Below are 121,896 nucleotides of genomic sequence, written 5' to 3' on the forward strand. Positions count from 1 at the left end.
CTTAGCTGAGACTATGCTTCTGGGCTTAACTTAGACCCTTGGCTTCTGAAGAAGACCATAGCAGGACTATTACCTAGTATTCTGTAGCTCAGAATGGTGAGCAGTGGGGCGTTTCCAGAAAAATGATCTCCAGGGCTGCATCATTGCAGTTAATTACAGTAGTATGTATTTATTTCAAAATGCACCAGAAAATCTTCTGTAGTGTTATCTATTGGGATTTATGGGCTACAGCACTGAACCTTTATGCAACTAAGAAGAGAGGTTCTTTTCATCTACATTTGAGTTATGGTTCTTGTGTTCAGTTAAGTGCAATTCATTTTGTAAATATATGCATCATTTGATTTTTGTGCATGGTTAATTATGTATTGTGGATATAAAGATTGCCAAACCAAATTGTGTGTGTCTAAATTCTGTTCTAAACCCAGCAGTAAGAAGGGACTGAGATCTTGCCAGTTCCAAAAGCAAATGAATCCCAATTTTGATGCCTCAGCCCTATTGAGAAACGTGAGCACAGACTTCTGCCAGTGGTGTGATGGGTAGGAGGGACAAGGTTCTTGGTGATGCCGAGTTCGAAGCACAGAGCTGCTAGTAGGCAGTGGCATCTCTATTCCTTAATATCAAAGTTGGCAGTTTCCATAGATGGACTTTTTCCACTGTTCCAAAAATCCCATCATGTTGTTCTCATTGTTACAGCTACTGCTCTTTCAGCTGAATCTTTGGACCCTGTCATTATTGTGTCCTTTCTTATTCAGCCATATGCTAGTGATGCTAAATACCAGATACCTCCTCTTTGAATGACATGAGCACGCTTCGAGCTGCCACAAAATGCATTAGTCCTAATCATTTAGCTACCCTCTAAGGCATTCTGCTCTGGCCTTTGCACTTATTTGGATGAAATAATTCAGTGTTTGTTTTGAGTTGGCCTATTGGTGTAAACATGACTTCACACTTAACCTAGCCCAGGGGTGCCTAAGCTTTTTGCCTTGCAGACTGGATGAATGGTGCCAGGTTAGTGGGCTGGATCTGGCACAGTCAGAGCCCAATTCAGCCATGCAGAGCTTGGAAATGTGGCAGTGGGCGGACTGGTGGCAGTGTTAATTGCCACCTCTGCTGCCAAATTCCTGGACCCGTGGGGGGCCTTGTGGTCTGGATCTGGCCCACAAGCTAGGGGTTGAGGACCCCTGACCTCGTCTATAATAACCTCTTACCACAAGACCTAAAAGTTTGGAGGGTTTTATCTGCATGTTCTGAGGCTGCATGGTTGCTTAAAAATATTTAAATGAAATGCTTTAAAACTTAAAAAAATATTTTTTTCATTTTGTTTAAATTAAGCCCATCAAGGAACTCCATTTAATACAAACTATGTTGAGACCTAAACTTTTACTATAATCAATTAAAATAAATAATAAATAGCCTGAATCCATCCAAAAATGATGTCTTGGCTCTGATTTTTGTACACAAAAGATGTTTTTTCTTTAGCTGTTAGTTTTGACAGTGCTTTAAAGCATGTATGGTATTGAAGACTTGATCCTTTAATTTAGGGCTGTCTGACTTCAGCACAACCAGGCGTGGCATATTGAACTAGCGATGCACTGCATAGGTGGGAGTCTGGGACCCTCCCACTCCCATGCCCCCACACTCCCTCCTTACCTTGCTCACTGCTGTGGCCCCCTGGGATCCCTCCCACCATGCAGGCAGTGCCTGTACTGTACACCTCCCTCTGCTGTGCACATTGCAGTTAGCGCTCCCACCTTACTGCATGCCAGTGGGAGAGGCATCCTGCAAGCTGCAGGTTGGACATCCCTGCTCCAAGTACTGCAACTTTCCTGTGTACTACTGGGTGCAAGAGATTGGTACGTTGCTGCGTGTTCGGGATCTAGCTTCTGACTTCAGGAGGCAATGGCCTGTAACTCATCTTTAGGCCGAGCAGATGATCTTGTCTAGGGAGTATCATACTCCTATTTCATAGCTCTCCCTCAACTGTGGCTCAGTTCTCAAACCATGAATGTTTCATTCCACCAGCCAGGTAAACTTCCTTTCTCTAACTTATGGGAAAGCAGTGATATGCCCAGTAGTTACCAGTCCTTGCTTTTGGATTGTTTTAGGCACTGTAAGTAATTACCTTATTCTCTCTCCTTGCACGTGTACAAAGAACTTCTCAACTGCTTTCTTCTGTCTCTATACAAAAAATACTGCGTGACAAAGCATATGGGTTTCAAAAGTAGTAGTCTTGGATTGTTGATCCCTTTGTGTTTTCTGGTAGTTCTGGGGGACCTAACAAGGGAAAAGGAGGTAATAATCCAAAAGGTGCAACACCAGTATCCAAGTAGGACACTGGGAAGAACCAACAACATTTTTGGTAGCACAGCTTCTAGCATTGGAGGGGAAAAAATGCCATGGACATTGCAAGTTATCCGAAGAGACAAACCTTGTGTAATGGAGAGCTTAGTGATCCTGTTACTTTAAGTGGAGAAAGGCTGCAGACAGAGATCTTGCACCATTCAAGGGAAGATGCCTGACCAGAAGGGTTATAAGGTATTTAATCTTAGGGCCTGAGCTGGAGAAGGCAGTCTGGCCCTAGAGGGCATGGAAGAAATTGTTCCTGAGCAGGAGGGCTGCAGAGGAGCCCCTGACTCACACCAGCGATACTCCTGAACCAGGGAGCAGGGCAGGCAAATAAAATATTGTGGACTTGCCTGGAAAACACTGCTGGTTTGGGATTGCGGCTAGTGCGGGGAAGTTGGAGGTCCCAACAGGCTAGGGCCTGGGACTAGAGCAGAGGAAGAAGTGGAGATGGGATTAGACAGAGCCCAGCACCCAGGCAGGGGCAGAGATGGGGCTAGAGAATCCATTGAATTGACTTGAGCCCAGGACCACAGCAGAGCCCAGGATCAGGGTGTGAACTGATTAATTGCTAGGCCTGTGCGAGTCAGCAGCGATCCGATCTGGCTTTGGATCCGACCGCTCCGGATGGCCGTGATCCAAGCCAGAGCTCTGGACCAGGTTTCCACCTCGATCCGGCCGAAGCTTTGGAGCCGCCTTGGAGATCCAGCCATAGGGTATAATGGGGAATCAATGAAATATCTATAACTTTGTTGTTTTTGTCTGATTTGGATGAAATTTGCAGGGATGGTAGCCTCTGAGAGCATTAAACCTGCCAAGTTTGAAGAAGATTGGTACAGGGGCTTGGGGGGAGCTGTACCCCAAATTCTTGAAAGCCAAACTCATGTCACGGCTGTGTGTTACAACACAGGGGGGTCAAAACTGCAGGAATGGTAGCTCTTACTGAGGCCACAAAGCCTGCCAAGTTTCAAGAAGATTGGCGCAGGGGTTTGCGGGGAACTTTAGGTGATGAGCAATTAAACCATAGCTTCTTGGTGGATGAGATCTTGCTCGGGGATCCCTGGGGCAGTCTCCCTTTTCTAAGCACATATTTACAGCAAGGTGTGGCACCCGAGCAGAAGGAGAGTATGCCCTAATGCATCAAGGGAAACAAAGGCTGAGTGGCCAAAGGGGGCATCATGACCACCCCTCGGGCAGGCCTTTGTTACATCTTGTCTGAGGATATTTTCAAAAATCATTTATATCCAGGTAAGAAAAAGAATACATCCAAGTGAAGCAAGTGCAAGCCCTCCTTGGACCGAAACAGCATCACCACAAGTGCTCTGAGGCCTGGCTTTGAAGATAGTGGTGTGGGAACTATCTGTGTCAACTGGCTGCTAAACGTATTTCTGCGCTGTTCTTGTGGACTGCCTACCATTGTGTTACTGTGCTAGTAACTAATAACTTAGATCAGTGACTCCCAACCTTTTTAAACTCAAGGCACCCCTTAGAAAATGCCAGCCCTAGTTTTCACTGCTTTGTGACTACAGAAAAATAATAGAGCAATTCTGTTGCAAAGAACTGAGAAAGATCACAGTAGGGCAGAATGGTTTTAATATCGTGGATTCCTATTTGAAATCTCTGGGTTTATTATGTGAATTATGTTTGCACACCCAACAATGCTAGCATTATATGGCACTCTTGAAAGGATCTTGGGATGCTCCAGGTTGCTGTTGCACTCTGGTTGAGAATCATGGTCTTAGATTATCATCCAATATGTATTTGGGATGGATTGCTTATGAATTTCAAATTTTTTACAATAAAAATATAACCGTTGTATCTGAATATTTATCAATGACGCTTTTTCATTAGTTACTACCAGACTTCTGAACTCATTTCTCGATATGATGAAACATCCTATTTGAAATTTTCCTTTTAAAAAGTAAAGACATCTTTTAGACATCTTTGAATTTTAGCATTTTATTTCCCCCCGCCCCCATAGTTTGGTATGTTACTAAAAATAAGAACCTTAATCCTTATGATTTATTATTTTCCCTATAATACTGAGTTTAAAAGACATTTAGCAGATATGCAAATACTGCAGTAGAAGGAAACTTTCCTTTGCAATCTCAATTTTAAAAGTATTATACTGATTAACAAAGTGAGAAGTGACTTTTTTATACCTTTGTTTCAGAATCCAATTTAGATATAAAGGGACAATACAGGGATTAGGAATGTCCATCATCTGTAATGTCTGCAGTTTAAAGAGTTACCTGCTGATACCACTAACAAGGATGCAACTAAAGACATCAGAGTATTAATTACATGTATCAAAAAGACTTTCCTCATTATTCGTGTATCCATGAACGAGTTTGTAATCAGGGCCAGCATATTCCAACAAGACTCCATCATAGATAAAAATATTTCTCAGTTCATTTACTCACATACTCCCTCTCATCTCATTCAGAACAAGGATTTTCTTGCCAGGGTTAAACACTTCTACATTTATTGAAGGTTGCTGGAAACAGTGTATGAGAAGAAAATTGGACAGTGTACAAAAGGCAAGATGCAAAGTTTGTTGATCTAAGTCTTGATGGGTAGAACAATGCAAAAAATGTCTAAGTAAAATGTACCTGTGTGATTAACAGAAAATAGGGTTGTCTTAGAAAGCAATCAATACATCAAGAAGTGTCACAGATCAGAATATTTAAATAGCAGGAAAAGCTTTAAGAAATTGAACAGAAATGCAAGTGTCAAGCGGTTTGTTACAGACTGTAGCAGGGGGCCTAGTCCAAGCCCTCCTATACTTACTCCTCCAGGTGAGCCTGAAGTGGAAACCCAACCCTGGATGAATCTGGGCTGGTGACAATGGAGTTGAATCCCACACATCTTAGCCTGATGTGGAGGGGACAAGATCCCATGAGGCACTGGGAGTTCTGGTCCCCTTTAAGAGGGAAGTAGCTGTGAGCACCGGCAGCAGCTCCACTGCCCCTGGAAAGGGGGAAGATGAGGGGATTTACTTTGGGTCTATGCGGAAGCATGGATAAGCCACCAACGAGGAAAGCATAAGACTCCAGTTGCCAGAGAAGTAGGGAAGCGTACCATGGGATTGCCAATATAACAGATCAACCAGACCGGTAGGGAATCCTCTCCTCAGTTAGGGAGCCAAAATGGGATCCCTGCCCTTCCTCACTAGTGAGCATATGCTGTACCTAGAAAGAAGGAAGGGGAAAGCCCAAGTGAGTGACCCCTTTGAAGGGCTGATGCCTGGTATGAATTATAACAGGTCAATCGTGGAAACCAATCGAAACTTGGCTAGCGATGCAGTTTGTTTGTCCTATGTGGACTGAGTGAAGAGAGGTTCTGGGATTAATCGAAAGCTGGACACCTGGGGGTGGGACAGGAGGAGAGGTTGATTGATAAGGACATGGACTGCATAACCTAAGGCCCTGTAATTAATTGGAAGCTAGATTAGAAGGGAAATTGATTGATCAAAGCCCAGATCGTGGTAGATGAGGCTCTGACATGGATTAAGGTTGATTAAGGAATGAGAACTGGATGAACAGGGCACAGGCTGAGTTATAAGGCCCTGGAATTAATTGAAGACTGCCACATGGGGAAGTTGGTCAAGCTGAGCACAGTCTGTATTAGGAGAGGACTACAGGCAATAGAAAACAGACTGAGAAGGAGAATTGGTCAATTAGGGTTTGGTCTACCTTAGTTCCAATTTAAGTTGATGAAACTCACTTATGGGAAGAGGCGGGGTAATCTGAGTGAAGATTACATTAGTGGAGAAGCCAATGCTAGTCACAGGCTGATCAAGAGGAAATGGTTTGATGAAGAACACCTATTTGAGTTGATAAGTGCTGGAACAACCCTGGGAAATTGGGGCCGAGCTATAGTCAAGGTTTGAATTGGGCTTGGCGGTGGGACCATGTGATTGGTTAATTTGAGTTAAGATTGATACAAGTAATGCATTGGAATCACTCTGTAGCCATAAGCACAATGACGGTGAGTGTCAGACCATGGTGCAGGGGAGGAGGAGCCCTGGAGAAGTTGACTGTAAGAATTTATGTCAGTCCTGCTCACTAACAGGGCAGTCCCTCCCTCTGTTTGTATTAGTAACATCTTAGCATGGCAGGCAATCAATCAACGAGCAGTGGAGAAGAGAGAGTCCAAAAGAACCAGTTAGTTGCTTAAAACACACCACTGCTACACAGACGCTTTTGCAAATGAAGAAAAGTTGAGTTAAGAAAAAATCTAGACCAAATGGGGGCCAACTTATTTTGGCAGGCATGCCACAAACTAGCCCCGCATCCTGCCCAAGTGCCACTTCAGTCCCCGCCCGATCTGCTGCTCTTTCTGCTTCCTGCCTTGTGCTCCTTGCCTGATCTACTCTGCTTTCTGCTCCCTTCCAGATCTGCCGCTGTGCTGCCTGTTCTCTTTCCAATCTGACATATGCCACACACGTTGCCCATGCCATTTGTGGCACCCATGCTGTAGGTTGGCCACCCGGGTCTAGACGAGGATAAGAAAGAGAGCTTGAGACTTACAGCTTGTGGATGCAGTGCTCATTCGATACATCTTTTAGCCAAGCCTTAAGTACTCCAGGAATAAAGGATATGTTGACCTTAAAATAGCCTTCCATAACAGTTATTTTGCTTCCATTTTGCTGAAGAGGGCAGGAGTATCTAAAGTAATTTACACTCAAAAAAAAAAATGGCATACAGTGGCTGAGTGTTTTGAACTATCTATTAAGAATTGACCTATCAAGAACTTTTGAAGAAAATCATAAAAAATGGATGTAACAATCACAGCCAAAGGTACCAACACTGAACTAAAGCAAATTTTAAAATAAATACTGACTATGCTGAAACCTATTTCTATAGTCCTGAAGAAACAGTAGAAAGATGGTTGTTATATGTCTGATATGCTGAAATTTGGAGAACTTCAAAAGACACTTAAGTTAAATTACAAGCACTAAAGAAACAGAAGGATCAAGCAGTAACTCAACTCTTTCTTGTGTTGTTGTCAATTCAGAGCACCAGTGAGAGAGGGTGGGGAAGCCCAAGTCCTGCTGGTCAGCCCAGCCTCTTGAACAGACTTCTCATACCTTGTCTGAGATGGTTGATGACAGGTACTTAGCAGAATTTGAGTATTTGTTAGAATCGTATAGAGCCATGATAGCCATGCTTCTGCTCTAGACATGAGCCATCAAATAAGCAGTGCCTCTGCAGGCTGAGTCTCAAGGGTCCTTCATTATCACTGTCTAGATTGGTGTGGCTGACCTGCACAAGTGGCATGGGCAGCTCATGTGTGGCATGTATCAGATTAGGAAGGGAACAGGCAGCAGGGTGGCAGGAAGCAGAAAGCAGAGCACAAGGCAGGGATCAGAAAGAGCAGCAGATAGGGCAGGGACTGGAATGGCACTTAGGCAAGGTATGGGGCTGGTTTGTGGCATACCTGCCAAAAAAGTTGGCCCCCATTTGGTCTAGATTTTTTCTCCACTTGACTTTCCTTCATTTGCAGAAGTGTCTGTGACAAAGCACTTGAAAGGACTAAATGGGAAAAAGGGACCTTAAATAAGATGGTCACCTGCCCTAGGTGTAAGCTGTGATCTGCAGGCCTAGGGCGGAAGTCGAGGGCCAGGTGCCCAGGGAGAGGTTCAAAAGCCCAGGCTTAGCCCAGAAGGGGGAGTCTGGCTGTAGGAGCTACAAAAGGCAGAGTTGCAGGGAGGAGCCAGTCTGGCCTGCCTGGAGGAAAGGACTGTGTGCCATAGAAGGGCGGAAGAGACCTTGTGCTGCGAGTGACACGAGATAAGTACTTTGAACCTTTTGCATTTGTGATACTGCAGGGTGATATTAACCCCAACAGGGGAGCTTGTGTTTGGCAAGCCTTGTGTTTAGGAGCGGACAATCATGTTGTTGATTTGTTATGTTTGAACCAGGGGACCAGGAATAGCTGTAAGGGATGGAGTGGAGGCCACTGGGGTGCAACAGAGGTACCCAATTTAGAGCGTTCCTAAGGGCTGGAGCCCTGGGTTGTTGTGTGTGGGCAGTAGCCCAAATATATTTTAAAAGGGAGGACTGCGGAGTATCAAAGGACTTGGGCATCTGGCAACAGAGACTGGGGAAGTATAAACCCCGTGTCCACAAAGGGAGTGTAGCTAGGGGCCGAGTAGCCCAGAGCTGACAGAGGGCTGGCTGAGCTTGAGAATTTAGGGTCCTGGTGTGGTGGGCCCCAGGACCAGCCAAATTAAGCTGAGACCCAGAAGCGCCCGAGTTCAGGCAAGGACCTAATCCAAAACCCACATCTCCCTCCTGGGGCAGCCCCCCTGCGAACATATAATAAGTCATGGCAGGAAAAATACCCGTGACGGAGCAGGACCCAGAAAGCTTGGGAGCAAGGGTGAGGTCAGAGCCCAGCGGCGAGCCAGGCGAGGAACCTTGTTGGGTCAGCATTGAACGTTTTACATTATTACACAGGGAAATTGCTGAAGATGCTAGTGCTATGGCTAATTGCCCATCGACTATGCCAACCATAATACATTTCAGGGTTGAAGGTGAATGGTTGAAGCAGTTCGTACTTACTGCTGAAGCTTTAAAGACAGTAACATCACTGAAATGCTGGAAATATCTTGTGAAGAGTGCCTCAATCCAGAGTTTGTTGAAGCACTCAACTGTCTATTTAAAGTTAGTAATTTCTACAGGCACAGACTATTTTATTTGGATTATTCATTTAAGGTGAGAAGCTGATGAAGAGCTGAAAAAGCAGGCATATTTTTTTACTTTTTCAGTCTTTGAATAAAAATGGGGAAGGAGAAGATAAAACCCATTAGTTTTAAGGACTACCTAAGAACTGTGGGAGATGCTTATTTTCAAGAGACATTGGTAAATAGCAATATAAATTTTGTGGACTTTTACTCCATTTATACTCCATTTATATCTTTTTTTTCAGGGGTATCTTGAAATAGTCAGTTTAAATCACTGATTGCGGTAATTTCTTTGCAAGTTAAATGACTCATCAGGAGATGTTTTACCGCATCCAATAAGAAATACTGGCATACAAGATAAGGTTTTGTTGTAAGACCTAATACTATATACTGTTTTTGTACACCAGCACTGCTGTTTGAGATGTTATGACCAAAGCTTAACTAGCAAGCAAGCAATTTATCATTCACCTATAAAATACAATATATTGCATGTATTTACTCAAATATAAGACAAATTCGGGTACTTTGATTCTACATATGGAAAATGTATACATTTGTTATAATTTTACAGGGATAGGATCTAATTATTGGAGGTTTGCCTTGAATTTGTCCCCCTCCCACTGCTATAGGAGGAAAAATAAATTGGGGGGGGACAGGTGGCCCCCTTGACCTCTGCCCCCCACAACTTCTTCCTGTAGCAGCCCCTTCCTGCTCCTTCCTCTACCCTTTGCTGTCAGACCCTGCTTTACCCGAGCACATGAAACTGAGGAGCAAATCTGAAAACACTGACTTTGAAAAACAACAGAGGCAAATAACTATAGGTACCTGTAGACTTAGTTCATACAGAACTGATGCATTTTATCTTTTTTGAAACTGCTGCAAAGTTTGGCACAGGTGCTCCATAAATACACTTTTAAGCAGCATACTGCACACTGGGTGCATCTCCACTTGCATATTAATGCAATGCAATAAACTCCAGTGCTTATCTGGGGGTCAGCTTGCTAGTCCGGGGCTGCTCGGATCTGGCTCAGTGTGCTGCAGAGAGGCAGGCAGCCCCTGCATAGAGCACCCCTGAGCCCCAGCCAGCCGGGGTAGTGTCTACATGTGTGCTGCTGTGGAGTAAAAAAACCCCAGGTAGTATTTACAAGTACTGTTGTTCTGCGGAGTAAATTAGTTTACTTCAGCCTAATAGGGGAGCCCGTGTAGATGCTGAATATTTACTATGCAGCTAATGAACCTATTATGCAGTAAAAGTCTTGTGTAGACTTTTTTTTTTCCGTGTTCCTAGACAAATCAAGACAAATCAATTCAAGATCTCTGAGTCAGGCCAGAACCACAAGTGACCCTACTACCCGCAAACATCCTCTGCCCCCAGCTGGGGCTACAGATGTTTCCAAATCCTTCGGTGGGCAGGCATTCTGTGTGCTCGCCCAAGCCTGGAGGCTTGGGGTTCGCATGCCCCCAAGTTTTTTTTCCCCTCAGTTTGCTTTGTTTCAGTCTGGCATAAACTGAATTTATATTATTATTACACTGTGCATTATATTAGTCCAAAGCTAAAAGCGTACCCTATAGTTTGCTGGGCTGGGTCCCAGCATTTCAATCACAGTGAACCTGAGCACGGCTCGGGACATGCGTGTACTGCACATACGACCCCGCTGCCCCCCCGCAAGGACCCAGGGGCTGGCTGATCCCTCGTGGCTGGACCTGGGTGCTGCAGCACGGACGGGGGCACTGTGCGGTGACGTTTGCCGGACACTGAAGGCCTGCGGAGGGCAGAGAGCAGCAGGACCCAGGCAGACCGGCCAAGCAGCCGCGTCTCGGGCTCTGCCTGCACAGGGCAGCGGCTCTGGGCGCTGGGGCGGAGGCAGCGCCGCTGCAGCCGTCTTCCTGCAGGCCATCACCGCCCGCGCGTCCCCGCCGGACTCCCGCACCCCGCGCTCGGCTGCCGAGGAGCCCGGCCCGCTCCGCCGCCGCCGCCGCCACGACTCCGGGCTGCCCCGGGGCTGCAGGCTGGCGGGGAGGGGGAGGAGCCTCCTTCCTCCTCGGCTGCCATTGGCCGGTGGCCCTGTCCGTCCCCCCGACGCCAGGACGCCGCGTACTGATTGGCGGAGCGGCGCGAGGGCGGGGCGGCGCGCTGCGCCGTGACAGCGCGGGGACGGCGGCGCCCGGCGGCCGCAGGAGCGGGCGGGGCGCAGCCCCCCCCCCCCGGACACGCACCGGCCCCGGGCGCCGCGGGCAGCCGCTGAGGTACCGGGACCGGGGGCGGGAAGGGGCGGCGACACCTGCTCGCGCCGGACGGGCGGGCTGCTGCCAACCGCGGGGCCCGGCGCCTGCCCGGCTCCGTGTGCGCTGCGGGGCGCGGCCCGGCTCCTCCCGCGGCTCCCGGGTGAGCAGACCCCCGGGCGCCTCCCAGCCTGGCCCTGCAGCCGGGCGGCTTCCGGGCGCGGCGCTGTCACCCGCGCCCGGCGTCTCCCCTGCGCTGGGGGGGAGCCCTGGCCCGTCCCCAAATACCTTCAGTCCGGACGGGCCGGCACAGGGGCGGGCGGGGGCCGCCGGGCTGCGCAGCAGCGCCGCAGAGAAGGAAGGAGCGGGGCGACAGGGGACAATGAGCTGCGTGCGAGCCAGCACGGCACCCTTGTTGCCACGAAGGTTACCAGCGCGCTGGGCTGCCTTGGCCGGCGCCTTGCCAGCGGGTCGCGGGCAGCGATCGACCCCTCTGCTCCCTGGGGCTGGTTGTCTAGGCTGGCACATGAGGGTGGCCAACCCGCCTGCTGCAGCCGGGCTCGGCGGGAGGCAGGCAAAGGGCCTCGCCCGCTCGGGGGCTGCTCTGTCGCCGGCCAAGTTTCCCTGGAGAGACGCGCGCACGCAGACGTACGTGCGACGGGCCAAACCCTGCCGAGCTGCGGCCGGAGGCGCCGGGCTCCCAGCTGCCAGCAGCCCTGCCCCTCCAGCGCCCCAGCACAGCCCCGCTACCAGGCCCCGGCCCCTCCAGCGCCTGCCCAAGGGGCAGCACGCAGGCAGTGCCGTTGGGGCTCTCCCCACCCTGCCTAAAATCTGAGATCAGTAAATGTCAAAATCAGTGCTTAAAAGTAACCAGCAATTTTCGTTGTCAAAATAATAATAATAATAAGATTAAACAACCAAATTCTAGATTTACTGACTTGAAGGTTACCTATGAAGCCTAGGTATTAGGAAAAGCTTTCTCACCAGGAGGGTTGTAAAGCACTGGAGCAGGTTACCCAGACAGGTTGTGGAGTCTCCATCCTTGGAGGTTTTTAAGACCTGGGCAGGCAAACGCTTGGCTGGGATGATATCGTTGGTGCTGGTCCTGTCTTGAGCAGGGGGTTGGATGAAAAGATGATCTCCTGAGGTCCCTTCTAACCCTCGTTTTCTATGATTCTGTGAAATAAGGTAAGACTTGCCTGTGGCTGTCCATAATGGATGCTGCTCTCTATCTCTTCCTGGTGCAGCATGAGCCAGCTGCTCTCCATCTAGGTATAGATTTTATGAAGGCAGCACGACACCTCTTGAACAGTGGTTCTGTCAGTCACGTGCACTGAGGAGACGTAAGGTGTGGAGATGTCGGGATATTTGCAGAGCAGTGTCTAGCGTCTCACAGTCCCCGCTTTTTATCTAAAGGGAGGGACAGTATCTGGCCTGTGAGTGCTCATGGGGATGCCAGCCCCAGGCAGGCGAGCTGTTTGCAGGCATGAGGAGGTTGAAGAGTGTAAGTGCTGAGGTTTGGCGTCGTTCAGTGACCTCAAAGAGGTTGACTACACTGCTAGGGCTGCTTCTGTCTCACGTCATACATTGAAGCCTGACTATGAAAAACACAAGAACAGCGGTTGCCAGTTTTTTTTTTAATTTTTACCTAAAAGGGGGAAGTTGTAGCCAGGTACTAGTTAGAGTTTTGTAACTGTTGAAGATTTTGTAACTGTTGAGGATTTCTTAAAGCCAGGGGGACAGTAGCATTCTTCAGAGGCCTGCTGGGCTGCCTTCGCAGGAGTCGTATCTTCAGCTACAGAACTCTGCTGCTCTTCGCTATTTTTTGGTATCTAGAAGGCACAAAAATCTGGTTTGTAATTAGTGTCCTAGGTGTATTTCAGAGTCCTTATGGGTGCTGGGACCAGCCTCATTCAGGGCATGGTTACTGCTCTCTGTTCTGGTCTGTTACTTCAAATAAGAATGAATTTGGGGAGGTCGTATTGCCTAGGCCCTATGCTATACTTTAGATTTAAGGGATTGTGGCTGTCCCTTGTGGCTTCATGTGGTGTGAGTACTCTGTCCTGAAGAGTTAATCTTTGTTTGTTTTTTCTGCAAAGCAGGATGCCAACTCTTGAGTGCTTGGTACTGGGATAGGATTGATTACTTGAGTCACCTGGGTCATTTAGTTTTTCAAAAACTGACATGGTGATGGCACTCTTCCATGCTCTGCCCATATCAATTACCAAAATGAGAGACAGCTCAGTGTAGATTGTGTAAATACTCCAGATGCGATTGTGATGTTCTCTGAATGTTCTTGGGTTTTTTAAACATGGGGTCGCTTCCTGCAGCTTCAACATGTCCATGGGCCCTTCAGTACTTCTTGGGATTGGCTGGTTCTTGATTTGGGATGGGGAAAATGTAGCAGTGTCTTTCATATATTACTTTCTTGTGGCACTGAAACTCCATCTGTACTATATCAGTACACATATCCAGTAATGCCAGATTGTAAGTGTGTGTGAGCATGTGACACCTCTCTACTGGCAAAAGCCCTCATATAAAAGCAGTTGTCCCTGGGAAAGGGCTCTTTTGCTAGTACAGTTTGCTTTGTTTCAGTCTGGCATAAACTGTATTTATATTATTTATACCACAAATATTCTCTCCTATTCCAGCAGCATTCTTCTAGCATAAATGTGGCCTAAAATGAGTCATCACTAACTGGGCAGACCTGTAACTCCCTCTCTTTCCTTTTCCATGAGAAGTGAAATGGTTTATAGGGATAATTTGAACAATAATTTAAAATGTTAACTCTTCCCTGATCAAGTGGTACATTTCACATCTCACAGCTATTGTTTCATGCTGCCTGTGCACGGGCTACAAAGAAGTGGTTGTGTAGTGTAGAGGAAGTACCAGCTATTTCTGAGTCCTGGTTCATTCTGTGGCAGAGCACTGGTATTGGACAGTTTTGTTGATGTTGGATGTCGACAAACTGAAATCTTTTCTTGTCCCTTGTTTCACAGTTTAAGCAATCAAGGTTGATACGGTTATTTAATATTATCCTAATAATTACAACTACCTGTCAGTGTAGCATTACTGTCTGTGGTCTCAGGAAAATTTGCTCTCTTTTATTATGCTGTAGATTACATGGTAGAAGACGTGTCTACTAGAAATGCTAGTTGGGGGTGGAAGGGTGTGCAGCAGGCTGAACGTGGTTGGGAGACTCCTAAGGTTCTGTATCTGTGTCTTTAACTAGATATCACATTTGTCCCGGGAGAAAACATTGTCTCCTGGGACAAAGTCCAATCATTCAGATGTCCTTGTCAGTTATTGTGGGACAAGCCCCAAAAGATATACGGCATAAGAAGTATTAACAGTTTGTCCTGGGCTATCGTGAAGGATGTCTGAAGACTGTCCCTGGACACTGTTCCTGGACAAGCAGGCCAGCTGGTCCTTCAGGCTTCCCAAAAAGCACCACATTCAAGAATCCCATCTTAAATTGTGTGCTGCCACTGTAGCCCCAGTTGCAGAACTCTGTTGGCCAGAGGTGACAAGCCTCAGGTGGCTGCCTCCACCTGTTAATTGCCCTGCATGGCAACTTGCAAGCCATTTTGTGCTCCTTACCCATCTGAGTGGCCTGCATTCACTGAACCAACTGCAAAACCAGCCCTCAGGGACCTCCATCCACCTCACCAGCAAACCATTGGGGAGGTCATTGAACCCATCTACCACCCATTGAGGCATGTTTGCACCTCCAATCCCCTCAAACCCATCCATCCTCCCTCTACCATGGCACCTCAGTCTAAGTGTAGTGTCATGAACAACTGCAGAGCAATTGAACCAGGGAGGAGGTAGTGGATCTTGTTGCCATCTGGGGTGAGAATGAGAACCAGTGGGTGCTCTGGTCAAACCACTGAAACAAAATGGTCCATGAACATATTGTGAAGGAAATGGTGGCCTGGGGACATGACCATGACTGGACCCAGTGCTGGTCCAAGTGCAAGGTACTGAGGTACCAGTTTGCAAAGACACAGGATGGCAACTGTGTGTTGGGCATGCACAGGGTCATGTGTGCCTTCTAACTGTCTTGCATCTTTATGGTGATTGAATGAAATGGCCATATCCAAAAATGTGGTGGACACAGTAGCGCACTGCCAAGGAGAGTGATGAAGACTCCCATATAACCATGGTCAAAGACATGCAGCCCTCACAGGTCAGCACAGCCTGGGCAATGAGTCAGACTGGACTCCAAGGCCATTATTTCGAGTTGTGCAGACTCTGAAATGGATGTGGACTCGGACAGCGATTGCCTAGAGTTCCCTGTCATCTCCTTCGTCTTCAGCATGCCAGCCAGCCCTGCTGGCCTGCTTGAGCTCCATGGCATTGATTCAGCTGCCCCTCTCCCAACAGGGAGCCAGTGCCCCAGAAGACTCAGCCTGTGGCAGGATAAATCCCGCTTCCAAGGATGGTAAGTGGCAGCCCTCTGTTATGGTTGGGTAAGGACAGGTTGAAAAACAGGGTTGTGGATGAGGAGCTGTAGCACCCCAGTGGGACTGCAGTGGCTTGATGGGTGGTTGAGCCACTGTCCTCTTCCCCTGGCCTCTCAGAATTGCAGTGTGGGTCTGCTCTGGACCCACATAGCCATGCTTGGGGACTACCCTGCTATGTTTCCCACCCCCATACCTATGTGAGTATGGTGGTCTAATAAATACCACTTGAATTAAGGTGGGCCATTAAGGCAACCACTATTGTTCTTGAAGGCATGTCTGTTGTCGTCACTGAGCTGTCATTGTATTGTGGGTCTCGCTTCATTTGGGCAGTGATTGATGCTCTTTAAGGTAACTGCCCATTCACTACCTCATCCATCCTCCTACCAAAAACACAGTAGTGGTAGTGCACAGCTATAGGGACCCTCCCTGTTGCACCTGGCTGCATGCCCAGTTCTTGAAATAAGGAACTACCTAGACATTAGGACAATGTAGTACTTCCCCACACCAACCCCCCTTTGCCAGTAACTTCAGCATTAGATTCTGCTTTAGATCTCACCCTAAGAAAGTAGTTATGGTGGTCATAAGAAGTGGCAGATTCCCCTCTTAAAAGGTTTTGCTCCCCCCCCCCCCCCGATCCTTCAGCTCACCACATAAAGCTTGTACGGTTGCAGGCTCTTTCACAGTACCAGTTGGCCAATCCCCTCAAGGCAGGAGGGGGCAGGAGAGGGGGATGCTTGCTCCTTTTGCATTCTCAAGCCATGAATTTCAAGTGGTGCAGTAGCCACCCATCGCAACCTTTTGTGAGTTACTGGCTCACAGTTGAGCTAGACGCAGATCAGTTATGCTTCTTATCACATCCCAGTTGGGCTGTGCAAGACGGTGACCCATCATAGCTTGTCTACCCTCTCCACAAGTAAAAATAATCGGGGCCCACCATCTCTTGTAGTATGAAGTAAGCAAAGACTATTGGACTGCCTTGCACAACAATGAATGAGTGCTGCCTCTGCTCTGGGATCAGATGGATCAGGTGATATTGCCAAGGGTGTCAGTGTACTGCAGTTACAGACGAGTGGTATTAAGGGTTCCCAAGGCAACAGACCATGTTCAGTGCCAGCCTAAAGGATCAGAGCAAGCCCACCTAGTACAGCCCCACTCCCACCCACCCTAACCTGGAGCACTGTGTTTCATGGTCCCCATAGGATTTAGGGGCCCAGACCCCTTGCCCTTGGCTACCCAGACTTGCCCTCCACTTTCCTGGAGCAAAGGGGAGAGCAAACTTACCATATTGAAAGTCAACAGGGCAAATGAACCTCCTCACTGACTGGGTGGTCTTGCAAATTGCAACTTTGTGGGGGGGATTCTTCGTGCATTCAGGGGAACAGCAAGGGAAGCAATGATCTCCTGTTCAACCTCCTCTACTTTTAGGTCTGACACCTGCAAATGATGGCAATGGCACCTTGGGACCAGATAATAGCCCAAGGATGCAGTTAGAGACTGCTGTCCAGAAAGCTTCCATGCAGAGGAAATCCTTGCTGCCAGAAAGATGGACACGCTGGCATCTCTGACAGAAACGTGATGTTCCTGGGTTGTGGAGGCCAGGCAGTGGAGGAAAGAAGAGTGGATGTATCACTGCCAGTGCTTGCAGGCACAGGTTCAAGGAGTCGCAGTGCACTGCTACGTGGCTTACTGTGCAGCATGCAGAGACCAAGGATCGCTATGCAGCCTTTGCTCAGAGAACAAATGAAATAATCAGGTAGTCTCTGGGGGTGGAGCAAGAATCAGTGGATGTGTCTGCCTTGAACCTGCAGACAAAGGACATCCTTGGTGCTCTCCGGTTCACCCCAATATTTAATGAATAAGTGGGACTGTCCAGTGGCTCCTTGGGGTCCATGCTACCACTGGGTTTCACTGTCCCACAGGGGTCCCCCACAGCACGAGTGACCGGTGCCTCCTGTATCAGGGGGCACCTGCAGAAGCCGCCGACCCTGTTGGGGGAGGCACCAGCCCTACCGACAGCATCAGTGTCAGCTGTCGGGGGGGCATGTGTACCCCTGTATACCCCCTACCAGTTGCCTATGCCCCACAGTAGGAGTGGGAGCAAGCACCCCCCAGCTGTCACTGAGGCAGACCCTGTGGCTTGAACAGTTGTTCATTGGTGGCTGCCACCCCCTGAGGGCATTCTGCATCTATGTGCTGTGTCCGCATGATCTGCAGCATGCTCTCATTCATGGGGAAAAAGATGGGTTTCACCTATATCTGTTTATAGGGATATTGGTTTTTGTTACATTGCATTTGTGTACTGGTTCCACTGACCTCCCTTTTAAAAATGTGTGTTGTGCTGTTTAATAAAAGTCCTGTTTAGTGCCACAGCTGTGGCTGTGGCATTCACCATACGTATGGGGCAGGAGTGTTCACAGATATGAAAAGCACTGAAAAAGACTGCTGCTTAATGCACCTCCTGCCTGTCCCAGCTCCAGCTGAGTCTCCCTCCCTCCCTCCTGGGAGCAGCCCAGAGTTGATCAAAAGTGTAGGGCAGGAAGGAGCTCAAGTTGTTTCTTCTTCCCTGCCTGCCTCCCTCACCATCTCCCTCCATCTGTTCCCCTCAACCTGCCTGAGAGCTCTTTTGACAGCCCTGTGCTGATTGAAAAAGCAGGGCAGGGAGGAGCAGGACAAAACCCAAGCTGTTCCTACTTCTCTATCTCACTCCTTGCTCCATCCATCTGGGTCTGGAGGTGCCCATAGCATTGCACAACCCAGGCTTTAACCCCACTCCCTTCACTCCACCCCTTCCACATTCGCGTAGCTCAGTACCTGGGAAACATTTGTGTCTGTAGAGCCTGTGCAGTGTCATTGCAGGTTGGCATAAGCATTCTATGGTCAATATTCCCATCCCCATAATGTGCCTCTCCTGTACACTCCCTCCCCCTTTCCCATACTGGAGATGACCACATGAGAGCACAAGTTCAGTTGATGGTGTTTAACTGTGTACATGAGATTATTCTTGTGCCCCTCAGACTGTCCTTGGAAAGTGGTCTGCTGGCATGTCTTGCACACGTGGTGCCAAGTGACCAGGCTTCATCTGAGAATTCACAGGCATGACACCTGTAAGAGGCAGGAGCCACTCCACCTTAACTGGCAGGGCCTCAGGAAGGGGCTCCTAATTGCCATTGTAGATATTGTTCAACACCCATACAGAGATCACAAAGTGGAACATATTGTAGTCACTGGTCTCTGTGTGTGTTCTCAGGCACCTCCAGCGAGCCTTGAAGTTCCTGAAAGCGCTCTGCACAGTCATTCTGCAGCTGCTGAGCTGGTAGATAAGATAAACGGTTCCTTTTGGACATCCAGGCACCAATTAATGGCTCTTTATCAGGCAGGTGTGCACTGTGTAGGAAGGGTCCCCATTTAGTAGTGGGAATGCAGTTGCTCCCTCAATCTGCATGTGAAGCACGCCAAGGACAAACTCTTTGCTCTATCAACTCAGGAGCTAAATATCCTGGCATGGTGTACCTTACCTGACCAACTGGCATTTATGTGTGTGAATTGGCTATGATAGTCCGTAACTGCCTGATGCATGACCAAGAAGTAGCCACAGTGCACAGGGGAAAGGATGGAAGTGTGTGCACTATCGACAGCTCCAATGCATTTGGGGAACCCCAGACTGGCACACCCATCTGCAACCTCCTGTGGGTTGGCAAGGTGTTTTGATGCTCGGGTCATCACCCAGACATCTCCTGCACTGCCTCTCCAGGTGTCGACTTGCCAATGCCAAAATAGTTGGCTACAGGCCAGCGACTGGCCATGGTTATGAGCTTCCATATAGCGAAGGCAATGCATTTCTTCATGGCTAAGAATGCTGTCTTTGCTGTTGTCCACTGCTGTATGTGTGAGGCAAGTTGAGTGCGGATTTCCATGAAAGTGCCACTAGATATTCATGTGCCACTGCTTGTCGTCCCAGTTGGCCAAGATGATCTGCTTCCAGCAGTCACTGCTCATCTCTCTGGCCCAGAAACACCACTCCATGGCTTGGAGCCTCACCAACATCTGCCAAGCCAATGTGCTGACCTGTGGACAAAAAATTTTTGGTGAGGCAGCTGCTGCCCTGAATGAAGAGTGGGACATAGTCATGGATTGCCCATTGTTTGGCAGTGAGCTCTCCCCTGCAAGTACTGCTTCCTTGCTTTTGGGGTGAATAAAACTAGTCATGGTAGCCATCAGAGCCTACCGGTTTCACCATATTTGCTTAATCACTCTTACAAGTTCACAATACTGGGCCAGCTTTGTCCGCAAGACAGTAATCACATATGGATATCCATAGTGGCTGGTGGCATTGGGAGCTGCAGGTCACAGTCAATGGTAGCAGCAGAAATACAGCAAATGAACAGGCAGGTGGTCAGGGCAAGAGTTATGCAGTGAATCACACCAAAATCCCTTCTTCAAAAATTTGGCTACCCACAGTTTGAACACCCAGTAGGAGCTTTGTTTGGCTTTGGCAGTCAGAGGACCTACAGACACATGACTAACGTTAATGTAGGGCACACTGGCATGAGAGAAAGACATGGTTAACTATTTTAGTTGGAAGTTAGGCAGTATTCCTGTTGACCTGTTCAACTCCATTTCTCCTCCCTCAACAGTGCCGCCTCCTCGTCATAACCTTAGTATTTAAATTTGTTTCTATTTAGAACCTTTTTCCGCAACCCTTGCATAACGTCTGACGAAGTACACTGTCACCTACCAAATCTTATGACTGAACCAGTAAGTTTCTGAAGTGACACCCTGCTTTGCCTTCTGCCTGACAAGCATGGCTAACTGCGTCTGTCTGCACTATAATGGACACTTATCCACCTCCTGGAGTTTTGAGACTAAATGTTAAAAGGGATTCGAGTGCAAAATATTGTCATTGATGGTAACCTACTTAGCTGTGCTTTGAAGATTCAGGGAGTGACTCCAGTCTCCCTTTCTTGGGCTTTAATTGCGTCAGACTTAATTTTCTGATCTTTCATATAAAGATCCTACAGAGATGGGCCTCTCATGTTGATGGCCTCACAGAGGGAAATGGAGATTGCTGAAATCATAGAATAGAAGATTCTTCCTTGTAAGTGTTCAAATTATTCCAGATGTGTTAATTCTGGAAGAGAGATGTTTTGAATAAGAATAGGCTATGTCTGAACTCTTAAAATGTAGGAACATCATACATGTGCTGAACATTTGTATGACAAGCTTACTTTTGGAAAACTTAGCGATGAATTTATTGATTAAATTCTTGCTATCCAAACCTCTCTTTTAAATGCATTTAGGTGTAAAGCATCTTTGCATCACTTTTTAAATAAATGAGCTTACTTAGCTCCTTTTGGGTGGTTTACACCTTTGTAAAGTAGTGGGTTCTTAATTCGATGTATTTTGAAGATAATATAACATATCTTGTTCTCTTTTAGTGCAGTTTCACAGCATTGTTTACTGTTTGTACAAAGACGAATTGGAGATTCGTTGTTTGGTCTTTAATTTATAAAAATGTAAAGAAAAGAAAAATATTTTAAATACAGAAAGTATAAGAGGGTTCATCAACCTGATTCGAAGTAATGTCTTTGGGCTCATTCTGACTCATTTTTAAATATCTAGTGCTCTTGACCTGCCGAGAAGTCTCTGGAAAGTTTGGGAACACACATTCGTTTGTAGAGCTGCCTTTGGAGAGGAGTTGGGTTCAGCATGTCCTCAGATTGTTGAGAAAGCAGCTCTGTCAGACTGGCAACTTATTGCAAGGGAGAAGAATATCTGCATGAACTGGAGTCAATGCAACATGCAATATGAACTAAAAGCGCAATTCTGACTGCTTATACACTCGGCATCTTTAAGTCTATACTGTAAGATTAGCCCTTCCCAAGAAAATGAATAGATCACTATTGTCTTCCTTTCTTCCACTGAGGCAAAGTATTAAGAAAAGCTTACGTCTAAGTAGTGAGATTGATTGTATTAGAGGTGGCTCCTCTTCCTTGCAGAGCAGCTGCTATTATACGATCATAGATTGATATAAGATGGTTGTGACTGTTTTTTGAAGCCCATTGACCTGAAGGCTCTCAAGGAACTTGTTGTCCATTTAGGGGTTACTAATGAGGCAAGCACAGCTAAAGTAGTAGAGTTGGCAAGCGGAATATATTAATAAGTTTAGTATGAAGGCTTTGTACTATAGATATAATGACCAAAAATCTTTGTGTGTAGGATCAGTGGTGTAACTAGGATGCGGTGACGGACAGCCACTCCAGTGAAGGCCAGGGAGGGGGTGTGAAACAAACCTTTTGGAATAGCTGTGTGATTGAGGTTGCTTTTATACCAAATGAAATATGACCTACTGATATTACCTATTATTGATCATTTAATCAGTTGTAGTTATCCCAGAAGGTTGCAGTGCAGATGCTACTCTGTAGGGGCGTAGGATTAATGATGTGATTAATGATGTGATTAAGTGCCCCGCTCTTCCCCTGTACACATTGTTATTGTTGAATAGGGGCTGTTGTGCTTTGAAGTATTCGGAGAACATTGTGGCTGACTAGGCCACTGAAAGGAACTATAAGAGACTACAGACATGGACTCTCTTAAAATCTTGACAATTTTAGTACATAGTTGTTTATAGTAATTTTGATCCCTTGAGAGAGAATGGATCTGTTCCTCTTTCCTTGTTCAGCATTCTCCCAAGAAATAAGCTTCCAGATCAGCCTTCCTTTCCCTTCTATGAGAATTGATTGTGTAGCCATAGCAGTGCAGTGGACCAAATCCATGCTGCCTCCGCATCTCAGTGTGAGCCCCCTGCCCTTACTTTGGCTAGTCCTTCCCAGCCATGCTCCAGCCCACCTGTTCCTCCCTTCCCTACACTTCCCAATCATTTGATGCAGAAGTAGCGTGGCTTGGCTTTCAAATATTTTCATTAAGTTCAATGTTCCTCCTGCCGTGTCTTGACTCATAAGGGGTGTAGGGAGAACATTTCAAATCCCGGATTCCAACACAACCATGTGGGAGGAGAGACAGTGGCTGCATGCCTCAGTAACCTGTTCTCCTGCCACCCACACTTGTATTATGTGCACCCCTCCTGTGTCTCTCCTCTTTACTTTACCTGGTCCAGCTGTCTCTTTTTTTTTTTCTACTGTCAATCTCTGCTCCTGACCACTCTCCACCCTGTAATCCTTCCTCCCAAGCCACAAGCCATCATATTTATAATTCCCTCTTTTTGACAATCACTTTGTGTCTGCTGAATTTTCTGCTTTTTTTTTTGCATTTCTGTAGGGCCCTGGGGATTGGGGTTGTACGAGGAAAACAACGCACCTTTGTCAGAAGCAGATGGTAGTAATGTGCCTACATATTTTCAGGTTTCATTGGTTACAGTACCTCTCCTTGAGCCACCCAGCTTGTGTGATTACCAGCTATCTCATCTAGTCCGCATGGCTAGGTACAGACATTCAAAAAGCCTGAGGTGGAATCAGTCTGTTATGCAGTTTTCTGTAAGTGGCATAGTTTAGATCAGAATACACATTCGCCCTTTGGAGAGGGGAGCAAATCTTAGACCAGGTTCTGCCGTTTTTAAACCAGTCCGTGTGTGCCGAGTTTCTGTTCTATTATGGGTATAGACTGGTTTCTGATCACTTATACCAGTAAAACAGGGGCGGGCAATTATTTTTGGGGGGAGGGCTGCTTACTGAGCCTTGGCAAGCCATCGAGGGCTGCAAGACAGGCAGCCAGGGGCAGATAACTATTATTTTCTAAATTTTTTTAAGGGGCCCCGCGGGCTGGATAGAATGGCCTGGTGGGCTGCATCTGACCCACGGGCTGCATTTTGCCCGCCCCTGCAGTCAAGTGTGATGTCTATACCTGGCCTGTGTCTATGTGTATACTCCTTGCCGTTGATCTGTTGTCTGAGTGTTAAGCTCATGTCTGTTTACAGGGCTTAATTCTTTGAATACCGATTTCAGGTTTGATTCCCCAGAGCAATAGTGATGCCTTGTGTTGGCTGAGGTAAAGCTGACTGACCAAGACCACTTGGGGTATAATTAGAGGCATCATTTGATCTCCAGGTACATGCAAATATGTTGATAGACTGTCAGTCTTAAATGGTGGGATTTTTGGTGACTGGGAATGAATCTTGGGGAACCTGTAGTTCGTAAGCCCTTGCATTGGTTTGGCTGTCCTTAGCCTGCGCTACCAAGAAGCACGTCAAATTGCAAAGCAGTCCAAGTTAACATAGATTATAGTGCACTTAGAACAGTGCAGGGTGCTGTGCAATATTAACACTATTAGGTGTGTAAGCACTTGATACACAGTTCACTAGATAAACCAAGAGGTTCCCAATAGGAATCCATAGCCTTAGAAACATTCTGACGTGTTGTGGTCTTTCTGAGATCTTTGCAGCAGCAAAATTGCTTTATTCCGTAGTAAAAAATGAGTGACATCTAAGAGCTGGCATTTTCTGACTTGTGCCTGGACTCTAACAAGGGGTGCTTGATCTAAAAAGGTTGAGAACCATTGATTTGACATCAACTTTTAAACAGCAAATAGCAGAGCTGATGCTTCCCTAACATACTGTAGTAGAAACATGATAGACCCTCTCAGATTCTTCTGGTCCTGGGTATCTCTTAGCTCAGGGCTTGGCAATCTACAGCTCACAGGCCAGATCCAGCCTGCAGACAGATTTTATCTGGCCTGCCGAAGTGGGACAGCAGCAGCAACTGATAGTGGGGGAAGTGGTGACTGGGTGACAAGCAGCCTCTTGTTAGGGTCACCATTTTTTTTAAATGGCCTTGGGTAGGAGGGTATTATCTAATAAGGAAGAGAAGTGAAAAGAAAGGGAACACTGATGGAAGAAGAGCTGGGGAGTGAAGCTGTGTGGATGAGGGGCGGGTGAACAGAGTCTCGGCACAGAAAAGAGGGGAAGTCTCAGCACGGGGAAAGTCCAGTCCAAACCGTAGAAAGTTTTGTGAATGATCAAAAGTTTGGCTGCTTCTAGCTTGTGTATCTGGCTGGCTTCTCTCTGCAGTTTGTCCCCAAGGCTAGCAGACTTGTAAGGGGGAGGGTTGGGAGAGCACTATTTGGTCCAGTTTCCTCTACATGTGTCTTTTGCGGGAGGTCCCTTTCCATGTTACAGGGCTATGGAAGTACTGCGTGAGAGTGTGGTTTTGGCTAGGCTCCATTTTACCCCTACTCCTAGTGCTCCTACTCCCTGCTTTGCCTGTTTCTGCAGCTGCTCCTAGTGACTACAGCCTCACTAATCAATTCCTTTCCTTGGGATTTTTAATGGAAAATTATATTAAATTAAAATATTGTGAGCCATGATCCTTTCCCCAGGTAATTGGAATATGAATCTGTGTTTCTGTTGCAACAGAGGAAAGATGCCTTTAATTTTATCTGCCCTGACAAGCAATCAGTTTTGTTCTTAAGTACTAGATACAATTGAGTTTAGATAAACTATGTAGAAGCTGAGTCATACATGGATGGCAAGTGCCAAATTTCACGTGCAAAGCATGACTTGTCACTAAACACCAGTCCCACACAAGCCTCGTCCCTCCATCCCCAACACCTTAAACAATAGTGAAGTAGTCACAACGGTAGGAAAATATATATTTTTTTAATTGCTTTTCTCAAAAAGTAATGACTGTGAGAAGTATTTTAGCTTGGGGAAGGGACTGCAGGGGAAATATTCAAGCCAAAGTCAGGTGCTTCCAAAAGCTAGAATTACAAGATGGGTGGAGGGGGAGGTAAAAAGGTGAATTGCTTTCAGTCTAACCTCTACCTTTTACCTGCACCTTAATGTCAAATTTGTGAGCTGCTGACTTGTAAATGCTTTCCGAAATTTGTCAGGTAATTTAAAGTTTTGAATCTGTCTTTGCTTCCTTCTAATTTTCCCTTCATTGCCTTTCCCTCTGTACAAATCAGCAAGGCTTTTGTTTCCATAATACTTACAAGTGGAGTGTAAACAATTAAATTGTGAGCTCAGAAGGGAAGGAGTGGCTGGGGTTTTCTGGTGCGATTATGGTTTTGCAGAGAAGCATTCCGACTGGAGACGAGGGAAGGAAGGTATAACAGCAAGGGAGGAGGCAAAAGGTAACTTTTTTTTTTCAAAAGCTCCAAAATGCCCAATTGGTAAGGATCCTAAATCTCACTAGCTTTCTATGGGGAAAGTCAGGCATGAAATCATATGTACATTTTGGAGCTTTTCAGATGAAAGGTGGTTGTGGTAAGATGTGTGTATTTGCTGGAAAATGGTATGACAGTTCTGAGTACAGCAGCCATTCAGAGCAGACAGATGAGGACGTACAAAATCGTTGTAATTTTTTTCCACTAAGCATGCAAATTGAATTTATATTCATAGCTGCAGCTTGTCAGGTATTTGAATACTGTGTGACATGAGAAATAACCACGTAGTAGTTATATACACGAGTTTAAGGAATTGTGCAAGAGAGCTTTAATTCTGCCTTATTAACTGTCATAGACTGCTGTGCTGTGACTAAGAATTTTAGTCCTGTTCATGTCCTAGTTTGTGTCTAGGCAGAGCTTACTATTGTTATTAGACATTTGCACAAGTGTAAAGGATGCTTTATAAACTGAGGAGGCAGATACTGGAATGAGTACAAGCCCTTCTTGGCGCAGGGCTTCGTAGTTGATAGGAAAGTTTGCTGTTTTGATTTCTTCCCCTGACTGTTCCCACTTAGTTGCTTGGTTGCAGGAAAGTGAAGGCTGGCTTGATCCTGCTGCTGCCTTAACAGGGAGCCAGGCAGCTGAAGCCGTAGGAAAGGAATGGGGTGTAGATTTGATCCTAAACTGCTGTAGCTCCTGTAATAGAGGAAGCAGAGAACAGAGGATGGGGTGCTGTGAAATGAAGTGCCTTCTGTGTGACCGGGGGGTTAGTGCAGCTACCCAGCCAGTGCTGTAGCAAGGAGGGGTGGGGGTGGTGATTGGGGTGACTGCCCTGGATGCAGAAGTGAAGGGGTGCCAACAAGCACTGCCCAGCCAAGGTGGGGCGCAGGGTGGAGCAGCAAGCGGCTGGTTTGGGGGAGACACAGGGATGGGGGGAGGGCGACTCCCGCCGCTGCGTGCACACCCCAGCAAGCATGGGGATGGGAAGGTGCCTTCTAGATCATTGCGCGAGGTGAGGGTGGGTTGCCGCTGCGGGCTCTGCCCCGGGCGCCAAACATCCTTGCGACAGCACCGTACTCAGCAGCAGCAGAGGAGCTCGATGTTAATGGACGGGTTTGTGTGGAAGTGTACTGTTTGTTTTCCGCTGGTTGACAAATTATACATTGCTTTGGAGGCATGACAGCATGCATATTTCTTATCCTGGTTTGTAGTCTTCAACAAAATGTTCAGACCCAGCTAGTAACATGCCTGCTTTACACTGGTGCTGCGTAGGAGTATACCGGGGCCAGAGGATAGTGAAATCAGTTTATTTTCTGGGTGTTATTTACCAACACAGTTGGTTCCTTTCTAAAGTAGAAGTTCCTGTCTTGATTAGAAATGGGCTAACTGTGTCTGATGTTCAAGCTGTTTTCAGTTGCTTTCTTGTAAAATGTACAAGTAAAATGTCTGACTGAATTTGGTTTTAGAATATCCTCATCTGGGAGCTCTTGCTCAGAGCTGCAGTTCACTTTTCCAGATGCCAGTAACTCACATGGAAGGACATGCTGTGGTGAAGAAAGGCAGAGAACAGACTTCTGCTGAAACCTGATTGGAATTAAATCACGCTTCTAATTTTGTTCATTTAGCTCTTCCAGCTTCCCTTAGGTCTGGACTGATTTTTCTCACTATAATTGATAATGAGAATTCATCCTTTTAGTTAGCTTCTATAGGTTTCTTTTCAATTCAGTGTTGATCTTTAGTTTTTAAAAGTCTGAACTTCATTGTGTCATATACTGAATAATGTATTTGCATGTATGGGTTTGTTTTAGTTTTTGTTCCTGACACTTAAAGCAGTTTTTAAAGCAGCATAGGAAGATTGTTCTTCATCTCACTTCACAGACACCATCAGAGAGCTTCTTACAGTGAAGTGAGCCCTGCCAGGTTTGATTGTAAGTCCACATCTACAGTTTTTACGGGGTCTGGAAGTGAATTGGCTGTTATAACTTGGCTTGGACCCCAAAGATAACACTCTAATGCAGCGGTTAGTAACCTGCAGCGCGTGGGCCAGATCTGGCCTGTTGAGCCGTTGGATCTTGCCCACAGTGGGGTGGATGCTGGGGAGTGGGGAGATGCAGTGCTGGCCTGCTTCAGAGCTGAACTGGGTGGTGTTGGCTTGCCTCTCAATAAGGTTGCTAACCACTTCTCTAATGGAGATATCCACCAGCTCTCTCAGGACATCTGCCCTTGTGGCCTCTTTTTTTGCAATTGTGCTAGGCTTCTTTGACCAAGGTGTCAGGCTGGCTTCCAGCTATAACAAACTCTGTGTTCAGGAATTTTAAACAAAGAGCCCAGCTTTGGTGGATTTTGAGTTGTGATACAAATTCTTCATCCAGTTCTAATGAATACCTGTGTTGCGAATGCAACAGCAGCAAGCTATATATCCCATTGTGTGTAGTTGAAAGGGAATCGGGCCTGGTCTTCATTAGAAAGTTTTACTGGAGAACCTCACCTTCTGTTGGTATGGCTTAGCACATATTCATACTTAATATTGTATCCTGGAGGCTGGGCCAAAGCTGCTGCCATTGCTGCTGCTGCTACTGGACCAGGCTGGGGCCAGACCAGTCACCTGCCTGAGTCCCAGGATGAAGCCAAAGCCAGAGCTGATGTTGGAGGGTAAGCAGCTGGGGTGGGGAACAGGCAAAGGCTGTGTGGAGGCAGACAGGACAGAGATTTCAGGGTCAGGCAGGGAGGTAGAGGTGGTGGGGTGGGGGGATGTCAGGGGGGTGGGCAGCAGCTGTGACTCCAGCCCTAGCCTTGGCCCTAAGTTTCATAGATTTCATAGACATTAGGGCTGGAAGGGACCTTGGAAGGTCATCGAGTCCAGCCCTCTGCCCGAGGGGGCAGGAAGTCAGCTGGGGTCATAGGATCCCAGCAAGATAAGCATCTAACTTTCTCTTGAAGGTGTTCAATGTAGGTGCTTGAACCACCTCTGGTGGGAGGCCATTCCAGACCTTGAGGGCTTGGACAGTGAAGAAATACTTCCTTATGTCCAGCCTGAAACGGTCTTGAAGGAGTTTGTGACCTTTTGACCTTGTCATCCCTTGGGGTGCTCTGGTGAACAGGCGTTCCCCCAGATTCTGATGTACATCCCTTACATACTTATAGGCGCTTTTCCAGGCTAAAGAGCCCCATGGCTCTCAGCCTGTCATCGTAAGATCTGTTTTCCTGACCTCTGATTATGCGCGTGGCTCTCCTCTGCACTCTCTCAAGCTTCTCCACATCCTTTTTTAATTGTGGAGCCCAAAACTGGACGCAGTACTCCAGCTATGGCCTCACCAAGGCCAAGTACAATGGGAGGATGACGTCCTGGGATTTGCTTGAGAAGCATCTATGGATGCAAGCCAGCGTTTTGCTGACTTTACTAGCTGCATCATCACATTGCAGGCTCATATTCATGTTGTGGTCAATCATGACCCCCAAGTCCCTTTCATCTGTAGTGCTAACCAGCATAGCACTGCCTAGCCTATAAGGATGCTTTAGGTTTTTCCTCCCAAGGTGGAGAACCTTGCATTTTTTGGTGTTAAACACCATCAGGTTCTCATCCACCCATTTCCTGAGCCTGTCAAGGTCAGCCTGGATCACCCTCCTGTCCTCAGGTGTGGATGCTTTACCCCAGAGTTTGGTATGATCGGCAAACTTGGCCAGTCCGCTTCTGACTCCAGTGTCCACATCATTAATGAAGATGTTGAACAATATAGGCCCAAGGACAGAGCCTTGGGGGACCCCAGTGGTCACAGGGCACCATGATGATTGACTTCTGTCAACCACCACCCTCTGGGTCCGACCACAGAGCCAATTCCCCAGCCAGCAGATCGTTGTGGACCTGAGGCTGCAGTTGACCAGTTTTGCCAAGAGGTGATCATGGGATACCAGATCGAAGGCTTTTTTGAAGTCAAGATATATGATGTCAGTCTCCTCTCCCTTGTCCAGGTGATAGGTCACCTAGTCATAAAAGGAAATAAGATTGGTCAAGCAAGACCTACCTGCAACAATCCTGTGTTGGCTGTCCCTCAGGATGTTGCCGTCGGCCAGTCTGTTGAGAATGGCCTCTTTAATAATCTTTTCTAAGACCTTCCCTGGGATAGAGATCAGGCTGATGGGCCTGTAGTTTGCCGGATCCACTTTCCTCCCTTTCTTGAAGATAGGCACCACATTGACCTTATTCCAGTCTTCAGGCGCTTCACCAGAGCGCCAGGAGTTCTCGAAGATCTGTGCCAGGGGCTGAGCTATGATGCTAGGCAGCAACTTGAGTACCCTGGGGTGTAGACTGTTAAGGCCAGCTGACTTGAAGATGTCCAGCCTCTCAAGGTGTTCCTTCACAAGGTCAGAATTGATGGAGGGCAGGGAATCTCCCTCACCCAGGCCTCCCTGACCCACAGTGGGCAGGAGCAATCCATGGAACTGATGAAAAACTGACACGAAGTACCCATTTAATAGGTTGGCTTTTTCCTGGGTGTCGGTTGTCAGTTGTCCCATCTGGTTTAGCTGGGGTTCAGTGTTGCCCTTGCTTTTCCTCTGGCTCCACACATATGTAAAAAAGGACTTTTTATTGTCCTTGATATTTGCAGCTAGCTGGAGTTCCATCGCAGCCTTGGCTTTCCTGGTTTGCTCTCTGCAGGTCCAGGCCAGTGCAGAATATTCCTCCTTGGAGGTGGTTCCAGTCCTCCATCCTTTGTAGGTCTTCCTTTTAAGACGCAGGAGGAAAGGCCTTCTGAGGAAAGGCTGAGGGAACTGGGCTTATCCAGTCTGTAGAAGAGAAGACTGAAGGGGGGGGATTAGATAGCAGCCTTCAACTGCCTGAAGGGGGGTTTCAAAGAGGATGGAGCTGGATTGCTGTCAGTGGTTGCAGATGACAGAACAAGGAGTAATGGTCTCAAGTTGCGGCAAGAAACGTTTAGATTAGATTGGGGTCAGCAGCGTTTCTGGACAGATTGCCAGAAACACCTGCAACCTCAACTTGTAAGACATTGGGCTTCCAGGGGCAGATGGTGGGGGAGCAGCCAGGGACCCAGTCTTTGTGATTAGTGCAGCCCTGGTGACTTCCCGGAGCCTGTCTGAGTTGGGGCACATGTCGGAGCTGCAGCAGCCATCTGCCCTCCTGCTGCCTTGTACTCGAGTCCAAGAGGAGGGGCAACCCCCCTTTCCCATGTTAAACGGAGAAAAAAATCATCTTGGATTCAAGTACATATGGTGGTATCTACAGCTGAATGAACATAATTGGACATCCAGCAATACCATACCCATGTTCTATGTTGATTAAGGCCTATTGGCATCTAGATCAGATTATTTAGTGAGAAGTCAGATGAAGCTGTTTAACTTAATAGTTAGCTGTAGCTAGCTTTGCTAGCATCCATTTTGAAGTTGTTAAAGGACCAGAGTAGCAACCGTAGTTGTTGTAGGGAGGATCTTTCTGTTTGGGGCAGTTTTAATGGGTAAATGTCTACTTGTCAGTGTTGGTTTGCAGCTCAAAAAATGATCGGGGCAGAGGAGTGAATCAATCTGTGTCAAAGTGTAAAGTGATTCAGAGTTTCCTTGGGGACTAAGCATACAGTGTTTAAAAATACTTTGCTCCAGGCTGAAGAACAGGCGAGCGCTATGTAGAAATATGTGTTGCAGGTGCTGTGGTAGTTGAGCAATAAAATGCATCAGAAAAAGTAAATACTGTTTCCAGCAACAATCAAAATAGAGACTAGAAGTAAGCAAGGTGAAAAAAGACTGGACTAAATAGACTGGAAGTAACCAAGGGGAGGAAAAAAGTCTAAATACAGACTTTAAACAACTGGGTAACAATTGTTACGGGATCACTGTTATACCTCAGAAATGACATAGAATAGATAAAACGTTGCTGAGCTTTGAGCTTGAAAAATTAGTTTCTTCTGGATTTGTTGTGTGGTTTAAAAACTGTCTTCATCTGTGTTTGCCAAACAAGCTCCTTTTTGAAGCCAGAGCACAGTCTAAAAATTTCAAGCCTTAAAGCATTCTTTGGAACATGTAAAAAAAATGGCTCGGTCTCTTGCAACCAGCCTGAAGCAGGCAGGAGCTGCCTTGTGCTGTGAAGCCCTTTCTGGTGCAGACCCACTACAGTCCTCCTGGAAACAGGTGCTGGTGGACCTGTCCCACCTCCTTCTGTTTCTGGGAAGACTGAAGGACCAGAAGGGGCTGCATGGCAGGAGGCAGGTCCTGCCTGCTTCAGACTGATAGAGAGTCCTGCTGCAGGCAGAGAAAGCACACATGGCATAGCCCTTCCTGGGCTGGATGTGCAGCAGGTGAAGGGCAGTTTCACCTGGACGCGGCAGAACCGAGCTAAGAAGCACTGAGATAAGCGGAGGCAGCTCCAGCAGGGGTTCTCAGCTGGGGGTAACGTCACATTCAGAAAAGCAGTGGTGGGGTGCTATAATCCGACAGGGTTGAGATCCACTGGTCTAGAGACTGCAATTTGGAGTCATTTGTCCCCAGCAAGAGATGAGCTGTCTTAGATGAGGATTATTTATTGGTTGTGTTGTTGTTAGTAGTAACAACAACAGCAGCAACACTTTTTGCAATAACGCATGGAAATCCACCAGGGTAGGTCTTCTCTGTGGGTCTGTGTAGTCTGAGTGTACACAATCTGAAGATAATGAGTCCTCCCCAAAGTGCTTGCCATCTCTTTCTAAAATGTCTTTCAAAGGTTGTTTAGTTGATTTTGGTGTAACTTGCTAATATTTGAATTGGCATCTTGAGTGAGAGAATGTAGTAGTCTAGCACTCGGCCTGTGAGCATTACTTTTTGGATCCTACCAAATGTGTCCAAACAGCCTGGCCCTTATGTAAAGCTTGATCCAAGACTCCCTGAAGTGAGTGGGGGCTTCTCCCTTAGCTTAGGTGGGCTTTGGGTCAGGTCTCTCTATGATTTTTTGCCATGAAGCTAACAAACTTCATAGATAAGAGGTGGGCAATTATTTGAGCTGGAGGGCCACTTAAGGAGCTTCTACGAGCTGTTGGGACCTGGCCTGGGGAAGTGGGGGGGAGAGGAGGACCAACACGGTGTAGGGGAGTGCTAGCCCAGGAGGGGTGGGGGGGTGCTATCCAGCCCTGGCCCATCTACCCTGCACCCACCACACTGGGGGCACTGGACAGAGCAGGGCATGCCTGGCCAGGCGGATGGGATGGGGCCACAGGCAGGTCCAGGAGCAGGATGGGAGGGTGGGGAGCCCATGCCTGGCCAGGCAGGGCTGAGGGACTTGCTGCAGGCTGGGTAAAATCCCTTGGCAGGCCATATTCAGGCTGGAAGCTGTATTTCCCCTCCACCCCATCATAGATGGTGTCTAAATGTTTGAATTAAGTGAGAACCGCGTTTCCTTGAATCTAATTTTCGGGAATTTAGATTCTCAATGTTGTGATACATGAACATGCCAAGGGGCGCCTGGGAGTTCCTTGTGCATATGCTGTACAGATCTTTAAGGCTGAGAACTGTTGTCCGAATATAAGTTACCCAGAGCATTTGGATTAATGTCCATACCATACTAAGTATTTCCTTTTGCACTGGAAGGAATCCTCTCAGCTGCATGCTGACCATTTGGTCCATATTTGAGTAAACTTCCAGTATAAAGATCTTACAGTTCCATGCATGCTCCTTTCTGCTTTTGTACAAACTTGATTTACGCATGCATGCACACAGGCAGGCATGTACATGGGATTCCCATTTCCCCTGTCTGCTGTAATGAAACCAAATTTAAAAGATGCAATTTGATGTAAAAAAAAATATATATATGCACAAGTCCACCAGTCTGCTTTCCAAATACTTTCAGATTATTATGTGGTGGTTTCAGATTATTATGTGGTGGTTTTAGTCAGGTGATTCCAATTAGTTTGTGATCACATGTCTGAAACACAGGAATAACTTTTTGAAAGTGTGCCTCTGAAACATTAACCAGAGGCTGTAAAACTCTCTGTAGCAGGTAGGGACCAGTGTTTGAAGTTTAGGCCAAGCCAGTTCTGCATTTCTAAACTGTAGGGCTGTTGGTAGATGTCCTTCTCTCCCTTTTCCCAAGGTGTGCACACGCAGCAGACTACCTGGGGGAGGCATGAACCGTTTGAACGCCGGCTGCTCTGTGGAATGTACAGGGCTGATGCCGCGGTCTGGAACTTCCCCACGCCATAGTGTACACGGCACAGGCATGCCACTTGAGTCCCCAAGAAGCACTATGGCTGTGGGAACATTTTGGAAACTTTATCAGCTCTGCTATGCAGAAAATTTCAAAACAGTCTTCTCTCTCTCTTTCCAGAAATGCAAAAAAATGTGACTTCTAGCAGACATGTGGTTTGACCCTGTCTCTGGGCAGACTTACTCATGCTCAGAAGCTAGAAAAGCCAACTTAATGTGAAATGCATAAGTAACGTTGGGATCAAGAATTTAGAGCTCCCTCCCTTTGAGATAGTGCCCTCCCCATAAGCTAGAGTCAGGCTGCCTCTTCTGGTCTCGATGATTCTTGCTTTCCTTTCCTTTTCATGGCCTGTGTTCAGCAGGAGGGTGGAGGATGCTCTGCACATAACCAGGTGGTTTGTCACCTTCTTGAAAAGTGGGAGAGATTGAGTCACCCACCTCAGGATGAGCTGGGCCTGTAACCTAGCTCTGTCACTCCTTGGGCAAGTGCCTTAACCATTAAGCTATTAGGTAGAAGGTGAGTATTATTGTGCACTCAGTTTCATGTGGGGCTTCTCCATCTAAAGCACTGGTGCTCAATCTTTTGACCCCACAGGCTATATGAATGGGGTGGGGCCTGTTTGTTGGTCAGATTGAGTCCCGAGTGCCAGGATTGGGCCCTGGGGCCTGGCATCCTTCCCAAAGCATGGGGAGCAGGCCCTGGGGCTAGCATAACCCCTGCATGCTGAGATTTGTCCCTAGGGGCCTGGCACTGACCCTCCCTCCCTCCCGCGTGCTCTGAGATTGGTTCCCAGGGCCCCAGACTGCCCCTTCCTGCTGGGATTGATCCTTGGGGGTGGGGTCTGGCACTATTCCCTCCTGCCCCAGTGTGCTGGGACTGGGTCCTGAAGACCTGAAACAGCTCCTCCTGCCTCCCACACTGAGATTGGGCTCCAGGGCCCAGCATCATCCACTCCTGGCTCCCTGTGTGCTGGGACTGGGCCCTGGGATCTGAAGCCAACACTGTTCCTGCTGGGTCCTGTGCAATGGGATGAGGCACCTGATCCAGTGCATGGGACCCGGGCTTCCCCATGGGTCTGGAAATTTGGCATTGGCAGAGCAGTGCCACTGCTCTCCCATTGCCAAATTTCTGACTCCATAGGGAACCCTCGGGCCAGTTTTGGCCCTTGATCTAATGAGGGCCCTTCAGACCCTAATCTAAAGGAATTGGGACTTGCATGGGGTTTTGGCATCTTTCAGAATAGAACTGGATAGCAGCAGAGTTTAGATATAGGAGTAGATGTTTAGATGTCCATTCAGCTTCCTTGTGAACATGCTAGTCTATTTTCATAAGGATCTTTTTTGGGGCCAAAGAGAGGTACATGTAGAATCTAGGCATCTTGACAGCTTTGTAGCAGCTGCACAGGTTAGAACAGGATTATGTTTAACGCACCAGACATTTTAAGAGGTAGAGTAGGATTTGGGACAGTGTGTTTGCAGTCGCAGGTGATTTTCTTGCAATCCATGAATATTCAGCACCCTTGCCTCCATGACATAAATTGTGCTTATCCAACCTTACAAGTCAAATTAAGTCAAGATTTCAGCAGCATTGCTACTTTAGCCATGCTGCATGCCATGCATATTAAATTACACACTTAGCAAGCAATCTAACAAAAAACACTACTATGCAACCATATACAATCATGATGAATTAGTATAACTGGACATGGAACTTCAACATTTCACATCTTTATTGTATTCAGAAAGAAAAATACTGCTCACTGTAATCTAAACAGATGGAGCTACTTAGGTGAGCAACTGAATCAGGTTTTGACTACTGCTTGCCATTGCTTAAAGGTAGAATCTTCTACTGGTGCACCAAGAGGGCGAATTCAAGGAAATCGTAAGAGCAGGTTTGCTGTGTTAGTGAAAAGGGGGGCTGGAACCAGTGCAATTTACCATTAATGAAACTGGAGTAAGCCATCCTAGCATCAACCCTGGATTCCATTGGTGCAGCACAGCAGCAGGGTTTGCATTGGTATAGTAACCCTAATTTAGACAGGTCACATATTGCACACATGAGCCCCAGTCCTGTCCCTATGGGTTCCATGTACCCGAAAGCAGGTTTCAGCTTCAGTACCTTTTTCCTGCTTCTCCCCATTTTAGTTCTGGCTTTACTTTTTATGAACAAGTCACTTATCCTTTCTGTTTCAGTTTTCCTCTCTGGGTATAATTGTCTGCTTCAGGTCCCTGCTTTAGGTATGCATTCATTTAATGGTGAGATGCAATCTGATCTTTGATCCCAACAGGTGTGCTTCTTGCAATGCCACACATGCCTGGGAAGAGGCATGATTGTTGGGATCAAGTTTTAGAGCCCAGTTGTACCAGTACTACTCACTGCTGAGCCTAGGATTATAATCTTGGGCTCCCCCTGCACTGACAAGTCGAAAGAGGAGTGCTCATGGGTCTAGCTGGGGCAACTGTGCAGCTGACAATCAGCTGATGGTTGATTCTTGGCCCACGGGATCATACCAGGAGCTCGAGTGCAGTCTGGGGCTGGGGCTGATTGTTGACCCTGGCTAGGAAAGCCCTGGGTCCAGTTCAAGACTGGGGCTGTCTGGACTGGACTGACAATTGCCCAAACCCTGTGCCTGGCAGCTCCTACCCAACTGGGTTTGGGGGAAGGGATCAAAGGGTCCCCGTGGAAGTGGGGGGCAGGAAGTATAGAGGCTAAACACCCCACCTGCCCTGCTTTCCCCCCGTTTCCCTCCCCATGGTGAGCCTTGATTGGGCCCACTGCCCTCCTCCCACCCTTCCCAGTACCCCAGATCCCTGCTCACTGGCCTCCCCAGCCCCTGCCCCTGCTCCAGCAGGGCAGGCAGGTTAACCCTTCCCTGGCTGCTCCCTCAAGACAGAGTGTGGGCAGCCACAAGTAAATGGGGGAGAGGGAGTTGGGGGGAACCCAGAGGGGCAGGGGGGAAGCCCAGAATGGGAGGGGGCAGAGTCTTACCTTTCAGTCTTTCCAGCCCCTGCTGGCCTGAACATGTGACTGCTCTACACTGCTCTAAACTCCAGCTAACATTTACACCCGCCAACGTGTGTGGATCAGTGTAACATGTAACAAGGCCCTAAATTGTGCGGCCTTCTGGTGGAAGTACAGGAGTAATCTCTGTATAAACTGCCTGGATGGATGTTCACCTACATTTCTTGGCTGTTTCTAAAACTGCTCATCCCATTGTAGCAGGCAAGTCACCGCCTGGGAGCCAGGCCATTGTTCTCTAAATGCAGCATTTGAAGATGTATACTGGGAAAAGGATTGTCATAATTAATTTCCAGTGGGCCTGTTGGATGCTGTGAGAACAAAAAGGGAAATGCAGTCTCTGCCCAAATAGCTGTATCCCAAGTAAAGAGGTGTTATCTTGGGGAACTGCAAATACGATAACTTCAGAATACTAATATATAACTCACTCTGAGCAAGATCTGCATAAACAAATAATAAATACTAAGCATAACTTTGTTTTCTTCCTTAAATTTGAATACAAACCAACTAAACCATTTTTGCTCCAGATCTGTCCAGGAGCGGATGGTACAAACGTCATCCTTAATTCATTCAGCTGAGGAAATGCTATTTTTAATCTTAAAAAATAATTTCTGGATAGGTACTGCGTATGAAATATTTTCAGCTACAGGGATGTTAGGCAAGTCGTGAATGGCTTGAATGAAAGGTGTATTTTTAAAATTTCTGTTGGATCTTGACCTGGGCTGCTGGGGTTCTTGAATTTGAGTACAGCGAGCTGCTGAAACTTGAAAAACTTGTATGTGGGTGATCAGAAAATCAGGAAAGGTAGACAAGGCTCGTCATGGGAGTCCGTGATCCAATGAGTATGACATTGGACTCTGAACACACTGCAGATCTGGTGTTTGGTTTTCATTTATTTCTCTGCTAACTGTAACTGTGAAAACCTGTTTTTTTTATGTGTAATGGGTGGCATTCATAAGATACTTATGAAAATAGTAACTTCAGGCTACATGCTGAGATGGACCCTGAAAAGAAAATCCCATATAACTTGCAATAAAAAACCCACCTGCTTCCTGACATAGAATCATAGGAAAGCAGGGCCGGAAGAGACCTCCAGATGTTATCTAGCCTGAGTCCCTGCTCAAGGGAGAATCACCCCTACCTGCACCATCCCATACAAGTCATTGTCTGACCTATTTCTAAAGTAGCTTGTCCCCTTCCTTATCTAAATAACCCTTGTCAGCTGTCTGGCAGCAGCTTCATTCTTTTGTGGATGCTGAGGCAAGTGGACAGTGGATGAGCAGCTTCTGTGGTCTTTCCTTTTTGGCCGACATACTGGTAGAACCTCTTCTTGTCTTTCATGTCTGTCATCAGGTAAAGCTTGTTTTTTATGTTTGCCTCCCTGATTTTGTCCCTGAAAACTCTTGCTACTTCCTGGTACACTTCCTTGGTGACCTGCCAATCTCTCCGCTGCCTATATGCTTTCCTCTTGCTTTTGAGGGATCCTAGAAGATCCTTGTACAGCCACATTGCTCTTTGCTATTCTCTTTGTTGGACTTCCAGTACTGTGCCCTTTAGAAGCTTCCAGTCTTCATGAATCCCTTTATCCTTCAGTCTGTGCCCCTGTGGCACCACGTGATCCTATGGAACCAAGTCTCCTCAACTCGATTGAAATGCACCTTTTTGAAATCCAGTGTCTTATTTCTCCTGATCTCATGTTTTTTTCTGTCTCAGGATCATGAATTCTACAATCTCATGACTGTTTCCTCGCATCACCTTCACATCCTCCACCAGTTCTTCCCTATTGGTCAAGACAAGAACCAGATCCCCTGGTTATATCTCAGTTTTCCAGAACAGAAAGTTATCTTCCACACATGTTAGTTATGTTGTGTGCCCTAACAGGCAGTTCAGCCAGGACTAATTGTCTAGTTGGCCAAACCTACTGGAGGTTCTACCTGGTAGCCCGCCCTGGAGGATGAACCAGCTGACCACTGTTAGGGCTTCTTGAATGGCTGCTGGGTAGAGTAGCCTCCCCATTCAAGTCCACCTGTGGCAGCAGACTGGAAACCAGCTCACAGTTCTTCCTGAAGGTCTGCTGTGGTAAGCCTCCCTGGATCCTATGCTGTCTAGTTTTCTGACTTCTGATCCTGCTCAGCTTTGCCTCTAAACTTTGTTTTTTGGGAACTCCATTCAGCTTTGGTAATTCCATCGCTGACTCCTGAACCCTGATTCAGCTTGTTTTGGATTCTGCCTCTGGATTTCCCCCTTGGTTCTGGTAACTTGGTTGTGATTCCTGTCCTTGGACTGCAATTTGGACTGCTCCTGGCTCCTGCCATTCCCCAGTGGCCCAACTACTAGGCCAAGCCGCTTATGACCTGGTCTTTACAAGAGTCTTGCTTGATATTCTGTGTTTTGCTGTATTATTCTTCTAGCAGATATCCAGAACATTGAAGTCTCCTGTCACTACCATCTCATAATTTTTGGACTACTTTGTCATCTCCTTAAAGAGTACCTCATCCACTTCTTCCTGATTTGGTGGTCTGTAATAAATCCCCACTATGAGGTCACTACTGTGCCTTTCATCTTTTGTTTTCACCCAAATACATTACTATCTGCTACCTTCTTCCTCCTGAACCAGGGAGCAAGTGTATGTGTTTTTGACATAAGGCAACACCATCATCTTTTCTCCCAAACCTGTCCTTCTGAAACAGAGTGTACCCCTCAAGTGTTCATGGTTTATTTGTAAGTATTGTCCCAGTAAGTCTCTGTGATACCAATCAGATCATAGTTATTTTCACAAGCTGTGACTTACAGCTTCTCTTATTTGTTCCCCATACTTCTCGCATTTGTGTACATATGTCAGCTATATTTTACTTTTCTCCTATTCATATCCCGTTTGTATCACTTGCTGCTGTTCTGTGGTTCTTTGGATCTTTCACCGAGTTGAGCCTCTTCTTCCAGTCCTCTCTCCTCTGGGTTTTTTGCTTTGTTCCTGGAAGGTTTTGTTCACCCCTACAGAAGCTAGTTGAAAGCCTAGTTTAAGGAGTTCCTAGGTTGGCCAGAATTAGGCCCAAAGATGCTCTTCCCAGTTTTGGTTAGATGGATCGAATCTCTTGATAGCAGTCCTCCTGTCCAGGGTATCTGCCCATTGTTAAAGAATCCAGAGCCTTTATCTTGATACCACCTTACTTCTGTGATATGATGGTTCCTGTCTTGGCCCTTACCTTCCACCAGAAGGATTGATGAGAACACCACTTATGCTCCAAATGTCTTACTCCTCCTGCTGTGAGAACCTTGTAGTCTCCTCTGATCTTCTCCAAGTCATTCCTGGCAGTATTGTTAGTTCCTCCATCGGTGGTGGGCAATTATTTGTGCTGGAGGGCCACTTAATGAGTTTACATGAGCTGTTGTGGCCTGGATCAACACCTCCATTCCTGCCCCGGCCACAACAGCTCACCAAAACTCCTGAAGTGGCCCTCCAGTCCAAATAATTGCCCACCTCTGGGCAGAGAGAACAAAGGTTAGGCGAACCTACCCTGTGTTCCTCCTTTCTCCCTGCACCCCTGCCCCAAGTCCGCAGCACGTGGCTGGGCTGGTGGCATGCTATATACCTACGTGCCAGCTCAGACTACTTGGGTGCAGCTGGCATGGCTCCTGCCTGACCTGACCGCATGCCGGGGACTCGGGGTGGGGACCCAGCCAAGCCAGTGTCGTGCTGTGTTTCACTCCCTTTCCCTGTACTCCCTCCCCCAGCACACAGCCTGGCCAGTGCCGGGCCATGTTCCTACGCACCATTTTGGGGCATGTGAGTGCAGCTTGCATGGTTCCTGCCCAACCTGACCATGTGCCTAGGATTTGTGGTGAGGGAAGCGGGCCGGGACGTGCGAGTCATCTGGGCTCGGCTGGGTCAGTGCCACGCTGTGTTCTCGCATGCTGCTTTGGGCCGTGTCAGTGCAGCTTTTGAGGCTCCAGCCTAACCTGGCTGGGCTGTGTGCCAGGGACTCAGGGTTGGGCAGGAGCTGCTCCAGCTGCTCCCACATGGCACAGCCCGAAGCAGTGTGTGGGAACACAGTATGGCACCGTTGCCTGCCCCCCTACCAGGCACCAGCCCGGCAGAGACTGGATAACCTGCAACTCTTGGCCCTCTTCCCCTGCACCTGCTCCCCCGCCAACAGGGAGATCCTTACCTGAGTTTCGACTCACCAGGCACACAGCGGTATGCAGACAGCCCCACCAGGCAGAAGCCTGGTCAGGAGCTCAGCGCCCCCCTTGCCTTGTAGCTTACACATGGGGCTGGCGGGCAGGACAGGGTGGCTGCTGCCACAGCTGGCTGGCATGGGGAAGGGAGCAGGGCGAGCGGCACCAAAAGACGGGAGCTGCAGGCCAGATACAGCTCTCTTTCAGAAGAGCAGCCAGGGGCCCAGTAAAACCATTTGGTGGGCCGCATTCTGCCTGTGGGCTGTATTTTGCCTACTCCTGGCCTACACGAACAAGCAGAGAAGCGGGTTTGAGGGATGTATGAGCACTGACAACTTTCTGTGATACCCTGAATATAGGCTCCAGGCAAATAGGACTTCTCCCAGATCCCTGGACAACAAATTGATGATTCTGTCCCCTGGTCAAGGGAGTCACCAACCACCACCATTCTCCTCTGCCTTATTGGTACAGTGATGGCATTTTCCTTACAGCATGGATGGGGCCAGTGGGGGAGAGGTTCTGTCCAGCATAAATTTCATTAAGATTGGAAATGTAATATTATGATTATCAGATCGTATTCCTCTTTTTTTTTACAAATAGATGTTTTGACGTACTAATTTTAAATGACATTTCCAATAAGATCTTAGATCCTTCTCATCCACTGAAAGGTTCTCTCGTGTCTTTCTTTTAAAAAAAGTTCTGAAAAGTGTTTTTAGGCCTCTGCAAAATCTGCGGAGATGGAGTGGTGCCAAATGGGGATCACTCAAGTTTATGCTAAAGTCAGTGGACAGTTTCTAGGTGTTGGTTTGGGCCTCTGGGCAGGCCAGTTCCTGTGAGGATGTGGAGGAAATGTCTCAAGATAGCTGTCAAATATAGTTTTGCAAAACAATCTGAATGGGAAACCTTAAGAAGAGTATTAATGAATTCCTCTAAATGTCTCTTAAAGTCAACTTACTGCAGCAGAGGCACAAATGAAGTACAGTGAGACCTGCCTGAGATGGTATCACAGCAGACCAGGAGAACATTTTGGCTTCGACAGGTTTCCATCTTTTAGAGGGCACAGAGGCACATGCTCCCTGTGGCTCCCTGATAGTCTGCCCAGCAGTGAGCTGTCAGGGAGTGCTGCCCCATGCCCAGTACCATTGATCAAGGGGACTGGTGGGGAGGGGGGGCTGTTCTTGTCTGGGTGCCACAGCCAACAGTGATCCAGCTCTGCTGGCTGTGCCAATGCCCCCCGCCTGGTGTTCTAGTCATGGGCAGGGCTATTTTAATATTGCTTGGGCTGTGAGAGCATGCGTTCTTGTCTGCACGCTGGCAGCCAGCCTGTGGCTAGAACACCAGTAAGAGCCAGGGTTCTGGGCCCCCAGGAACAGCCATGGGGACACGGGGAGAGGGCTGTCGTGGTGTCATCATGTATATGGATACTGTGACTCAACTGCCTATTCAGAGCAAATCGAGTAGTTCTGGAAAGTGAAGATTTTCACTGAGAGCCTTGTAGATTTTGGAAAGGGAAAGTGTTTTGTCCAAGCCAGCCTTCTTTGAGTCTCAACAGTCAGCTCTTGTCTCCTCTCCGTGTGTCTGGCCAGCCTGCACCCAGGAAACAGCCCTATGTTTTCTTCAGGTTTCAGTCTGACTTAGGCCATGCTCTGATTGACAAAACTGTACTGGATCATGGCTGTGGCTGACTTCCTGAATTTAGTGTGGTAATGTAAGGATAATGTTGTCACCATAATGGTCCAGAAATTATGCAAGAGGTAAGGATTTCTTAGGGTGATAGCTTTTATTGGACCAACTATGTAGTAGAGTTAGGCAAGCTTTTGAATGAAGATGCTCTTTGTCAGGTAACCTGATGAAGAACGCCTTGCATTCAAAAGCTTGTCTAACTCTTACTACATAGTTGGTCTGATAAAAGAGATTACCCTAAGGAGCCCTTCCTTAATTCAGAAATGTTAAAACAGTGCATTTCCCCACAGAAGAATTAGCTGCTTCAGAGGCTCTCATGGCTCCAAGTCCCCACTCTGCTGCATACAGTGTCTTGCTTCAGCACTTACCAATTTTTGAGTACCTGTTTCATGCTCCATATCCTATTCCTGACATGCTTGATAAATGGGAGGTTTATCAAAAACCTTTTGGCTATAGTCAGTTTATTTGAAAATATGTATTAGCTCATTAAAACTGGATATATTGTCTCATATGAAGCAAAACAAAATTTGGCTGTTGTAAAAGAAACTTGGGAGTATATATGGGGAAAGGACTACAGAGTGCAAGGAGAGGAACAGAAAGAGGCTTGGGGACAATCAGGCAAGTTGGGCTGTAGAAATTTTCTGCCTTGAGCAGGTTTCCCATTTTTACAGGTTCTGTCTTAAACAGGTTTCACTGTAAGTCAAGTGAAAATTAGTAGACCAGATGTGTGAACATGTAAATGGGGGGAAAGGATACGGTTATATGCTGCTGACTCCTGATCAAGCATGCTCTCTGGGGGTGTCACACTGAGCAGCTGGAGGTGCTGCAGTCAGCCTCTAGCAGAGCCGAAGAGGGAGCTCTTTGATGCAAGCTATTTTCCTGAGCTGCTGTGTGGAAGAGATGAGGAAAGGAGCCGTGTTTGCTGAAGGCTCTTGCACAGTCCAGCAGGCGTGGTGAGAGCATAATACTTAGATACGGGGTCGTGATTAAAAGGGCTTCCAATAATTACAGTAAGTTCAACTGCCAAACTTTTCAGGGAAATTTCTGTGGGCCGGGCACATTCTCAACTGCTTGCAAAGCGGAAGGTGTATTTACAACGGCATTTGAAGACAACGCTAGGTTCTGTCGAGGCAGGTCGCATGGAGCAATTATATAGAAGCGGGTAAACACAAAGAAATAAAACCCAGCCCTGCTGGGTCAACTTGTTCACTCTCAGTCTTTGTGAAACTGTTAAAGTAGAGAGATTGAAGAGGAAACCTCTGGGTAAAGGATTATGCCCCTCTGGTTTTTCAAAGTCTGGAAAAAAATGGCCTAAGCTCTGTTATTAGAAAACTAGCAAATTGCCTGTCAAGAATGATGACGGGGGGGAGGAGCCCCATTGCCAGCACCCTCTCTTCCCATCCCTCTCCCCCGCTGCGTTGGGCCCGGGGTTGCTCCCCCCCTCCCCTTCCCCCTCTCCTCCACTTGAGGTCTGGGCCCAGTCCACCTGCTGCCGCTGCCTCCAAGGAGCTGCGGGGGGCAAGGTCACCGCTGCTGCCCCCCACCGCTCGGTCTGCTCCATCCCCATCATCATGGCGGTGCTCTGGCCACCGCCTCTGGTCCCAAATGCTCTTGCAGCATCCTGATTGGTTGTTTCAGAAGAGCGCAAATAAAGCGTTATGGACAGACAGACAGATTAAGGCTTGTATCTATATATAATGGTTAGAAATGAGGATCTTTGAAACAATGCATGTTTGTTGGAAATGGGCAGAAGTATGGGAGCTCTTTGAACCAAAAATCATGCGACTCTCTGCAGAGGTCAGTGGAAGGAAATGAGCAGTGTAGAAACATCAGCTGCGTTAGTTCTGTTCTGAAAAGTGACTCATTAAAAGCCTCTTCTAGTCCAGGATGTAAAAGATGGGCTAACTAGCGCATGTTAACATCTTTTTCGTGTGCCTTGTTGAGGATAGACAAACCCAACTGCCCTGTGGGGTCCCTGATTGTCCCCATTGCAGAGCTAAGAGGACTTTTTTAACTATGGACTTTACGTGGGAGGGCAAAATGCACGATTTTGTCCATCAGTTGGATAAAAGGGACACTGCACCTGGAACCTTAATTTTATGTTAAGGCAGCCCCACAAAATTTTGCTTCTCACAGGTGCGGGCAGGCTGTAGGATATCAAGGATTGCTTTTCTTTCTATTCTAGGGTCAGGTGATTTTGTTCATTGTGAGCTTCAGCCCACAAAGCTCGTGCTGCCTGTCTGTCTGTATCTACTTTGGTCAATCTCTAAGGTGCAAATATTATCTGCTTTATATTTGTGTGTTGTCCAGAAAGGGCAAGTTTGCAAGGCCTTGTTTAGGATCCCACATTGGTGATGATGATACGGGATCCATAACACAATTAGTGATGCTGGGGCTAGAGCAGGAAATAGAAATGATTTGGTATCAGGCTTCCCCACCCCCATCCCCGCTTGCACGCTGACTGCAGATAACCAAGTCTGTGTGATGAGACTGTAGAGCAGCATCAGGAACGGTGCCTTGAGAGATGGAGAGAGTCTGACAACGCGCGCACGCTGTTTGCAGCCAGAGGAAGGGGAGAAGCTGGCTACAAGCAGTGCTAGCTGGAGCTGGCAGGAGCAGTAACATGGCTCAGGAACCTCTATTTATTACTCTTGTCTTGTTTTATTCCAGGCCTATCATGACTGTGAGGTTCAGTCTCTGAAGGAGTTGGGTGCTCTTTGTTGCCATGACGACAGGCGACTGCTGCCACCTTCCCGGCTCATTGTGTGACTGTCCGGGAAGTGCCACTTTGTCCAAGTCCGTTGAAGAGTCCGACATTGGGCGACCCCAGTACATTACCCAAGTGACCGCAAAAGATGGGCGACTGCTCTCAACAGTGATCAAAGCGCTGGGAGCACAGAGGTAAAACCAATGCTGCTCGCTGCTTTACAGAAGAGGTTTGAGCTGGTGTGCCATCTTCATGCTGTTCCCTGTTCATATAAAAGAAGCATAAATAAGAAATGGCTGTCAGCCCATTCGGTCAGGAGTTTCATGGAAGCCAGTTAAGACTGAGGATAGAGTTTATATAGTTAGGTACTGGCCAGGAGAGGAGACTCTTTAAATGGAGCCTTGTACTAATCAAATACATGACATTTAATAAAGCTCTCGAGTGCTCTCCCCATAGATCCTACAGGGGGAGACTCAGTGACTTGCTTGAGGTCATCCAGGATGTCAGTGGCAGGACTGGAAATTGAGCCAGAGTCTTCCAGGTCCAGGCTAGCAACTTTACCCCTTGGCCATCCTTCCTCTCAAAGAAAAAGACATTGGCCAAGGGAGAACTAATTACTGTGTCTAATGAACTTAAACTGAATGATAAAACTGAAACTTAAATGGGAGGTCAGCTTCATCTCTGTAAATGAAGATCTCTCCCACAACTTGTATGGGAAACAGGTCATTGTTTTAAAGGGTAGGATTTTAGCACCAAGTAAGCAGACTCTGGGGTTGCCTATACACATGCACTAGGGTTTGGGCACAGGCAAGAGGGGTGGCATTTTAATTAGAGCGGCTCTAAGGAGCTGGTTTAATTAAAACATCTGCCTCACCTCATGCATTCAGGACACTGTGTTTAAAAAGGGTGGCCGGGGTGCTTTAACAAAAGCTCATTCAATGAACTTTCGTTAAAGCAGGGGTTCCCAACATTTTTATGCTGAGGACTGGCAAACTGCGGACCGGAAGTGACCTACAGGCAGGTAGCCAGCCCTTTTTTATATTCAATATAAAAAATGGTTGGCTGCCAGACTGCAGTATGCCAGTCACTTCCAGTCTCCAGCTTGCTGGTCCACAGTCACTTTCGGTCTGGCAGCCAGCCGTCCTGAAGACTGGCCGCCAAGCCTTCATGGCCCAGCATTGGTTCCACGGCCAAGTGGTTGGCAACCCCTGAGTTAAAGTACCCAGTGGGAACACGTAGTGGGTGCACGGGGGTGCATGTGCACTCCTTGACCAGCTGCGCTTGCTGCTTAGGCGATGGGCGGGGGGGGCAGGCAGGAGCACCAGTCTCACCCCCCTGCAAGCACCAGCTGATTGCTGTGATTGTTGCAGCCACTTCGAGAAGGGATCCCCTTGCCCCCCCAGTCGGCAGCCTCAGCAGCGGGGGACTCCACCCTGGTCAGTGGGACTGGTCACAGGGGGGCATGTGCCCCCCCCCCCCCCCCCCCCCCCCCCCCAACTAAGGCGGCACCAGTTGCCCATGAAAGTGCCCCCGCTGCCATTTTGAAAAGCAGGGCACTGAATACGAGATGCTGTAGCATGCTGGAACGTTCTGATTAGAACACTCCAGCAGACTCAGCGGATTGAGTCGGCTCCGGCTTGTTGTAATTGGAACGTGTCAGAGCGTGTGTAAAAGTGCCCTGGAATTCCAGTGTACAAAATGCATTTCTCTGTGAAGTTATCTAGCCTATAAAGTTTTTGGTGTGCGGATATGTATATGGCAGCATTGGAAACCTATATAGCCATCACTGTTTCAGCTATTTTAAATCTCTGTTCTTGCAGCTACTTAAGAAGTTAGCAAAGTCAAGCAGAATCATGTGACTGAGCCTGTTTGTGAGCAGGGCCAAAGCAAGACCAAGTAAAGCCAACAGAACCAAATGAAAGGCCTAGTAATAAATACCAATTACATTTTTGACTCATAATAACTGGAAATATGTGAACTGGAAGAGATTCTGAAAGTAAAACAGGAAGAGATGTAAGGAAGCACACTACTGATAATCAGGGATCTGGGTTTTCCATCTGCTGTGAAAAAAATGCAGATTTTCTCATTTGAAGGAGAAAAACATAGATTTTCCCCCTTTAAAAGAGAAAACCATGGGAAACTGTGGGTTTCCCCTTGCGGGCTGACAGCCTTTCACCCTGCAAGGAGCTGCTTGGGGTTGGGGGATGTGGGGGGAGGATGATTGGAGGCAGGGAGCACCATATGTGTGTGGGCATGCATGTACGTGGCCAACAATACAGCAAGGCAAGGGTGATAGGAGCAGCCCTGGCAGCTGGATGAAGGTAAGCCTATGGGGGATGGGGGTTGAAGATGCACACAGGTGCATGTCTGTGTGTGTGTGTGTGGAGGGATGGGTGTGTGAGAGGCCATGGGTGCCTGCCAGTGCTGAAAGAAGGTGTCCGGGAGCCAGGGCTGGGGCAGGGCAGGGGGATTTGAGGTAGCGCTCAATGCTGCTGATGAGCCTAGCTCTGCGCTGCTGCCAGCGGGGCCTGCCCAGAGGTGCCTGCCCCTCCAGCTGGGGAAGGGAGTCAGGGGGTGGCTTTCAGGGATGGCAAGGAGCTGTGTGGCTGGGCTGGTAGCTCAGGGATGGTGTTCTAAGGGACTGGGCAGCTGGGAGACGCTGCCCAGGTGGGGGCCGTGGCTAGACCTCTTGGTGTGGTGTGGGAGCCCCATCCAAGGATGGGAGGTGCCACAGGTATCCCCTCCTCCTCCCTCCAGCCTGTGCCAGGGCCAGACTTCCTCTGGCATCACCCACATGAGTTGGAGCAACCGTAGCTGCTGTTGCCATGCTCTGACTTGGGCAGAATGGAGCCTGGAGCCCCTTGCCCTCCTATTTCCCGTAGTGTGACCAGGTCAGAGCCACACTTGGCTTCATGTGGAGTACATGTGGTTCTCCAGCCGCTGCCTGTGGTTCCACATGAGGTGTGCTGGATGCATCTCATGCTGGAGACCATTCCCACCATGTTCCTACAGACCCCCATCCTGTGAGTCTGCACAGGGCTGGGCAGGGCAGGGGCAGCTGGGGGTTCCCTCTGGCAGGGCTTGTGGGGGTAGGGGGCTGTGGGTCAGGAGTGAGGGGCACCAACAGGGCTGGGGGGGCTGTGACTTGAGAGTGAGGGGCACTGGCAGGGCAGGGTACTGTGAGTTGGGAGTGCCAGGCCCCGGCAGGGTCAGGGGGTTGCAGGTCAGGAGTGAGGGGCACCAGCATGACCGGGTGGAGGACTCTGAGTTGGGAGTAAGGGGCACCAGGAGGGCTGGGGGGCTATGGCTTGTGAGTGCAGGGCAACAGCATGGGCAGGGACTGGGCTTCAGCATATCAGAGCTGCTGAGCACCACAGAGCAGTTGGGGGACAGCCGCAGCTGGATCCATGTCCCAGTGAATGAAAGGAGCAGGGGGAGCTCTGATTTTCCATGATAAAAAAACCCCAAATCAAACACCAAAATATATAGGTATTTAGAATTTATTTTATTATAATGATTGAGGCACTGGTAGGCTTCCAAATCGCTTTAAAATTGTAAATATATCAATAAAATGTGAAAATTATACCAATCTATATAGTGACGTTTCATTTTAATCATGGAAAAATATGGATTTTGGGTTTTTAAATCAGCGATTTCTTCCTTTCTTTCTTCCTTTCTTTCTTCCTTTATCAGAACTTGCAATTTTTAAGCAGGACCCTGAACCTTGTAATGATCTAGGCTTTCTTATACATGGGGCAAAATCCTGCTGGTGGCCTGCCTACCAGCTGTGATTTGCTTCCCTTCTGCCACTCACTATGTCCAAGTGACAAAAGTTCATTAAACCCAAATCCTGCCTCAGAACAGACCAGCATATATTGGTGGTTACCACTTGTGAATCCTGCTATTTAAAGGCTGTATGCTGAAGTGCCATCAAAAATAGCAGAATTACCGAAGAGGTTGGAATGTATTTGGTTGAAGATAAAAGTTGAAAGGTACAGTAATGATCTAGTGGTGGGGATTTGCTTATACACTACCAAGTCAGTAAGAAGAGGTGGATGAGGCACTCTTCGATGAGATGAGAAAATTATCCAAAAGTTTGGAGAAGGTACTAATAGAAGACTTCATTTTTCCAGACATTTGCTGGAATAATAATACAGCCAAACAAAACATGTTGAGGAAGTTCCTAATATGTGTGGATGACAACTTTCTGTTCAGTAAAATTGAGGATACAACAAGGGGATCATCTGTGTGTTGGCCACAAAAAGACCAAGAAAGCCTAGAGTTGCCAGCCCTCCCGGATTGGCCAGGAATCTACCAGAATCAGCACTGATCTTCTAGTGACTATTGAAAGCAATCCAGGAGATTGATATTGTGAATGGGTTAAACAGTACAATTAATGACTAGAGGTGCACCGCTACATCGGTCCCATATTGGATCAGCACTGATATAAGGAAAATGGACAGTTTCAGCAATCGGCTCTTTGTGGCTGATAATGTCGCCGATAAATGCCCCATGCATGCATGCAGCCACAGTGCAGTGCACAGGCAGCCAGGAGTGCAGCCTGGAAGCACAGAGAGCAGCCGGGTCTGGCTGGTAAATCTGTTGGAAGGGGCGGGGGGCAGATTGAGGCCCCAGCGGTGAGGGAGGGAGTGGGTCTGGGGTAGGCGCAGGGACAGGTGCTGCATAGCCGGGATGGGGCACAGGACAGAGCCATGAGCAGCTCATCCAGGGGCATGGTGGGGGGGCGGGTGGCAGCTCCTGCTGCTGCACACACCCCAGTAGGGTATGGGGGGGTGCACCCATATCTGCACATGGGGCGATGGTGGGCTGAGGCTGGGGGTGGCGTTGGGCTCTTTACAGTGGGGGGACGGGCAGATGGTGGCAGTCCTGGGAGGGGGGATACAGATAAATTTCAGAAAGGCTAACTTCAGTGTGCTCAGGAGATTAGTTAGTGAGGCGTTACAGCTCAAGAGCATTGGCAAAATGGGGGTACAGGAAAGGTGGTCGTTCCTCAAGGGAGCAATCCTATGGGCGCAGAAGGAGACAATCCCATTGCTCATAAAAGGGGACAAAGGGGCCAAGAAGCCCTCTTGGCTGAACAGGGAAGTCTAGGAAAGCCTAAGGGCAAAGAAAGAGGTATATACCTTTCATCCAAGGGTGCTGAAGGAATTGGCCAGTGTCATAGCAGAGCCACTGGCACGGCTGTTCGAGCACTCGTGGTGCTCCAGTTAGGTCCCGGAGGACTGGAAAAGGGCCAGTGTGGTCCCTGTTTTCAAGAAGGGAGGAGGGAGGAACCGGGAAACTATAGGCCAGTTAGTTTCACCTCCATCCTTGGGGAAACTGTGGAAAAAAAATCATTAAGGATCACATTTGTGGGAGCCCAGCAGGAGAAATAATGCTGAAAGGAAATCAGCACAGGTTCATTGCAGGTAGATCCTACTTGACTAACCTTATTTCTTTTTATGACCAGGTCACAAAATGCTTAGATGCAGGAGTCGAGGTAGATGTATTCTGCGTAGCCTTTAAGAAGGCCTCTGATGCAGCATCTCATTCTGTTCTTGTACATAAACTGACAGGCTGTGTTGTAGATGATTACATGGTCAGGTGGGTGGCGAATTGGCTTAGGGGTCGCACCCAGAGAGTGGTGGTGGATGGGTTGATATCGACCTGGAAAGATGCGGGCAGTGGAGTCCCGCAAGGCTCGGTTCTTGAACCAGTGCTATTCATTGTCTTGGACGAGCACACACCCTGTCCAAGTTTGCAGGTGATACCAAATTATGGGGCAGAGTTAACACACTAGAGGGTAGGAAACAGATCCTGGCGGATCTGAACAGGTTGGAAAAATGGACAGAATGAAATAGGATGCAGTTCAACAAAGACAAGTACAAAGTGCTGCACCTGGGCAAAAAGAACCACCAACCCACTTACAGGCTGGGGGATTATCTTCTCAGCAGCCCAGCAGCAGAAAGGGATCTTGGAGTCATAGTTGACTCCAAGATGAACATGAGTCATCAATGTGACGAAGTGATCAATAAGGCTAACCGCACTTTATCATGCATTAGCAGATGCATGATGAACAGGTCTAGGGAGGTGATGCTTCCCGTCTATATGGCACTGGTCAGGTCGCAGTTGGAGTGCTGCGTCCAGTTTTGGGTACCGCACTTCAAGAGGGTTCAGAGAAGGCCACTCGTATGGTCAGAGGCCTGCAGACAAGGCCCTACGAGGAGAGACTGAGGGACCTAGATCTCTTCAGCCTTTGCAAGAGAAGGCTGAGAGGTGATCTTGTGGCTGCCTATAAATTCATCAGGGAATAAGAGATGCTCTATTTACTAGGCCCCCCCTGGAGTAACTAGGAACAATGGCCACAAATTGATGGAGAGGAGATTTAGGTTGGACATTAGAAAGAACTTCTTCACAGTCAGGGTTGCCAGAATCTGGAATGGGCTTCCAAGGGAGGTGGTGCTCTCCGCTCACCTGGGGGTCTTCAAGAAGAGACTGGACAAGCACCTAGCTGGGGTCGTCTGACCCCAGCGCTCTTTCCTGCCCAGGGCAGGGGGTCAGACTCAATGACCTACTGAGGTCTTTCCAACCCTAACATCTATGAATCTATGAATTTTTGGGTGGCTGTAGCACCCCCCCAGCTCCCCCATAGTCCCCCTCCCAGAGCTGCCGCTGCTGCCTGTCCTGAGCACAGCCCAGCCCAGCCCCCTGCTGGGAAGAGCTCAGTGCCGCCCCGGCCCCAGCAAGCAGCAGCCCACCCTCGCCCTCACCCTGTGTGCAGATCCGGGGGCACACGCCCCCCCATGCCCTCTAGGGGCGTGCATAGTGGTGGGAGCCGACCCCCCCAACCTGTCTCCCCTGGGCAAGCTGCTTGTGGCCCTGTCCCACACTGTGCCCTTGCTGTGCAGCCCCTGCCTCAGCCCCACTCCCTCCCTCACCGTGGGGGCCTCCATCTGCCCCCCCCCTTGCCCCTTCCTCCACAACAGACTTAACAGCTAGATGCTGCTCTCCACTTTGTCCAGCTGCATATCAGCAATCGGATCGTTATTGGCCAATATGGCTCATTAAAAATAAGCCATTGGTATCGGCCTCAAAAAATCTCTATCAGTTCACCCCCATTTTTCCCCCAACATTATGTTGGAGGGAAAAAAAATCTCCATCTGGGAGCCATGCACCATTGGGCTGGGCTGGGCTGACTCTGTGCCACCACGTAGGGCTCCTGGCACTTCTGCTGGGAGCCATGTGCTATCCGGCTGCGCCGGGCTGGCTCTGCTGCCACGTGCAGCTCCCAGGACTCGGCCAGAGCCACACGCTGTCCGGTGGCTCAGCCTGCCGTGGGGCACGAGCACCCTGAGGGCCCAGCCCCTGCTGCTGCTGCCACTGGGGGCAGGCACTGTGTGCCATGGGGGGGCATGTGGCGGGGGGCCCACACGCACACCCCACCATACCCCCACACAACCCCCACATGCCCCCACCCCCCCTACACCCCCTCCTACACTGTACGAAAGTAAGACTTTATTTTGAGCTGTTTTGCAGTCATCTCTATGTACTACACAAACGAAACATAAATCAGGACTACAATATTTTTTTAAGTAAAAATAAAATATGTTCCAGTAGATGTTTGATTTTTAGTATACGATTTTCTAGTTTCAAGATGGCAAACCCCCCACCCAAAAGGAGTACTTCCAGGGTCAAGCGGGATGGGGGGGACTTCAGTGCCAAAGGTCAGGGGTTAGGGGCAGCAATTCTGGTTCCAAGATGGTGACCAGTGGGCGGGGCACCTGTCATGGGGCGGGGCTTCCCATGCAGCCCTTGACAGCTCACCAAAAGTCATTAAGTGGCCCTCTGGCTGAAATAATTGCCCGCCCCTGTTACAGGACAACTGGCTCGACAGCCACAAGCGAAGGTGGTCGCAGGGACCCGCCAGCTTGACCTGCAGCCATTGTCATAGGTGGAGCACAGCAGGCCCCCCACCTCTGGTTGGCTGAGGGGCACTGGTGGCCCTGCCTCTTGTCACTGATTGGCTGTGAGGGCTGTCTGTTGCATGGACCCACCCCTTGCTGCTGATTGACTATGAAGGCTGTCTGTCGTGTGACTGTCCCTCACCACTGATTGGTGGAGAGGGGCAGGGCCATATGACAGACAGCACGCACCCCCCCCCCCCCCCCAGGGCAGCAGCCATCTTGGAGTGCCTGTCATGCAATCAGCGTGGTGGGAACTGCTGGCTCCCCCTGGGGAGCTGGCATTTTATTTTCAGTAAGTTTTCCTTTTATTTATTTTTTCCTCCAGATTTTCTGGATTTCATGGGCAACGCCAGATTTCGCAGATGCGAAATCCACCAAAATCACAATTTCAGCAGGTCCCTAGTTATAAATGTATCACGTCAGAATGGCAGGAGATTCTGAGTGGAGTCGCACGGGGCTTTGTCCTGGGCCCGCTGTTCACGTGCTTATTGGTGATTTGGGTGCTGGGATAGTGAGCTCCTCGAGCAAACTTGCAGACAACACAAAACTAGGAAGGGCTGTGAACACCCTGGAGACATCGGCACGATTCAGAAGGTTTTGATAGATTGGCAGACTGGGCCGGAGACAACGGGATGAAGTTCAATGTGGAAGAAGTCAAGGTGCTACACGCTGGTAATCAAAAACACAGCTACACGATGGGTGACAACTGGCTGGATGGCAGCACGGTGAGGAAGGATCTAGGAGTCCTGGTGGACGGAGTCTGCAGCGTGACACAGCTGCAAAAGCTGAGTGCAGTTACAGGCTCTATCAACAGGAGCATTAGGTGCAAAACAGAGGAGGTGATAGCACATCTTTACTTGGTACTGGTTAGGTCTCATCTATTGTGTACAGTTTTGGACTCCACATTTTAAAAAGGACATGGAGAGGATAGAGAGGGTCCAGAGGCAAGCAACCAAAATAATAAAGATCTTGGAAGACAAGCCATATGAGGAGACCTTGAAAGAAATAGGCATGATGGCATTCCTCTCTGCTGGCAGTCTCTCTCTCTGTTCTTCCTCGCAGGTGAACTGACAGATTTGGTGCAAATTCCCTTTTTATGTTTTGCGCCCCTGCAGTTACCTACTTTTCCAGCTGCATGACCCATGTGACAGGCTCGCAGTCTCTAGAGGCAGCAACTGGTGAGCAACAAACAGTACCGCTCTGCAGTGAATCCTTTTTTGGTCTAGTTGGGTCTGCATGTTCAGCTTGTGAAAAAGGCAATAGGCAACATGATAGCAGCCTTCAGACACCTGAAGAACTGCTGTAAAGATGAGGGAGAACACCTTTCTTTCCATTGCTCAGACAGCAAGACAAGTACCAGTGGCTTGAAGTTGCAGCAAAGTGGGTTTAGATTGGCTATCAGTGGTAGGACTGGGAGGCAGTGGAACAGACAGCTTAGGGAAGTTGTGGGCTCTCCAGCACAAGGTGAACAAGAAGTGATTGGATAAGCATTGGTCAGGGATGATCAAGGATAGGGTTGTCCAACTTCTAAGTGACCAGGGGCCACATGTTTCAGACCACATAAGCAGAGACCACACCAGTGGAGGCAATAGACCCAGCCTCCAGCTGCTACTTATGCTTCCCCACTGAGCTGTGCCCCTTGGTGTCCCCTGCTGCTCTGCACCTCCTGACCCCCTCTGTACCATAAGCCCAGACACCCCCTGCACTGCACTCCATGACCCCCTGCTGCTCCTCATGCCTTCCTGCTGTACTGCACATCTCCATCCTGCTGCTCCTTACACCCGGACTGCACTGTTGGCCCAGGTATCCCTCACCACTCCATGACCCCAGCTGCTGCTTCCTGTGCCTCCCCACTGCACCATGTGCTGCTGCTCCCCACTGCACCGTGTGCTCAGGTGCCCTACTGCACAGCCCATTCAGACACCCTGAACTGCAGCTTCCCCAGCCTCTGCAGGGTGCACCATACTGCACTGCCCTGCCCCCAGGGACAGGAAGAGGAAGGCAAAGAGGAGGAACCTGGAGCCCCCAGCTGCTGCTGCAGCCAGAGCAGTGTGGGGAGCAGCTACCTGGTGCCTCAACCCCTTGTGAACGCCACATGTGGTCTGTGGGCCAACGGTTGGACAGCCTTGCTCTAAGAGTAGCTGTGTCTGTAGTATGCTGTCCGGAGCAACATTTGGAAGCCCAGGAGCACCCCTCCTCCCCCTGGATCACTGGAAGATGATGAGAAGAGTTCTGCAGCCTAGAGCAGGTCAATTCTGCCTGGGGCCTTGCTCAACAGTAGGAGAATGAAGCCAAGCTCCACAACCGGCTTAGGAGAGATTAAAGCACCTGGGATAAGTTACGGAAAGGGTATAGAAAGGAGAGCTTTTACTGTTGTGTCAGAGGGCGTGCTGTATGGAGTCATGCTTGGTGTCCCCAAGTTGCAGAGCAGAATGGAGCGTGTTCAATTTTCCCCATGTTTCTGAACTTTGCTGGTTGCCACCTGGGTCCATGGAGGAATTTGTTTCTCCTCCTGGTGCTACAGATATCAGGGGGGTTTATATGCCTTTCTTAGAAGCGTTGGGTCTTGGCTGCAGCCAAGGTTGGGGATTTTGACTTTGATGTGCCAGTGCTGCTCCTGGGACTAAAACCTGGAGCTTCCTGATTAGAGGGTCATGCCCCTCTGGTCAGGATCAGACCGATTGCCACATTTTGGGATCATGGTCAGATTGGTATGGATGATGGGGGTGTTTGCCTTCCATTTTAGCGGGGGGCATGGCCTTCTTCCTTGGATCTATTACATGAATGTTAACAACCCTTGCAGCAGTGACATGCTGACAGCCCTCATCCCCCTGCTTTACCTGTGGCAGGTTAGGATGCTTTCAGTGTTTTAGGGCAATGTGCCTTGTGGTTGTGCAGCAGGGTTCATTGTGCAATTTTAGGAACAGGTCAAACACACTACTTATGTAGTATGGTGTGGATAGGGAAGACCCTGCCTTAAGCAGGTGCTTGGACTAGATGACATTGATTCAGACTTATTTTGCCTTAGTTCTCTGCAGAATTTGTTTTTGCTGGTCTTGCCTGTAGGCTTTCTTTTCAGTCCCTCTTTCCTTAATTGGGAAAGATTTTCTAGAGTTGGTTTTTGAGCAGCTCTTGGACTATGCCAGCAGTGTACAGTTAACATAATTGTAGATGGATAGAGGAACGAAGCTTCAGAGCACATGAACTGTTTGAATTACTTTCATTCTGAGTGGGGCCTTTAGAACCACTGCTCCAAAATCTTATCTGGCCCTTTCAAATTGTTTCTAGTTCCTAAAGGTCATAACATGCTATTTCTTAAAGTCAGATTTCTTTCATTTCCTTTGATGATTAATTACCTTGCCTTCCTCAGTGCTTGATTCCAGCATGACTTTTCACAGCTGAAGGGTCTAACTACAAGGAAGAAGTGGAATTTTAATATACAAAGCATTAGTCACCTATTTGAGGGACTTTGAAGCTGTGCACAGAAATCATAGGATCATAGAAAATTAGGGCTGGAAGGGATCTCAGGAGGTCACATCTAGTCCAGTCTCCTGCTCAAAGTAGGACCATCCTCACCTAGATCATCCCAGCCAAGGCTTTGCCTGGCCATCTTAAAAACCTCCAAGGATGGAGAAGCTACAACCTCTTTGAATAACTTGTTCCAACGCTGTGCTATCCTTCTAGTGAGAGAGTTTTTTTCTTAGTCTCTAACCTAAACTTCCCTTGCTGCAACTTGAAACCATTGCTTCTTGTTCTGTCATCTGCCACCGCTGAAAACAGTCTAACTCCATCCCATTTGAAACCAGCCTTCAGGTAGTTGAAGGCTCCTATTAAATCCCCCCTCAGTCATCTTTTCTCCAGACTAAATAAGACCAGTTCCCTCAGCCTTTCCTCATAAGTCTTGTGCCCTCATCCCGTAACCATTTTCATTGCCCTCTACCGGATTCTTATATTTAAGGGAATAAGTTTATCTTGGTTGTACCCAGCTGACAGCAGGAGCAATGTCATCAGCAATGCAATACAGGATTCTTGGGCTATATATCTTGTTCAGGCAACTTTCTAGTTGGACTGAAGACCAGAGCGATATGCTTGTGGTATCTAATGGTAGTGAAAGACATTTGAGGTGAGGTGTAATCATAGTGGGACTTGGACAGCATGGAATCCAAGAACACCACATCATTCTCTCCATCCCAGAGCAATGGTGGGAAATGGAAGAAGAGGGACTGGCCTAAGGAGACTATGAATTGAGTTGTCAAGGCTTTCACTTACTCTGCAGAACTGGTATGTGGAGTGGACACTGAACAACTGGAAGGTGGAAATTAGGACAAGATGTGCTTCAGTGAAGGACAGTGTGAGGAACTGAGAGATTTAGTGTGCCATACATTTTTCCAGGTGAATCCTTTCTTTATAAATATGAGTTGTGTCTTTGGGAAGCTTGGCTTCTGATCTTTTATATTGAAACAGTCTTAGGTTTTCACCCTTACTGTTCGTGAAGCAGCAACTCCCAAAGTCACATCAGATTTCAAAGGGGTGGGGGGCAGCAGGAAAGCAAGTTTGTAATGCAAGTGGTGTGTTTTTTGAATGTGCCAAGTCTCCTACCCTCCAAGCTATGGGACAGAAATAGTTGAGAGTACATTACAGCCCCTTACTCTTGAATCTAATTCTCTGTGCAGCTATGAAGGAAAGAGTCATGGGTCCAGAATGACAGCAACCTAGAAGCAGCCTAGGAAAGAGAGCATGGCTTGCAGGGGGAGTTCTGGGTTTTGCCCCTTGCTCCCAAGGCTGTTTGTGCATTTTACTTGATGATTCTTTAATGCTAAATACTGATACATATCTAGAACAATGCCATTATAAGTAGTGGTTCTGTTTTGGATTGCATTTTGGTAACTGGTTAGAATCCAGACTAATGTAATTGCACCAAAGCAAGTAAGAGAGAACTCTGCAGTGCACAGTGAGATCAGAAAACAAGTTTATCACCAGTAATTAGTATGCTTTATTCCACCTTTCTGTGTCAGCTGGATGTGTGCAAAGAGACATCACAGGAGAAGTATGGTTTCAGGAAAGTTTTGACACTGGAAAAAATCAGCCAGTATCCCAGGGATGGGCAATAACTAAAAGTGAACAAGAACTACATTGGTTGGATATCAGATCGGCACCGATATAAAGAAAATTGACTGCATCAGAAATCGGCCCAGTGTGGCTGATAATATGGCTGATAAATGGCCTGTGCATGTGCATAGCTGCAGTGCAGCACATAGGCAGCAAGGAACACAGCCCGGCAGCATGGAGAGCTGTGTGCAGATGGTAGATACGTTGTGGTGGAAGGGGAGAGGGGAGGGAAGGAGTGTGTGGTGGGGGGCAGATCAAGGCCCCTGTGGTGAGGGAGGCAGTGGGAGTGGGGCTGGGGCAGAGGCAGGGGCTGCCTGGCTTGGGGGGGAGGGAGGGACAGGGCCATAGCTCTTCCAGGGGACATGGGTAAGGGGTGGGCGGTTCCTGCTTCTGCATGCACCCCGGGAGGACACAGAGGGGGAGGGGAGGCATGTGTCCCCAGATCTGCATGAGGCTGCCACTGCAGGCTGGGGCTCTTCCTGGCAGGGGCTGGGCCAGGCTGCGCTTGGGGTGGGCAGTGGCGGTGATGGGAGGAGTGTTGGATGGGGCTACGGAAAACCCCCCGTAATCTCCCTCCCAGAGCTGCTGCCCCCCGCCCCTACTGCAGCCCAGCCAGCCCCACACCGGGAAGAGCCCAGCTCGGACCTGCAGCCTGCCCTACTCCACGCACAGATCTGGGGACACAACCCCTCATGCCCTCTTGGGGTGCACGCAGCAAAGGAGGCCACCCCCCTTCCCACGCCCCCTGGACAAGCTGCAGCTCCGTCCTGTGCCCTGCCTCACCCTGGCTAAGCAACCCCAGCCCCACTCCCTCCCTCACCGCAGGGGCCTCGATCTACCCCTCCCCACACGCCTCTTCCCTTCCACCACAACAAACTTACCAGCTCTTCAAGCTGCCGGGATGCATATGGAAATTGGATCAGTATCGGCCGATATGCCTCCTTAAAAATCAGCTATCGGTATCAGCCCCAAAAATCTCTATTGGTGCACCCCTAGCAATAACATAACTAGAGGTGGGTGAATGGGACACCAACCCTGGGTGCTGACCTGCAGGGAGTGAGACTGGTAACTGCTGCTGCTATTGCTGCTCCTACTCAGGGCACAACAACTGCTTGGTCTGCCTCTGGTGCCAGGGCTGGAGAATGCTGAATATCGTGCCTATGTGGACTTCCTTTTTCTGAAAGGGAAGTCAGAGGCTTTGAGCTTTGCTACTGACAATCCACCAGGCTTTCTTTTCCTTTTCCCAAACACAGTCACAAGATCCTTTCTGTTAGAGGTTCTGGGTAACGTCAGAAAGAGGCCTTTCCTGAATGAAGTAGTGCTGTAACGAGAACTGCAGTAAAGGCTTGCCAAATAGTAGTTTGAGCATCTGTTCTAGCCCCGGTGGGTGGGAGTTTCAAGCATGGTGCACCATGGGAAGAAGCCTGCTCTTCGTCTTCAGTGCTGTTTATGCAACCCTTCCAAGGAATTGAATGCAAACTGCATGAACAACACTGGGAGCAAGGACTTGCTCCGCCACCGCCCCCCCCCCCCGGTCCCGCCCCCGTCAAGGCAATGCCCGCTACCCTAAGCCATGGGGTTGTGTGTTTCCCTTCTGTTCCTAGGATGTTTTCCCTCTTGGCTAGGGACAGAAATTACACATACACGGGTATAAGTGATCAGAAACCAGTTCAGATCTGTAACACAGCAGAAGTTCAGTGCACAATAAACCATTCTCAACATGGCCGAAACCCATTTAAGATAAACTGGGATGGATTTAGTATCAGACTTAACTGATTTAGGTTAAATCAATTTATTGAACTTCTGTCCCAGATACCCTCCAGATTCAAGTTAACTCTCAGTCCCCCAGCATCCCAGGATGCTTTGCATTTCCCCTACAAACCCCTTCTCACTGAATGGGTGGGCTAGCCTTAGCCTAAGTTGTCTGCTCCAATTGAGCATGGAGACATGTTCTAGTGTATCCCAGCTTCTGGCCTGGGTCACTGCAGGCACGTGGCTGCATTTCCATAATCAAAAGTGAATGTCTGTTCACTTGATTATTCGTTCAATCCACATAGTTTATATTAACCTGCAAAGATTTAATCAATTCAGCCTCAGGCTTTTTGACTGTCTGTACTTAGCCCTTGTCTCTCCATTGACCTAATTTCAATAGGAAAGAGCTCTCACTCATGCCTGACCTGTAACCTATTGATTAGGATGCTCTCCTCTGATGTGTGAACTCAGGGTTCACATCCCCTCATGGGGAAGGTGGGCTTAGAACAGGGTTCAGGCAATTATTTTGGCTGGAGGACCACTTAATGAGTTTTGGGGAGCTGTTGAGGGCTGCAAGGGGGTTGTGGGGTTTGTTGGGGAGGGTTTGAGGTTGTGGTGGGGTGTATATGAAAGCCACCTGTGTATGCCCTCCCGCTCTGGTCAGTATCCATCCTGCAACAGCCCAGAGCTTGCGTGCCCTGCAGCGCCTCCCCGGCACCATCAACAGCACACAGCCCCGGCCTGCTCCCCACATCTCCTCTCCACCACACAGCCATGTGCGTCCTGCCACCCCCTGGGCATGCAGTGGGGCTAGGGCAGCTCTGTGGCTGGACTGCCTTTCTAGGCATCCCAGGCAGTGGCGGCTCCTTCTGTCTCCTGCTGCCCCTGTCCCCAGCTCCATGGTACCAGCGTGGACCCATGCGCGCAGCCCCAACCCAGCTCACCCTGCCCCTGCTCTGGACTCACCTGGCTAGGCTCAGCAGCAGTGGTGACTGCCAGGCAGAAACTGCTGCTTTGTACGGGAGATAAGTGGCCCCTCCCCCTTGCGGTTACCAAATAGTTCTTGGTGCAGCTGCCCAGGGCCTCCGCTGTGCTGGTGGTCTACCTTGTATCTCCGCTGCTGTCACTGCTGCTGCAGGGCAGCCCAAGCTGTGGTGATGCAAGGCAGCCCAGTGCAGCATGGGCTCCAAGTGGCTGCACCAAGAGCTGCCTGGCAGTGGCAAGGGGGAGGGGCTGCTTTTCTGCTGTGCCAAGCAAGTTTCTGCCTGGCAGCTGCTGTCACTGAATCTGGACAGGTGAGTCTGGACCAGGTGAGGGGCACGCCAAGTCTGGGCTGCACGCTCAAGTCCCCACCGGTACCACGGGGCTGGGGCTGGGGCGTGGCAGCTAGAAGGAGCCATCGCTGCTGGGCTGCCTAGAAAGGCAGTCTAGCCACAGAGACACCCCAGCTGGGCAGTGCCTGGGCCAGGCGGGACCTAGGGACCTGTCACGGGCCAGACAAAGCCCCCATGGGCTGGATCTGCCCCATGGGCTATATTTTGCCCACCCCTGGCTTGGAATGTGGAGCTCTTTGGTCTGTGAGAAGATCATCACCATCATGCTTTCACTTCCATGTCACAGTCATGAGTCCCAATTTTTAGTTGGCTGTAAGTTTGGGTATATGTACAGCACTTCTATGTGTCCATGGCAAAGTCGAAAGTGTAGCTGTATAAGGAATGTAAGCATCTTAGCCTAATATAGGCTCAGTAGAGTATTACTGGGTGATTTGAGTGCCTAAAAACTGTCAATTACACTTTCTAATAGTAAAATAGAATTTTGCCCTAAGATTTTTAAACTCTCCTGAACCTTAATCTAGTACTTTTTAGATGTTGTCTCACTATTCCAGACCAGCCACTGGGCTTGACAAAAGTGACTGTAGTATATAGATTGGGGCGGGCAATTATTTTGGCTAGAGGGCTGCTTACCGAGTTTTGACAAGCTGTCAAGGGCTGCATGGGTAGCTCTGCCCCTTCTCAGGTGCCCCAACCCCTGGTCACCATCTTGTGACCAGAAGTCTAACCCCCTAACCCCTGACCTTTGCCACCAGATGTCCGTCCCCTTGCCTCCAGAAGTATTCCTTTCAGCAAGGGGTTTTGCCGTCTCAGAACCAGAAAAATACCTAATTATATTCTAAAAATTGAACATCTACAATATGCATTAATTTGATTTAAAAAAATATTTTGTCCTGATTTACATGCATTTCTCTAGTAATGTATAGAGGTGATTGCACAACAGCTTAAAATAAAGTCTTACTCTTGTATATTGTGGGGAGGGGTATAGGTTTGTGTGGGCTGTGAGGGTGTGGGGAAGGGTGTGGGTGTGTCTGTTGGGGTAGATAGGGATTGGGTGGGGGAGCATGTGGGTGTGTAGATATGTGGGGTGTGGGTGGGTATGGGGTATGTAGGAAGCTGTGTGTGGGGGGAGGGTGGCTGGGGTGTGTGGGGGGTGTGAGCATAGGGGTCTGGGTAGATGGCAGTGAGAGGGTGGGTGTGGGTCTCTCGCTACGAACACACACACGCACACACTCTCAAACTCTGTCCCTCCCTCACTACACACACACACTCTCGCACTGTTCCTCCCTCACTGCACACCATGAATGATGTGTACCCCTGGCGGCTGGGGGGGCATGGCGATGGTGGGAGTGCAGCGGCGGTAAGCGGGGGAGCTCCCACAGACACTGCTGGCACTGTTGGCAGGGAGGTGTAGCAAGTGCGGACCAGGGATTGGTGACCACCCACAGATGCCATCGGCAGTGGACAGCAGGGATCGTTGACTGCCCGCAAACACCACTGGTGGTGTCGGCGGCAGGGGTGTTGAGGGGCGACCGCCCACAGGCCTTTTTGTAGGGGGTGCACTGCCATGCTCACACACGCAATCTGTTCCTCCCTCACTGCATGCACATGCACACACTCTCTCTCTCTCTGTCCCTCCCTCACTGTACACATACACATGCACTCTGTCCCTCACACACACGCACACCCACACACACTTTGCTTCTCCCTCACTGCAAGCTCTCTCTCTCTCTCTTTCTCTGTCCCTCCCTCACTGAGCGCGCGCACACACACGCACGCACGCACGCACGCACACACACATGCTCTCTGCCTCTCCCTCACTGCACACACACACCCCTGGCCCCAGGATACCAGCGTGGGCCCTGTGCTCTCATGGTTGCAGCGATGCAGCTGGGAGCTGGAAAAGCGGTGGCAGGTGGGGGCAAGTAGTAACAAGTGGGCGCACAGGAGCGCAGTGACAGCTGGGTGGGAGCATGGGGCAGGGAGGCAGGAGTGTGGGGTCTGGGATGGCAGGGGCTCTATGGAGCTGGGCTGACTCCCCCTTCTCCCTATTGGCACAGCCCGGCCCAGCTGCATAGGTCCTTGCAAGCCTGTGCCCCACACTTCTGCCCAGCTGTTGCTGAGCTCCTGCGTGCCCACTCGCTGCTCTTCCCTCCCACCTCCCGCTGCTAACCTGCCAGCTGCTCCAGCACCACGTGGTTCCTGGCTGCATGGTCAGACCACAGGACTTGGTAGGAGCTGCCTGACCTGGCCCCGAGGACTCAGGCGATTGCCCGTAGTCCTCCCCTGCACTCTTATCTGAATTTACCTCTCAGGCAGAGGGAGGTGGGAACAGCCCCATGGCCCCAGGCCAGAAGCCTCTGCTAGGCACGGGCTTCCAGTTCAGCTGGAGGTGGTGGGGGGCAGGGCGGGTCTTGCTTCTGGGCTTCAGGGTCCTCCCACCAGCTCCCCCTGGGTCCTACGGGCCTCTGTCATCTTTGACAGACATCCAGCAGCAGATAAATATTAATTTTCTAAATTTTTAGGGGCCCCAGGGCTGGATAGACCAGCTTGGCAGGCCAGATCCGGCCCACAGGCCATATTTTGCCTGCTTCTGGTATAGATACTCAAGCTTGTTTTGACTTGCTACCCTTGGTACTGGTAGCAATGTAGCTGTGATAGCATGGAGCTATTTGCTGGCTACCAGCCCTGCTCTATGGTCGTATAGACATACCTTAGGATGTAAAATTCAGGTGCTGCAGCCAGAGGGGGAGTATCCCAAACACTTGCAGTTGCTCACTCGTTTCAGAGTTGTTTGTGTTGATGTCACAGCAGTTTCTTTGAAGATTTTTTCCTGGTCCTGCACAGTGCAACACAATGACTGCCGTTCCTGTATCCTGGAAGTGCTCAGTGGACTGGGTCTCAGCGCTTTTGGGATGTGACTGTGATGTTCTACCCATGCTGACAGAAATTTCATTCCATGTTTGCCTCTTTCTGTAGTGATGGACCCATCTGTCGAATCTGTCATGAAGGTGGAAACGGGGAGGGACTGCTTTCTCCATGTGACTGTACAGGAACACTGGGGACCGTGCACAAGAGCTGCCTGGAAAAATGGCTGTCCTCCTCCAACACTAGTTACTGTGAGCTCTGCCACACAGAGTTTGTCGTAGAGAGAAGACCAAGGCCCTTGACTGAGGTACCTCTTTCGCCTTGCTTTGTTTTTATTTTATGTACCTTTTAAAGCAAAATGGCCAATTATATTCAGTACACTGGGGTACCGTCAGGGCGACTCGGCTTTTGTTCAGTCTTTCTGTAAAATTGAGAGCTAAAATATGAACTGTCACCTCTTTTACCTCATTGCTTTCCTAAAATGATCCTTGTACCTACATGATTTAGTGTAGGTCCCATGCCTAGAAGAAACCATCTCTCTGACTCAGACTTGTTTTGGACCTCAGATTTTTGGACAAATAGATATCCTGATACATTTAAAGCAGCATAAAAGGAAAAACTAGGATTTAAGTCTTTTCCCAGGTTCTTTTCATTTTTAAGAGAGCTGATTAATTGTGCAGGATGTATATGGCAGTTAGTTCCCTTATGAAGGATATTGAGATGTAAGAAACCAGTGGAACAGAAGAGTTCTGCTTTTGCCTGACTGGGACTTGACTGAGAAGAGCAGCCTCTCCTTTTGAGCTGGTTTGGAGGATGGTGGTGAGCCTTTAAAATAGTTTCCTCATTCTTTAGCATACTCAGGATATTTGTCAGCCTCCTTAGAAGCATATGCAATTAACTAAAGTAGAAAGTAGAAGAGCTATACTGATTTAGAATAACTGCTTGAAAATGTATTTTATGCAAGTAAAATACTGTGAAAGTGCAGAATGGGGGCTTCTGTTTGTCTTGCCTGTTCAGAGATGGCATTACTCTGTCTTGCTCGATCAGACACCAGTGTTACTACCTTCATATTTCTGTGCAATATGGGTTTCAGAAGCAGCAATGATTTCCACCCCCCATTCTTCCCCTTTCCCTGATGTCATTACCTCCTAACATTGCATTAATATACTTCTGTTGCACCTAATGTCCTCAGGGTGTGTTTTGCTCAGAAACATGAAATGTGGGGTACTTTTGATGTGGCGTGTTCTCTGTGACACACCTGAGAGCAACATTTGGCTTGTAGATCAGAAGACTCAGTTCTTCCAATGGGTCTTCTCCAGCTGTTTAGTGCCACATTTCTTGATGTTAATCTGGAATTCCTTTGTTCCCCCAGTTAGATAAGGCCTGGTATAGTTGGCTATGATAATATTGGACCCCTTCTGCTACTGCTATCTGATCTGTAGGGCAGGTTGTCTACAGGGGTGTTCAAGCCCTGGCCTACAGGCCAGATCCAGTCCTCAATGCTATGTCATTTGGCCCATGACATAATTTAGATGATGACTAATAAAATTATTTTACACTATACCAGTAAATGTTAACATCTTAACAATAAGGTTAAAAGGAGTAGGGTGCTACAAGCTGTCAGATGAAGCACCAGATTTTTTCTTCATTCAAGAAAGCTATCTTAAAGAGTAACATAGTAAATATATAAAAGGAGAGTGGTTCCACTCCCTATTTATATCTCTAACTAAACTGAATAAAAGAGGAGTTGTGATTATCGTAGCAAAATGTACACCTTTACAGCTAAAGGAGAAATACATGTATAAGGGAGGTAGTTTTATACCCCCTATAAGGAAAGGAATAAAGGAATGACTGATAATCAGATTTTAACTTTAAGGAGCATCTATGCACCAAATCAAAAATGTCTGTCTTCAGAAAACATCCTCAGACTTTAGAGAAACTTAGAGGGAGATGTTTTGGGAGGAAATCATAACTGTGTTATGGACCTAAAAGTGATAAATCATAGATTCATAGATTGATAGATTGTAGAGTCGGAAGGGACCACAGTGGATCATCGTGTCCGACCCCTGCCCCTGGCAGGAAAGAGGACCGAGGTCAGATGACCCCAGCCAGGTGACTATCACTGATGGAAATCTGATGGAAACATACCAAAGGATAGAAAATCAGGCACAGCATTAAGATTTTTAGTAGATAATCACGCACTGTTTGTGTCCCAGAAATGCTTAAATTCCACCCCCAAAAAGAGTTAAAGACAGCAAACACACTGTCCAGTAGTCAGACTATATCTATTACCATGGCTAAAGAAATCCTGCAGGCCAAATTTAGGATATAATTACCTTTTTAACAGAGCAACACTTAAAACTTGGGAAAATGCATATAAGAAATTAACCAACCATTTGGGTTGGTCTAATAAAAGATATCAAATTCACCCAAGGCACCTTGTCTGCCTATAAGAAATTAATAAACTTGCAATTAAAGATTTTTTTTTTCAAAATTCTTGTTGGTCTAATAAAAGATATCATCTCTACTACGAGTCCTGATTGCCTTTATAACAAATTAAGCTTGTTACCCACCACTGTTAGCATCCGTATTCAGGGTATTTATAAAGTCTGTGTGCAACTTTAAGTTTTAACAACTTTGGATACACACATGATAGAAGCAAACTATGAATGGCGATTGAAAACATAATTCATTAAGGTGTTTAGGATAGTGTAAGCTATGCATAGGGTAAGGATCACAAATGCAATTCATGAAATCATTCAGCAGCAACTGGAAAATGTTTTCTATGAGTTGGAAAATCGGATTGAACGATGTATCATGAAAGATGGTGGTTATGTTGAAGTCTAGAAATTTGAAAAAAATTTACTGAATTATGCTTTCAATTGCAGTTTATGGTTTGCTTCTATCATGCATACATCCAAAATAATTAAATTTTAAAATTGCACAAGGACTTTATAAACACCCTGTATAATAATATTTAATATTAGTTTAATCTAAATAATTTAGCAGGAATCTTTAATACCTGGGAACAATGGTCCTCACATGTCTGTGTACACAACAAAAAGAAACATATTTCAAAATTCTATATCAGTGGTATCTCGCTTCACTTAAAATTAAATGTATTTATGGTACAGGAACAGGCAAATGTTGGAGGAGGTGAGGTCAGTTGGGAGGAATCTGCTTATGTACGGTCAAGCTGTTCAGGATGTCAGCTATCAGATAGCCCCTTAGTGTTCTTATCAAACCTTGTTGAGACCTCTTCAACATTTACAAGTCATAAGGAATTGGTCATTCATCTTCCAGTGACTACAAGAATTCAAGTTGCCAAGGCATCAGGGCAGGAAGCAGTCACGGGTGTTTCCCTTGCTGGAGTATGAACTGATACAAGCAATGATCGGTGCATATAGAAATCATACAGAGGCTGTTAATAACACAAATTTAAATGGGCCCTAGTAGCAGTGTGAGCAAAAGACCTTGGTAACCGGAAAGCATACATGGCTGAAGAGGAAATGCTGAGAAAGTTAGAAGTATTTTTTTTTAGGCATGTCAGAAGGCCAAGAGATGGAAAACAATGGATAAGATGGGTACAAGACACCAGAACAAAGATCAGAGCGGCCTGGTAAACAAATCCCCCTATCTGATAGGAAGCTCGCATTGTCTGGTGAGAAATGGATGAGAATGATGTCACCTAAAGATGTTTCAGTATTTGGTGAGAACTAGGATGTGTATGCCGTGAATATAAAGTTGTTTTGATTGGTGTATAAAAAGGCTTTGGAAACCCTGAATATTTTGCACAGGGCGCTGGTGCCATGTTTGCAAAGAACCTGGCTAGTACCATGCATGAATAGGTGAATAACTATAAATGACCAATACTGCTTCACTCTTGACTGCATCTGACAGAGTCCAACAGCAGGTAGGGCAGGGAATAGAGAGCAGTGTGTCAGATTGAACAGGAGAAGGAGATTGGAGTGGCACTCAAGAAGGGGACATGGCTTAACTAGTCGTGTGCCTTCTGAAACGGTTGGCCACCGCTGCCTTAGTGGGTTGGATGTATCTTTAAATATTAAATTTGTTGGAGTGGAGCATGGCTGCACAGAAGGCAGCATTCTCGGCCAATCAGCAGCAGAGGGAGTGGCTGCCATCTTTGCTACTCCCCTTGGTGCCGGCGGCTTCGCCCCCAACCCTGGTGTGCTGCGAGGCCAGGCTGCAGCGGCTGCTGGCTCCCATAAGGAGCTAATATTTTATTTTTAGTAAGTTTTTTTTTTTCCCCAGCAATTCCGTGCGAAATCACAGAAACTGCTGTTTTTCACAGTGTTCATGGAAACCACTGTTTTTCACAGTTTTCACAAAAATCGCAAAACTGCAATTTGAGTGGGTCCCTAGTAATAAGCCCTTGTTCAAATGGAACTGCGCAGAGCCATTTATTCTGTTCCAGGTGGAGTCCAATGGCCCCTGTGTTTCTTGGGAAAAGACCTGCATAAATTCACAAGTCGTGCATTGTGCTGCGAGAGTGGAAATGCTCAGGCCCAACCTGACCTTCCATAAAACCAATGTCACAGTCTGTGGCTGGCCAGTGATGATGCTCTGTTTGTAAGCATTTGTACACTCTAGGCTCTTTGAATAAAAGTACGTCACCTGTTGTAGCCATCAGAGACAGCCATTTGGTAACCAGACCCTAACATAAAGTACAGGGCAGAGGGTTGAGGCGTTCTCAGTTTGGGGCGCCCTGCTTAGCAGCCAGCCCTCTGCGTTGCTGTCAGCTCTTCATCAAGCCACACACTATAAGTTATACATACACATTTTGGCTTCACTCAGTTCTCACCAAAGCGTTAACAAAATTAAACTGAATTAAGTTTCTCGTTACTAGCACAGTCATTTGAAGATAATTTTACACTACCTTTTAGTTTATGGATTACAAAGTATGCAGTTGTCAACTGCTAAACTCAATATATTGTGTCATGCAGAAGGCTTGGGTTTCTTCCACTCGCTTGCTAGCCAACTCATAGACTGCATTAATTTGCAGTGGTGCATCTGTCACAAGGGGAGTCAGGGATATGGGGGGGGGAGGTAACAGGGACCCCCTTACCCCTGTTGCTCAGTGCTATAAGGGTGCAGTGCCGCAGGCCGATGCTAGAGGACTTCACTCTGCAGGCTGTGGACTGCAGAGCAATAAGCCTGCTAGAGACCCTGTCAGGAGAGGGAGAGGCTAGGTGACTAGAAAGGGGCAGAGCCTAGGGATATATAAGCTTAATTCCATGGCTGGATTCTCCCAATGATGAGTAGGACAGAGCCAGGAACCAAAGGTCTCATTCTGATAGTCTCAGGGCAGCCTCCCAAATTTACATTAAGTTACTGTTGAAATGTGGCAGACAAGGAAAGGACAGTACCTGGTTAACCAGAGTTAAAAACAGGTTTAAAAGTACCACTAGGGAGTGCCAAAGCCACCTTTAGGGCTGTGGCCTGTTACGGGGGTCAGTATCTTATTGGACTAACTTCGTGGTTGGGAGAGATATCAGGGAGAACTAAGAATGAGAAGCCTGAAGAGTAGAAAATGGGACAGGGTTGGTAAGAGGAATGAAACCGGGATAGTAAAGAGCAGTGGTGCTCCCACTGTTAGCACTGTGGGCCAGATGAATGGCATGGGGCCAGTCTGTGGGCCAAGTCGGGTCTCTGCCAGGCAGGGGAGATACAGAGGGGGTGCAGTTGCACCCTCTGGGACTCCTCGTCTACCCAAAGTTCAAAACCAACTGCCTGGCAGTGGCCACAGCATTTCTATTCAGATAGCAGTAAGAGTATCGGTTGAATTCATGGATCATTGTAATTTACCCGATTCCTTCATTCCACAGGGATTAATATCCCTCTCTCCTTTTTAATGATGTTGATGTTTCGTTAATCAAGCTAGCCTTTCTTCTGACATTCTGCTGTCTGTTAGCTGCTCCTGGCAATGTAGCTCCTGTTTCACAGACCTGCAGATTGTTTGACTCTAGCTAAAAACATTAACTCGGGTATGGAAATGTTAACTCAGGTGAACATTAACTTAGTTGTGGAAATAACTTTCAGCGACTTGTTGGATACACTGTCAAGATGCTCGAGGAAGCCGTATTTTGTTTTCTGCTTCTGAAAGAATTGTACGTTTAATACTAATGTCTACAGGACTAATGAAACAGTATCTTTCGATTATACTTTGCCAAGAATTTTTATACGTAATAGATGACATAGCAAATTAATGCTTATTCCCATAAAATGTATATTTGTTTTTGCTTTGATCTTAAACTAGATAATATAGCCTTAGTCCCTTAGCATACTACTAACGCTTCTAGTTTCTTTTTTACTCAGAGAAAAATATGTGATGATGCAACACACCATCTGCACCCCTGTTTTCCAAATCCTAGATCCATGACTGGCCAAGATTGAGCTCTGAGGTTATTCACTGCCCCTGCCCAACCTAGGTTTGTACTCAGGGGTCCCACACCACACCCGTCTAGGGGCCCCGTGCTGCCCCTGTCCTGCCCGTGTGTGCTGGGATTGGGTCCCATGCTGTTCCACACATCCAATATAGGTTGCAGGGCCACAGCCCCTGGGACTCCCCACGGAGTCATGCTGAGCTCCATGGGCTCGATGACATGGCACCAGGGGCCAGATCTAGCCCACCAGCTGGGAACTGATATTCCCTGTTAAAGACAGTGGTTCCTACAGATGTGTTGGGAGGCTGCTCTGATGTGCTGTAATTACAGTGCATCAGAGGAGACTTGATTAACTGAGTGTGCTGGAGTGTGCTAACTAGCATGCTGTAGCCAGCCTCCATGCCTCCAGTATCAGCATCCTCGCACTTCAAAATAGTAGCCGGGGCGTTTTAACTAAAGCTCATTGAACAAGCTGTAGTTAAAGTGCCCCTGCCGCCATTCTGAAGCGCAGGGATGCTGATATGCAAGACGCTGCGGGCACTCTTAAATAAAACATTCCCCACCCCACCATGCTGCCCCTGGAGCACGTGTAAAAATGCCCAATGGGACTGGGATGACAAGTAAAGTTTCAAGACATTGGTGCTAAAGGGGAAAAAATTGAGGAGATGGGATGGGCAGCAGACTTTAACCACTGAAGAACAGTCCTCTCCAGAGCATGAAACAGAACCCAAGAATCCTGGGTCTTGCCATTTCTTTGTTGTTAACAAATACTTGTGAAATTCCCTAGTAAAGCATGTCTGGTTCCTCTTTAGTGAGAGTCCACATAGAGGATAATGACCCACTACTGCATCAGTTGTTCTGGGGCTGTCGAACATAATCTGCCTCATAAGCAGATTTAGACCTGGCCGTGATGGGTAGAATAAAGGTTGGGCAAGCTGTGGCAGGGCAAGTGGTGCCATGTCGTCACAACCGGTGCTTGTCCCCAGCTGCTGATGTCTGTCCCCTGCGCCCTGAATTCAGTGACAAGCTGTGCCCTCTGCTTTCCCCACCCCCAGATTACTGGGCCTAGGAGGAAACAGCTCTGTGGGCCAGATTCATGCTGAGGACCCATGTTTGACACCCATAAATAATTCAATTAAACCAAGTGGCAAGATTCTGACCCTGGTAATGATCTGTCTGGGTGTCAGTAAGATGCCACAGGATGGAATTTGAGCCTGGCCTCAGTTTGTCTGCATAAAAAGACTAGGAAACACCTAGGGGACTATATGCAGCTAAAGAATCAAGATCATTTTTAATTAAATTATGACAGGCTATATTAAGACTTACATTTACAAAGTTTACTAAAATTACTAAATGTACTAATTTATTTTAAATTACTTAAAATTATATACAGGCAGTAAATGTTCACTGCCAAACTTATAGAGAGAGTCAGTCACTGAATTGAGGGGAAGTCACTAGCTAAGTATCTGGAACCAGTTTGTTGAAGTATTAAACCAGTTTTTGACAGCAGTAAGGTTTTCACTGGGTGCAGGTGCAGAGAGAATATTTTCATTTAATTTATGTCAATCAATAAATAGCTGAGTTATCAACTGACAGTGCAAAAAAGCAGGAAAGGTTTGTTTCTGGTCACTTTGTCCGTCAAAATTTTAGAATGAGCAGATCTCGGGTCCTCAGACCTACCATATTTATTCAAATACAAGATGAGGTTTTTCCCCAACCAGCATGGGAAAAAAGCCCCTCATCTTTCGGTCATAAACCAGGAACTGCCTCCCCCTCCCCCCATTAAATATATTGTCTAACATGAAATCACTGCTAGAAGCAGCATGTGCACAGTCACGCAGACCAGCTGTGAACTTGATTGAAGCCCATGCTAAATGAACATGCCCATAAAACACATGGCCATATTGGGCAAATACACTGATGGGAACCTTTTTTTTTTTTTTTTTTTACAAATTGTTAAAAACACATTTATCACTTTACACTTACAAAGCTTCACATATTGAGCATATTCTTTTACCAAGATTTCTTATTGCAAAAACCTGCATATAAAATCATGCAACTAGACATATTAAATCTTTAAACCGCACACATCAGTTTTCCACAAAATAACCCTTATAGAACTCGATTTCTTCATACAGAACCCCACGAATATCAATTCACCCCCATCTAAAAAAAAACCTATCACCTCCGCAACCAGCTGAAACTCTCTGCACCCGCATCAGTCCTCTCTGTTGGTTTAGAGGAACAAGTGTGCCCTAGTCCTTTTTCCTCCACTTCTCTGCCTCTGATCTCTTCCTTGTCCTGATCGATGTCTTATTTCAGTTCACACAGCCCCAATTTCAGGCGCTCTTTTAGCGCGCTTAAAAACCCAGGGTTTTTTACTTTCCATATACTGGTTTTAAACACTTGCTAACAGTGCCCTCGTTTCCTCAGGTCCCTTTGGTATAAGCCTGTACAATACCATCCCTTATGTTAAGGACTGGCTTATTTTTGTGACACTCGAAAAACGCCGTACCCTTTCCCACACAACCTTTGCCTATATACACTCCAAAAACATGTCCCATCCTTTCTTTATCCTCATACCTCTCTGTGGCAGTGTCTGCCACTTTAAGGTTTTTAGTTGGCAGTGGAGCAGCCAGCAGGTGGGTGCTAGCCTCATCAAGGCTAGCACATGACCCTAGGAGGACCCTGGGATTGGCTGAGGGGGCAGAGCAGCCTCCATTTTAACCCAAACCCTCTGGGAGAGAAGCAGCAGTCTCAGTCCTCAGTCTTATAACCCCAGCCCCCACCTACGGGTGGGTTACCAACACTGGGAGGGAGTGAGGCCAGCCAGACCCACTGTTGGGGTTGCCTGAGCCCAGCGTAGGGGCCAGGCATGGCGGCAGCCACCTGAGCCCCACCGAGTGAAAGACCCCAGCGGCTGAGTGAGGGGTCGGGAGTGTGAAGTGGCCTAGTGAAGGGCCGAGTGTGGCCCCAGCAAGGGACCGAGTATGTAGAGTGGCCCTGTTGAGAGTGGTAAAGATGAGTGGCCCTAGTGAGGGGCAGAACCACTGACTTGGGGAAATAGATATGTCAGATGGGATAATATGGAAATACCAGAAGTGACAGAAATACTGGAATTGACCATATGGAAATACTGGTTGTGACATAGAAACAGCTGCGAGGCATGGGACACGTGTAAGGGGAGGTAGGAGCACAGTACTTAAACCCTTGTTATCAGGAGGTCGAATGAACTGCGGAAGTTGTTCTCCAGCGCTGCCTGCCTCTATTGCTGGCCACATGCACGTGGCTTGCCCTGCGTCCTGCTCTCCCCAGCCCCAAGCAGCCCCTTGCAGGCTGGAACTCTGCCAGCCTGCAAAGGGAAACCTGTGGTTTCCTGTGTTATTCCCCTTTAAAAGAGAAAAAATGTGCATTTTCCCCCATTTTCTCATGTTTGTCCATGGTGAATGGAAAACCCAAATCTCTACTGAACAGCCTACTTGAGTCAGAAATCCTCCTGCCTAGGACTGTGCAGGTTTGATCTTTGAGGGGGTGGCACATTCTTCCATATTCTCAAAGCTCCCATCTTTCTTAAAAACTTGTAGTCTGCAGAAATGGTGTCCAGTTCTTCAGAAGCTTTTTCCCCCCTCTCTTGAATAATAAAATTGCTATTCCACTTATGAAGTCCTTCCCTGCTTCTCCTTTTTCGCTGTTTCTATAAAAAACTTACCTATATCCATCCCCACCCGTGGTCAGAATTTCTTGTAAAATTCCATGGGTAGTCCATCTGCACCTGGAGATTTTCCTCTTTACAACTTTTTAAGCACTCCTCCACTTCCTTTAAACTTATGTTTTCTTCTCTCTCCTATATCTCCTCTTCCTCTACTTTATCTTCAATCTCTTCCAGAAGATTCTCCATTTTATTTCTATTTCCTTCTTCTGGTATAGTCCTTCACAGAATCTCATTGTTGCTTCCAGCTCCTCCTCCTGCTTTTCCATTGGGACCCTGTTTCTATCTGTACTGCTTTTAGCTCCGTCTTTCTAGCTCCTGCTTTGTCTCTTCCAGTTCCTCTCATACCTGTCTTCCTTCTGCGGCTTCCTTTAGCAGCTCCTGCATCTTTCTTTGCAGCTCTCTCAGTTCTTTAGTCCTTCCCTCATTTCTGTGACCTGCTTTCTTAAAAATGCTCTTGTCTTCTTCACCATCATCCACTATTCTTTGGTAGTGTTAAAATATTTCTTCAGTGTTTTCCACCCCTCCTACTGTTTCATGTACACTTGACACACTTAGGCATCTTGTAACAGTTGTACATTTAAGTTCCACGCTCCCGTTACTCTTGTAGGGCTCTGAACAAGACTCATTTCCATCTTCAGCATCTGGTGATCACTAAATGCCACACTTTAAGGTTTTTTTTTTCTCTCTGTTTCTTTGGATACAAACACAAAGTCAATTCTTGATTGCTTCTTTCCACTGGGGTCTGCTCTAGTGAAGGCTTTCTCCCCTGCCCACACATCTATTAGTGACTCTTCTTTTATTATGTCTGTTAACAATCTGGATGAATTGTGTAATCTTCCATCTCCTCCTTCCCCTATTCTGTCACCCGCTTCTACTATACAATTGACTCCCCTGCTATTATCCACAGTCTCCCTCTGGCCACGTTTATCACTAGTTTTCTGAGCAGAGCTTTCCTCCCCTCCCACTCTGGTGGTGCATATACATTTAACATTTCTAATTCTGTTCCCCTGAATGACAGTATCATTCGTTGTAGTTTGCCAATGGCAGTTTTCCACCTGCTTCACTCTCAACTCTGGATTTTTTAAAAGTATTGCTATACCTGCTGCTTTGTTATTTTTTGTCCATGACCACCAAGATGGTCCCCCCTCCACCTTTTCTCAAAGCATTTATATTCCCTCCCCCCGCTGTATTGCATTCTTGTAGGCAGGTTATGTCTGCCCTTACTTGTTTTAACACTGATTCAATCTTTTCCCATCTTTTGCTTGTTAAGGCATTCCTGGCATTATTCGATACTCTTGTAAGTGTTGTTGTGTTTGCTTTAACTGAATGCTCCTGTCCCTTTTAGGTCTGTCGGTGCTGCTGCCCGATGTAGTTGACTTTGCCCCCTCCTCCATTCGCATGCCATTTGCTTTTGCAAACTACTTGATTGCTTTTGCGCTCAGGAAGCCTTCCTTCCGCTTTCCCATCTCCCCACCTCTTTCCACCTCCTGCTCTTGACTCTGGGCTGGGGCCATGGGGCATTCATAGAAGGAAGCTGCTCTCCAGCCCTGACTCCGACTCCCCTTCCTTTTTATCAGGTTTCTTTTTCCTGATTTTCAGGCCCTTTCTCTACCCACACTACCTCTTTGTCTGTACCATTCCATCCACCTTTCTATGTTTTCTGCCTCTAATAAATCTGCATACATTTATACTACAACCATTCTCTCCCTTGACTTTTCTCCTACTGTGAATTTTAACTTTTTTAATTCCTCCCTCCCTCTTTCCTTTGCATATCTTTTCCAGAAGATTTTAATACTCTTCTTCATTCCAGTAGGTGAATTCCCAGGTCTTTCAGTTTTGGCACATGATCAAGTTGCTTAGGTGCTCTGCCTGCACCTCCAATATCTCAAACAGTATTTTTTCCAAAAAGTCGTATCTGTTGATCGTTGTTCCTGTCTCCGTTCCGTCACCAACTAATATTGCCTTTATCTGTGGTCTCTGATCTTCTCTACCATCTCTCATTTCATTTTCTATGTCTTACCACCATGCCATACCCAGTGGGCCAGCATGTCATCATGCCTCTGTCATTCTCTGCTTCTCGCCCATTGTCCCTTCTCCTGCTACCTCCTCTCTGTCTCCTGCCGTCCTCTGCTCCTGCCTTCCCTCTGCCTTTGTCACTCCTGTTGCTGCTCTGGTTATCACTGCTTCTGCTGTTGCTCCTGCCTTCCCTTTCACCAACTTTCATCCCTACTTCTCCATCTTTGTTTACTCTCCATCTGTCTCTGGTCCTTTCCCGCTCTTTATTTCTCTTTCTGCCTCATAGTTACTTGCCACCACTACCATAGTGTTGAGCTTCGGGTCTCCCTTCTCCACTCCTTACACCTCAATGCTCTGTTGATCCCTTTCTGTGCTTTTAAGGCATTGATCAGGCTTTTAGTGCAGATGGAACCACCAAACTTCTATATAGATGAGGGACTTCCTTGCCTCCTCAGCCTATCACATCTGATTAATATAGCCCCACCCTCCATGGGGTGGAGCCAAACCAGGCAGCCCCATGCCTTAACTGCATAAGCATTTTTGAAGGATCCCAGGACTAGTGACAAGAACACGTGGTTTCAGTCATGAGTGTGGGGGCTAATTCACAGGTGGATCATTAGTGGGTGGTGGTATCTGGATTGCACACACATATCAAGTGATACTGGTTTGTGGGGGTCACTGTGACTTGAAACACTGTTGAATCTGCTGGGGCCTGGCCCAATGAACCCAGAGAGAACCCAGCAGGCAAGGGAAATTCCTGAGCCTGAGCAAAAATCTAAAAAGGATAAAAAGGAAGGGAAGACGGCAGTCCTTTTCTCTCCCCTGCTCCCCCCCCCCCCCCCCCCCCCCCCCCCCGGTCTGCAAAATGAAACTACAAATTGCCTCTGTAAATGTAAAAAAAAGTGGACTCAATCCAGCAAACCTTGGAACAGCTGGAAGCAGAAATTATCTGCCTCCAGGAATGTGGCTTGCCCAGCCAAATGAACTTTCCTTTGCTTGCCAAATGCTGGCCGCATGGCCAGGCCATGTGGAGTGGGTCAGATGATAACAGGGATGCTGGTGTTGCAATCCTCCTGAAAGGAAACAAAGTGTGCCTCCTGCAGCACAGAGGAATAGTTGCAGGCAGGCTACTGAAAGTCACCTTCGTGGGGGGTGGGTCTGTCGGCCTGCTAAATGTCTACACACCAGCAAACAAGGAAGCACAGTCCATCTTTTTGGAAAACATGGCTGTGATAATGCCAGGTACCTGGCCAGTGGTGATCTCAGGGGACTTCAACTGCATCATCAAGGAGGGAAGACAGAGTGAGCAGTGCCCGAAAGATGGGCCTGGACAGATCCTCCAGGCTACTGAAACTGCTTGTCAGTGACCACAGCCTGGTGGATTCAGCAACAGAGTTCAAGACCCCAGAAGAAACTTTACCCACGTGGACCCTGCGGGGAACATCGAGTCTCAGATAGACTTTGTCTTATTCCCTGAGGGGTGGGAAGCAGGGAGAGTCCATTCCATGCTCATCTGCTTCTCGGACCACTGCCTCCTAACAGTACAGGCAGAGAAAGGGGGGCAGCCTGAGAGGGCCAGAGAAGTGTGAAAGCTGAATGTGAACCTCCTGGAGGATGAGAAGACCCAGCACAGCTACACGGAGCACTACGCAGAGTGGATGACTCCCAGAGCCCTGTAGCTGAACTACACAGAGTGGTGGGCCAGCATCAGGGAGAGGATCAAGGTTGAGGCTAATGGGTGGTGAGCCCCATTCCAGAAGAGGTGGCATGAATGCTTGAACTGTAAGCTACAGGACCTGCACAAGCAGGTGGCAGCAGTCTGGGATGTAAGGGAGAGCATCCGAGAGGTGAAGACCCAGATTGGAGCCTAATACAGGGAACAGGCCATGGAAAAGGTCTTCCAGGCCCAGGCCCCCCGTGTGGAGGAAAGGGAGGAATGATCTGCTTACTTCAGCAAGTTAAAGACCAAGAGGGAGGCCATGACTAGCTTGAGACGTGGAGCAGAGGTGAAGCGCTGGTCAAAGCAGGAGATGCTGAAAATGGCAGCCACCTTCTACGGGTAGCTCTGCACCATGTGCCTGGAGGACCCGGGGCCCTAAGGCAGTGCCTGCAGGAGCTCAGCTGGGCCCTCAGGGAAGATAAGCAGCAGAGGCTGGAGGAGGAGTGGACGCTGGAGAAGACCAAAATGACCCTCCACAGCTTCAACAACAGTAAGACTCCTGGGGTGGACAGCCTGCCCAAGGAGTTATACGTGGCCTTCTGGGACCAGATGGGCCCTGACCTGCTGGAGGTCTTTTGGGAGTGACTACAGAAGGGCCACCTGGGGACTGAGATGGACCAGGGCCTAATGACCCCTCTTTACAAGAAGTGTCTGAGGGAGGACCTGAAGAACTGGAGGCCCATCACCCTCCTAAACTTTGATTACAAGCTGCTGTCCAAAGTCGTAGCCAAGTGATTCAAATCCATCCTAGGGTCCATCATCCACTAGGACCAGTCGTGCATAGTGCTTGGGTACCAGATCCATGAAACCCTGCTGCAGCTGAAAGACACACTCCAGAATCAACAGGAGAGAGGGCAGAACATTGCCATGCTGGACCATGGGCCATGCAGCAGCTGGGGTACTACAAGGTCTTAGACATTTTTTGGAGCAAGTACAACCTGCTCAAAGAAGACCCCGCAACCATGACAAACCATTAGAAGATGCAGGAGGTGGCCAGAGCCAAAGATAGACTGTCAATTATGGATCTGCTCCCCAGTGACAGATGCCATGCTGTGTGGGAGTGACTCTTCCACAGGGGCCTACAGAAAGACCACAGACATTTGAACTGGAGAGCAGCTCACTGGGCACTCCCCTTGCAGGCAGTGAGATGTAGAGAAGGGCAGAGAAACCAACCCAACTGCCCCAGAGAAATCTGCCAAGGAAAAGTGGAGACAGTCGACCACCTCCTGTGGTTCTGCCCCTACGGCAAGGAGGTGTAGAAGTAAACTAGCTTTGGTGGTGACAGGGGTGGTGACAGGGGTCTGGACCATGACCAGAGGTGATGCTGCGTGAGCACGTGACCAAACACCTGGAGTCCCCATCAACCTGCTTTGATCAGTTTGTCTCCTGTGTCAGGGGTGGAAAAGCAGGAACCTACTGATGTACTAACACACAAAAAGGTTTGTTGAGGACTGTGTTAAAATGGACTAAGCAGATGTACTACCAGAAGATGGTAGGAGAGGTTGGTGAAGAGGTGGCAAAGATCATCTGGCAGAGGAACCACTGGCACAGACTGCTCAAAGCCCCTCAGCCCCTCAGGAAGAGAGCAGTGATGACGTGAAAGAAGTTGGGGGCAGCCAAGAAGAAAATGGATTGAGCAATGCGGACAGTAAAGGAGAAGGAGATGACATCAATGAGGACAGTGGCAGTGACAACGGAGACAGTGACATGGACTGAAGACTAAAGAAAGGAACAGGGTGGAGGCAGGCCAGCATAACTAACAGTGAAGGGATGCGGATGGATTCATGGGAGCAAGAACTCTAATTCTGTCAGGTGTGCGGGAGCACAAACTCTAATGGGTTTGTGATACTGTAATGGTGTACGTGCTTGAAGACTGGAAATATGTAGTGTACATAGATATATATACATCTATCTGTCTGTCTAGAAATATATTTTTGCAAAAAAAATAAAAATAATAATGTATAAGAAGTATAAAAGTGCTGCTCAAAAGCATGTTTATAGAGTACCTGTGCTGAAACTTGTAGAAATATGCAAGAGGTTACAATGTATCATCAATTCTGGCTGGACTAAGTCTGTAGGAACTCAGCCTGTAGTAACAGCATATCTGCACATCACTATGGGCATGTTTATTTCAAAGTCAGTGGTGTTTCGAATTAACAAGGTTTTCCTGTACAAAGTGGAAGAGGGTGGGGGGCAAGGCTCAAGCAGCTGGTCTGGGTCTGGGTCAAGGCCAGAGTCAGACCCGCAGCAAGACCCGTGCCCCTCCTGCACATAGATTGCAGTACCACTCTTTTTCACTATCCTTAGGATGTCTAGAATGGAGACATTTTATACTGGTCAGGTCTTCACTTTTCTGACTTCATAGCAGCACAGAATCTTGCTCTAGTCCAAGGATTCTCAACCAGGGTGACACGGCACTCTGGGTTGCCTAGAAATACTTTCAAGGATTCTGCAGGGCACCACTGTTAGGTATGCAGAGATGAGTCACAAGATAAACCCAGAGATTTCAAATAGGAATGCTGTGGTACCCCACTTGCTGTTTGCTCTCACAGGATGCAGAAACTGTCACCTAACACGTAGAACTGTGTGGGTAGATTTCTTCACTACTGGCTCTTGGGCATCCTCTGTCTCGGGGCATTCCTCAAAATATTATAATGGATTGTCACTGCTTACCGCTCAGCTTTATTTTCCCTGGGTCAAAATTGTCCTCGCAGGAAACAACAACAAAACAAACAAATACAGAAACAATAAAGGGTTAACTCACACGTGCAGTCCTTTCCCAGCCCTGTACTGCCTCCTCAACCATTCCTCTTTCCTCTCTCCCTCTGCTCCCTTCCCTGGGAGGTTTTAACTCTCTCTTGGCCATCCAATCATCCCCTCAGCTGGCCCAGTCCCCCTAGGCAGGCAGGCAATCCTCTTTTAACCTCCTGCAGCTGGGCTACAGTCCCTGAGCCATGCAGCCTGTTACAAGGATACTGTGTCTTTGTTACACTGATACAGGCAGCCATTCCTGAGGAACTTCTGGTCTTCTCCATGGACTCTTCTCATCTTTCTGGCTTTTTTTTGCTGCTAAACTAGTGAGTGACCACCAGAAGTTTTGGCGTTTTCAAACCAACGTAGCAGTTCTTTCTGCATGCAGAATGTACACCCCTTTCTGCCCAAAGAACAGGAAGAGTCATCAAAATATCAGATATTCCTATTTTTCCTTTTCTTATTTTTTTGTGGTTGTTTTCTAATTCTTGCTTGATTTGTTCCTGGTTGAGCCTGAACTTTGCTCATTTGTCCGCTGCATCTTGAGTTGTCAGGAAGTGCAATCTTCTGCTGATTTCCTGTGTACTGAGCTCTTTCTCAGTTTTCTGTTGTGATGCTAGTTGTAATGTAAGCTCTTTCCTGTGTATTGTTACTATTAATATAAACTTTTAAAATCATTAAAAAACATTTCCCATTAGCAGTTTCTTATCTGTTGTACTGTTTATAAACGACTAAAAAGAATCCACCCCTCCCCTGGCTACCTGCTATTCATAGGACATACTGTCCAGCCAGCAACTTGGTGAGAGTCTGCTACTGGCTGACCAGACCATGATCCAAGAGTGGACAGTTTCCAGTCTCCTTTGGCACAATCCACAGCTTCCAACAGTTACGTATTGCCTAGATATAGAAACTCACTCCTGATATTGGGAAGCAGAGCTGTGCCAAACAGGTGTCTGAGCTGGTTTCCTACATTTGATCCAAACTATGGTTTTGCAGGTGAACTTGTAGGATAAATCTACCTTGAGAAGGGACAACATATTTATACTAGCTTCATAAAATCAAAAAAAATTAGGGTTGGAAGGGACCTCAGCAAGTCATCTAGTTCAGTGTTTCTCAACCCGTGGGTCGCAAGAATATTTCAAAGGGTCAAGAGCTGTGGCAGGGTAGAGGGGCGGTGGGAAGGTGCCTGTCCCTTCCAGTGGGGGAAGGGGATAGGGGAGAGGTGTGTGGCTGGGTTGGCGGCACTGGGGCCAGTGCCCATGCTCGTAGGGGTGGGGTGGCTGGGAGACACTGTTTGGGGGGCACGAGAGACCATAACCAGGCTGCCTGGCACAGTGCAGCAGCCCCAGCTCAGGGCAGGGTGGTGCCACAGACCTCTCCTTCTCCTACCTCCAGCCTGTGCCAGGCTTGCTCCACGGCCACTTGCATGAGCCGGAGCCACTGCAGCCACCGTGCTCTGGCCCAAGTGGGACCTCTCTGAGAGCGGGGTGCAGGTCAGGAGTGAGTGACACCAGTATGACCCAGGGGGGGCAGGGGACTGGGGGTTGGGCACTGGCAGGGCCAGGGGGGTGTGGATCGGGACAGGCCATGGATCTTTGCAAATAGGTCCTGGTAGAAAAAAGGTTGAGAACCACTGATCTAGTCCACCCATCTGCTCAAAGCAGGACAGTCCCTAACTAGATCATCCTAGCCAAGGCTTTGTCTAGCTAGTGTCGGAAACCAGTGGTTGAGTGCCTATGTCACAGTGGAAGGTTTCATTGATTTGATGCCTGTAATGCAGTGGAATTTCTTGCCACAGTGGAATTTTCCGCTACGGTGGAAAACCCCGGTGCAGTAAGACGTTCCCGCCAACTTTATGCAAATACGCACACCACCATTGGCTGGTTCTAAATTATTCACATTTGGCGACTAGTGATTGGCTTGTTAGTCATATAAAAGTTAAAGCAGTTTCCGCCCAAGTCGGAGAACTCCGCGCACATCTCGGAGTGAACTTGGCAGACTGATCACCCACCAACGACTCCCCGTCGCCGACCGTCCCGACGTACCCCCGTGCCCTGCAGGCCCAATAAGCTGTTCATGTCAGTTCGTCTGACTCGGAGAGCTCACGTTTGCAACTGTAACCTAAGTCAGTTCTTCTTCCTGCACTGTGTACACTGACGACGTAAGTAAATAATCTCTTTGTTCAACCAATACGCTTCAGTGCCTAATTCTGCTCCATCGGTCAAAAGTACCCGTCTGCCGTTTCGGGGCTACTGGCCACAGCCCAGCCTACCACTCGACCGCCACAGCTAGGTCTTAAAAACCTCCAAGGATGGAGAATCCACAACCTCTTTGGGTAATGTGTTCTGCTTTACTACCCTCCTAGTAAGAGAGTTTTTCCTCATATCTAATCTCAGCTTCCCTTGCTGCAGCTTGAAACTGTTGCTCCTTGTTCTGTCATCTCCCACCACTGAGAACAGTCCAGCTCCAACCTCTTTCGAACCCCCCTTCAGGTAGTTGAAGGCTGCTCTTAAATCCCCCCTCAGTCTTCTCTTCTGCAGACTATATAAGACCATTTCCCTCAGCCTGTCTTCATTAGTCATGTGCCCCATCCCCCTAACTATTTTAAATGCTCTCTGCTGGACTCTCTCCAATTTGTCCACATCCTTTCTTTAGTGGGGGGGGTTGCAAAACTAGACACAGTACTTAAGATGTGGCCTCTCACCAGCGCTGAATAGAGGAGAATAATCATTTCTCTCGATCTTCTGGCAATACTCCCAGTTTGCTGTTAGCCTTCTTGGCAACAAGTGCACACTGTTGGATCATATTGAGCTTACTGTCCACTGTAACCCTCAGGTCCTTTTACGCAGAGTTGCTGCTTAGCCAGTCAATTCCCAGCTTTTACCGGTGCATGGAATTATTCCATCCTAAGTGCAGGACTTTGCACTTGTCGTTATTGAACCTCATGAGATTTCTTGTTGTCCAATCCTTCATTTTGTTTTTCCGAATCCTAGCCCTACTCTGCAGTGTATCTACTACTCCCCCCAGTTTGGTGTCATCAGCAGACTTGCTGAGGGTGCACTCTATGCCATCTTCCTAATCATTGATGAAGATATTGAACAGAACTGGCCCCAGGACCGACCCCTGGGGCACTCCTCTTGATACCAGCTGCCAACTAGACATTGAGCCATTAATTACTACCCTTTGAGCCTGACGGTCTAGCTAGTTTTCTGTCCACCTTACAGTCCATTCGTCCAACCCATACTTCCTTAGCTTGCTGGCAAGTCATGGGAGACTATAACAAAAGCCATGCTAAAGTCAAGGTATACCACATCCACTGGTCTCCCTATGTGTACAGAGCCAGTCATCTCATCAAAGAAGGCAGTCAGGTTGGTCAGATGTGACTTGCCCTTGATGAATCCATGCTGAATGCTCCTGATCAATGTCTTCTCCTCCAAGTGCTTAGAAATGGATTTCTAGAGGGCCTTTTCCATGATTTTCCAGGGACTGAGGTGAGGCTTACTGGTCTGTACTTCCCTGGATCCTCCTTCTTTGGTTTCTTAAAGATAGGCACTATATTTGCCCTCTCCCAATTGCCAGGAGTTTTCAAAGGTAAGTCATCTAAGAAGTGGGGTGGGGGCAGGCAGGCCATAACCCTACTAAAATTACCAGAGCCCCAGACCAGGTAAGGTCTCTTTGTTCAAGCAAAAAAATTTTCTGTCAGTTCTTTTAGGATATTTTTTAATTCCAAAAAGCTGTTGTCTTGCAGATCATACCAGGATCATTTTGTACTCTTACCAGGGTATATTTTGAATTTCATGCTGTCAGAAATGGGCAGAACATCTATAGCAAGAGACCCAACAAACAACTCATTTTTTCCTCTAGCAGCATTCTCCGGTGGCTTGTCATCAAGCTGTATAGTTAATGGCTGCTTAGAGACATGAAAAAACCCCCCAACAGCAGCACTTTAAGCTTGGTGCGCCCCCACACCGAGTACAGCACATGCTCAGAAGAGGCATTGCGTTGGTTTGACTCAGCTCACCCCAACGTCTGTATAGACCATGAGCTTCAGCACAGCTTTTTGGCGCTTCATCTAATAGCTTATTGAATCAGCTTTAGATTAAAGCGCCAAAAAGCCCCACTGAAGTGCCCAATCTGTACAGACGCCGGGGAGCCGGATTAAACTAATGTGCTTCTGGTAAAGCATTGAGGTTTTTTTTCCTCCACATCTGTCAGCAGCCAGTGTATCTTACTGTAAAATGGTAGTTTTTTACATCCCTATGCTAGACTCCTTCACATCATTTTGTCACCTCTTCTACGATCATTGATGGTTTACTGTTCCATTGCGTCTGTGCTGAAGAATGCATTTCTAATTCCATTTTCTTTGCTGCTTGCTACCCTTTGCATTTAGAAAGCACAGATTTCACAGACTTTCAATTATCTGCTATCCTTTGCAAAGTAAAATCAATTTTCTTACAGTAATCTTGTTTTGACATGTTTATTGGTTATCCTGCAAATAACAGATGGATTAACTAGAGACTGAATTAATTGTTCCAAGTCGCATCATTTTGACTGTTTTCATAGGTCTGTGATTTTTTTTTATCTTGCAAAGAAAACATGAGTTTCTCGGGTGACTTGACTGTACAGTTCACTGTACTCTTCAAATTCTCAGAGGAGTCTGGCTAGCAGTTTGCAGCCTGCTTTCCACTCTCGCTGGATCATGTTGCAGGGCTTATGTGTCTGCCTTGTGGAGGATTTTACCTTCTCTCACTTTTTTTTCTTAATACCACTAACCTCCAGCAAGATGTGGAAGTAGTACAGCCCTCTTTTGTTTTCGCTTGTATTTCTTTCCAGATCTTGCTCTTTTTCTTGTAAGAAAAACCAATGAAAATACGATGTGATTTCCCAATCCCTTCTCCTTGCCTGTCACTTGCAGGGGTTTTTGTCTTGCTCTCCTCTTCTTCCCCATCCAATTGCCCCAGTGATTCTGTCCCATCTGCTATGCTAATCTTCCCCTGCTCTCTTCATCCTCACAGTCCAAATACCCTTTAGACTTTCCCCCTCTTTAGTAACTCACTTCTTGCCTCTTTGATGATAATGCCCCCATCTCTGCTTATTATGTGCATTATTTACAATTGCTTCCTGGTGTTCCTTCCCTCCAGTGCCATTCTAAACCTTCTCCTGTCCAGCTTCTTCCCTCTTACTTCTGCCCCTTCTGCCAAAGTTCACTCCCTTTTCATAGGTAGCTGACAAGACAGGGCCTTTGATAGCATTGATGTGCTCTTCTGGAACACAGTTCTTTTCTTGACTGCATGACTGTTCTGTCCCGGTTCTCCTCCTAGTTTTCTAAACCCTTCTTTTGCATGTCTTTTGGAGGATCTTCCCCCCACCAAATCTAGACTAGAAATTTTACAAGTGGCATTTCTGCTGGCACAGCTGCCAGCATTGCATGTGCTGTTGTAGAATTAGAGGCTCTTGGATGTCTTTGTAGTGCAGCTTATCATCAAAGCAGGAGGTTGTACTGGCAAAAGGCGTGCTGCAGTGTGGCAAGATATCCTAGTGTTTGTGGAATAGTACTGCACTGTGCTGTGAAATAGCAGAATACTTCTCAGAACCTAGCTAAAGTTTTAGTGTCTGGCTCCCACAATTCCCCTCTGTTCCAGCCATTAACCTTTTTTCATGCTATTTTTTTAAATGCTCAGAATTTCCTTTGACATCCCTTCATTTGGTCATTCCTGTACTATTCTTCAGTCTATTCTCTTGCTGGCAGAGCTTGTTGGTGAAGCTGTTAAGGGAGTTCTCGATATGATTTGGCAGTCGGGGACCTGATTCTTCCATGTTGCTGGAACTACTGTGGATGAAGTGATGTGCAGATAATGAAGTGGGCAGATTAAAATATAGCTAGATTCTGCAGGCCATCCCTGATTGCTGCACATACTTACTTCAGTGGCTCTTCTAAGCCTAGTGAAATGGGCACTGATGGTGTAATAACAGCACAGTGCAGATCTGGAATGGCCAGCAGCTGCTCGAGTATTGAAGGCTGTGTTACTGGAGTCGAATCATGTGCCAAGATCACCACAGCACTTCAGTGCAGATACCGGTGCAGAAGGAGATTACACAAAGGATTACAGAAAGGAGCATTCTGGCTCTTCACTTAGGGGGTATGATGTGTGGAGTTGTTTGCCGTCCCTAGGTTTCAGAGAAAAGTGGAGAGTGTTTGGTTTTGCTCATGCTTCTAGGATTGCTGGTTGCCACATGAGGCCAGGAACAAATCTTTCCCCCTCCTGTTGCTACAGTTATCAGGGTTGGTTTTGGTTGTTCCTCAGAGGCGTTGGGTGTTGCCTGCAGCCAAGGCTGGGGATTTTGCCTGGAATGTGCTACTAAAACCCAGAGGTTACTGGTTAGAGTATCTTGCCCTTCCCTTAGGGTGGGCTGATTGTTACATTTGGGATCAGGAAGGAATTTTACCATGTATTCAGATTGGCACGGACTGTGGGGCATTTTGCCTTCCTCAGTAACATAGAACAAGGTTCTCTTCCTCTTTCTTCTTCGTCTTGTGTCTCTGCACCACATTTGACCATTTTGTTACACATGCATGTGCTTGTTTAGTGCACTCTGTAAGATCTTTCATTGTACATGCGCCTTTGAGCAGCAGGCATTGCAGTAGGTGTTGCATAGTCTGAGGCTCTGTGCTGCAGTCAGAGGTGGTTGAACCAGTGGTATAGCCCCACTTTTCAGTACAGGTTTCTCTTGCCAACCACAGTTTTGCCAGCCATGGTTCTGAGTATCCACGCTTAATATTCTATATACCATTTTGGCTACCACGGTATACAGTTTTGAGTAACCACAGCTTTCCATGGCCGCGCGTCAGCCTGCCCTCTGCCATTTTCTCCATAAGTCTTTTGTCTTGCCAACCACAGTTTTGCCAACCACGGGAACTTTCAGGAACCTAGCCCCAGTGTTTGTCAAGGGAAACCTGTAGTTCCTTGGAGCATCCAGCTCTGGTGCATAGGCGGTGAGACATCACCGCCTTTGCATGGTTCGTCAGCCCCTGGTGGTAAAGGCTCAGCTGCTGGAATGTCCATTTTTTTCACTGTCAGGTATTTTTTTCAGTCTCTCATTCCACATCTGTAGTTGTCTCTTTAGGTGTGACATTGAGGGGTTGGGTGCTCATCTTCAGTTTGTCTCTATCATTGTATCCTGCTCTTCTGAAGTCAGGCAGAGCGATGCCAGCCAGCCACACTGTTTAGGCTGGTAGGCTTCAGACATCCTGTGATGCATCAGCAGTTATCATTCAGAGTGGGATCAAGGCACTTTGCACATACAGATCTCTCCCATAAAGGGCATCTATATCTGGCAGAGGAGAAGCTGAAAGCCAGAACAGTGGTTTGGATGGTTGAGGGACTAACTCCCCATTTCAAATTGGTGAGCTTATATAAAATGTTGTTTCAAATGCTCACCTTTTGTTTTGTCTTTGTGATGTGTTCTTTGTATGAGAGGTTCAGTTAAGGGTAACTCCAAGGTAAAATGGGTTCGGACAGTGAGATAGTAGGGTCCCGTACCATATAATGTGGAGCTGGCAGTTGGCCTCGTGATTTTTCAGATGGAAGGCACATATTTGTGTTTTTGCTGGGTTGGTGCATAATTGGTTTTCAATATAGTGTGAGGTTAGGCCAGTTAGTGCCTCACTTAGGGATTTTCTAGCATGGTCAAAGCCAGTGTTTTGGGCTGTTATGCACAGGTTGTCTGCATAGAGTCACTGTTTTGTTTCCAGATCAATTGGTTGATCTTTTGTATAGATGTTATATAACAATGGTGCAAATATGCTTCCTTGGCGGAAGCCATTAATCTGTCATCTCCATCTGCTTCGCTTCCCATCCAGTTTGACAGAAAAAGTCTGTTTTTGAGCAGGGTTTGCATCAGCTCTATAAGGTGTAAATTGTTTGTCATTTCCAAGGTCTCGTGAAGAAGTCGGCAGCAGCGCAGCAGGGATCCCGCGGGCAGTGTTAGAGCTGCAGCAGCCCCTTCCCAGGCTGGAGCTGCTGCCCTGCCACCCCTAAGGCTCAGGCCTGCCCTGGGGCTATGCTCACTTTGCAAGGGGCAATGCCTCAGATTTGCCGTTGCCTGCTCCAGCTGCTGCGCCACCTCCTCAGGTTGAGCCAGCTGCACGCCCAGCCCCACCTCAGGGCTGGGCCAGGCCCCATGCAGCCCCAGCACCTTGGGAAGGAGGCGAAGAATGCAACATGCCCTGCAGAAGCTTCCCCTTCCCCTGGGGTGGGCCCAGCCCAGCAGCATGGAGGAACCTTCCAGGTTTATGCTGCAAGCGGCACAGCAGGAGGCACAGGGAGCCCATCGCCCTGCCCTGCCCCACTGCTGCAGGGGGGCCAGACAGATCCACTGCAGGGCTGGGAGTCTCGCTGTGCTGGTAGGAAGACCCTGCCTGACCCTTGTGGGGGGCCTGACATCTCCCTCCCACCCTTCCCATGGTGAAGGTTTAGAGATCCAGGCACAGGAAAGGTCCACAGCCCCAGTCCCACCCCCAGCCCTTGCCCATGGGAGCAAGGGGAAGCTGCAACTCCTCAGTCAGACAGCGTCCCCTAGTGGCTCAGTTTCACTCTCCGTCCCGTGCCCGCGGCTCACTTCCTGCCAGTGGCCTGGGACTCGCACACTGCTGGGAACATGGTGTAGATGTAAGGGGCCAGGGCTTGCTGGGGATCACTAAACCTGAGATCATTAAACCTAGGTATGACCTATTGGTTAACCATTTAGCTGATATAATTGGAAGAGGTTAAATGGATAATATTTCAAATTATATTTACATCTCTATTTGGTGGCCAGGATTTCAGTAGTGTTTTCTTTAGTCTTTCTGTACAGTTTATGACCATTCCGGTTTTAACAAATATGGTGCTTCCAAAATTGCTTGTGTGGTCTTTCATTCGCCATAGTCATTCCAGGTATTGAAAGACTGTTATTATGAGGCCCTCAGTGCATCTCTTATAGGCACAAGACATTGCACTGGACTTCCTTACACAAATTTGCAATCAGTTCTTTACTCATTGTTGAAAACCCTTCAAGGTTTGCGGACAGACCTGTCAGTGCTGGCCCTAAAGAGGGCTCATGTCTACTTCGATCACAAGGCATTATGATTGATTATAGCTGACTGATTTGTAAAGTCAAACATGTGGTTTGAAGTTTTAGCAGAATTTGCAGGTCTTACCTGATAGGGGTTGGAACATGAACACTTCTACTATGGCCCCTGGCCCTCTTTCTTGGTTCTCTTGAGTGTATTTTAACAATCTGTGCAGTAGCAGGACAAAGTGCCTGCTTTACCTGTAGCAGGTTAGGGTGTTCTTGGTGTTTTGGACCAATATGCCTTGTAGTTGTTTGTGTAGTTTTAGGAACAGGTTAGACAAGCATTTGTATGACAGTTTGGCTAAGGATGATCCTGCCTTGAGCAGGGACTTGGACCAGATGACCTCCTGAGGTCCCTCCCAGCCCTGTTTCAGAACAAGATTGTAGGAACTACAGTATGGCAAAAACAGATGAGAAGAAAAGTAGCAGAGAAAATGCAGAGTATCTTTGAGTGTATACAAAGGCAGGGAGTATGGAAACAAGCAGGAGCACTGGAAGTTATTGTAGGGAAAGAAAACTGACTAATCTGGCATTAGAGAAATGAAGTGGGATAACTCCTATGCATGGAAAAGTAACACTGAGGGATAAGTATCAGAAAATATATGTAAGATTGCACTAAGAGACAGTGGCAAGGCTCTCACTACCTTGAATCTATAGCGTATTAGGTCAAACTGCCCTCTGTCTACCCCAAAACCCAGAGACTGCTGGTGTGTACCTGCTGGGCTGTGGGTAGGGTTGAAGGAGGTGGGTTGACATGTATGTGGACTGTAGCCCTTTGTTTCGTTATCCATACCAGACTTTATTTCTGCCTCAGATTGTCCCTGCCCCTACCCCCACATACAGTCCCAAACCACACCTACTCAAACCTCAAACCCCTTGTACAATCCTATAACCAGCCTCTCCATGTGTCAGATACCCTCAAGTTATCTTAACACATATTAGTTTCAGTTGTAGCCACATTTGCGTAGCATGGACCTTAGGCCAGTAAGCCTTGCTTTTAATCAAGCTAATCAGCCTGGGTATGATACTGCATGAAAGTGGCTGTGTTGCCTTTGGTTCTGGGGCTAGTCCATGCAGGGCTAGCTCAAGTGAATCTGCACAGTGCATCACGGACCAGATCTAGCCCCTGAGTACGGTGGGCCTTTCTAGGACCTATGGGGCTCTGTTCATGCCCCATTCCAGTGCCCAAGAGAAGATGCTGGACCTCTTCATACAAATCTCCTCCCACACCACTCCCTTAGCACTGGTGTGGCTGTCTTTCAGCCCATCAATATGATGAGGACAGACAAGGGAGCCATGGTAGTAAGTGGGCTTTTCAGTCCTAATTGTTAGGATTTGGGCATAAGCCATCTGGAGGAGCATGGGGTTAAACCAGTACTTGGGTCTGTAGGGAATCCAGATCCGGGGCCAAAACTGCACAAAGTGTCAGAGCTCAGCAGTGCAAGTTATGTTCCTAATCTGTAGGGATATCCAAGTGTATAGTCAGAGTTACTTGTGGTACACTGGCTACCGCCATTGTGGTCCGAAGCCCCCTTCCTGCACTGGCCGCTGCAGTGCCACAGAGGTGCAGTGGTCCCCAGCAGTAAATGCCAGTATGGCCTAATGACCCCAGTCAGCTTGCTTCTTACAAGCTTTCTTAACAGCTTATAGACATTCCTTTAGTTTTTCTTGTATCTGGTATGTGTGAGACCAAATCTTTTGTGCTGACATGAGGTGCATTGTTGTAGACAAATTCTGCTGCAGGGAGGAGGGTTACCCAATACTTTTCCAAGGTCTGGTTAACCTGTTTAGTCTGCCCATTTGTCTGTGGGTGATATGCAGAGGAGGACAGAAATTGCACCTTTAGAATCCTTCCAGAACTGAAAGATAAGTTGTGCCTCTCTATCAGAAATTATCTCTCCTGGTAGACCATGAAGCTGGAAAACACTGTTTCCTGAGGTCTTGTGGTATTCTGGACCACAGTAAAGTGTGCCATCTTGGTTAAGGAATTGACTACCACCATGATGCTGGTGTGTCCCTGGAGTGTGGTAGTTCAGCTACAGAGTCCATGGATACTGTGGTCCAAAGTAGTGGCAGGATGTGCAAGGACTGAAAGAGCTTCACGGACCTGGCACAGGAAACCTTTGTCTGAGCACAAGCATCAGTGTACATCTTAATATCTTGCTCGATTTGTAGCCACCTAAAGTGATGGGAGACTGGCCTATATGTCTTGGAGGCGCTAAAGTGCCTGGCTGTAGGAGCATCATGACATCACTGCAGAGCCTCTACCCTTGGTCACCGTTTTGGGTCATAAATCCAGCGACCATAATACAAGATTCCCTCCTGAGTTTGGAAATCTGACTGGGGGAAGGATTCTGGATTGCACAACTGTTGGGCATAGTGGTCCTGTGTAGAGGTGTCTTGGATGTGTTTTATTAGTCTAGGGACCACTGTGTACTGTGAAAAATTTGTGGGGCATAGGATAGGAGGAGATTTGGGCCATGAGGTGTAGTGTTCATCTCATCAGGAAAGAGCATTCATTCACCTTATTTTTCTGGCTACCTAGGCAATAGGTGCTTACCAAGTTTAACCTACTGAAAAATTGCATCCACCAAATTTGGCACTGATTCATACTCTGAGCAGAGTGTAGATTTTCCAGGTTCTTCCGATCTGTAAGAACCTCAGGGGAAAGCAAGCCCCCGATAGGTGGTGGTGCCATTGTTCAAAGCATCCTTACCTGTTAAACCAGGGGTGGGCAAAATGCGGCCCGTGGGTCAGATGCCATTCTAGATGGCTAGGCCATTCTATCCGGCCCGCGGGCTCCCTAAAAAAATTAATTAAATTAATATTTATCTGCCCCTGGCTGCCTGTCATGTGGCTCTCGATGACTTGACAAAAGTCAGTAAGCGGTCCTCCACCTGAATTAATTGCCCGCCACTGTGCTAAGCATTTCTTGTCCCAGACTGTGTAATTCCTTTCAGGTGACGTTAGTTTCCATGAATGGAAAGTACAGGGGTGTAGCACGTTCCAAGGCCCTACACGCTGTGACAGGATTACCCCTATAGCAAAATTGGAGGCAGTTGCCTCTACAACAAAAGGTTTTGTGGGATCAGGGTGAATCAGGACAAGGGTGGAGGTAAATGCTTGTTTCAGGCATTCAAAGGCTCCCTGTGCCCCCTAGCTCCATGCACATTGTGTCCCCTTCTGAGCCGTGAAGGTATGCTGGGCACAATTAGTTGAGAGAAACCTTTAATATTGCATCTATAAATGTTTGCAAACCCCAAGAAATGCTGCTTCTATAAGGCCTTTCATACAGAAGTTTGATCCCTGCAGCCACCTTCTGTAGGTTCATCCTTTATTCCTCTGGTAAGATGGTGTACCCTAGGAAATCAGTGTTGGTCGTGTCAAACTCAGATTTTTTTGAGTTAGGCATAGGTTGTGGTCCTCAACCTCTGTAACACAAAACACACGTGTCGATCATGAAATTCCTGCATGTCTGAAAAAAATCAAAATATGTCTAAGTAGATAATGACTAACTGATCCAGAACATCCTGAAAAATATAGTTTACAAAATGTTGGCAAATAGTGGGGGAGTTGCACAAAACAAAGGGCATTACACGGTATTCAAAATGCCTGTAATGTGTATGGAAGGCAGTCTTCCAGTCATCCGCATCCTGGATTCTAAATACATTTTGAGACCCATATAAGTCTGTCATGGTAAAAATCTGGGCTGAGTGGAACCATTCAAACAGTTTCTTGATTAATAGAAGGGGGTAACAGTTGCAGGTAGTTACCGTATTGAGGGCTCTGTAGGTTATGCAGGGCTGCAAAGAAACATTTCTTTTTGGCCAGAAGAAATATAGGGGTGCTGGCAGGGGAGGTACATGGCAGAATGAAACCCTGTCTAGGTTCTCTTGAAGATAGTTTCTTAGCCAGAATTCAGGTTTGGATAGGGAGTATATGCACTTGAGTGGTGCTATGGCACCTGGCTGGAAGTCTGTGGGGCAGTTGTACATGTGGTGTGAAGGTCACATAAGAAAGCCCACTTCTTATCAAAGACATCCTGGAAGTCCCAATATATAATGGGCTAAGACCTTAGTTATGAATGAATTGGCATCTAGGATCAATGGCTGCTGAATGGGAGCTAGTTGGGCTGTAAGGGATATAGCTGCCCCTTTACTGTCTGTATGTGGTGTGCCGGACTCAGAGGACCAGCCTGGGTTGCAGCAGAACCGAGTACAGTGGGAGGAAGTGAATTCTATCCTCTGGGCTCACCACTGGATGTGAGGGCCATGGAGGGCCAGCTAAGGTAGGTCCAAAATGATGGAGAAGCGTGGAGACTGAGTTGAGTTGATTTAAAGTCTCCTCATGGTTCAGAATCTGTACTGCCAGTGGGATGGTTTCAACACTGATTGGACCAGAGGAGAGCCATAGATTTCACTTCTTCCAGGAATGTAATAATCTTTGGCAAACTGGATGTCCGTGAAGTTCCCAGAAGCTGGTGAACCTCGGTCATGGCCAGTAGGGGTGTGCAAAACGGGCCCTATTCGATTCGGATTTGGCCTGAATCAGGGACAGTGATTCGATCCATTGATTCGGATCACTGTCCCCAATTCAATTCAGCCGAATCTGAATCTCACGATTCGATGCTGATTCGGTGAATCAGCGATACAGGCACAGCTTCAAACATTTTTTCTACATGCCTTGAGGTAGCAGCGCGGCTTGTGATCACTGCAGTTGGTGCTGGGGCGATGGAGTCTCCCACAGCAGTGCGGGGGGCTCTCCAGCACGCTCGGCAGTGAACCCAGAAGTGGACCAGAAGTACTTCCAATCCACTTCCGGGTCCGGCGGTGGAGCACGCTTGGCCCCCCCCGTGCCCTCCCAGCTTGGCAATGAGCCACAAGTGGACCCCGGGTGCCCCCCCAGACCTAGGAGGCACCAGTTGCTGAGCCGGGGTGGGGGAGGCAGCACGCTCCCTGGTGGACCCAGAAGTGGACCGGAAGTGCTTCTGCTCTGCTTCCGGGTCTGCTGCTGAGTGTGCTGGGGAGTGCCGCATGCTTCTGTGGGGCGCTGCATCTGCCCCAGCACTGCAGCATTCAGAGCCCCTGCTACCTAGAGGTATGTAGAAAAATAATTGAAAACTGTATCTACGTCCGAATCTCCTAATCGATTCAGAGATTAAAGGGTCCTCTGACTTGATGCAGATTTGGAGATTCAGTCACCAAATTGGGCTGAATCTCCACCGAATCGAATCAGGGACTAAAGCTTTGCACAGCCCTAATGGCCAGGTGACTCAGGTAAAGCACCACCTGGAGATGAGAGTGCTGGTGACCCGCAGTGATGGTAACCCTTGCAGGAGACATAACAGGGCAGTGCATGGAAACTTGAGGGGCATGTCCAACACCCAGCTTGGGCCCTTCTGTTGAGACTGTATCTTAGAGTTTCCCACCCGCATAGTACCCAGAGTAAAAGCATAAGTCTGTCACTCATTGTTGGCTTCTTTCCATCTCAGATAGGTGTGGCCATGCTGCATCCACTTGCATAGGCTCAGTTGCCTCTGGTCACCTAAGAGAGGTTGAGGGCAGCAGTGTAGGAGTGGAGGAGCCCATCTGGGGATTCCTGCTTGCTCCACCCTCCTCCCTGTCAGACAGCGGTCTGCACCAATGCAGAAATCCACTATTGGGTCCAGATGAGTGGTAGAGGCGTCTGTCTGGTGCACTTAACCAATTCCCCCGACACCTGTCCCTTCTTTGGACAAAATGAGACCCTGTTGCCTGCCTACCTTGACTATGCAGGATTTAGCTGCTGTGGTTCTGGCTGCACTTCTCCCTGCACCTTTTATTTTATACACTCCCCATCCATTACCTTACCAAGTCCTGGGACTTCCTGGTCAAGCTCTGTCCAAACTCTCCATCTACCAGGCCAGGAAGGAGGCCAAGCCCAGAGGAAACCTGGATGACTGTAGTACTGTCTTCCTGTCAGCTCCTCCATGCATGGCTCCTAGCAGAGTTTCATTGGGTGCTGAGTGTCCCTATGCTCCTTGGATATGTTTGAGGGGACAGTGGGTGCTGGCTGGTGTTCTCTGCTTGGTGCCCCCTCTTGGAATCCTCATTATTGTCCTTTTACCTTCACACCTGGCCCTTTCTTTTCTTTTTTTGTCCCATGATCTCTGTTGTCGCACATTTAGTGGCCTCCCTCTAAAAACAGGGGTGGGGGGGTTACAGTTTCCTGGTGGGCCTATGCCCACTGCACTGGTGTTTAACAAATAGGCCTAAACCTGTCCGTGGGGTAAGTCTGAGGGTACAATGAGGTGGCACTGATTCAAGAAACCCATGAACTTGCCTGGGTTCCAATTAGTTGGTCCGTCACAGGTATTTTGGGTTTGGGGAATGATGAGGACCTGATACTGCAGGGGTGATCATAGCCTCAGCTTGTACCTCCTTCAGGAGCACGTTTTCCTCCTTCTGTGTCTTGACTTGGCCCATCAGGGCTGTAGTCTGTGCTGGCAAGGTTCCTCTTCGGGCCTGCAGGTTCTGTAGGCTGCCCGTCAAAGCCTCTGCAGGGAGGGGACTGGGAAAGAGTCCATATGTGTATAGTCCAGTGCTTCCCCAGGGGATGGTAGGGAAAGGATCCTTTTGACAGGTCAGGTAGTTAGGATTGGGGCGTAAGCAGTCTGACGGAGTGTGGAATTAAACCAACATGTAGGTCTGCAGGGAATCAGATCAAGAGGGCATGAATGCACAAAGGGGTAAGAGCCCAAATTATGTTCCTAGTCTGCAGTCCATAGCCAAGACCAGGCCAGAAAAGAGGAGCTGGGAGAATACTCAATGGGGAAGCAGGAGCAAGGTGTCTTGGTTCAAAAGAGAGGCAAGGCAGGAACGAAGCATGAGGGTCAAAGGTTGGAGCAAGGCTGGGAGCTGCTGCAGAGTGTGAGACATTGAGCAGCAAAGGCCCAAATGAACGGCCTGGGCTTCTATACTAAGCCCAGATTCCTGCAGGCAGTTAGCTTAATCCTTGCAGCTGGTGCCAGTCTGATGCCAGGTGGTTCTGCTGAGGGTTCATGCTGCTTTCTAATATTAAACTACTTCTGAAGAACAGGAAGATGCAAATATATTAGTGCAGCCCATGATTGTAAGCAGCTTTTGGCTTAAGTGGCTCTGTATTTATTTCACTCTCTCGTTTTGTTTTCTTCACTCAACAAATGACTAACCCTCTTAGTTAGGTCCTCGACCTGTACTCCGAGGAGCCTGACCCTTGTTCTCTGGGCCTGCTCTGCTGCTGCTGAAGCATGCAGCTACGGGGACCTAGTGAGAAAGAAGCTCCCTCTGAAAGTAGAGTTCAGGCTAATTTACCATGTCATTGCTATGGAGTTAATAGCTAATTATATGATTTGCACACAACTGACTCTGCTTTGAGCTCTGTGACCCTTCCATGACACTTGCTCCACTGGATTCTTCCACGTGATGATGTGCGTGCCTGAGTGGCCTCTGGCTCCCAGGGAGGCTTCCCTTTCCTCATCATTGCTTCATGTTGCTGTGGATCTGTCAGAGTTTTGAGTGAGGAGGTCACAAAGCAGCCTTGCAGGTCTGGTGCCTAGGTTATGAAGGTAGCCAAGAGCAGAGTTTCCACAAATCCCGAGTATCTCTGTAGCTGCAGCTGCTTCTTCTTGTGTTTTGTGGATTTTGTTTTGGTCTTTTAAAAATAGCATCTCTGCAGCAAGACTGGAACAATTCCTATTGAATTCCTGTTGTCAGATGGAGTTCAACTAAAAAATTGGCTCATTTTATTTTAGTAAATCAACATTTTCACAAAAAACAAGAGTTGCTGTTAGTTCTCCCCTGCTTCAGGAAAGGAGAACCCTGGGCCATTAATGAGAGAGCTGCATTGTTGCTAACCAGCAAGAAGCAACAGAAGCCACCTTTTCACAGACTTATACTGGTAATACAGAGCAGGGTACATTGTGGAGGCAACCACTGAATCATCAAATACCCAACAGAAGTGATGGAGCAAGTCAGTAAAGAGGGCAGGGAAACATTGGAGCAGTGAGCCAAATTCATTTGGGAGACACAATGGTCTATGAGAGAAGGGGCCTGAGCCACCTTCTCTTGACTGTGCTTGATTTTCTGACACTGTAGCTGCCATGGCTGGCTTCCCAGCCTGCCCCAGGGTTCAGAAACAAGGTTTTCAGATTGATTTTCATGTCCTCTGTTTTTTTTCTTTCTTGGTTTTCTGCTGCTTAAAATCAGCAGAGATTGTCCATGCCGGTTTTCTGCTACCTGCTCAATGGAAGCACCATCTTGCTTTTGACTTACCTTGCCCCAGCATCCCTTAGGTTAAAAACAGACATTAGGAAATGAAGTGGATCAGCTGTGGTAGGAGGTGGATTTGCTTAATGGGATTAAATACATGTTGCCTGTTGTCCAGCATCTGGCAGGGGCCCCAATATGGGACAAGTGACATGTTCTCCTTACCTGGGGATTCTCCACATCTCTTGCTGCCCTGCACCTTCTTGCCAGGAACTGCGCTGAGTCCCACACTAATCCACGATGTGCTCAAAGGCACAGGTCAGTGTGTGGGAGCATGGAGGCATGGGTCAGTGCAAGGCAGTCCTGGGAACTCTACGGGGCATTTCTGTAAGCAGGGAAAGCTCACGTGAGTCCCAGCATGGAGACATGGGGCCTAGGGAATCCCCAGTGCCCTGTGCCTCCACACTGGGACCCATGCAGCCATGTGCTTCCATGCTGGGACCTACATCAAACTGTGCCTCTGCATGTAGCATGGGTCTGCCTGGCTCCCAGGAGGAGGCATGGAGCAGTGTGGACCCAGGGAGTTCCCAGAATCCCATGCCTCTTTGCTGGGACCCACACTGAGTCCTCTGCTGAGCCATGCTTCACTTGGAGGCACAGGTCAGCTCAGGTCCCAGCATGGAGGCTGTTGTGTCTTATTGTGTTTTCCTTGTACTGTCCCTTGAAGGCCAAAGCCCTCGTGTTCAGCACTGCAGGGTTGTGTTGCTTGTAGCAGGTTTGCAGCCATGTTCTCTGCCACGAGGAGCCAGCGGCATCCTTGGTTCCTCTCCCTCCACAGGACTGGACTGGGTCAAGTCAGAGACAGAGCAAGTATAAGATCTGCATACATAGACTGATGGATATGATTCCAGAGAGTTATAATAATAAATAACGGTTAGTTCAACACAGGAGTGCCCAGAGTGTTGTTGCTGAACCCACAACATATCATCTGGCGATGAGGATGGGATGCTTTGCTGAGAAGACACCCCTGGATTGTGGGACGACATTCTGAGACCAGGCTGTGTTTTGTGATCAGAGGGAAGTTTTTTTTTTCTTCTTCTTCTTCTCTCTGTATTATGGCTGATGTTAGTTAAAATGGCCACATTGGGTCATATAGAAGAATTTGATGTGAGCCAGCCAGCTTCTTGGGACTCATGCAGAGAGGCTATCCTATTACCTGGAAGCCAACGAAGTGGAAAACCCAGAACAGAAGCACGCAATCCTCCTGACAGTCTGTGGTGCCAGAACATTAGCCATTGTCCATTCCCTCACAGCACCTGCCTCACCAAACACTCAGTCTTATGCTGAACAAATTGCCCTGCTAAAGGCACATTTTTGTCCAAGGCTGTCTGTTACCCTGCAGAGATTTCATTTTTTTAAATGGGACCAAAAGGCCAACGAAGGCATAGCAGATTATCTGTCTGAGTTCTGTTGCCTTGCCGAATTTTGTGAGTTCATTGATCTCCTGGATGGTTTGCTTCGTGACCATCTCATCTGTGGGGTTCAAGATGAAGCAATGCAACATTGCCTGCTCTCTGAAACAAATTTGACCTTGGCAGCTGCACAAGAAAAAGCCTTGGCAGCTGAAACAGCATCCCATAACGTGAGAGAAATTCGCCGGGCATTCTCCAGCAATGTTCACTTACTCCAAAAAGATCAAGAAATCAGATCATCACCAGCAAATTCAGCAGATTATACCCTCACCAACAACATCACATAAGCCAATTAATCCACAGATATGTTTGAGTTGTGGTAGACAACACAGATGAAGGGACTGCAGGTTTAGGAATGAGGAGTGTCGTGCCTGCAAGAAGAAGGGCCACATAAAGAGGATTTGCTGCTCAAATGCCAGTTCCGGGAGCCAAAAAGACTGTGGCAAATGTATTCACACCAAAACCACTCACAGATTAGAGTCCTCCCCAGAACATGAGGTACAAAAACCATATTTGATTCAAAATGTTGGTGTCGAAATGCAAGGTTCTGATACGATTCAGCTGTAGCAATAAATGGAAAGAAGTGCAAAATGGAAGTGCACTCGGGTTCAGGAGTATGCCTCATAGATGAAAACACATTCTTCCAGTTGTTTCGGCACCCTCTCCCCGAGTTAGTGAAACCTGAGTGTCACCTGCGTGACTACAATGGACAGATTGTAGAAACTGGGTAGCTGCAGTGTTGATGTCCAGTATGGATCTGTTAGCGTCTACCCCTCATTGTCACTAAGGGTTCCCACAAAAGTCTTCTGGGGAGAAATTGGTTCTCACCACTGGGAATCAATATTCAAGGCGTACACAGTCTCTGCACAGAAAGTCTGGAAAGGCTTGCAAGGGAGTTTCCCTAGGTATTCTCCGAGGAATTAGGAATTTACTCTGGTTCACTCGTGACGTTCCAAATGGATCCTACAATAGCCCCTATCTTTATGAAGGCTGGGGATGTACCTTTCTCACCGAGGCTGAAAATGGATGCAGAATTAAATCGGCTTATCTTCACTCTCTCTCAAGGGGTCCTCAAGCCAATCGTACATACAAGTTGAGCCACACGAATTGTTCCTGTTTTAAAACCTGACGGCAGTGTTGGTATCTATGGGGATTACAAGTACACTGTTAATAAAGCACTTAAGCAGGACCCGTGCCCAGTGCCTGCCGTTAACCAGTTACTGTCTGTTCTTGCAGGAGGGAAGGTTTTTGCCAAACTTGACCTTGCTCAAGCCCACCAGCGAATGATAATGGATGACAAGGCTGCTGATGCCCCAACAATAATTACACACCGGGGAGCACTCCGTGTCAAGCGCCTCCAGTTTGGTATTTCTTTGGCACCAGGAATTTTCCAGTGGTTCATGGAGAAAATGCTAGCAGGAATTTCCAGGGTTGTTCCATACTTTGATTATGTGTTGATCATGGGGCCATCTGGGAGTTTCCAGTATCAGCTTTCTGGGATATCAAATTGATGCTTCTGCCATTCACCCAGTTGAAGACGAGGTAAAGGCAATACATGATGCCCCTGTACCAAAATGCAGACAGGATCTTCAAGCATTCTTAGGACTTCTCAGCTTCTATCACATCTTCTTGAAAGACAAAGCCACCATAGCAGAGCCCCTTCATCGCTTACTGGATAAAGGAGCTCAGTGGAAGTAGACTTGCCAACACAACGAAGCCTTCCAGGGCATCAAGAAGTTGCGGACATCCTTGTTCACTATGATGAGGAGAAGCCACTGTCCATTACTTGTGATGCCTCGTCATTTGGTGTTGGCGCTGTCCTCAGTTACACTTTGCCTGATGGCACAGACACACCCATTGCTTTTTACTCGAGAACAATGACTTCAACCGAGAGGAATTACAGAGATTGATAAAAAAGCACTGGCAATCATTGGAGGAGTTAAAAAATGTCACAATTACGTTATGGCCACAAATTAGAAATCTGAATGGACCACAAACCCCTTTTTGGAATTTTTACTACGGACAAACCAACTCCTCCTATTTTGTCTCCCCATATGCAACGCTGGAGCATCATGCTAAATGCATATGATTATACACTTGTGTACAAATCTGGGAAAACGACTGCAAATGCCGATGCATTGAGCCGCCTACCACTACGAATACCTGATTGTGGTACTCCTCCACCAGCAGAAGTTCCCATGCCAGAAGCCCCTCTTCAAGCTGATCAGATAGCAAGGATGACTGCAGAAGACGGCCTGGATAAAGGCTGTCTTTATCCTTGCCCACGTTCTCAGCTGGGTGTGGAGGGGCTGGCCTGCAGACAAATTGGCTGAGGAATTCGGGCCATTTTCATCACGTCAGCATGAGCTGTCTGCACACAAGGGTTGCCTCTTGTGGGGAAATTGTGTCATAATTCGAGAAGCAGGACGCCAAATCATACTAACAACGCTGCATGCAGCACACCCAGGGATTGTGAGGATGAAACCGCTGGCTAGAAGTTATGTATGGTGGCCAGGTATGGACAATGACATAGAAAGAGTTGTGAGGGAGTGCAGCATTTGTCAAGCAACCCATCATAATCCACCGAAGGCACCAGTATTCCCTTGGGAAATGACAAAGGAACCCAGGTCATGCATCCACATTGATTTTGCTGGCCCATTTCAAGGTAAAAATGTCTTAATTGTTGTTGACTCGTACTCAAAATGGCTTGAAGTGATTACTGTTTCAACTCTTACATCAACTGCCACTATCACAGCTCTCCATCAGCTGTTTGCAACCCCAGGGGTGCCCGACACTATCGTTTCTGATAATGGCAGCGCATCCACCTCAGCCGAGTTCCAAGGTTTTGCCAGCTGCATCCTCATTCGAACTGTTACCATTGCACCTCGCAGGCCACAAGCCAATGGGCAAGCTGAGCGAATGGCGCAGACTACAAAAGGATTGTTGTAAGAGACTGGCCTACCAGACTGGCCAGATTTCTGTTTGCTCAGCATGTAATTCCTTGCCCTACAATGGGGTCCAGCCCATCGGAGCTTCTTATGGGTCGTCGTCTCAAGACATACCTTGACCGTGTTAACCCAGACCTTGTGAGAGACGTGCAGTTTAGGAAAGAAAAGGAGTTGGACGCCTCATTGGCATCTGGTACCTTACGTCTTTTCGTTCCGCAAGAGACTGTGTTTGCTCAGAGCTACGGGACAGGCCCACAGTGGGTTCACTCGAAAATTGTCAGCGCCACAGGACCCATATCATATACAGTCCAGACTGACTGGACAAGTTTGGCAGCATCATGTGGATCAGCTGCATGGGCGTTCTCCTACTGATAACCCTACACCTGAGCAATCTGCAAGCACCAGTCCACCACCGACAGACGTGGATTTGTTGGAGAAGTGCCTACCTGTTTCCACCAATGCAAACCCTTTTCCATCACCGTCAGAAGGAAGTATCGCTGTTGAGTCTCCAGATAGGCTGACAGGGCCGTCATCCGCTGAGCCCCTCACTGAGTCCGGTTCTACGGGAAGACCACAGCGGAAGCGGAGTCCTCCCGAAAGGTTGGCTGACTATTCTGTCTAGGGGAAAGGGATGTTGTGGCTTATTGTGTTTTCCTTGTACTGTCCCCTGAAAGCCAAAGCCCTCGTGTTCAGCACTGTAGGGGGTTCAGTTGCTTTGTGGCAGTCTTGCAGCACTGGGGACTCCAGTTCTCTGCCCCGGGGAGCCAGCAGCATCCTTGGTTCCTCTCCCTCCACAGGACTGGACTGGGTCAAGTCAGAGGCAGAGCAAGTATAAGATCTGCATACATTTGCTGATGCAATTGTTAAGATCCACCCTGGATATGATTCCAGGGAGTTTATAATAATAAATAATGGTTAGTTGAACACAGCAGTGTCCAGTGTTGTTGCTGAACCCACAACATATCAGAGGCACAGGCCACTGGGAATTCCTCAGGTCCTGCACCACCCCCACCTCCTTGCCGGGACCTGAGCCAACCCATGCGTCTGTGTGAAGCACAGGTTAGCAATGGGTTCCAGTGCGGAGGCACGGGGCACTTGGGGTTTCCTGGGTCCCACGCCTCCCAAGGGAACCCAAGGCAGCTCTCCATAAGCAAGGAGCCCTGACTTCCCCCACTTATAGAGAAGTGTCCTGAGATTCCCTAAGGCACGTCTCTGAGTGGGGAAAGCCAGGCAATTTTCCTAGGGCTTGAGGGGCCCAATCCTGTGTGGGAGTTGCTAGGGTGCACAGGATCAGGACACTTAAGCCAGGGGGCCTGGAGAGTGTGGGCAACTCTGAGCTGCCTGCACTCTCTACCCACAGAGCAAATAGACGTTCACTGCAATAAGGCAGCACTATTTTACACTATGTTTTGTTGCAGCTACTGATACGGCGTGACAAGGGGTAGGACACCTGTTTGTTCACCATTTGTGCTGCCATAAGCATTTTTATGGTAGCACAAATGTGACATCAGGCAACGTCTGTTTATACCTGTAGATTGGACATCCTGCACCTATCAGCACATCTGCAGGAGACTGTTCTACTGCGCCAAGGATTTATTTGGTTCTGTTTCCTTGGGGATCAAAACACACAAATATAAAAAAAAAACCCTAATGGGCAAATAACTCTGGTTCTGGAGAAGTCTGCCTGCCCCAGGCATAAACCCTGGAAGCCTGAGGAGCCTGGCAGCCATTGTGGGGTATGGAGAAGCCAGGTGGACTGACTTTCATGGAACCATTTTGGATCCTGGGCTCTTGCCTGAGTTCCCTCAGACCCTTAGTGAAATGGAACTATTCCTGCAGTTTTCTCAGAATTTTTTCTCACTAGATCTACCCAATTTTACTTCTCAGGCATGTTAAAAACAGCCCAGATTCAACCCCTTGAACAAAGTTTGCTGTCCCTGGAGCTAGTCTGGTTCAGCCCCCAGACTGGCCACATATGCCATGTGCAGGGTCGCGGCCAGCACATGCTGCAAGCAGCACATGGTTCCAGGGCTCACGCTGTACACAGTGCCTGCACCAGCCCAGCCCTATGGACTGGCTTCAACATGTAGAGCTGGTCTATGGCTCCAATCTGGCCCACAGACCAGCCTCATGCCCCTCATGTGGGGCCAGATGAGTTTGACACACTTGGGCTACACGATTCCAACACATGTTGGTGCTGGAACCCAGTGGTGCTTGGGAAAAAAATGTGCTATTGCAGTCTCAAATTTCCTGTCTACCAGCAGCAACCTGTGCTTTGCTGGTTTGTCTGGGAGCTACTGCTCTGAGACTTTCCAGTGCCGCCTTATATCATTGCATCCTCTCTGCACAAATACGTAGGTTAGTGCTTTTCTTGTACTTGTCTGTTGCAGAAAACACGCTTAAAATTTTTTTATTTCCATGAAGCCTTGTGAACCTGATGCTTCACAGTGAGTTTCCTCTGCAGAATAGCAGGTCCTGTTTATTACATACACACGTTAGCCCTCTGTGCCACAGATTAATTCCCTCTCTCCTTTTTTTTTTTGTAGTGGCTGAAGGATCCTGGTCCTCGAAATGAGAAGAGGACTCTCTTCTGCGACATGGTGTGTTTTCTGTTCATTACGCCGCTGGCAGCGATCTCAGGCTGGTTGTGTCTTCGTGGAGCACAGGATCACTTACAGTTCAACAGCCGGCTGGAGGCCATTGGACTCATAGCACTTACTATAGCACTTTTTACTATCTATGTCCTTTGGACGCTGGTGAGTGCACGGTAGAGGGTAACAGATGCCAAATGCCACAGAGCACTCACACCCATGGCCCTTTCACTTTCAAAAGGGGATGGGAAGGGTTCCGATTTTGGAAGCCAGAGCTCGTTCCTAGGACTGAGACATAGGCATTGTCCCACCTGCCACCCCCTCCAACTATCCAGCCCCTGGTACAGAACCAAACTCTTGCCTGTTCCCCTTGAATATGTGAAATGTTAAAATTGTAGACTGAAGTCAGTGACATTTGACAGTGAGCAACTGCCTGTGCCTACAAACTTACTGACATGGGGATGGCACTGCCTTTGGGCAGTGTGTCTAGTCTGACACAACGGTGGCTGGGTCACACCCACAGCATCAGCACTTGTATGGGGTAGGCCAGCTGACATGCAGAAGAGCCAGGAGTCCATCTGCTCCATTCATCATATCACTCCAGCATAGGTGGGAAGGGAGACAGCTGGGATTGCTGAAATTCCAGTGGGGAGTTAGCACGAGAAACTTCTGAAAGCCTCTGAGATGGTTGGTTGCTACAGAAACATCTGTTTAAAATAAAATTCCAGCCCAGCTAGATGAGGCTTGCCCACCTCTTCTTACTGGAGAAAATGTAGTTTTAAGGGTGTGAACAGATCTAACAATTGTATCAGTATCAAAGGATACCAAAACTGTTAGCACAGGCAATGCGTAAGGGAGTTACCAGGGGGGGGCATGTGTCCCCCCTCCCCCCCGACAGTGACAGCGCCTGCGGGAGCTCTCCAGATCCAACCCCATCGCCAACAGTGCTCTGGCGGCACCTGTGGGTTCCCCCCACAGACTCAGGAGGCACCTCATAGATAGTAAACCCATGATAGTGAACCCATGACTGTTAGGATGCAGCTGTTAGTTCTGCATGACCCCATAACAACACAAATGGAGCAAAACCACTCCAGCTTTAACCCACAATTAAAGCTAGGGTGATTGAGCTAACTTGTATCTCTACAGGCTCAAGCGCATAACAGTTTCAGCTGTTATGGTGTAAAGTACAGTTACAGTGTAATGGCTACTGCACCCTTTCTGAGCAGAACAGCTCTCTTTCCCTTTTTAAAGCAGCTAAAATGTACATTTGTCCATGCCCCTGGTCTCAGCACAGCAGCCCTTTATAAGTCACTACACAGAGGTCTCATGGATGACTGGTGGCTAACCAGGCTGACCTGGCCTAACACTGCCATTTTGCTGCTGCTTTCCTTTCCCTGAAGTTAACAAGGCACCACCAGCTACTAGGAATCTCTAACTGACATGATTTCTCACCACTCTAGTTATTCTTTGCTTTGTCAGCTGATTCCTCTGAAGATTTCCCATCTGCCCCTCTTCTGAAGCATGCTAACTAAAGCAGACAGTTAAGAACATGGGGTTTGGGGGCAGGGCTGAGAGCAAGTATGAATGTGAGATCTGCCAGTCTGGGTCTAATTTTCCATTTCTGCTGTGAGAGCGAAGTGGCCGAAGTCAGAAAAAGTTCCCAGACACTCCTGCTGGCTCTTTGCCTTCTCTTACCTTTAGCATGGGTCCCTTCCTCTGTTGTGGTTCCCCTCTTTTTGTCTGTCTAGCTTCTTCGCTTCTGCTTTTCTGTGTATTTCTGGATTTAGATCTTTACTTTGTGGGAGAATGTTGTTAATCCTTTCCCTTCTCTCTTCTGTGGTATGGCCTGTTGCTAAAAACACTTATGTGGGGCTGTCTAGGCCACTCGGAAAGAAAGAGAAAAGCTAGCAAGAGGCAAGAGAAAACCTGCATTTAGTGGTGTAGTTGGATAAGAGAAAGGTGCTCCCCTCATCCTCAAATTTGGGAGCCCCAGTCTTGTTTAAAGACTCAGCTCAAAATTCCCGATTTGAAATTGCAGGAGCCATGGATCCATGGTCTCAGTTTGCCCCTGGGGACCCTTTCCTTCTGCTGCAGGCAACTCACTTCTAGATTTAGGCTGAGATGTGGCCTGAGCAGGGGATCATAATGCAAGGCCTCATTGAATTGGGAATGTGTTCAGAGGAAAATGAGGAAATGCTGAAGGAGTAAGAAAAGTCCCAGCATGAAGATAAGGGGGGTAGGAGCTTTAAAATGGAGGGAGAGGGCAAGATCCATCGATACCTAACCAGTTACAGCGTTTAATTGCAGAAGGGCTTATTTTCCTAATCCTGCCATAGATCTGCCTTGGGGAGTGTTGAAGGGGAAGTTGAATATCCTCACTGCCAAAATGCCCTGGGGACATGAGCCCTAGAAGTGAGCTGCCTGCAAGCCCAGATATGGTGCTTTGCATAACCCATGCTTAGCACTAAGGGCCCTGCCACATGTTCATATAAAGCCTGGATAGGAGCCAGCTATAAAGTTGTTACATTTTCAAGCACTAACTTTGTAGTTTGTTGGCTCTTTTTATACCTGGATGGACAATGTTATGGCATGATAATTACTTTGCATACATAGCTGGTCTAAATTGATTGCATGATTAACTAGTTAATTGTGTTATATATGTAATGTGTGGCAGGGACCTAAGATTCCTTTTCAGTACCTTCTTGCAGGGACTCCTGTACTTTAGTGGTGTCTCTGTAGAGTGTTTCTGGTGACACCAGAACATACTGGGGCAAACCAAATCAAGCAGATTCTCGGTACATGGCTGTTCAGAGCTCTTGATTTCTCTAGTTGCAGGTTTGGGGGTTTTTTTTTTAAACCTTGGTCCTTAGTTTTCAGTCAGTTGTTAAAATTCCTCAGCAAAGGCCTTAGGAACTCAAGCATGAGGAAGGTATCCCAGTCAGTTCGGGCATAATATTGGCTCCCTTGGCTTCAGGGGGTTGTGAGAAAAAGGTGCAGGAATAAATGCTGGAGGGAACTGCTCCAGCTGCCTTACTCCCATTGGTTCTTATTGACACTGCACTTTAATAAGCATAAATATTTTGCTTTCTGTCTATACTGCAGTGTCCATAGCAAGCCCCGGTATTCATTAACTAGGCCGATCTGTTGTTGTCCATCAGGTTTCATTCCGCTATCATTGCCAGCTTTATTCGGAGTGGAGAAGGACCAATCAGAAAGTCCGCTTAATGATTCCAGACTCCAGGAGCCCCCATCCAGTTCAGCATTCCCTGCTCTCTGCCAAGCTCATGAAGAAGAATGCAGACGAAACCACCGTATGAATCGTCCCACACCAGGCGTCCTCCCAAATGGGACAGATGTGCACAAGATGTGCAAAGATGAGCACATCTTTTCGGGAACTTCCACAGAAAAGCAGATGTAATCTTTTTCTGCGTGCAAGAAATGTGGCAGCTGTGGAGCCTCAAGAAAACAGTCATCCGAACCAAAGGGACTTTGCAGTTAGCTCATACTTTATATTGAGACAGACAAGCAGATGATAACTGTCTGCTGTGTGCAGTGGCCCAGAATGGCTCTGCACCCATAGTGACAGAAAGCAAAACATGCTGATCAGTTGGGACTCTTTCCTAAAACTGAATATGTTATGTGGAAAATCTCTCTCATTTATATATATATATATATATATATATATATATATATATATATATATATATATAAATATTATTTTAATGGTCGTGCATATTGTGTTCCAGTCCCTTTGTGTTAATATAGATGGTGTTCTAAGCTTCAGTATAGAAGCTGGCAGCCTGATCTCATTCAGAGGTTGAATCTATGCCTTTTCTCAAAATGAGCATATAAAGAACACTTCTCATTGAACCTTGTGAAAATTCCCTTCACCTTTGCACTAAATGGGTTTTGATATGGTTGCAGAAGGCTTTCCCTATTATTCTTAATTTTCTTTAATGGTGTTACTGTCCTTTCTCAAAAGTTGTGTTTTTAATAATTATAATACCAGGAGTAAAATGACATAATACTGAATGAAGACCTTTTTTATTGTAAAATGCTGTGATTATGAGTTTTCAAAACAAGTCTTAGAACAAGAACACTTTGTCACTTGCAGCAGTAAGCTCATAAAATACTCCCACCCAAACACCACCATCATCATTTTATCCCTAGACCTTTGATGTGTTTAGTTCTTGATATGAAAGTGCTCCTGCTAAACAGAACTGTGGAGGTGCTTAAAGAATGTGATTCTAAAATCATTGTAAGTACTAGGGACGGTCCATTCAAGGCACCCAAATTTGGTATTTAAAGGTGAGGAGAAGAGCTGTAGCTGCCTCTAAAAGAGCAGAGTGGGTTTGCTGGTTGTATTTCCAATGGTTAATGGTGCGCTCATCTTGCAAAAAAAAAAAAAAGAAGACAGTAGCTTACTGGGCTGTATAAATCGAAGCATCACTTGTAAGGCAAGGGAAGTGATTCTTTTACTTCCTTTGGCACTTGTAAGGCCTCTCATGTCCAGTTTTGGGCACTGCACTTCAAGAAATATTTGGACAAACTAGAAAGCGTCAAAGCGAGCAAAAAAAAATATGGAGGTCTAGGAAATAGGATTTACAAGGAAAGGTTAAAAGAACTGGGATTATTTAGTCAAAAGAAGAGAAGACTCAGGGGAGAAGTGAAAATAGTTTTCAAATACCTGAAAGTTTGTTACATGGAGGGTAGTGATAAACTATTGTTCTTGGACCCAGGTAACAGGACAGGGAACAATGGTCTCAAGTAGCAGCGAGGGAAATTTAAGTCGGATATTAGGAAAAACTCTCATTATGAGGCTTGAAACAAGTAACCCAGAGAAGTTGTGGTATCTCCATCCCTGGAAGTTTTTAAGAGCAGGATAGACAAGCATTTGGCTGGGATGTTGTAGTCACAGCTAATCTTGGCTTGAACATGGGATTGGACTAGATGGCTTCCTGAGGTCTCTTCCAGCCCTGCTTTTCTGTGATTCTATGGTAGGCCTTTCTCCTTCTGTAAGTTAAACACAAACTAGCATTAACGATGCAGTGACGCTGTCAGTCATGTACCTTACAGGGTACGTCCACACCGTGTGGCCCATGCAGCAGGGAGGGGAAGCCTCAGAATGCTGTATGTATCTGGGCTGCCCAACTTCTACGCGACTGGGGGTTGAATGTCTCATGGACTGCACCAGGGTGAGCCACAGGCCCCCCAGGCCACCCAGCACCCAGCTTGTCCCCCACAGCTGTACCACACGCCCATGCCCTCCCTCTCGCAGCCGCACCATGCGCCGACATCCCGTCCCCATGCTGTACCATGCAGACTCAGGCTCATTCTCAGCTTCCTGGGCCATGCTGTGCTGCACTGCTCTATCCCCTGGGGCCAGGCCAGGCAGTGAAAGCCAGCGGAGGGAAAAGGAGGCTGGAGTGATAGGGAGAGTGGTGGCTGGGCAGGAACCCAGTTGAACAGCCCTGTTCTACAGCTGGCTGTGCTCAGCAGTGCTGACTGGATAACATTGTTTTGGTTAAAAAACACAAACAGGATGGTAGTAAGAATATGCTCTAGAAAGGGTCTAGTCCTCCCCAGCAACCTTCTGAGTATAACCCCACTTATAATCCTAAAGCAGGGCTGTCCCACTTGCAGTAGCTGGAGGCCGCACCCTGTGCAGGCCACAAGTGTGCAAGCCAAGTGCCACTCCCCAAGGTGGGCAGCCCCTTTCCCTACTCCACTGTGCATGTGGACATTTCCCTTACCATGTCACTGTCCCTGGGCAGTCCTCCCCACCCCAGTGTTTCACCACATGCAGGCAGTTCCCCCCACCATTTCATTGCACGGGGTGGTAGGTGGTAGCCCCAACCATGCATGCACATGGGAAGCCTCCCACCCCCCCCAACTCACCAGCCGCAGGCTGAAATACACTGCCAGATCTGGTGCACTGTTACCCTCTGGGGCAGGTGTAGGAAACAGAAGCTGGCAGAATAGTCCAGAGCCCCTGACTGCTGCTGTGGCTAGAGTGATGGGGAGAGATGGCTGGGTGGGAGCTCAGAAGTGGTGGGCGGATGCAGAGTTTAACACCTCTCAGACCATGTGAGGCTTGCGAGCCACCAGCTGGACGGCCCTACTATATATTAAACTTCTGTATGCACTTCTTCTGCAGCCCCAGGTGTTTCTTTTTAGGGAGACACTAAAAGATCTGCCTGAGTTTTGCCCTTGACCACACAGTCATTCAGAGGAGAATGGACTTCTAGGTCTAGCCCATGGCTGGAGTTCCTCTACATGCGTCCTTTGCATCCAGTTTTCTCTCCAATGCATTTAGGAAATGGCCATTAACACCTCTTGGTGGCAGTTCTGCCCTGTGACTTTGCTTCCAGTGATTCTTCTTTAATAGCTAGTTTAAATATCCTTCTTCTTGTCTTTGGCCTTTTACCTGTCTCATCCCCATCCATTGCCCTGCTTCTGTGATCCCTAAATAATCCCTTCTGTATTGAATGTTCTGTTTCTCTGCCTCCCAGAACCTGTTGCTGGTCTGTAGGTGTGCGGGAGCAGCGAGGCTGGGTAGGTATTCTGGACAGCAAGAGTCTGAGAACTGGACCTTTCAGTTCTAAAGGTAAATATCAAAGAACATGTATAAGGAAGGGGGCATGAGCAATCTTGAGGAATATGGAATTAATAAAGTACCTTAGCCTCCGGGGAATCCAGATCCGTGGTTGAGATTGTGCAAAGGGGTCTGAACCAGGTAGTCAGAGTCACATGTCTACTCCAACATGATATCCATATCTGCACTCCAGGTCAAGAAGAAGGTCAAGAGCTGCGGAGTCCAGATGCACAACAAGAAAGGCAGGGGTGAGGTATTGGGATCCAGGGTGGGAGCAGGGCTGGAGCTGAGGCAGAAGCAGGACCAAGCTACTACTGGATGTAAGACATTAAGCAGCCAGCCAGAGCCCAAATGAAGGGCCTGGGCTTATATACTCAGCCCAGCTGGCTCAGCAACCGGCCAGCTTGTTGTTGACTGCTGGTGCTGCTCTCGGCCAGGTTTGGGTTGTGGTGCTACACACCCCTCATGAGAGATGCTCGTACACAATGGTTCTGAAACTTGAGTTGCCGAACCCGCAATAGGACTCGAGCGGACTCGCCCTGTAGTTCCTGCTCGGCTGGATTCCAAACCCCAAGTGCCAGTTCCCATTCTCTCCAACCTGACCGTGAGCCTAGATCCTTCCCCTTTAGAGACTCTTACCATGTTCCTCTCTGATTGGCAATACGGACCTCATCAGTCATGCTGGACTGTCAGGTCTCTCTGCTGGAATGGCTCCAGCTGGCCAGAGCTTTGATGTGGGCCTGGGCTTTCCTCCTACATCTGCCCTGTTGCGGTCTTTCTGACTGATGATGGGATGTGGCAGAACAGGCTCTGTTCTTTTCTAGCTGAGTTCTGTACTTCCATCACGGCCTGAGAAGCCTCCTCTCCTAATGTGAACAAGTTTCTTTTGATTCTTGGAACTGCCGTTCTTTTGGCACCAACATGCTACAGAAGTTTTGGGCCCATCGTGCCATTGCTGCCTGTCTCCTCCTTGTCTCCCAAGAAAGCTCTTTTTTTCTACTCTCCTGCCCTCTTCCCTTCCAGTAGCCTTCCGTTTATCTCCCATATCTGGTTATATCTTGACTCTCCAGAGGCTGTCTCGCCCTCTGACATTGCTGTTGATCTCCCTGTTGATCTTCACTGTGCTGTTAAAAGGAGGCCTCAGGGCTACTGTGTGGCTTTGCGTGGCAATCCAAATCCTGTTAGTCCTGGTATGAAAGCAGCATTTTCAGAGAAGCCTGTGTGGACTCCTGGAAGCTCCAGGCTGTTCCAAAGATTTGCCCAGGTCCATTAGTGTTACACAACATCCACTAGCACTTACAGCTAGGTTATGTGAAAATGCTCCTGTTTGCTTCCAGGCACAGCAGGTCCTAACTGGCAGCTGCTGCCCAGTCCAAACCTCTTTCCTCATCAGTGTTTTCCACACCTCTGCTCCGTGCTCCACCAGGGGTGTGATGTGGTGACTCCATTTCCTGTGTGGAGACATCTGCACTTCTGGGGCATTTTATTCTCTATTGTCAATAAGAGAAACTTTAAAAGAAATTTGACCTCAGACCCAACCAGCTGATAGAGCAGATTCTTTGACACATTAGCTCAGGTATAACTGTGACAATATAGTCCACTGTCATATGCACATCCATGTGACATGTTAATATAACCAGTCTTTCAGATAGGAAACCTGTCATTGCTGGCACAAAGACAGTTGTATAAACTGAGAGTCCCTGTCCAGAGCAGGGAGGGCTGTGGATCCACCTCTCCCACTGGGATTGTAGCTCTGTTTTTCCTGCTGCATCCTTGTACTTCTGGCATTTGCCAAGTCATGAGAGTTGTTGCATATGCCCCTGTAAAACGATACCAGCCTTTTGAATTTTCTAGGGCCTCCTGCTTCCCAGCGGAGATGTGTAGCTCTTGTGGAGTCTGGAAGGTCTGTCTCTGATCTCTCACGTTCTAGTGTCATAGGGGAAATACACCATGTGATTATGTAAATAAAAATGAAATGACTTTTATGATTGTTGTGGTGTTATTGGAAGAGGCAGGAACTGAAAAATGAAAATCTTTGCTGCACAAAAAGTTGGACTTTTGTGCATGTTGGCTCAGCTCTGCCTTCTCTTAATTCCCAGGGATTAGACACCTGAATTGCTAAACTACACCTGAGAGCCGCATACTAGGAAAAGGCATACAAAAGCAAGCGTCCTCCTGTGGTGGCCGGAGAGACACCAGCACAGCTGCCTGGAGCCCTCTGAAAGAAACAGTCGCTAATGAGGCTCTATGAGAAGTGTCAGAAGTTTGTACGCTCGCAAAGGGATAGTTTGTATCAAGACCTCCTTACCTCCCCAAGCACTGTCCACCTTTACATTGATTTTTCTGGATCAGTTCTGTCCACAACGGGCATATCTACATGAGACATTTACTGTGCAGTAGACTAATTAGCTGTGCAGTAAACATCTTGGCATCTACATGTGTGCCTCTATTAGGCTGGGGTAAACTAATTTACTCCATAGCATGATAGTAATTGGAAATACAAGCACTATCCTGCTGCAGAGTGAAAAACTGCAGCAGCACAAATGTAGATACTGAAGGGTAAGGCTGGGGCACAAGGGTGCTGCACTGTGGGGGCTGCCTGCCAGCTAGCCCAGCACTAAAGCACCCTCATACCCCAGCCAGGCCCTCCGCAGCATGTTGAGCCAAGAGGAGCAGCCCCAAGCTGGCAGGATGACCCCCAGGAATCCCTGCCAGCTGGGCCTGCTCTGCCCCGGCTCAGCAAGCTGTGATCCTGGGCACACAAGCGGACACTCACCCAGCAGCAATAAGCTCCAAAGTGATAAGCTCCCGAGCTAATTGCTGCACATAAATAGGCATGTGTAGATGCGCTCACTGAGAACAGTTGATTACTGGTGTTTAAAAGACTCAGCTTTTTTTGCAGACAGCACAGTTTTACTGCCTGCTCTGCAGCTGAATGAGCTGGCCAGCCATGCCCAGCTTTTGAACACTCTTCTGTTACCCACGAGCTGCCAGTTGGCCCAAGTCTCACTAACCAGATCTTTGATACCATTCTTAGCCCCACTTTTACTGAGGGCACAGGAATAAACCATTCTGATGTGCAGGAAGAAAGGCAAATATGGCAGGCGACCAGCGTGGCTTAGCAGAGAACTCTTCGGTGACCTTAAACACAAAAAGGAAGCTTACAAGCAGTGGAAGTTGGACAGGTGACAAGGGAGGAGTATAAGAATATTGCCCAGGCATGCAGGGATAAAATCAGAAAGGCCAAAGTACGACTGGAGTTGCAGCTAGCAAGGGACATGAAGGGTAACAAGAAGGGTTTCTACAAGTATGTCAGCAACAAGAGGAGAGTCAGGGAAAGTGTGGGTCCCTTACTGAATGGAGGAGGCAACCTAGTGACAGATGAGAAGGAAAAGGCTGAAGTACTCAATGCATTTTTTGCTTCCATCTTCACAGGCAACGTTAGCTCCCAGACTACTGCACTGAGCAGCACAGTTTGGAGAGGAGGTGAGCAGTCCTCAGTGGTGAAAGAACAGGTTAAGGACTATTTAGAAAAGCTGGACTGTCCCAGCTGCCTGTGGAGGGTTCGGGATTGAGAGTATAGTTGGGGATAGAAGGGAAGAAAGGTTTATTGACTTAACAAAAACACAACTACACATAGTGTACTAAGACAGATAATGACAATAACAATTTGCATTGGCAACTTATCGGCAGTCCCCTCTGATGCCTGATGTATGACAAGTTTCTCTTTCCACAAAGCTCAGTGAAGTCAGGTGTCCCCGATCGGCGCTGTCCGAGAGGTACCGGGAAGACCCCTGGTATTCAGTCCTTGGGGTCCTCGAGATCCACGGGCCCACTGATCCAGGTCAACAGCTAATTAGTTCCTGTCACAGAGCTGTATCTTCCTTCTGAATGATTTCCGGATGTGACAGCCAATTTATAACTTCTGTGCTGTGCTGATAACTTACAGCCATTCATATTCTACCTTGACTTTAGCAAGGCTTTTGATGGTCTCCCACAGCATTTTGGAAGCAAGCTGAAGACGCATGGGTTTTGTGAATGGGCTGTAAGGTGGATAGAAAGCTAGCTGGATTATCAGGCTTAATGGATAGTGATCAATGGCTTGATGTCTAGTTGGCAGTTAGGATCAAATGGAGTTTTGTTCAGTATCTTCATTAACAATCTAGAAGATGGCATAGAGTGCACCCTCAGCAAGTTTGTTGATGACACCAAGCTGAGGGGAGTAGTAGATACGCCAGAGGGTAGGGTTAAAAGTAAGGACCAAATTGTGCCAAAAGTAAGGACAAGTGCAAAGTCCTGTACTTAGGATGGAAGAATCCCACGCACCAGTACAAGCTTGGGACCAACTGGCTAAGCAGCAGCTCTGCAGAAGAGGACCTGGGGGTTGCAGTGGACAATAAGCTGAACATGAGCCAACAGTGTGCCCTTGCTGCCAAGAAGGCTAACGGCAAACTGCACTGCATTAGTAGGAGCATTGCCAGTAGACTGAGGGAAGTGATTATTCTCTTCTATTCTGCACTGGTGAGGCCACATCTGAAGTACTGTGTCTAGTTTTGGGCCCTCCACTACAGAAAGACATCAGTGGAGGGCAACATAATGGTGAGGGGGCTGGGGCACATGACTTCTGAGGAAAGGCTGAGGGAACTGGGCTTATTTAGTCTGCAGAAGAGAAGACTGAGGGGGGATTTGGTAGCATCAAGTTGCAGCAAGTTTCAAGCTGCAGCAAGGGAACTTTAGGTTGGATATTAAGGAAAACTCTCTCACTAGGAGAGTGGTGAAGCACTGGAATGAGTTACCTAAAGAGGTGGTGATTTTTAAAGCCCAGCTTGATAAAGCCCTGGTTGGGATGATCTAGTTGGGGTTGGTCCTGCTTTGAGCAGAGGGTTGGACTACATGTGACCTCCTGAGGTCCCTTCCAACCTTCATTTACATGATTCTGTTATTCTAAATCACCTAAAATCTGGTCCCTAGGCATTCACTGAGAGGAGAATGGTGCTACCCAGTGGGCGCGTCTACATGAGACACTATGGCACAGTAGCAATGAGCTATTGCACCGTAGCTCGTTGCTATTGTGCAGTAGCGTTGCTGGGCACTAACTATGATGTTCATGACACTACTGTGGAGTAGCACTGGGGAAAAAACATGCGTCCACAGTACTGCGCAGTAATGACGGTTACTGCGCAGTCATTTAGTACAGGGGTTTTCAACCTTATGGTTACACTTCTGGCAGAGTGGGAGGGGCGGGGGGGGCAGCGGCATGATGCAGAGCAGGGGGTGCCTTGTATATGGTGGCGTGGGGTGGTGGATGGCAGCAGCAGCCGCCGTGTGCGAGCTCCCACCCCACCCCACCCCACCCCACCCGCATCCATCTGGCTGGGCGGCTCCTGTGCGGCACGCAGAGGGAAGCCACTGCCCTTGTTCCCCCCAGCTCTGGCCCTGTTCCTGGGAGGCAACAGCGCAGGGTGGTGGGTGGTGGTGCTCCATCTCTGCTCGCCAGCGCATACCCCCTAGCCCCTTTCCAAGTACCCCCAATTCCCCGGTTGACAATCCCTGATGCAAGTACTAAATGACTGCACAGTAACAATTGCATGGTCTACCATATAGGTAGCTGTGGCCAATGTCTCTGCCACCCTCCATAACCTTGTCCTGGCCAGAGTGAGCTGTGACAGCGCATAGCAGAGAAGTGGAGGACAGAAATGTGCTTGCATCATAAACTAGGGTGCCAGCAGCCCTGCAAATGCTTCTAAGGCAGGTGTTGTTACCATTAAGCTTCTGGAGAGACAAGACTACATCCCATCTATGATCAGGATGTCTTTTGCAAGCTAGACACAGAATTAAGATGCAGCTACAGGCCCCTTAATGATTACCCTTTATTCACAAAATGAAGGTACCATTACAATTCCCTTAATTATCACCACCCAGCCAGAAACAAGGCAAGAGAGAAACCTACAGCCTGACCTTTTATTAACACACCCGAGAGCATGAGAACAAACACTAATTCCAACACCCATCTAACTACCCCACAAAATACTGTATTATCCAAATCCAAGACAACTTTGAATTTAAGATGCCCCATCGATAATTAGATTCTAGACATGAAAAATTATAAATTTTTATATTTTTTCATGTCTAGATTCTGCTTATTGTAGGGGCATCTTACATTTGCCCCTCCCCCACTGCTGCAGCAAAAAAGTAGAGGCTTGGGGGGGCAAGCAGTGGGGAAAGCAGGGGGGTGGGGGGAGAAGGCAGTGTGAGGGCAGGCAGTGAGGAGGCAAGTGGTGGGCAGATTGGTCCCATCCAAGAGGGCCTGGGGGAAGAGAGAAGCCAGGAAGGGGAGGAGGAACCTGAGCATAACCAGAGCGGCTTGCAATGCAGGCAGGAGTGGCTCTGGGGCTGCCCACCCTGTGTCTGCATCCTTTCAGTCTCTCCTCCCTGCTAGCGAGGGAGATGAGCGGGGTGGGGAAGCAATGAGCAGATGCTGGAAAAAGGAGCCCATGGCCCGCTGCTGCTGTGTTGGCCAAGCTGGGGTTCCCACCCCCCCAGACCCCACAGCTCCCAATAACCCTGAAGCAGTCTGATACTCAAGTCTAAGACAGGGCTTTGTTTTCCCCTGTGTTGAATGGGGGAAAAAAACTTGTCTTGGAACTGAGTAAATACAGTCATACAGCATAATACTGATTCCCACCAGTGTCCTGCCTTCCTAGACGGAGCACAGCTTTCCACACAGCCCGGCTGGGGCAGGGCAGGTGCAGCTTGGGAGCTCCTCCCACCCCCTGGGAGGCAGAAGCAGCTGGGACAGTGACAGCAGTGGGCAGGGGAGGGGGCTAATGGGAAGGGAGGGGAGAGGACATGCCACTGAGCACAGAAGGGAATGGAGGTGGGAGACCTCTGACCTGATTTAGAGACTGCTGCTCTGGTGTTGTGCTCAAAAACGCGGGGAGGCAACTGTGCCACTGCACGCAGTCTGGATCCATCCCCGCTTGTCCCCTTCTTTCTTGCCTAGCCCTCCTCCTCCAGACAGCACCTCTGCTCCCTTCTTCCCCCTTGACTATTTCTTTTTGCAGCCAGGAGCTCCTGACAGCTTCCTTGGGTTCCTAAGTGGTAGCTGCAGCTGCTCCTGGATAATTCCCCCCTTGCCAGAAATGCTCGCCCTTGAGCTGGGGTGCGGAAGAAAGCAGAGGCAGCTGGTTTTAAGTCAGACCACAGTGGTGGCATCTCCTGCACTGTGCGGTTGTGCGGCCAGTAGGGGAGCAGCAAAGAGCTCCCTTGACTTCTTCAGAGCTTTGGCAGAAATTTCTGTGCAGGGATGGAAGTAGCTCATTTGGCCTTTGCCTGCTGCCCTGGCTCTGAACAGCTGACCAGGGGGAAAGGCGAGACAGACAGGCCATGCCATCCCGGGGACCATCAAGCAGAGTCTGCAACAAGCCTCAAGGACCAGTCTGGTGGGGCTGCCATGGGGCAGCAGGCTGTGACTTGGCCGAGTTATGCACAGGTAAAGTGTAACGGTGGTGTAAAATTGGACTGCACTCTCTCAGGGATGTGGCTGGAGCTCCTGCTCTGCTAGAGAGGCTCCTGGGAGCATGAACCATAGATCAGGATTTCTCTGTCAGCTGTTCTGGATGAGTGTCAATAACTCTCAGTGTAATGTTTGGGGCAAAGCCACCCTCTGCCCTGGTAGCTGGGGGAGGGACCGTGCCTGTTGCTGGAGCTTAGCAAATAGCCCCAGTTGCCAACACATGCAAAGACTTGGCGCTGGCTGGCACTGCTGTTCCTCTGATTCCTTCAACAGTTCCAGGAATGGGTGAGGCCTTGGCCTTGACGGGGAACTTGCTGTTTACATAAACCCTGAAGCAAAGAAAGCTCCTGACAGCAGCTGTCCCTGGCTTCCAGGAAGAGCTGGCAAGGAACAGCCACTGAAACACCCAACAGGAGTTTCACCACATCCACAAAGGCATTCACACTTGTGGGCATCTCACCCTCTGAGCACCAGTTGGAGCCTTGTTCCCGACAGTAACCTGTACAGTGTGCTTTAGCTTTGCCTCTCTCCATCCCCCCATGCCTGCAGGACGAAGGGTGGTGGACACATCCTGCTCCTCAGTCCCTCTCAACCACCTGGCTAGATCCACAGACTGCTGTTACCCTCTGGGCACCTGAATGGCAGTTTTCCAGTCACGTAAATGGACCCTTTGCCCGATTTACAATGCTATATGGATGCCTGAGTGCACACCGAGCATGTGCAGTAGGCTACACATTGGCCGGGTAGGTGCACAGTGTGGCGGACCAGTAGGGGGCCACCTACATTGAGCCACCTACCTCACTGCGCTCAACCACCTTCCAGGCTCCGAGTGCCTCCCTGGGATGCCTCACATCTGGCCGACCCCCTTCCTGGAGCACACCCACTAGCCTGGGGGTAGAGCTGCCACCACCCAGGGCTGGGCTTGATTCTGGCTCTGTGCACCCTGGGAAACACAGGCCTAGTAGCCCTCGAGGGTACTTGATTCACTTCAAGAACTTGGGATGCTTCCCTCAGTCAGAAGCACAAATAGCGGTCTCCCTTAGTCAGCTGAATGAAGGGGACCCCAAGGCATAATCTAGATCCACTCCCAATAAGGGGGGAGGGTGGTCAGCCACACTTGCCCTGTGTCAACAACTGCTGCTGGGTGCCTGTATCTGGCTTAGGGCTGGTCAGTGTGGGGCTGCTCCTGCCATAGCAAAGGATCCTGGGGGGAAGGTGCTATTCTATTGCCTCTCCTCACTTGGCACCAGGGACTGATGTCTCTCGCCCCCTAATTATGCTACTGGGCCAGATCATAGGCAGATTAACGCACAGGCCGGTGAGGCCCAGGCGTAGGGGCCTCTGCCAATCAGGGGTCCCCAGGGTGCCTGGGTTCCCACAGAAATGGAGGGTTTCCCTTTGCAGCTGGGCAGCATTCTAGCCTGCAAGGGGCTGCATGGGACTGCCGGGAGCCAGACGCAGGGGGCACCGTGTGCATGCACATGTGGAACACAGCCGGGTAGCATGGAGGGCAGCTCTCTACAGGTAAGTGTTTAGGGGGAAAGGGTGTGCGGGGTACAGATTGAGGCAGGAATGAATGCTGGGTTCACAAGACCCCAGACAGGTGATCGTCCAACCTCCTCTTGAATTTGCCCAAGGTAGGGGCGAGGACCACTTCCCTGGGAAGGTGGTTCTTTAAAAAAAAAAATCTGGTGTTTATTAGCAGATACACTGTGGTATCAGGTACCACAGCTTTTGCTACACCCAGAATAGCAAATAATGGTATCATAACTATTGACAAGCATTTACTTTTGAATGACTATCACTATATATCCTTATAAATGTTTAACCCCAGCACAAAGACAAAGAAAGTTGTGCCTCCTGCTGCTGGGTGAGCAGGGGGTGCATGGCTAGTGCGGGGCCCCTGGGGCAAAGCAGCAGAGGAGGGAGCTCTGAGCCCCCAGCCGGCAGCTGGCATCTGCCCTCACCCTGCTCATCTTTGCTTTGGCCCTGGAGGGCGAGGAGAGGGGATGGGGAGTAGAGAGGAGAGGCAGGCATGTGCCACCCCACCCCCAGCCCGGCTGGGTCTGCCCAGCCATCCCCACAGGACATGGAGGCTGCCCTTGCCCTTGGCAGCAGCAGCATCAGGAGGGGAAGGGACCCATCCCCCGGCTGGAGCCCAGGGCACCCAGGGCACCGAAACAAGGCTTTATCCAGCCAGATGTCC

General features: G+C 48.2%; 2 protein-coding genes across 4 annotated transcripts in view; both read left to right on the forward strand.

Annotated features, from left to right (window-relative positions):
* Positions 1–393, forward strand: part of RAB11B (RAB11B, member RAS oncogene family) — a 26,366-nt gene extending 25,973 nt beyond the window's left edge. The window contains exon 5 of the mRNA XM_006275424.4: positions 1–393. This exon is cut by the window's left edge and continues 5,680 nt beyond it. The gene's annotated coding sequence lies outside the window, so the exon portion shown is untranslated.
* Positions 394–11,171: 10,778 nt separating this feature from the next.
* Positions 11,172–114,159, forward strand: MARCHF2 (membrane associated ring-CH-type finger 2). Of its 3 annotated transcripts, XM_019491228.2 has the most exons (6): positions 15,579–15,701; positions 17,149–17,476; positions 45,569–45,799; positions 64,741–64,936; positions 105,535–105,744; positions 108,738–114,159. In XM_019491228.2, exons 3-6 carry the CDS (start codon positions 45,624–45,626, stop codon positions 108,894–108,896), a joined length of 741 nt encoding a protein of 246 aa, XP_019346773.1. In that variant the 5' UTR covers positions 15,579–15,701; positions 17,149–17,476; positions 45,569–45,623; the 3' UTR covers positions 108,897–114,159. The 3 variants fall into 3 exon arrangements, with proteins under 3 accessions (XP_059575545.1, XP_019346773.1, XP_006275487.1); XM_059719562.1 differs by lacking the exons at positions 15,579–15,701; positions 17,149–17,476 and adding an exon at positions 11,172–11,281; XM_006275425.4 differs by lacking the exons at positions 15,579–15,701; positions 17,149–17,476 and adding an exon at positions 25,783–25,806.
* Positions 114,160–121,896: the final 7,737 nt, after the last annotated feature.

This window comes from Alligator mississippiensis, chromosome 16 (genome assembly GCF_030867095.1).
Source record: "Alligator mississippiensis isolate rAllMis1 chromosome 16, rAllMis1, whole genome shotgun sequence".
NCBI lineage: Eukaryota > Metazoa > Chordata > Crocodylia > Alligatoridae > Alligator > Alligator mississippiensis.

Bases quoted from the DNA above. Each gene is read 5' to 3' on its own strand.
- MARCHF2 (XM_059719562.1), top strand. From the start codon at position 45,624: ATGACGACAGGCGACTGCTGCCACCTTCCCGGCTCATTGTGTGACTGT. The intron at 64,937-105,534 runs GTACCTCTTTCG...TTTTTTTTGTAG, and splicing joins GACCAAGGCCCTTGACTGAG to TGGCTGAAGGATCCTGGTCC. The intron at 105,745-108,737 runs GTGAGTGCACGG...GTTGTCCATCAG, and splicing joins TCTATGTCCTTTGGACGCTG to GTTTCATTCCGCTATCATTG.